Here is a 144179-nt window from a genome sequence, read left to right on the forward strand (position 1 = left end):
CTCTCGATCTGAGTCATAAGGTTCACGTACCAATGCAGAGATTTGAGCCCATAATCCAGGCAAATGCTGCAGTGCAGTACTGAGGGAGTGTTACGATGTTGTTGGTGCTGTTTTTTTGAATGAGAAGTTGAGTCAAGGTCCCTGGTGCTGATTAAGTGAGCCCTGCTGTATGCAGATGCCAATAAGCATAGAATCAGGCTTAACTATGATGATGGCACGCCTGCTGAAATCAGTGACGATGGCTACTTAAATGAGGTGCAGTCCTGATGGAACTAAACTCCAGCAACTTTTAATGTTATTTGGATGGCTTTTCCTTCGACTCTTTCCAGAATTTCTGTTTAAACAGCGATGGTGTCGGGAAGCTGGCAGGGAGTCAATACACACATTAGATCCAGTGGCCAAAATTCGCAATGCACCTTGAATAGATTACTGAAGTTACTTGACTCCTTACACTGTTGGGGTCAGTAAAACCTCCAAGCAAGTTGATGCAGTGAGAGCTTTTGGTGTTTTAAGCCTGTTTGTGACCTGAATTTCTTGATCATTATGGTGAAGGGTATTCATATCCACTTTGCCCTTTATGCTCTGGGGCCTAATTTTGACTCCCTCAAAATTCACTTACACAGAGGGCCCCTGGTATCAGCATCAAGAATTCTAGGTGACCTGGTCGCGAGGAGAACTCTCTCAGCAGTGTGTCTCAACTCTATTAATGTGATTCCTATATTTAAAAATGGAGATAGAACAAATCCAAAAAAATAGATCAATTAGCTTAATAACTGTGATAGTAAAGATAATGGAATCTTTACTCAAAAATGTAATAGAAAAACATCTAGTCACCAAAATATAATAGAGTAGTGAGCATGGATTCCAAACGGGAAGGTCTTGTGTTACCAACCATATTGAATTCTTTGAAGAAGTAGCGAAGAATAGTCAAGGGTAATGTAATAGATGCTTTGAATTTCAAAAGGCCTTCAATAAACTTTCCCGTTTGGAATCCATGCTCACTACTCTATTTTTTGAGTAAAGATTCCATTATCTTTACTATCACAGTTATTAAGCTAATTGATCGATTTTTCCCTGGATTTGTTCAATCTTCATATGGTAGACTTATCATAAAGGTCGGAACATGCGGAGTCAGAGGACAAGTAGCAGAATGGATAACAAGCTGGCTCCAAAACAGAAAACAGAGAGTATGGGTTAAGGGTAGCTGCTCAGACTGGCAAAAGGTGGGAAGTGGTGTTCTACAAGGATCTGTGCTGGGAGTGCCATTTTTTACTATTTACATAAATGATTTGGACTCGGGAATCACAAATACAATTTCTTAATTTGAGGATGACACCAACTTGGGGTTGGGCAATGTTCCAATGTTCCAATTCCCACTTAGAACTGTGTTCAATTCACACAAAACACCAACAACCATCACGCAGAGGAGGCTTTCTTCAAGAAGGGTGACTGGATTTGGACCCAGGTTTCAGCGATAAGAGGGACTGATACCCCCCCCCCCCCCCATTAACCTGCAGTGCTCATTAGTTTCATTCAAAGCACTTGACAAACTGATTTGACGCTAAGTACAAATTGCAATGGTATAAGTTCTGTTGTAGTACATTGTACATCTCTGGTATGTGATTTTCTATCTCTTTGCCCTCAGCAAAGAAAAACTAGTTTTTGCCAAACTCCTGTTCAGGAAGAAGTTAGTGTCCCTTTTAAGCATCTTAAAATGACCCAAGAGTTTTTTCTGAAGGATGGAAACATTTTTTGCCACCTCCTCTTGTGAAAGCACTGCCTTTTTGCTGGAGTCGTGTTCCAAAGGTACCCGGTGCTCCTTGCCCCTTACACACGAACATACGAATTTGGAGCAGAAGTAGGCCATTCGGCCCCTCCAGCCTGCTCCGCCATTCAATGTGATCGTGGCTGATCTGTTCGTGTCTCGAATTCCACACTCCCATCTACCCCGATAACCTTTGATTCTCTTGCCTAACAAGAATCTATCTACCTCCACCTTAAAATTATTCAAATTTAAAATTACCTGTGCCCCTTGACAGCTTATTATTCGTACGCATGCTCTGATAGTAAGTGCTGGCAGGCTACACAAGCATGGGAGCTTCACAAGAGTGCCCGATCCTGCCTTTAGCTCATGTCAAACATGCTCATTTCCAGTAAGGGAGCGAAAACCAGCTTTCCTGCCTCCCACGTAATTTATTCTTTGGCAAAAGGGAGAAAATCAAACTTTTAAATGGGCCAAATCTCCACCTTTTACCTCTGAATAAAGCAGAAGCAGCTGAATTCAGCACAACTCGGGGTCTCTATTTGCTTCCTTCTCTCTCTCCGCTCACTGCTGCATTAGGAAATCTCTTTATGCTGTGTGTGTTCAGGATTCTCAGTCTTTCTGCAGAGGGAGCATCACTGCCACAACACATCAAACTACATCCACATCCAAATGGAAAGTGATTCTGGGCTTGGCAGCTTTGCGAAGCCTCCCTCTAATAATACAAGCTGTGAAATAGGCCAACTGCAAACCTTTCTTCCCAGGAGGATTGAGCTGTCTGCACGGTGAAGCCTTTTGAGAGATGAATTGATCACTGTAAAGGACTGGAGTTTTCTCTATTTTACTTCACTTATGCTGGTATTTGGAGGTCAGATTGCACTTGAAATCCAGCCTCTCAGTAACACATCAAACTTACTGCTGTTTCCTCAGCCTTCCCCAGCACACGTTTCATGGTCTTCAATATTTGCAGACAAATCCAGGCTTGTCACATTGTGTCCAGTCATAGAGAGATAAAGCACTCCCAACAAGTCCACGTCGACCATCAACCACCCATTTATACTAATCCTACATTAATCTCATTTTCCCTCTCACATTCCCACCTTCCCTCAATTCTCCTACCACCTACCTACACTAGGGGCAATTTACAATGGCCAATTTACCTATCAACCCGCAAGTCTTTGGCATGTGGGAGGAAACCCACACGGTCACAGGGAGAACTTGCAAACTCCACACAGGCAGTACCCAGAACCGAACCTGGGTGGCTGGAGCTGTGAGGCTGCGGTGCTAACCACTGCGCCACTGTGCCGCCCACATTCGGAGCAGCTATTTATCACCCTCGGTCTTCTCCTCCTCCTCATGTAGCCATTCAAAACCCAAGCTTGGTTCAGCAAATCATTACTTCTTGATTTACCTTGTCTCCTCTCCTACTCTTTTCAACCTCCACATTAATGTCTGTTGTTCACTTCATTTTCTCAGTCAAAATAAGGATGTGGACTCACCCCTACCCCCCACCCCCCCCAATCCCACATCCTCGCCCTCTGTGGCTGCACCAGCCAACTTCACCATTCCACCCGATGCCCACTTTTACCCAAATGCAACAGGGGTCATTTTTACTTTATCCGTCAGGCAGGGTCAGTTGGGGTTGGATGGGATTAGTTTGGGATTAGGCAGGATTGGGATGGGATCGAAAAGGATCATCTGCGATGAGATGCAATTGTGTCGGAATCAGGCAGAATCAGGTTGGGATAGGGTAGGATCAGGGTGGGATTGAGTGGGCTGCCTGTTTCCCATCAGCTGGTTCTACCCTTCCTTGAAGTCAGTAGAAACAAACCCGTGATGGGAGGAGAGGGGGAGGTCAAATGGCCAGCCTGAACTCTAGCTTCCCCCCCAGGCATGAAGGGTCATATTGACCCCCAGTATCTCTTGTGCGCGCTGCAATTGGCCTGACTGCCCTGGGTTAAAGAGGAGAAAGGCAACCAGATTCCCAGTTCCTGACTGCTGTTCAGCAGACCTGGCAGATATGGGTGGGTCACCAGGCCACAGTGGCGATGCCTCCATAGTCGAATAGCTGGCATTCACTGTCGAGGTTTGAATATGAATGCTTTTGCGGTGGGAGGATGCAGACGTTTGATGTCTAGACGAACACAGTATCTAATGGGGAAGGGGGAAAGAGAATACAGCACATGGTCACATGTTATGCAGGCACACCTAGTGTCAGATTAACATTGTTTAGTCACCCTCCTGTGAGATGGCATTATAAAAGGGCCTGATCTATGCAATCTAACCATAGGGATCTGAACACCTTGCCCAGCTAGCAACACTGGGCTCTACTTGAAAAGAGATGGGAAGAAGCTGTTTCCACTGGCAGGAGGGTCAATAGCCAGAGGGCACAGATTTAAAATAATTGACAAAAAAAAGCCAGGGTGGGAGATGAGAAGTTTTTTTTTACGCAGCGAGTTGTTGTGATCTGGAATGCGCTGCCTGAAAAGGCGGTGGAAGCAGATTCAACAGTAACTTTCAAAAGGGAATTGGATTAATACTCGAGATGGGAAGAACTTGTCGAGCTGTGGGGAATGAGCAGGGGGAAGTGAGTCTTATTTGGTAGCTCTATCGAAGAGCCAGCACAGGCATGATGGACTGAATGGCCTCCTTCTGTGCTGTGTCATTCTATGCCCCATGAGAATGGCATTGCAAATGAAGCAGACGCAGCTCTACATCATCACTGCCGGCCGGAGTGGCTGGGAGATGATGAAGGGGGACAGCTTTGTGGTAATTCGCTGGCGCACTTGTTCTTTGTTAGGCTGGGAGGAAACTCCGATATCTGGCAGATGGTTTCCTCAGAAACAGGCATCCATTTTGTTTTAGCAGGCAGCGTGGGGGATGGAGAGGGGGTGGGGGAGTCGCCCGTCAGGTTTGCTGTTCTTATCTCCTGAAGGTGCTGACTCACTGTGGGTACAGATCGCCAGGCATCGATCATCTACTAGCCCCAAATGCCCATTTCTTAATGTGAGTCCTGCAGTCATTGTCCACAGGGATAACACAACTGAGATTGATGGTGTCCAGAACAAGGATTCAGAGCCTTAAAATTAGAGCTAGTCATTCCGGGTGATGTCGGGAAGCACTTCTTCACACAAAAGGTAATGAAATTTGAAACTCTGTCGCCCAAAACGCTATTAAGGCTGGGGAGCAGTTGGAAGTTTCAAAACTGATATTGATAGACTTTTGTTAAGTATGGGTGTTTGGGTATTAAGGGATATGGAACTAAGGCAGGTAAATGCTATTGAGATACAGATCAGCCATGATCTAACTGAATGGCGGAACAGACTCGAGGGGCTGAATGGCCTCCTTCTGTTCCTATGATCCTTGTCCCAGGGTTCACATACAGACATTTTGCAGCAGGGATCTCTCTGTGAAGAGATCAGGTGCAGGAACCTTGATTCATTTCCTCTCCCTGAGCCTGGGGAATTAACGCCATCTACAGTGCCCTACTGAGACCTCTAACTCCATAAACATCAACATCCCTGGGGGTTACCATTGACCAGAAACTTATCTGGATCAGCCGTATAAATGCTGTCGCTACAAGAGCAGGTCAGAGGCTAGGCATCCTGCAGCGAGTAACTCCCCTCCTGCCTCCCCAAAGCCTGTCCACCATCTACAAGGAACAAGTCAGGAGTGTGATGGAATACTCTCCACTTGCCTGGATGGGTGCAACTCCAAAAGCACTCAAGAAGCTCGACACCATCCGGATCAAAACAGCCCATTTAATCGACACCCCATCCACCACCTTCAACATTCAGCCCTTCCACCACCAGTGTACAGTGGCAGCAGTGTATACAAGATACAATGGGGCAACTCGTCAAGGCTCCTTCGACAGCACCTTCCAAACCCACGGCCTCTACCGCCTAGAAGGAGAAGGGCAGCAGACGCATAGGAACACCACCATCTGCAAGTTCCCTTCCAAGCCACACACCATCCTGACTTGGAGCTATATCGCCGTTCCTTCACTGTCGCTGTGTCAAAATCCTGGAACTCCCTTCCTAACAGCTTTGTGGGTGTACCTACCCCACATGGTCTGCAGCGGTTCAAGAAGGCAGCTCACCACCACCTTCTCAAGGTCAATTAGGGATGGGCAATAAATGCTGCCCTTTCCAGTGATTCGCACATCCCATGAACGAATAGATCTTCCTGGTCCTCAAGTTTCCATATGTGATTCACTATTAGAGTGAAAATTCCTCAGCTTCTCACTCTTCAAGCGCATTGAGCCTTCAGAATGTTTGATAGGACAGAAACATTTGAACGAAATTTTGATGAGAAGGCTGATAACGGTGAAGCAATAGGCTTTGGGAATGGGCTCATTTCACACAAGCCTTTCCTAGTGGCAACAAACATAGGAGATTCTCATCCTAGTTTGGACTGGAGTTGAACCCAGGGACAAAACGTCCGCTGTCTAACACTGCACAACCAATGTCACTTTCGATTTGCTTTGCGTTTTGCTTTGTTCAAATTATGTGTGAGCAAGGTGCCCTTTCACATCTGGAAACTGCATTCAGATCTCTCTGTTAGTGCAAGACTGCTGTGTGAGATGAGTTTATGCCAGGGTTGTCCAACATACGGCCCGCAAGTCAGGATCTGACCCCCCAAAGGTTTCCATTTGGCCCGCGGCTGTAAACTGTACCCAGGGTTGTTCCTCATCCTCCTCAGGGCTCTGTGAATGGCGATGAGAAATTTCCCATTGTAAGAACGGCTTTTAAAAAAGATAGCAAGTCAGTTTCACAGTTGACAGATCCTGACATTGAGAACAGCAGTTTCTGAACTTTGAACAGATTTGGAGTTTTTTTTTAAAAAGCTGTCGGAAAACTCCGAATCTGTCCAAAGTTCAGAAACTGCTGTTCCCAATGTCAGGATCTGTCAACTGTGAAACTGACTTGAGATTTTTTAAAAACCGATCAACCATCTGCTGAGCGCTCCTGCTGTCTGCAACTTTCAGAGAGAGAAAGAGGGGACAGATAGAGAGAGAGAGAAGGGGGCAGAGAGAGAGAGAAGCAGGGGCAGAGAGAGGGGGCAGAGAGAGAGAGGGAAAAGAGAACGTCGGGGCAGAGAGAGAGGGAGAGGGGGCAGAGAGAGAGGGAGAGGGGGCAGAGAGAGAGGGGGTAGAGAGGGGGAAAGGGACAGAGAGAGGGAAAGGGGTACAGAGAGAGAGAGGGGGCAGAGAGAGGGAAAGGGGATAGAGAGAGAGAGGGGGCAGAGAGAGGGAAAGGGGGACAGAGAGAGATGATAGAGAGAGACGGGGGCAGAGAGAGAGGGGGAGAAAGTGATCAAGATCACTCCTGACAGAATGATATCTATCCAGAATACTCCACATCACTGCAACAAGTGTGCAGGCAAACATTGACTACTTGTGCAAGCAAATAAATGCCAGGTATCTCACTAAATCAATGTCCAACATAGTGACCAGAAAGTAAGTCAATAAATTAATCTTCTCATTTAAAGCTTCACAAAAATGCAGCTTTGTTGTCTTGATTAATAGTAAGATAAATTTTAATCCCTTTATCTTTTGAAAATTGTCTCACCGGCCCCCATGTCTGACAAAAAATTGTAATGTGGCCCCCCCACGCGAAAAGGTTGGGCAACCCTGGTTTATGCTATCTCACGCCAGTATTTGTGGACATGGGCTAACAGTTTAAATTTGCCTGCAAACTGATTAGCAGTCTCGCTTGATGAGACGAGAGCATGGTTAATGAATGGTATATGCTATACTGATGTAGTAGCCACCAATTCCTGGCCATTGTTTGAGGCTGAACCAAACTGCTTACAAAGTTGGTGACCTATTTTACCCTGAGCTGAGGTTCCAACTCCATACCCTCACCATCATCAAGACCAGCTACTTCCACCTCCATAACTTCACCTGACTCTGCCCCTTCCTCAGCTCATCCGCTGCTGAAACCCTCATCCATGCCTTTGTTCCCTCTAGTCTTGTCTATTAAGTCTTCTGGCTGGCCTCCCACCTTGCACTAACTATAAACTTGAGTGCATTCAAAACCCTGTTGCCTGTATCCTGACTCGCACCAAGTCCGTTCACCCATCACCCCTGTGCTCGCTGTCCTACACTGGCTTCCAGTCTGGCAACATCTTGATTTTAAGTCTCAACCTTGTTTGCAAATCCCTCCATGGCCTCGCCTCCTCCCCATCTCTGTAACCTCCTCCAGCCCTACAACCCTCCGAGATAGCTGCGCCCCTCCAATTCCGGCCTCTTGAGGATCCCTGATTTTAATTGCTCCCTCATTGGTAGCTGTATCTTCATTTGCCTGGACCCTAAGCTGTGGAAACCCTCCCTAAACCTCTCCCCCTCTCCTCCTTTAAGATACTCTTTAAAACCGACCTCTTTGACCAAATCCTGTAGTTCAAGTCACTGTCCTAATATGTCCTTACGTGGCTTGGTGTCAAATATTTTCTGATGATGCAGCAACAAAGCACATTGGGATATTTTACTATGTCAAAGGTGCTATATAAATATTACTTGTTGTTGAAGAGGCTACATAAATGCAGGCTGTTGTTGATTCGCAGTCTCAATTGAAGAGACTGCAGGATAGTTAGTGAATGGAAAACGTTAGAGTGACTCTGCAGAGAATGTTCTTCTGACATTGAGGCTGAAGCAGATTGTTGGTGTGGTGGAGAGTGAGCTTTATTTAGCCATGCTACACCTGAGCTGTGAGTGCTTAATGCTGATACTGGTTGCTGAAATGGGAAAGTGTTCCATCCCCAAAACTAACATCTGTCATCTTAATGAGCACAAGAATCGACTGCATCTTGAGAGCTTACTTAGTTGAGGCTTTTGCTCATTAGGATGAGACATGTTAGTGCTGGGGATGGAACACTTTCCCATTTCTGTGGTCCCATTATAATTAATAGAGCCCGTTCACTTGTGCAATGGAGGATGGGATTGCCTCACCTCACCTTTGTGATCTGCAAAGATGCTATCTTATACTGCTTTTATACTGGTGTTGCTTTGATTCGGATTCTGTGAGCCATTTCCCAGTTTTACACTGTGAAACCCCACTATTTTATCCCTGTGACTGACTCGTAGGGCACTGTTATCAGAGTGAATATTGACACCACTGTGTCAGCCACTGAGTTGGTAGCAGAGTGGGACTTATGATTTTAATTTACTCATAAACTCCAGCAAACCGAGTCTCCAAGCTCATGACCCAAACTACAGCAACGTCTCTGAACTCATGACACGAACTACAGCAGAGTCTCCCGCCGACAGCAGGGTTATTTCTCCAGCAAAAATGCAGTGTGAAGGATAGTTGCACAATACAAAGCAAGTGCATAAAATCAATCCCTGCCATTTACAGCAGTGCGGTCCCCAGCTGCGACTGACAGGGAAATTACCCAATCACCTCCATTTCGGGCCAGAAATTGAGGTGTCATTTTATGCAGCTCACTTTTTGTCAGAGGTTTGCTAGGATAACAAAGAAAGAATTGTTCACATAACCACCCGGCTCATTGATACCAATCTCCTAGAATCTGTATTTAAAGCAATATCTGAAGAGAGAAAAAAAATCAGTCAGTAGTTAGGAGGAATCTGAGCATATTCTGGGAACACTTGTGAAACTTAAGTGATTCATTCATAAAATGTAAGGCAGGTGTGAAATTGTATTACTCTAACCAAATGAAGAGGTAGTCATGCACACGGTGTTACTGTAGCCTGTACCGGCAATTGTCGCTCAAATCTAAATATATGTTTCTATTGGTTAAGGCTTAATAGTTAGGATCTAGAACTCTCTCACCTGAAAAGGTGGTGAAAGCTGATCCAATAAATAGTTCTGAAAGGAAGTTGGACCACTACATGAGAATGAACTGATAGGGTTATGGACAAAAAGCAGGGGTGTGGGACTAAGCATCACTGTTCTTTCAAAGAGCCAGCACAGGCACGAAGGGCCAAATGGCCTCCTTCTGCGCTGTATGTTTTTATGGTATCATGAACAGTTAACAGTGTCCTACTGTCTTTAGAAGTAAATGCATGATTCACTCGATCTCCAATCTGTGCTAATCTCAGCTGGAAGGCTACAACTGGCTTCAGAATGAAACACTTGCATTTATATAGCATTTTTCACAACCTTAGGACGTCCCAAAGGAGGCATGGCTTAACAAAGGGCCGTGCCTCAACTACAGAAGAGTCACAGAGGGCTTTATAAGATGTAGATTGGCCACCCCTATGAAAAAAAGAAATTTCATTTATATAGCACCTTACACAACCTCAGGATGTCTCATAGCCAATGAAATACTTTTGAAGTGAAGTCATTGTTGTAATGTAGGAAACGTGGAAGCCAATAAGCTCGTAGCAAGCTCCCACAAATGACAATGAGATAATCTCTTTTGGTGATATTTTTAGTGATTCAATGACTCAGATGAGAGAGTGGGAGAAAATACCAGATGGGGGTCCTGCTTTTGATCTCTGTCCCTTGAGTCCATCTAGACTAGTGCGCTCTGCAAATGCTGGGTGTGGAGAAGTGTGATGCCAGTGTGGTCAAATAGCCCCTCCCCTAGTGACAGAAATGAAGAGTGGGTAAGATGTCAAGCAATCAATATGAGCCAATATCTTCAGGAGGCGGAGTAAATAATGCTGCATTCTCTATTAAATCTTTCAAAGAGCCAACAGAGGCACAATGGGCTGAATGGCCTCCTTCTGTACTGTATCATGCTATGATAGAACAAAGTAGCATGGCTGTTCTATTAAATTTCAGCATAGCCCTAATGCTATAAAGTAAGATGCCTATATCCTTACTGGGGTTCCTCAGTTCTCCCTTTCTGATGTGTTTTCAGACAGCTGGTTAGAGGCTGTCAGAGGGCAGACATGTGTTGAATGCCCACTTTTTGCTGACCTCATCAAGTTCCTTTGCCAGTGTCACCATGAATCGAGTGGGCTGCCTCTCTCCCTCGACCCTGCCCTGTGATATCACGGGGAGGAGTTTCATGATGTCAGCGAAGAGGAGTTTCCACACACAATGTCAGCTCCCAGTCTCGATCTAACCAGCAGTGTGAAGGAATAACACCGAAGGACTGGAGACACACCAGTGAGTACAGGACCATCTTCTTCTTCATAATAATACGTTAGATTGTGTTGCAGTTTAGTATAATATCCTTCGCCTTTAAGGTGCTTGCCCTCATGCTAGATGTGTATCATTAGTATAACTGTGATTGCTCCAGTTTGAATGGATGGGATTGCTTTGGGCTGTTTAAATGATTAATTGTGCCGTTTCAGACCTTCCTGTCCTTTCGATGCAAGTGACAGTGATGAGTGAGGAATTATTTATCTGTGATTCACTGTTTGATGTTCACACCACAAAGTAAATCTCTGCTTCCAATCCCATTCCCGCTGACCCCCCTCCAAACCCTCTCACCACCACCGCCTCGTGAATGTCCCTTTTGCAGCATTTCAAAATGCACAAATCGGTCCTGACTGAAACTGCTGCAGAACAGACCTGCACGGCTCTAATGTTGTGATGAACTGGAGTGACAGTGCAGGATGGGGGGGGTGGGGAGTGGGCCTGGTGGTGCAGTGCGCTGATGAGATGGGCCTAGAAAGGGGTTGTCTCCTGCCCTGTCAGTCAGGGAGTCGTCTGCAATCGAAGCGGGGGCGGGGTGATGAATTACGAAAGGAAAATGCGGAGAAACAGCAAGCTGGCTCTGCTCTTTTGATTCGCAATCCTAATGAGCGGTTGTTGTGTCTTAGTAAATACAAGTCAGGGACTGAAAATAAATACAGCCTGCCCTCGGTCAGTGCCTTTCCCCGGCAACCCTGCACAATTTTCTTTGCGCCCCTCCTGAAGGTGATGATGACGCCAGGTTACTGTCTCACAGATTCCAGCCTCCCTTTGGGATCTCGTCTAAACGGTCATTCTTCATGACTGAGCCGAGAAAGTGGAAGGCAGATTTGCAGCCACACTGAAATCTAGTCGCACTTGCACGTGCCACCAGGACTCACTGAATAATCAGACACAGGAGCCCTGTATCAGCCACAACAATAAGAAATGAAAGAACAGAAGACTTACTTTTATATAGTACCTTTCGCAACACCCCAAGCCACTTCACTGTTGTCATGTAAGAAACACAACAGCCAATTTGTACACAGCAAGATCCCAGCAATGTGATAATCACCAGATCATCTGTTTTAGTGATGTTGGTGGAGAAATAAATGTTGATCAGGGAAATCTCCCCTGCTCCTCTTCAAAATAGCACAATGGTATCTTTTATATCCACTTGAGAGGGCACATAGAAGTTAGGTTCAATGTCTTCTCCAAACGATAGCACCTCTGGTAGTGTAGTATGCCCTTGGCACTGCACTGGAGGGTAAAACTGGGTTATTTGCTCAAGTCTCTGGAGCGGGACTTGAACTCAAAGCCTTCTGGCCTAGAGATGAAAGTGCTAGTAATCGAGCCATGGGCGACACTTGATAGTAGGATGTTTCTTGCGGGAGTATAAGAGCATCACAGGACAAGCCTGCTCAGACCTGAGATATATTGAAATTAGTGAATAGCATTGAATACGTCAAGCTGCTAAACTGAGGCCAGATATGCCTTCTGAGGGGACATAAAAGATCCCATGGCACTATTTTGAAGAAGGGTAGGGGTGTTCTCGGTGTCCTGGCCCTTAACTAACAGCACTATCTGGACATCATCTCTTTACTATTTGTGGGATCTTGCTGTACACAAATTGGCTGCAGCGTTACCTACGTTACAACAGTGGCCACACTTCAAAAGTAGTTCATTGGCTGTAAAGCACTTCGGCACGTCTTGAGGTTGTGAAAGTCGCTATATAAATGCAAATCTTTCTTTAGTAGATCTGGGATCAGCCAGCTTAGCAATGGCCTGGAGTATAGAACCTGGGACCCTACTGGCCCATATGACTTGGGGACTTTACCTGATAAACCACCAGTGAAAACAAAACTTGTAACGTCAAAATCTAACTGTGCCCTTCGGAAGCTCCAGTTCTCGTTCACATGCTCTTTATGAAACATTGTCTGCCTTGTTCAAAACATGATAAATGTCCTAAAACATTCTGCTCTTTTGCTTTTCAGCCTTCCCTCAAAGGTCACTGCCCTGCTGCACCCGTGTGAACCCGCTGCTTTTGAGTGACTGCAGTTGTGTAACGATCCACACTAAGAAGCACCATGGAGAACAATCTGGAAAACAATATGGAACCTAAGTCGGAGCAGGATGAGATGCAGCGATGTGCTGACCAGATCACGGATGAGGTGAGTGATAAAACCCACAAAGGAGGGAACGTTGTGTAGCAGTATAAAAGCAGTGCTGGACAAGTCTCCCAGATTAGACGGGGACCTCATACATGTTCGTAGAATTAAAGAGAATCAAAAAAAGGAGACTTATGACAATTATAAGGTTCAAAGATAATGGAGAGCTAAGCTGGTTACAGGAAGTACAAAGAAAAGCTGAAAAAGAAAATAAATGAAGTAATGAAAGTATGAGAATAGGTTAGCAGCTAACATAAAAGGGATCCCAAAAGCCTTTTATAAACATATAAATAGTAAAAGGGTAGTCAGTGGAAGGGTCGGGCCGCTGAGAGACTAAAAGGAAATCCTGTGGAAGGAGAGGGCATGACTGAGGTACTAAATGAGTATTTTGCTTCTGTCTTCACTGGAGAAGAGGATCTTGTCAATGTAGCAACAAAGGGGAAGGAAGTAGAGATATTGGATAAGATAAAAACAAAGAGGAGGTACTTAAAAGGCTGCGCAGTGCTCAAATTAGAGAAGTCGCCCATTAAAGATAGGATGTATCCCATAACCCATGGGATGGGTTATTAAAAAAAGTAAGGAAAATTGTGCAGGCTCTGGGAACAATTTTCCAATCCTTCTTGGATATGGGGATGGTGCCAGAGGGCTAGAGGATTGCAAACGTTACACTGCTGTTCAAAAAAGGGGAGAGGGATAAACCTGGCGACTAGAGGCCAGTCATCTGATGTCGGTGGTGAGTAAACTTTCAGAGACAACAATCAGGGACAAAATTAATTGGCTTTTGGAAAAGTTTGGGCCAATAAATGAAAGTCAGCATGGACTTTTTAAAGGCAAATCGCGTTTGACTGACTTGTTTGAGTTTTTTGATGAAGTACCATAGAGGGTTGATGAGGGTAGTGTGGCGGATGTTGTGTATATATGTGGAATTTCAAGATGTTCAATAAAGTACCACAAAATAGACTTGTTAGCAAAATTGAAGGGCTTGGGATTAAAGGGACACTGGCAGCTTGGATACAATATTGGCTAAGGTGCAGAGAGTAGTGATGATCAATTGTTTTTCAAACTGGAGGGAGGTATGCAGTGGTGTTCCCCAGGGGTCAGAATTAGGATCACTGCTCTTTTGCTACATATAGACTTGGGTGTACAGGGTATAATTTCAAAGTTAGAAATTTTGCGTGAAACTCAGAAATATAGCTAACGGTGAGGAGGATAGTAATGGACAATAGACCGAATGTCCTCCTTCTGTGCTGAATCAATCTATGATTCCATGGTTCTATATATCTAAAATGGTACATAAATGTAGTTCAAACTGAGCCATGATCACAGTGAGCCTCAGGTTTAAAACTGGGGAAAGGCAGATTTCGGTTTATAGTTATCAGGAAAGACTGAGCAGGTTGGGGCTCTTTTCTCTAGAAGCGAGAAGTCTGAGGGATGACCAGGTACAGGTCTTCAACATTATGAAGGAATTCCATAGGGTAGATGTAGAGAGCATGTGTCCATTTGTGGGGAAGTCCAAACCTAGAGGCTACGGATAGAAGATAGTCACTAATAAATCCAATAAGGAATTCTGGAGAAATTTCTTATTTCAGAGAGTGATTAGAATGTGGAACTTGCTACCATGTGGAGCAGCTGAGACGAATAGCATAGAAGCATTTAAGGGAAGCTAGATAAGCACATGAGAGAGAAAGGAATAGAAGGATATGCTGATGGATGAAATGAAATAACATGGAAGATAGCGCACGTGGAGCATAAACAGTGGCATAGACCAGTTGGCCCAAATGGCCTGTTTCGGTGCTGTAAATTACATATGCAATTCAATGTAAATCATTCATAGAGTGCTCATCAAATCTGGGTAGGCTAGTGGCGTTAAACCCTGGAATCATTTACTGACCATTGGATGTTGTGATGAGGAGAGCTTGTGGGGTTTTGGATGGATGATCTGAAATGGCTGTGATTGTGTCCGTCTTGTAATGTGAAAGCAGCTTTCAAATCTGGCAAACAATTCTTCCCTCTTTTCTAAGACCTCTCCTACTCTGTCCCTTCCTTGTCTTAATCTATTTTATCTATAGACTCCAATTATCATTGCTCTTCACTGGAACCTGTAGTCTCATAGTGTCAACAAACTATTATCAGTCTAGCAGAACACTGGAGAATCCTGGGCATATTGTAGTGTGGGGTATCACTTAGCTTAAGGAGTGTGCCGTGTTGATTTTGCCCGTGAAATATTAATGATTTAATGAAGTTCAGTTTTACTTATTTTCCTATTGAATTGCTTGTATTGTTTTCAAAGTTTTAGACGTTGCTGTATTTGTTTTGCTTGAAGGTAAGGAAATTAAGGTCTGATCTGATGATTGACATCATCATTGCTTCTCCGTATGGACCCATTGTTACACTACAATGACCCCTCCCCCCACCAAACACCATGTGCCCCTCGACTTCTCCATTCCTCTGACTCTGGCCTTTGACATCCCGACCTGTTTCCAACCATCAGCACAGCGGCTGCATTTCTGGGCTACTAACTTGCGAGAAGTGAATTCAAATCCTGCCATGGCTATTGTGAATTGAATTCAGTTAGTTAAATAAACCTGACCCAGTTCTGAAGAAGGGTCACTGACCTGAAACATTAACTCTGCTTCTCTCTCCACAGATGCTGCCAGCCCTGCTGAGTATTTCCAGCATTCCTCGTTTTTATTTCAGATTTCCAGCATCCGCAGTATTTTGCTTTTAATTCTACAATCTGGAATTCCCTCCTTAAACCTCTGCAACTTTCTCCTCCTGTAAAACTTACCTCTTTCCATTTTTTCTTTTACATTTCTGTGAAGCACTTTAGGGCATTTTTCTACATTGAAAGCATCACATAAATGCACATTGCTGTTCATACATCCCTGTTAATGCTCGCTGACCTACATTGGCTCCCAGTCCACCAAAGCCTTGATTTTAAAATTTTCATCCTTGTGATCAAATCCCTCCATGGCCTCACCCCCTCCCTACCTCCTTCAGCCGTACATCATACAATCCTCCAAGATCCCTGCATTTTTTCCAATTCTGGCTACTTGCACACCTCCTACTTCCTTCACACCATTATTGGCGGCCGTGACTTCAGCTGTGTGGATCCAAATCTCTGGAATTCCTGCTGTATCTCAGGGGTAGTTCTCTGGTCTCTGCATCAAAAGGTTTTGGGTTTAATTCCCATTCCAGACACTTGAACACAAAAATCAGACCTGATGCTCCAGTGCAGTACTGAGGAAATGCTGCACTGTCAGAGGTACCGTCTCTCACATGAGACATTAAACTGCGGCATCATTTGCCCTCGTAAAAAAAAAAACCCATGACACTATTTTAAAGAAGAGCAGGGAAGTTACTCCCAGTAACTGGCTAATATTTATCCCTCAATCATTGTCACAAAAACAGATTATCTGGTCACTATCACATTGTTGTTTGTGGGAGCTTGCTGTGTGTAAATTGGTTGTCTTGTTTCCTACATTACAACAGTGACTACACTTCAAAAGTACTTCATTGGCTGTAAAGCACTTTGAGACATGATGAGGTTGTGAAAGGTGCTATATAAATGCAAGATTTTTTATTTTCTTAAGTGCCTATGTCTCTCTATCCCAGGATTGCCCAACCTTTTCATGTGGGAGGCCGCATTACCATTTTCATCTTACGTAGGGGGTTGGTGAGACAATTTCAGAAAGATAAAGGCATTGAAAGGTTATCTTACTATTAAAACAACAACTATTGTGCATTTTTGTGAAGGAGCTTTAAATGAGAAGATTAATTTATTGACTTACTTTCTCATCACTATGTTGGACACTAATTTAGTTAGATACCTGCATTTTTTTCTTGCACAAGTAGTCAATGTCTGCCCACACACTTGTAGCGATGTGGAGTATTCTGGATAGATGTCCAATTGTCAGAAGTGATCTTGATCACTCTCTCTCCCTCTCCCTTTCCCTCTCTCTGTCTCTATCTCTCTTTCTCTCTTCCTGTGTTCCCCTCTCTCTGCCCCCCTCTTTCTTCCTTTCTCTCACTCTCTCACTCTCACTCACACTCTCACTCTCTCTCACTCTCTCTCACTCTCTCTCACTCACTCTCTCACTCTCTCTCTCTCTCACTCTCTCTCTCACTCTCTCACTCTCTCACTCTCTCTCACTCTCTCTCACTCTCTCACTCTCTCACTCTCTCACTCTCTCTCACTCTCTCACTCTCTCTCTCACTCTCTCTCACTCTCTCTCACACTCTCTCTCTCACACTCTCTCTCACTCTCTCTCTCTCTCTCTCTCTCTCACTCTCTGTCCCCTTTCTCTCTCTCTCTCTCTTTGTCTCGGGAGTTCTCAGCACAGCATCTTTGTGGTTGGTCAGTTTAAAAAAAAAAATTTGCAAGTCAGTTTCACAGTTTATGGGGCTGGGAGCGGGAACAGCGATTAATCAACGTCGGACAGATTTGGGCTTTTCCAGCGAGCTTCTAAAAAAAAAAGTCGGAACCCACAAGAAAAGCCCGAATCTGTCCGAAGTTGGTTAACCGCTGTTCCTGCTCCCAGCTGCGAAACTGAAGCAATTTTTTTAAAAAGCCGATCTGAAATAAATAAGACAATGGAAAATGTCTCATCTCTGAAATACATCCGCGCACCGGATGGAAACCTTTGACGGGCCGGATCGTGGTCCGCAGGCCGTATGTTGGACAACCCTGCTCTACCCCTTTCTCCTCCTTTGAGACTCAACTTAAAACATACCTCTTTGACCAAGCATTTGGTCACCTGTCCTATTGTCTCCTTCTTTGACTCGTTGTCACTTTAGTTTGCTAACAACACTCCTGTGAATTTTTCTTACATTAAAGGTGTTTTTATAAGTGCAAGTTGTTGATGTGTCTTTCCAGCTTTCTTCCATTCTTTATCTCCTTGCCTTTCACTCAAGGTATCTCTCCCTCTCTCGTAATTATCTCTCATCCTGCTTCCTTACTCCCATGCCTTCTCGTTCTTTGGACTGGATTTTATGGGCCTCCCTGAGGCAAGGTCAGAGGTGGGGGGGGGACCCATAGAGTCGCAACGGCAAGTGGGGGTACGAAGACCCATCGCCTCCCTGTCTCCAAGCGATTTTGTTTGGGGTGGGATAGGCCAACGATGGCCTTCCCACTCAGAGGCCAGTTGAGGCCCTTAAGTGGCCTATTAACACTGCTAGGATTTAACCAGCGGTAGGCTTGCCTCCGCCACGCAGGGAGGTCGCCTCTAAATACGAGGCACCCTCCCTGTGGGTTTGAGGGGGAGCTGTCCCCTCCATGGGCAATCTGTAGCCCACGGAAGTCCCCCGTCGGCAAAAACTGCACCTCCTTGGACACCCCTCCCCCTGCACTTCACGGCCATCCTCCCACCCTCCTTCGCCGGGGCCTTCTGGACTGGCCCACCAACCCCACCTCACTTACCTGAGGTCCGGGGTTCCAGTGCTGGACCTAGATCCAAGGCCTCTACAGTACCGGTGGCACTGTTGATACAGCGGAGCTGCCAGCCCTGTGATTGACTGGCAGCTCTTGGGGACGAGAACCCCATCTTTAAAGAGACAGGGATATCAGGCCGGGCGCTAAGGTTCCAGATCAACGTAGGATCGCACTGGTGGGTCTAGAAAAGACCGAGGCGGGGTTCCCCCCATCTTTTCGGCCCGGCACCCTTTACCCTCAGCGTTGATTCATTTTGTTATGTTCATTTGTAGGTTGAACGATGGAACTAATTGGGCGGCGCAGTGGTTAGCACCGCAGCCTCACAGCTCTAGGGACCCGGGTTCGATTCTGGATACTGCCTGTGTGGAGTTTGCAAGTTCTCCCTGTGTCTGCGTGGGTTTTCTCCGGGTTCTCTGGTTTCCTCCCACAAGCCAAAAGACTTGCAGGTTGATAGGTAAATTGGCCATTATAAATTGTCACTAGTATAGGTAGGTGGTAGGGAAATACAGGGGCAGGTGGGGATGTTTGGTAGGAATATGGGATTAGTGTAGGATTAGTATAAATGGGTGGTTGATGGTCGGCACAGACTCGGTGGGCCGAAGGGCCTGTTTCAGTGCTGTATCTCTAATCTAATCTAATCTAATTAGTTTTCTGGAATCATCGTTCTGCAGTGCAGTGGAACACAAGGAGCGTTTCTGTCCGAACTTGCTTGCGACAGCGCAGTGCCCATATACATCTCATTCTTCTTCACTTCCATCATTTGTTTGCTATTAATGCCTGTAAAAGCATCGACTTTAGAATTTTTATCCTTGTTTTCAAATCACTCAATGGCTTTGCCCCTCTCTAACTCTGTGGTCTTCTCCAGTCCAACCCTCCAATTCAATTCTGGCCTCTTGTGCATCACTGACTTACTTCATCCTATTTTTGGCGGCCCTGCCTCCAATTGTTTAGGCTCTAAGCTCTGGAATTCCCTCTCTAAACCTCTCCGCCTCACTACCTCTGTCTCCTCCTTTAAGATGCTTGTTGACCAAGATTTTGGTCACCTGCCCTAATGTCTCTTCATGTGGCTGATGACTCTATCGTCAAGTGCCTTGGGATGTATTACGGCTGCTATATAAATGCAAGTTGTTGTTAAGCAGCTTACATCCTCTGGAGCTGAATGGCTCACAATGTTTTACCACTTCATTGAAAAATTAAATGTCACCAATTATCTCATAATAAACCAGGAGTGCCACCTCCCTTACAGCTGCTTTGTCACAGAGACCAGTTAACCACTGAAATGTTCTGTGTTGTGGCAGCCATACTTTGCTCCTTTACTGAGCTGTGGGGAAGGATTAAGTGTGTGATCAGGTATGGGTCAACAAAGAGATACACTTCAACCACAGAAAAGTCACACAGGGATGTATGAGATGCAGCCTGACCATCCCTGCTAAAGGAAGAAGAAAGAACTTGCATTTATATATCGCCTTACACAATCTCAGGACATACCAAAGTGCTTTACAACCAATGAAGTACTTTTAAAGTGTAGTTACTATTGTAATATAGGAAATGTGGCAGCCAATTTGTGCACAGCAAGACCCAACAAACAGCAACACGATAATGACCAAATAATCTCTCTTTGATGTTGGTTGAGGGATACATGTTAACCAGGACAATGAGGAGAACTCCCCTGCTCTTACTCAGATAGTGTCATGGGATTTTTTTTACATGCATCTGAGATAGCAGACAGGCTTCAGTATTACATCATATCTGAAAGATGGCACCTCTGACAGTGCAGCACTGGAGTGAGACTCAAACCCACAACCTTCACAGTCAGAGGAAAGAGTGCTACTCCCGAGCCACAGCCAAAAGCACCGGATCACCATCTTTTTCTGCTGCCATAGAGGCTGGCAGACATTCACTTGCTCCCCAGCAAGAGAGAACACTAGAAAATCCCACAGCCACAAGATAGAGACGCAGATGCAGAATGAGACAATAAAAGAGGGACCGCTTAACCATACCCTGCAGATCTTAGGCAATCGCAGCTTGCTGCTTTTAACTGTAGAATCCTACAGCACAGAAGGAGGTCATTCACCCTTTCATTTTCATGCCAGCTCTTTGAAACAGCTACCCAATTGGTCCCTCTACCCTACTCTTTCCTCATTGCCCAGCAATTTTTAACCCTGTCAAATATTTATCCCTTTTGAAAGGTATTATAGCATCTGCTTCCACTACATTATGTTGTTGGGATAAGTGAATGCCTCTGGCACCTCACTTATGGTGCGTGATTTGTGGTACATAGCTTTTGTTACATGGATTGTGACCGAAAACCTCACACCAGGGTCTGCCTGGTTTTGACAACTCTTTTGTAATTTAGGGCCTTGAAATATCACCCAGCCAATCATTGGCAGTGTTCCCCAGGAAGCAAGCCAATCGTAAAGCCTAGCGGCTGACGCAGTTGCTGAACACTAGCTAGCTTCATATAAAAAATTAATAATGGTCCATTAGTAACAGTCTAGCAGCCTTTCAGCAGCGGAGTGCTGCAAATATCAATGAGCTGCTTTGAAAGGCTGCAATAAAACAGCATCCTGTTAATGACCATGTCAACAAGCCCTCTGCACGCATACAGACAATTGGTTTTACCTGTCTAATTCTGAGTAAGAAGCTTCTCATCTGACTTGAATTTCTATGAGCTTTTTACTGGAGAAATGCCATTGCAGAATTGATCTTTGACTATGTTATAAAGACGATGACTGCAGTACTAATAACTCAAGTAGGACAGCACGTAAGTTGCACAGAGCATCTTGTGTAACTAAAGCCCAGCAAATTGACCAAATATTAAGGATGCTTTTGCAAAGAAAGAACAATGCATTTATATAGAGCCTTTCAGGACCTCAGGATGCCCCAAAGCTCTTCACAGCCAAGTACATTTTTTCAAAAGAAATATAGTCAGCCTTCTAATGTAGGAAATGCAGCAGCAATTTGTGCACAGCAAGCTCCCACAAACAGCAATGTGATAATGATCTGATAATCTGTTTTAGTGGCATTGATTAATACGATAGGGAGCTCCCTTGTTCTTTCTTGAAATAGTACCATTTGATCTTTTCCACCCATCTGAGGGAGCAGACAGGACCTCAGGGTTTAATATGTCATCTGAAAGGCAACACCTGTGACAGTATAGCTGTCACTCATTACTGAACTGGAGCATCAGCCTAAAAGTTGTGTTGAAGAGGGGTTTGAGCCAACAAGCCTCAGGTGTAGAAGTGCAGCTACAGCTCAACCACAGCCTTGTAGCATGGAGATATCCAACAAAGCAGACTGGTGTGAGGGAGTGAACTGCCAAATTCTGTTTTCGTCAATATTGGAGCAAAGGAAGAAGATATAGACAATCAGCAAGAGTCAGAAGACAAGCATTGCAGTCATAGGTAGTAGGGTGGAGGGAGACCATGGAGGGATGAAAGCTGGAATGAATGCACTGGAGGACATCAACCTGAGCCCAAGATGTCGATCCATTCCTGCAGCACAGAAACAAGTGGCGATGCCATGAGGTCAATCTTGGAGAACTCCCAGGGTTAATGTTTGAGTTGCAAGCCATGTTAGGGACTCTTCCATCAACAACAATTTGCATTTATATAGCACCTTTAACAAAGTAAAACATCCCAAGGCACTTCAAAGGAGCATTATCAAACAAAATATGACACCGAGCCACATAAAGAGATATTAGGACAGGTAACCACAGAGAGAGATTTCATGGAGTATCTTAAAGGAGAAGAGAGAGATTTAGGAAGGGAATTTCAAACAGTAGCATTTCACTGAATTGGGATCCAAGTATTGGAGATGAAAGGCCAGTGCCTCACCTGCTGAACCGTCCAGTTCCCCATGATTTTAATTATTTATCGTGCATGCTTCTCTGCTTTATCCCTTTGCCATAGATCTAACCAGGACTGGCACTACCTGTGCCCAACAGGGGAACTGACAACCTGCTCCAAGGCCTCCACTATGGTTGTTCTTTGTTTTATGATCAGGCGCTACATGAGAATATCTGCCCATGGCGCAACCTCCAAAGTTTCCTTGCTGATCCTCCCAGCTCCATCCCTGTCCAGAAGGAGGAATGTGACCTCCACCAGGCAATGTGGTATAGTGCAGTTACGATGAGGAACTCAGGAAAAGGAGGGATAAAACTTTACACCCTTCTACTGTTTGATCAACATGTGTCATATCAATAGATCTAAAATCATTGAGTGACCCCTGGGACTCACTGCTTTAATCCTGGGTCACTGGAAAATGTTGCCTAATAAATTGAAAATAAATGCTTAAAAACTTATTCCCAATCTTCCCCCGAAAGCACAGGCACTAACAGCCTTCTGGAATTCTAGTCCAAACAGCCAATCATATGTGAGATAACACAGTGAGCAATGCCACACTATTCAACTATAGGAGGCATTTTTTCTATTCCTTATCACATGGTGTTGTGAACAATTGCTACTGATCCTTCCCGCCACCCCCCCTGCCCCCCCCCCGCCCCTCCCCAGCAACCATAGCTGCCTGAGATGAGATTCAAGCTGCTACCTTTAAAGCCATCCCACTCCTGGCAGTGCATTTACCTCACCGAGTCATTGGGAGCCCTCTCAGATCACCCTTATGATGATGAGCAGCAGGTTTCGTGATCCAGAATCTGAATCAATGTGAGTATACCATGCATCTGAGTAAGCCCCCCCCCCATATCTCATAGCTCACAGAACACGAATCCATTTCACACGAGAAGCAATCCGAATGTTAGTGACTGGTTTAGGCTGTTAACAAGTTCCCCAGCACAAGACAGGGAAAGAAAGAGAGAAAGAAAACAGGAGGGAAAGGCAGGCAGACTGACTTTGCATTTCTATAGCACCTTTCACAATCTCAGGACATCCCAAAGCACCTCACAGCCAATGGAGTACTTTTGAAGTGTAGTCACTGTTGTAATTTAGAACACAGAGTGTCCAATTTGTACACAGCAAGCTCCAACAAATAGAAATGTGATAATGACCAGATATCTGTTTTAGTGATGTTGGTTGTGGGATAAATACTGGCCAGGACACTTGAGATAACTCCCTTGCTCTTCTTCGAAATATTACCATAAGATCTTTTACGTACACCTGAGAGGGCAGACGGGGCCTCGATTTAATGTTACATCTGAAATATGATACCTCTGACAGTGCAGCACTTCCTCAGTACTGCAACTTAAGTGTCAACCTGAATTTTATGCTCAAATCCCTGGATAATAATGGAGAAAGAGGGTCACAGCTTGGTTTGATAATGCACTTTTCCAGACATGACCCATTGGTATTGTTGCCATGTCACAGCCTTTAAGAGAGACTGGGAGGCTCTTGGGAATAAATTTCATCTCAATCGATTAGCAACTGCATTTGTCTTTTTATAAAATTAGCCCATAAAAATAGCATTAGCACAATTAAATAAATTGCTTTTTTAGCAATAGGAATATATAATCAGAGTTAATGTAGTGTGAGGTCTCCCTGTAAAGACTCCATTGGGATCACAGAGTGTCAATTCACTAGACCAAGAGTAACATTGAACTGGATTATATATACAGCTTGATGCTATGTGCCTATATATTGCACAAATTCGTTTCCCATCGGAGTTTTATAGAAGTTATACCCGTAATAGTGGAAGAGTGTAGCACTACTGCCAATTACTCAGTTGCATCCCTGTACCCAAATTTTCATGGACCACACCGGAAGCTGACCGTCACATCGACAGGCTTAATTAGGACCCAGCGTAAATTAGACCTAGAGGTGTGACCTCAAGAGGTTGCAAGTTTCTCCTTGAAACCCAATCTTCCAGTGCAGAGGAGGCCATGGAGTTTGATTCACCACAGTCACCACACCAACTGCAGTGTTTCAAGATGGCAGCTCGCCACCAGCTTCTCAAGTGTAATTAGGAGTGGGCAACAATTGCTGCCCTTGCCAACGATACCCACACCCTGTGAATGGATAAATAAAAAAATCTCTGTGGGCAGTGTCATAACACCGGTTAATAACAATTCACTTCCTGGCTGTGTATTCCTCTACTTCCTTGAGTTGTTTGTCAACCTTGATTGGCAAAGAGCCAGAGGCATCCAATAATAATAGTCAAGTTCATCGGTTCGTTGAGGCTGGTATTTGCCCTCAGTTCCCCACATGTGAGACCAGGACTGAATTCAGAGAATTTTCAAGCTACTGCTGTGTAACAAAATACAGACGCTCATTCCCTTGAACCTTCAACCCTCATTGTGAATACATTGGCCTCAATGTTATCACCGCCCCACCACGTCCCCCACCCCCAAGCAGACGATGGAGGGGGTAAAAATGTCAAAACACCACTGCAATTCACCACGTGTGTGCTGGTCTTTGCTTTTACAACAGCAGGTTTTGACCTGTCTGAACGTCCCATTGTGAAGCAGGGCAATTCATTAATATATGTCAATCGGGCTCGCTGAACTCCGCTCCCACTCATGGCTGGTAAAGATGTGTAATTGCGCTGTACATTTCAGGAATATCCCCACTTGATTCCTGGTCGTTAGCTAGTCCCAGTCACAGCCTTTAATAAATAAAGGAGGAAAAAAAAGTACCAACCATGGTTACTGCTCCTGTTTATTCTCCCATTCACCAATCATCTTCAAGTGGTCTATATTAGCTCCTGGTCCAGCAACATCTCAAATTTAAAATTCTCATCCTTGTGTTCAAATCGCTCCACCGCCTTGCCGCTCCCAATCCCCGTTACCTCCTCCAGCCCTTCAACCCTCTGAGACCTCTGTGCTCCTTCAACTCTGCCCTCTAGTGCAGCACCGATTTCCTTCATTCCACCACTGGCATCTGTGTCTTCAGCTGCCAAGGCCCTGAGCTCTGGAATTTGCTTCCTAAACCTCTCCACCTCTCTCTCCTCTTTTAAGGCACTCCTTAAAACTTACCTTTTTCACCAAGCTTTTGGTCACCTGTCCTTAATCTGTATGATTCAGTGACAAATTATTCCTGGTTATACCCCTATGAAGCGCCTTCAGATGTTTTACTAAGTTAATGGTGCGACATAAATGCAGGTTGTTGTAACTCTGAATGGAAGGTAAAGCTCAAGGTTTTTAGGAGATGTGGAGATATTTGAAGGCTCAGAAGAATGGCCAAAACTAAAAGGGAAAAGCAACCCACAGGCAATCCCCCAGTCAAATGTGATCTGTGGAAAGAGAAGCAGAGTTAACGTTTCGGGTCAGTGACCCTTCTTCGGAATCAGATTTGGGTTTACATTTCTTGTGGTGCCGAATCCCAAGGGATTCTGTTCCAAAATCTGATTTTGCAAGGACAAGAGGATAACTAAGGAAAGAGTAGGACCAATTAGGGACTGTCAAGGTAACTTGTGGGTTTTTTATTCATTCATGGGATGTGGACGTCGCTGGCCAGGCCAGCATTTATTGCCCATCCCTAATTGCCCTTGAGAAGGTGGTGGTGAGCTGCCTTCTTGAACCACTACAGTCCATGTGGGGTAGGTACACCCACAGTGCTGTTAGGAAGGGAGTTCCAGCATTTTGACCTAGCAACAGTGAAGGAACGGCGATATAGTTCCAAGTCAGGATGGTGTGTGACTTGGAGGGGAACTTGCAGGTGGTGGTGTTCTCATGCATTTCCTGCCCTTGTCCTTCAAGTTGGTAGAGGTCGCGGGTTTGGAAGGTGCTGTCTAAGGAGCCTTGGTGCGTTGCTGCAGTGCATCTTGTAGATGGTACACACTGCTGCCACTGACTGTACGTCGGTGGTGGAGGGAGTGAATGTTTGTGGATGGGGTGCCAATCAAGTGGGCTGTTTTGTCCCGGATGATGTCGAGCTTCTTGAGTGTTGTTGGAGCTGCACCCATCCAGGCAAGTATTCCATCACACTCCTGACTTGTGCCTTGTAGATGGTGGACAGGCTTTTGGGAGTCAGGAGGTGAGTTACTCGCCGCAGGATTCCTAGCCTCTGACCTGCTCTTGTAGCCACGGTATTTATATGGCTACTCCAGTTAGTTTCTGGTCAATGGTAGCCCCTAGGCTGTTGATAGTGGGGGATTCAGTGATGGTAATGCCATTGAATGTCAAGGGGAGAATGTTAGATTCTCTCTTGTTGGAGATGGTTATTGCTTGGCATTTGTGTGGCGCAAATGTTACTTGCCACTTATCAGCCCAAGCCTGGATATGGTCTAAGTCTTGCTGCATTTCTACACGGACTGCTTCAGTATCTGAGAAGTTGCGAATGGTGTTGAACATTGTGCAATCATCAGCGAACATCCCCACTTCTGACCTTATGATTGAAGGAAGGTCATTGATGAAACAGCTGAAGATGGTTGGGCCTAGGACACTACCCTGAGGAACTCCTGCAGTGATGTCCTGGAGCTCAGTTGATTGACCTCTAACAACCACAACCATCTTCTTTTGCGCTAGGTATGACTCCAGCCAGCGGAGAGTTTTCCCCCTGATTCCCATTGACTTCAGTTTTACTAGGGCTCCTTGATGCCATACTCGGTCAAATGCTGCCTTGATATCAAGGACAGTCACTCTCACCTCACCTCTTGAGTTCAGCTCTTTTGTCCATGTTTGAACCAAGGCTGTAATGAGGTCAAGAGCTGAGTGGCCCTGGCGGAACCCAAACTGAGCGCCACTGAGCAGGTTATTGCTAAGCAAGTGCCGCTTGATGGCACTGTTGATGACACCTTCCATCACTTTACTGATGATTGAGAATAGGCTGATGGGGTGGTAATTGGCCGGGTTGGACTTGTCCTGCTTTTTGTGTACAGGACATACCTGGGCAATTTTCCACATTGCAGGGTAGATGCCAGTGTTGTAGCTGTACTGGACCAGCTTGGCTAGGGGCGCTGCAAGTTCTGGAGCACAGGTCTTCAGTACTATTGCCGGAACATTGTCAGGGCCCAGAGCCTTTGCAGTATCCAGTGTCTTCAATCGTTTCTTGATATCACGTGGAGTGAATCGAATTGGCTGAAGTCTGGCATCTGTGATGCTGAGGACTTGAGGAGGAGGCTGAGATAGATCATCAACTCTGCACTTCTGGCTGAAGATTGTTGCAAATGCTTCTGCCTTATCTTTCGCACTGATGTTCTGGGCTCCCCCGTCATTGAGGACGGGGATATTTGTGGAGCCACCTCCTCCAGTTAGTTGTTTAATTGTCCACCACCATTCACGGCTGGATGTGGCACGACTGAATGGGTGGAGGTGGAAGATATCGGTGTGGATCTTAATGAATACAAAAGCAAGGAATGTTACAGACATTGCAGTCCGGGAGGAGGAGTATGAAATATTAAATGAAATTAGCATCTTTGAAAGTGGATAAATCCCCAGGCCCGGACGAAATGTATCTGAAGCTGCTAAGGGAAGCAAGAGAAAACCACCATTTTCCAATCCTCCCAGGATATGGGCATGCTGCCAGAGGACCTGAGGACAGCCGACATTGTACCACTGTTTAAAAAGGGAGAAAGAGATAAATCAAATAATTACAGGCCAGTTAGCCTAACCTCAAAACCTCTGAGATAGGTCTTATAACACTGTGTACTCAATTGTTTAAGATAGGGCTATAATACTGTCGACCCAATTCTCTGAGAAGATCTCTAATACCGTGTACTCAATTTTCTTAGATAGGGCGAGACCAAAATGGACCTAATTCTCTGAGATAAGGCTATGACACTGTGAACCCAGTTCTCTGTGATACAGCTATAACACTTGGACCTAATTCTCTGAGAAGGGCTATAACTCTGGACCCAACTGTCTGAGATCGGATGATAAGGTTGTGGACCCTATTCTCCGAGATAGGACTGTAACACTGTCGTCCCAATTCTCAGATAGGACTCTAACACTCTGTACAAATTCCCTGACATAGGGCTATAGCACTGTGTACCCAATTGTTTGAGGTAGGACTGTAAACCTCTGTACTCTTATCTCCGAGATAGGGCTAGAAAACAATGTACCCAATTCTCTGAGAAGGGCTATTACAGCATACACCCAATTCTCTGAGATATGGCTATAGCAACAACAACTTTTCTCGGATACATGGCTGTAACATTATGGACTCTATTCCCTGAGATAGGGTGATAACACTGTACACCCAATTCTCTGAGATAGGACTACAACACTATCTACCCAATTGTCTGAGGTACAGCTGTAAAACACTGTTTCCCTAATTCTTTGAGATAGGGTATAACACCGTGGACCCAATTCTCTGAGATCGGGCTAGAACACTCTGCATTCAATTCTCTGAGATAGTTCTACAACAAGCACAACAACAACTTATATAGCAACTTTAATGTAATGAAACATCCCAAGGTGCTGGACAAGACCATCAAAGAACAAAGAAAATTACAGCACAGGAACAGGCCCTTCGGCCCTCCAAGCCTGCGCCGATCCAGATCCTCTATCTAAACATGTCGCCTATTTTCTAAGGGTCTGTATCTCTTTACTTCCTGCCCATTCATGTATCTGTCTAGATACATCTTAAAAGACGCTATCGTGCCCGCGTCTACCACCTCCGCTGGCAACGCGTTCCAGGCACCCACCACCCTCTGTGTAAAGAACTTTCCGCGCATATCCCCCCTAAACTTTTCCCCTCTCACTCGTGACCCCGAGTAATTGAATCCCCCACTCTGGGGAAAAAGCTTCTTGCTATCCAACCTGTCTATACCTCTCATGATTTTGTACACCTCAATCAGGTCCCCCCTCAAAATCCGTCTTTCTAATGAAAATAATCCTAATCTACTCAACCTCTCTTCATAGCTAGCGCCCTCCATACCAGGCAACATCCTGGTGAACCTCCTCTGCACCCTCTCCAAAGCATCCACATCCTTTTGGTAATGTGGCGACCAGAACTGCACGCAGTATTCCAAATGTGGCCGAACCAAAGTCCTATACAACTGTAACATGACCTGCCAACTCTTGTACTCAATACCCCATCCGATGAAGGAAAGCATGCCGTATGCCTTCTTGACCACTCTATTGACCTGCGTTGCCACCTTCAGGGAACAATGGACCTGAACACCCAAATCTCTCTGTACATCAATTTTCCCCAGGACTTTTCCATTTACTGTATAGTTCACTCTTGAATTGGATCTTCCAAAATGCATCACCTCGCATTTGCCCTGATTGAACTCCATCTGCCATTTCTCTGCCCGACTCTCCAATCTATCTATATTCTGCTGTATTCTCTGACAGTCCCCTTCAGTATCTGCTACTCCACCAATCTTAGTGTCGTCTGCAAATTTGCTATTCAGACCACCTATACTTTCCTCCAAATCATTTATGTATATCACAAACAACAGTGGTCCCAGCACGGATCCCTGTGGAACACCACTGGTCACACGTCTCCATTTTGAGAAACTCCCTTCCACTGCTACTCTCTTTCTCCTGTTGCCCAGCCAGTTCTTTATCCATCTAGCTAGTACACCCTGGACCCCATGCGCCTTCACTTTCTCCATCAGCCTACCATGGGGAACCTTATCAAACGCCTTACTGAAGTCCATGTATATGACATCTACAGCCCTTCCCTCATCAATCAACTTTGTCACTTCCTCAAAGAATTCTATTAAGTTGTTAAGACATGACCTTCCCTGCACAAAACCATGTTGCCTATCACTGATAAGCCCATTTTCTTCCAAATGGGAATAGATCCTATCCCTCAGTATCTTCTCCAGCAGCTTCCCTACCACTGACGTCAGGCTCACCGGTCTATAATTACCTGGATTATCCCTGCTACCCTTCTTAAACAAGGGGACAACATTAGCAATTCTCCAGTCCTCCGGGACCTCACCCGTGTTTAAGGATGCTGCAAAGATATCTGTTAAGGCCCCAGCTATTTCCTCTCTCGCTTCCCACAGTAACCTGGGATAGATCCCATCCGGACCTGGGGACTTGTCCACCTTAATGCCTTTTAGAATACCCAACACTTCCTCCCTCCTTATGCCGACTTGACCTAGAGTAATCAAACATCTGTTCCTAACCTCAACATCCGTCATGTCCCTCTCCTCGGTGAATACCGATGCAAAGTACTCATTTAGAATCTCACCCATTTTCTCTGACTCCACGCATAACTTTCCTCCTTTGTCCTTGAGTGGGCCAATCCTTTCTCTAGTTACCCTCTTGCTCCTTATATATGAATAAAAGGCTTTGGGATTTTCCTTACCCCTGTTTGCTAAAGATATTTCATGACCCCTTTTAGCCCTCTTAATTCCTCGTTTCAGATTGGTCCTACATTCCCGATATTCTTTCAAAGCTTCGTCTTTCTTCAGCCGCCTAGACCTTATGTATGCTTCCTTTTTCCTCTTAGCTAGTCTCACAATTTCACCTGTCATCCATGGTTCCCTAAACTTGCCCTTTCTATCCCTCATTTTCACAGGAACATGTCTCTCCTGCACGCTAATCAACCTCTCTTTAAAAGCCTCCCACATATCACATGTGGATTTACCTTCAAACAGCTGCTCCCAATCTACATTCCCCAGCTCCTGCCAAATTTTGGTATAGTTGGCCTTCCCCCAATTTAGCACTCTTCCTTTAAGACCACTCTCGTCTTTGTCCATGAGTATTTTAAAGCTTACGGAATTGTGATCACTATTCCCAAAGTAGTCCCCTACTGAAACTTCAAACACCTGGCCGGGCTCATTCCCCAACACCAGGTCCAGTATGGCCCCTTCCCGAGTTGGACTATTTACATACTGCTTTCGAAAACCCTCCTGGATGCTCCTTACAAATTCTGCTCCATCTAGACCTCTAACACCAAGTGAATCCCAGTCAATGTTGGGAAAATTAAAATCTCCTATCACCACCACCCTGTTGCTCCTACATCTTTCCATAATCTGTTTACATATTTGTACCTCTATCTCACGCTCGCTGTTGGGAGGCCTGTAGTACAGCCCCAACATTGTTACTGCACCCTTCCTATTTCTGAGTTCTGCCCATATTGCCTCACTGCTCGAGTCCTCCATATTGCCATCCTTCAGCACAGCTGTGATATCCTCTTTGACCAGTAATGCAACTCCTCCACCCCTTTAACTCCCTCTCTATCCCGCCTGAAGCATCGATATCCTGGGATATTTAGTTGTGGCCCAGCATAACCTCCCTGCTCTTATATTCTATACCTTGGCATTGGAAAGGATTCCATATGCCTTCTTAACCACATTATCGACCTCTACTACAACCTTCAGGGATCTGTGGACATTCACTCCAAGGTTCCTCACTTCCTCTACACTTCTCAGTATCCTCTCATTAATCGTGTTCTTTTTGCCTTGTTTGACTTCCCCAAATGCATCACCCCAAAGCGTTAGTACAGAGAGGGTGTTAATGGACAGAAAACTGAACAGCCTGGCCCCAGCATAAACATGAAAAAACAATGGATAGACACAGTAGAAACAAACTAAAATAAAATAAACACATAAAAAAAAGAAAAAACACTAAAAATAAAAAGGGGGACCCGTCATGCTCTGAAATTATTGAACTCAATGTTCAGTCCGGCAGGCTGTAGTGTGCGTAATCGGTAAATGAGGTGCTGATCCTTGAGCTTGCGTTGATGTTCACTGGAACACTGCAGCAATCCCAGGACAGGGATGATTAGAGATACAGCACTGAAACAGGCCCTTCGGCCCACCGAGTCTGTGCCGACCATCAACCACCCATTTATACTAATCCTACACTAATCCCATATTCCTACCGAACATCCCCACCTGTCCCTATATTTCCCTACCACCTACCTATACTAGTGACAATTTATAATGGCCAATTTACCTATCAACCTGCAAGTCTTTTGGCTTGTGGGAGGAAACCGGAGCACCCGGAGAAAACCCACGCAGACACAGGGAGAACTTGCAAACTCCACACAGGCAGTACCCAGAATTGAACCCGGGTCGCTGGAGCTATGAGGCTGCAGTGCTAACCACTGCGCCACTGTGCCACAAATTGATTTGTGTTACAGATCAGCTATGATCTAATTGAATGGCGGAACAGGCTCGAGCGGTTTAATAGCCTCCTCTTTTTCTTATGTTTTTGACTCCCGCATGTGGGCATGAGAGCAGGGGAGAGTGTTGAAATGGCCAGAAGCTTGGGGTCATGCTTTCGGACTGAGCGGGAGGTGTCCCGCATGGTGGTCACTCAGCCTGCATTTGGTCTCCCCAATGTAGAGGAGACCACATTGTGAGCAGCGAGTACAGTATACTACATTGAAAGAAGTACTAGTAAATCATTGCTTCACCTGAAAGGAGTGTTTGGGGTCTTGAATAGTGGCCTCATCCATCTTCCTTGTTGATTCTTATAAAAATTCGACCTGGTTGATCAGACAAGATTAACTCCATGCTGACTATCCTTGATTAACCTGTGCCTTTCTAAGTGACAGTTTATCCCGCCTCAGAATAGATTCCAATACTTTTCCCACTACTGAGGTTAGACTGACTGTCCTGTAATTATTCGATGTATCCCTCGCTCCCTTTTTAAACAGAGGTACAATGGTAGCAGTCCTCCAATCCTCCAGCACCTCACCTGTATCCAGTGAGGACTGGAAAATGATGGTCAGACCTTCTGCTATTTCCTCTCTTGCTTCTTTTAACAGCCTTGGGTAATTTCATCCAGCCTTGGTGATTTATCAACTTTCAAGGATGCTAATCCCATTAATACTTCCTCTCTCCCTATGTTGATCACATCCAGTACTTCACACTCCTCTTCCTTAACTACAATATCTGCATCGCAGCTCACCCCCCTCCCCCCCCCCCCCGCGCCTTTTGTGAAGACAGACGCAAAGTATTCATTAAGAGCAATACTTCCGCCACTATACACAGGTTACCTTTTTGATCTTTTATTGGCGCAATTTCTCCTTAGTTATCCTCTTTCTCTAATGTATTGATAAAATATCTTCGTGTTCACCTTGATTTTCCTTGCCAATATTCTTTCACGCCCTCTCTTTGCTTTCCTAATTTCCTTTTTGATTTCACCCCTCCACTTTCTAAACTCCTCTCGGCTTTCTGTCGTGTTGAGTTCTCGGTGTCGGACATAAGCTTTCCTTTTCTGCCTTATCTTACCCTGTTATCTTCTTGACATCCTGCCCCACCCTTTCTCTTTGTGGGAATATGTTTACTCTTAGCCGTTTCCAGTCCACTTTTGCTAAATCACTCCTTAGCATGGTAAAGTTGGCCTTGCCCCAATTAAGAAGTCCTGTTCTATCTCTGTCCTTTTCCATAATTATGTTAAAACTGACTGAATTATGATCACTGCTACCAAAATGCTCTCCCACTGCCACTCCTTCCACCTGCCTATCATCATTTCCTAAAACTAAGTCTAAAACTGCATCTTCTCTTGTTGGACTTGCTACATACTGACCAAAAAAGTTCTCTGAATGCATCTCAAGAATTCTGCTCCCTCAATTCCTTTCACACTAAAACTATCCCAATTAATGTTGGGGTAATTAAAATCCCCTACTATTACTGCCCTATTGTTTTTGCACTTCTCAGAGATTTGCCTACATATCTGCTCTTCTATCTCCCTCTGACCGTTTGGGGGGGGGGGGTCTATCGTACACTCCCAGCAGTGTGATTGCCCCTTTTTTTGTTCCTTAGCTCAATCCATATGGCCTCATTTGATGAACCTTCCAACATATCATCCCTCCTCACAGTTGTAATTGTTTCTTTGACCAAAATTACCACTCCTCCTCCTCATTTCTTATCCCCCTCCCTATCATGTCTGAAAACCCTGTAACGAGAAACATTGAACTGCCATTCCTGTCCCTCCTTAAGCCATGTTTCTGTAATAGCTACGATACCATACTGCCACATGTCTATCTGTGCTCTCAGCTCATCTGCTTTATGTGCTATACTCCTTGCATTGAAATAGATACCCTTGAGCACTGCCAAACTCCTTGTTAAAATTTTCTAACCTTTGTTTCCTCTGCCTTCCAGACTCATCTATTAATTTTCTGCTTCCATTTTCATTTCTGATTTTGTTCCAGCTGAGTTTACCCTCACTCTGTGAGATAGGGCTATAACATTGTGCACTCATTTCTCTGAGATAGGGGATAACACTGTTGACCCAATTCTCTGAGATACAGCTACAACACTGTGGACCAAATCTGTGAGAGAGCGCAATAACATTGCGGACCTATTTCTCAAATAGGGTTGTAACACTGTGGACCCAATTCTCTGAGATACAGCTATAACATTCTGGGCCTAATTCTCTCAAATAGGGTTATAACACAGTCGCCCCAATTCTCTGAAATGGGGCTATAACACTGCGTACTCAGTTTTCTGAGGTAGGACTGCAGACCCAATTATCCGAGATAGGTTTATACAGCACTGTGTACTCAATTTAACTCGATCAGGCTAAAATGCTGAGTACTGAGTTCTCTGCGATAGTGCTACAACAACAACGTATATTTATATACCACCTTTAATGTAATGAAACATCCCAAGGCGCTTTACAAGAACAAAGTATGACACTGAGCCACAAAAGGAGATATTAGATCAGATGACCAAAATGTGGTCAAAGATGTCAGTTTTAAGGAGTGCCTTAAAGGAGGAAAGCAAGGCGGAGAGGTGTAGGGAGGGTATTGCAGAGCCTGGGGCCCAGGCAGCTGAAGGTGTGGCCACCAATGGTGGAGCAATTAAAGTCAGGGATGCACAGGAAACCAGAATTAGAGGAGTGCCGATATCTCGGAGGGTCGTGGGGCTGGAGGAGATTACAGAGACAGGGAGGGGCCATGGAGAGATTTGAAAACAAGGATGAGAATTTTAAAATCAAGATGTTGCTTGACTGGGAGCCACTGTAAGTTAGTAAGCACAGGGCTGATCGGGGAATGGGACTTGGTGCGATTTAAGATACAAGCAGCAGAGTTTTAAATGACCTCAAGTTTCCAGAGAGTAGAACGTGGGAGACCAGCCAGGAGTGCATTGGAATAGAGGTAACGAAAGCATGAATGAGGGTTTCAGCAGCAGATGAGCTTGACGGGGACAAAGTCGGGTGATGTGTACCCAATTCTCAGAGTTAGGGCTACAGCAGTGTGTACCCAACTCTCTGAGATAGATCTAAAACACTGTGGACCCACTTCTCTAAGATATACCACTGAAGACACAATTCGCTGAGATAGGCCTGCAACACTGTGTACTCAATACCCTGAGGCAGGCCTATAACACTGTAGGCCGAATTCTCTGAGATAGGGCTATAACACTTTAGACCCAAATCTCTGAAGTAGCACTGTAACACTATAGACTCAAGTCCCTGAAGCAGGGTTTATTACACTGTGTACTCAATTCTCTGAGATAGGGCTTTAACACTGTCCCCAGTTCCCTGAAATAGGGTTATAACACTGTAAACCCAATTCTCTGAAGGAGGGCTTATAACACTGTGTACTCAATTTTCTGAGATAGTGCTACAACAACAACTTATATTTATATTGTGCCTTTAATGTAATGAAACCTCACAAGGCGCCTTACAAGAGCATTATAAAACAATGTTTGTCACTGAGCCACAAAATGAGATATTCGATCAGATGATCAAAATGTGGTCAAAGGCGTAGGTTTTCAGGAGTGTCTTGAAGGAGGAAAATGAGGAGGAGAGGTGGAGAGGTTTAGGGAGGGTATTCCAAAGCCTGGGGGCTAGGCAACTGAAGGGACGGCCACCAATGATGGAGGGATGCACAAGAGGCCAGAATGAGAGAAGGGCAGATAACTTGCAGGGTAGTGGGGCTGGAGTAGATTACAGAGGTAGAGAGGGGCGAGGCCACAGAAGAATTTGAAAACATGGATGAGAATTTTAAAAGCAAGACATTGCTTGGCGGGGAGCCAGTGTAGGTCAGCAAGCACAGGGGTGATAGGGGAAGGGGACTCGCTGTGAGTTAAGACATGGGCAGCAGAGTTTTGGATGGCCTCAAGTTTACAGAGGGTAGAATGTGGGAGACCAGCCAGGAATGCGTTGGAATGATTATGTTTAGAGGTAACAAAGGCATGAATGAGAGAATCATCAGCAGATGAGCTGAAACAGGGGCGAATTCAGCAATGTAGACCCAATTCTCTGGGATAGGGATACAACAGTGTAGACCCAATTCTCTGGGATAGGGATACAACAGTGTAGACCCAATTCTCTGGGATAGGGCTAGAACACTGTAGACCCAATTCTCTGGGATAGGGATACAACAGTGTAGACCCAATTCTCTGGGATAGGGATACAACAGTGTAGACCCAATTCTCTGGGATAGGGCTAGAACACTGTAGACCCAATTCTCTGGGATAGGGATACAACAGTGTAGACCCAATTCTCTGGGATAGGGATACAACAGTGTAGACCCAATTCTCTGGGATAGGGATACAACACTGTAGACCCAATTCTCTGGGAAAGGGCTAGAACACTGTAGACCCAATTCTCTGGGATAGGGATACAACAGTGTAGACCCAATTCTCTGGGATAGGGATACAACAGTGTAGACCCAATTCTCTGGGATAGGGCTAGAACACTGTAGACCCAATTCTCTGGGATAGGGATACAACAGTGTAGACCCAATTCTCTGGGATAGGGATACAACAGTGTAGACCCAATTCTCTGGGATAGGGCTAGAACACTGTAGACCCAATTCTCTGGGATAGGGATACAACAGTGTAGACCCAATTCTCTGGGATAGGGCTAGAACAGTGTAGACCCAATTCTCTGGGATAGGGATACAACACTGTAGACCCAATTCTCTGGGATAGGGATACAACACTGTAGACCCAATTCTCTGGGATAGGGCTAGAACACTGTAGACCCAATTCTCTGGGATAGGGCTAGAACACTGTAGACCCAATTCTCTGGGATAGGGATACAACAGTGTAGATCCAATTCTCTGGGATAGGGATACAACAGTGTAGACCCAATTCTCTGGGTTAGGGATACAACACTGTAGACCCAATTCTCTGGGATAGGGATACAACACTGTAGACCCAATCCTCTGGGATAGGGATACAACACTGTAGACCCAATTCTCTGGGATAGGGATACTACACTGTAGACCCAATCCTCTGGGATAGGGATACAACACAGTAGACCCAATTCTCTGGCCTGTGGTCCATACGAACACTTTCCTACGTTGGAAGCGTTGCATCACGGAATCACCACTAATGAATCTACTATCCCTTGTGGCAGCAGTGTAGGGCTGAATGAGCTTCAGCAAGTCACACATTTGGCAATGCAGTACAATTTATTCTTACATTGGGTGCAAAGGCACCTGCATGTAAAAAGGTTCTGCCAAGTTGTTGCTTGTGCAGGTAAAAATAAATATGTGTGCGAGAAAAACCAAGGGAAAAAGGGAGTGCTGGGCAAGATACAGTGTTGACAGAATCTGGATCAAAAGAGAAAAAACATGGGGATTGGAGAGAGACGTGTTCTGATTCTGGGTTGATTTCTGTGATATTCTGAGTTTGCTGCGGAATTTATCTTCAGCACAGAAACCCTCTGGCTGTAAAATTGCAAAGGGGCCAGATTGGCAGCAATCCTAGAGTCCGGTGGGGCTGTTAATAATGGGAGAGTGGAAATGGATGCCGCAAGATTAGGTGAAGTTTGACCTTGAGGATAGAGGAGATATTAAAGATGGGAGCAGTGGTGTGTGATTTAGAAGCAGGTAATTAGTGCTGACGGCTTGTGGCTGTGCGTTGTGGGACCCAGAGAGTCGTTGAAAGCAAAACTAAAGCACCCACCGTTAGATTTGACTGAGCGGGTTTTCAAATGAGATTCCAGTGGAGAAGAAGAGGATTAAATCTAACAACAGACTAAAGGGCAGGAGCGGTCTCCTGGTTGATATATTTATGTTATTTCAAAGGAAGAGCATTGCAGTCTGTTTAAACTGCATAATGCCTGTGTGATCTCCAAACTATCATCATGCATGACCTCTACACATTATATAGCTTGGTTACTCTAATATACAGAAACTGTAATACATCTATATAATACATTCTACTATAATCTCTATAATATACAATGACCTGTATATTACACACAATGATTGTATCTTCTAAATGATGTACAGACTTCAATTTATGTATGAGGAGACTCATCTCTACAATATACGGTGTGACTTCTGTGTGACCTAACAGAGACTGTAATCACTATGATATACAGAACTCAGAGGGTCTCGGTCATTCAGAGTTGCTTCTTTGCAGAAAATTATGAAATGATCCAATAATTTGAATGAAGCAACCTAAATAATAGAGCAACTTTGAATTGGTCTGGTTACACCTCGATTATAAAATCTCATTCTTGTTTTGAAATCCCTCCATGGTCTCACCCCTCTTCATCTCTGTAAAGTCCACCAGCTCTAAAACCCTACAAGATCTCTTGTTCCTTCAATTCTTGCCTCTTGCTCATCCCTGATTTTAATTGCTTCCCCATTGGTGGTTGTGCCTTCAGCTGACTGTGCCCTAAGGTCTGAAATTCCCTCCCTAAGACTCTCTGCCTTTCTACCTCTCCTCCTTTAAGACCCAGCTCTTTGCCTAACGTTTTGGTCACCTGTCCTCAAAAAATGGATTTTAATTCATGGGGCACTGGCACCAGTACTGGGGAAAGTGGGAGCTGTACTGTTGGGGCGGTCTCCACCCAAACCATGCTGGGACCAGTGTTCTGGCGAATCATATAACTAGGGCAGTAGAGAGGGCTTTAAACTAAATAGTGGGGGGAAGGAATCATGTGAGAGGAGATGTGGTCAATCAAAGGGAAACAATGAGGTAATAGAGCAGGGTAGCGATTTGGGTAATGTTAACCAGAGTGTGGCAGGGAAAGAGCATACAAATGTAAGACTGCACCAGTATATAAGGCCAAAGATTGCAGAAATGATAAAAAGGCAGAGTTAAAGGTTCTGCAGGCAGCATTAAAAAAATGGATGAATTGTTAGCACTGACATAAATATGTATGACCTGATAGCCATTACAGAGACATGGTTACAAGGTGACCAAGGTTGGGACCTGAATATTGAAGGGTATTCGACATTTTGAAAAGACAGGAAGCTAGGGAAAGATGGTGGGGTAGCTATGTTAATTAAGGATGTCATTAGTACAGTAACGAGAGATGACCTTAGCTTGGAAGAACAAGATGTAGAATCCGTCTGAGTAGAGATAAGAAATAGGAAAGGTAAGCGGACACTTGTGGGAATAGTTGATAGGCCCCCTAGAACACTGTAGGACAGAGTATACAGGAAGAAGTAAATGGAGTGTATAAGTAAGGTACCATAATATTCATGGGTGACTTTAATCTACATGTAGGTTGGGTGAATCAGATTGGCAAAGGTAGCCTGGAAAATGAGTTCATAGAGTGTATTCCGGACAATTTCTTAGAGCAATACGTTCTAGAGCCAACTAGGGAGCAGGCTGTTCTAGATGTGGTAATGTCCAATGAGACACGATTAATCAATAACCTCATGGTAAAGGAGCCTCTAGTCAACAGCAATCATAAATGATAGAATTTCACATTCAGTTTGAAAAGGAGAAGTGTGGGTCAAAGGCGAGTGTTTTAAACTGAAGTAAAGGTAATTACAAGGATATGAAGGCAGAGCTAGCTAAAGTGAACTGGGAAACTAAGTTAAAAGGTAGGACAGTAAAGATGCAGTGGCAGACTTTTAAGGAGATATTTAATAACAAAGATTTATCCCAGTAAGAAAGAAAGATTCTTTGAGAAGGATGCATTATCCCTGGATAAATAAGGAAGTTAAGGATAGTATCAAATTAAAAGAAACACTGTACAAATCTGCAAAGGTTAGTGGTAGGTCAGAAGATTGGACAGATTTTAAGAACCAGCAAAGAATGATGAAAAATAATAAAGAGGGAGAAAGTAGGGTATGAGAGAAAACTAGCCAGTAATATAAAAACAGTAAGAGTTTCTACAAGTATTTAAATAGGAAAAGCTAGCATTGGTCCTCTAGAGAGTGAGTCTGGGGAATTGATAATGGAAAACAAAGAAATGGCAGAGGCATCGAACAGGTATTCTGTGTCAGTTTTCACTGTAGGAGACTTAGAAAACCTGCCAAAGATACCTGAAAATCAAGAGGTGAAAGGGAAGGAGGAACTCAAACCAGTCACCGTCACCAGGGAAAAGGTGCTGGGGAAATTATTAGACCTAAAGGCTGACAAGTTCCCAGGACCAGATGGCCTGCATCCTAGGGTCTTAAAAGGAGTGGTTGCAGAGATAGTGGAAGCTTAGGTTATAATCTTCCAAAATTCCTTAGATTCTGGAAGGGTCCTAGCAGATTGGAAAATAGCAAATGTAACGACTTTATTCAAGAAAGGGGGGAGACAGAAAGCAGGAAACTATAGGCAAATTAGCCTAACATCTGTCATAGGGAAATTTCTAGAAACCATTATTAAAAATATTGTAGCAGGATATTTAGAAAATCATAATGGGATCAGACATAGTCAACATGGTTTTGTGAAAGGGAAATCGTGTTTAACTAATTTATTTGAGGAAGTAACAAGCAAGGTGGATAAACGGGACCTGTAAATGTGGTGTACTTAGATTTCCAAAGGGTGTTTGATAAGGTGCCACATCAAAGGTTATTACACAAGATAAGAGCACATTGTGTAGTGGGTAACATATTAGCACGGATAAAGGACTGGTTAGCTAACAACAAGCAGAGAGTAAGGATAAATGGGTCTTTTTCAGGTTGGCAAGTTATAACTAATGGAGTGCCACAGGGATCAGTGCTGGGGCCTCGACTATTTACAAATCATATCAGTGACTTGGATGAAGGGACTGAATGTATGTTAGCTAAATTTGTCGATAACACCAAAATAGGAAGGAAAGTAAGTTGTCAAGAGGAGGTAAAGAGTCTACAAAAGGATATAGATAGGTTAAGTGAGTGGACAAAAATTTGGCAGAAGGAGTATAATGTGGAAAAATGTGAACATGTCTACTTTGGCAGGAAGAATAGGAAAGCTGTGTATTATTTAAATGGAGAGAGATTACAGAACTCTGTGGTACAGAGGGATTTGGGTGTCCTGGTACATGAATCACAAAAGGTTAGTATGCAGGTACAGCAAGTGGTTAGGAAGGCAAATGGAATGTTGCCGTTTATTGCAAGGGAAATCTAGTATAAAAGTCGGGAAGTTTTACTGCAGCTGTACTGGACCTTGGTGGGACCACATCTGGAGTACTGTGTACAGTTTTGGTCGTCTTATTTGAAAAAGGATATAATTGCATTAGAAGCAGATCAGAGAAGATTCACTCGACTCAATCCAGGGATGAAGGGCTCATCTTATGAAGAAAGGTTGAACAGGTTGGGCCTATACCCGTTAGAGTTTAGAAGAATGAGAAGTGATGTTATTAAAACATATAAGATCCTGAGGGGACTTAATAGAGTGGATACCGGGAAATGTTTCCTCTTGTGGGGGAGACTAGAACTAGGGGACACAGTTTAAGAATAAGAGGTCTCCCTTTTAAGACGGAGATGAGGAGAATTTTTTTTCTCAAAGGGTTGTTAATCTGTGGAATTCTCTTCCCCAGAAAGCAGTGGAGGCTGAATTTAAGGGTCATTGAATTTATTCAAGGCTGAATTAGATAGATTTTTGATAGGCAAGGGAGTCAAAGATTATGGGGGGCCGACAAGAAAGTGGAGTTGAGACCACAACCAGTTCAGCCATGATCTTATCAAGTGTTGGAGCAGGCTCGAAGGGTCGAATAGCCAATTCTGCTCTTAAGGCGGCACAGTGGCGCAGTGGTTAGCACCGCAGCCTCACAGCTCCAGCGACCCGGGTTCAATTCTGGGTACTGCCTGTGTGGAGTTTGCAAGTTCTCCCTGTGTCTGCGTGGGTTTCCTCCAGGTGCTCCGGTTTCCTCCCACAAGCCAAAAGACTTGCAGGTTGGTAGGTAAATTGGCCATTATAAATTGCCCCTAGTATAGGTAGGTGGTAGGGAAATATAGGGACAGGTGGGGATGTGGTAGGAATATGGGATTAGTGTAGGATTAGTATAAATGGGTGGTTGATGGTCGGCACAGACTCGGTGGGCCGAAGGGCCTGTTTCAGTGCTGTATCTCTTAAAAAAAAAAGTTCTGTGTTCCTATGTTATATCCTCATGTAGATCAGTATACATTTTGTTTGATAAAGCTCCTGGGAAGTGCTTAAAGAATTTGGTTAAACTATGTTAACGTGTCATTTGTTGTTATAGAAGAAGTGGTCTTTAATCTATAACATACAGCATTACACTATCTTCATATGGTGCAATGTAACTATGTGATCTTTGTTTCAATGCCTAAAACTTAGTACATAGAATTTTACAGCACAGAAACAGATCATTCGACATGACTGGTCCATGCTTTTTTGTATGCACCATATAACAGCATACCTTTCCATTCCTTTCTCCCTCATGTACTTATCAAGCTTCCCCTTAAATGCACCTATGCAATTCATCTTAACTATTCCATATGGTAATAAGTTCCACATTCGAACTACTCTCTGGGTAAAGAAGTTTTTCCTGAGTTCCTTATTAGTGACTATTTTAAATTTGTGGCCCCTAGTTTCAGGCCAAGTGATTTGTGATTATCCCCATTCACTTATTTTCACTGGCCCTCAGACTTTTCATGCAAAAAATAACTCGTTCTACAGGCATTAAGTGTATGCGTTCGCAGGGCTCATGATGTGCCGTTACACTGAGCCAATCTACTTGACCCTAAAACTCATCACTTGACCCCAACACTTAGCACAGCACCCAAGTGTTCTTGTATTATTGGACCTTCCTCTCAATGGGAAATGATCTACTTGAGAGCTTGCATCCCAATAACTAGCTGCATGCCTTCACCCTACCCCATCAAAAACAATAACTTGCATTTATGTAGCACCTTTAACATCATAAAACACCCCAAGGTGCTAGTGTTATCAAACAACATTTGACACCGGGCTAAATAAGACAATATTGGGGCCGTGTCCAAAACCTTAGTCAAAGAGGTAAGTTTTAAGGCGTTTAAGGTTTTAAAGGAGGAGCAAGAAGTGGAGAGGTGGAGAAGTTTACGGAGGGAATTCCAGATCTAAGGGCCGAGACAGCAGAAGGCACGGCCACCAATGTTGGAGTGATGATAATCAGGGATGAGCAAGAGGCCAGAATTGTAAAGATCTGAATGCAACCAAGACCAGATACCTGTAGATGATGGCAGGCTCCACTCCCGTAGCAGACTTCAGAGTACTGTAAACACTGCTACCTTCAAAAGTAGCTGTGACATAATGGGAAAATTCCATTGTGCTGGAGGGAGCTTAGAGCCGGAAATGCAACATGGTGGTTTAGGTGATGCTCAAGCATGTTTTGAGGTCCCCTCATGGATTATCTCATCATTGGAATCCACTGATGGCATTACAGCTCAGTTCATAGTTCAGTTCTATGAGGCAGTGTCACAAATTCAAGACGTGTTGGTTTTGGAGCAGGGTAGGGCTGATACAGTTTAATTTTTGGGTGGGCTGTCCTTGTAATGTAAACTCAGACATTGAAAACCAATTTCTCTCTCACTTTTGGTGATGTGCAGCTATTAATCTTGAAGCTGATTGCTGTTTTCAATAAACTTACAGCAGCAAATCCACCTGTGGTCCCATCCCTGCCTCAATAGAGTTGCCGAGATTCCAGGATTGTTCTCGGGTCTCCGGGAATTAAAGATTCATTTCCTGGACACTGTTGTGAGCAACACCTGGGAGAAAAGTAAAATTGGTGGGGGTTTTTTTCATTTTCCGTGAACACTTTTGTTTACTATGAGTTATAAAAATGTTGAAGCTCGGAAAAGCGGCTGGGATGTTCAGAGTTGGAAAGACATGTGATATAACCTCCAGGGATACGTCCAGCCAGAATTGGCGACCCTATGCCCCACCCTAATCCTGCTCTCTGCCCGCTGTAATAGGGGCAATCCTAGCGCAGAACAATGCTCCAAGGACTGGTGTAAACAAAATGATTCTGTTGGATACCTTGATGCAGCCTGAGACGCCAAGTTAATGCCTTCAGCCAAGGAGACTCCATTCAGTGCGACATGATGCTATCGGAGAGAGGACGATGGGGTTTGTAGAGCATCAGTAGTTAAAGAGCAATGTTAATTTAGAAAGATATGTTGAATGGGTGAGCTGATGTAGGATGGGAGGAGGTTTGTGTGGAGCATAAACGCCAGCAAGGACCAGTTGGGCTAAATGGCCTGCTCTTGTGCTGTACATTCTGTGCAATAACTGAGATCATAGAATCTTGCAGCACAGGAGGCCATTTGGCCCATCTTGTCTGTACCAGCTCTATGAAAGAGCGATCCAATATTTCCATCCTTCTTGCTCTTTCCCCCATAGCCCTGTAGCCGCTGGATAGGACTCCGCAACATCATTACTCTGAGGCCTTTGCCATGGAAGAGTGAGAGAGGCCGAGGATGTTTTTCTCCTCGCTCTATTGTTTGCAGTTTTTATGGAAAGTGGATGGAATTGGATCTGGGATCTCTGCCCTCCTCGAATTCTGGCCTCTTGTGCATCCCCAATGTCATCTGCTCACCATTGGCAGCCATGCCTTCAGCTATCTAGGGCTTAAGCACCCGACCTAAACTTCTTCACATCTCTACCACGTTCTCCTTTTAATTCACTCCTCCAAATCTACCTCTTTGACCAAGCTTTTGGCCACCTGTCCTAATATCTCTTTATGTGGCTCAATGTCAAATTGTGTTTGCTAATGCTCCTGTAAAACTCCTTTGACATTTTACTACATTAAAGGTGCTATATAAATGCAAGTTGCTGTTTTCCTACATTACAGTGACTACACTTCAAAATTACTTCATTGGTATTGACAAGCGCTTTGGGAAGTCCTGAGGTCATGAAAGGTCACCTTGTAATAAAGGTGAACTTGGTTGATTCTGTCACTGTAAACGAGTGGCCCTTGCTACAGAAAATAGCCTGGGTCTCATTTCGGACTTCCTTCCAGTGGCACAGAGCAAATTGGATATTGGCTGAATGGGAGCTCCACACCTAACTCTTACTAGGTACGATCCAGATTACATCTGAGTAGCCTGGACCTTGCTAACAAATGGTCCCAATCCTTAGTATGGGTTGAGCACAATTCATACAATAACTAAACAGTAGCAGTGGCTTGAAGAGTTGGGCAACAGTGTTCTGACGTTCAGGATGTACGTTAATGAAAATACTGCTAAAATGAAGCCTTAGTGTTTGTTGACAGTGATCTAACCGTGTGTTTCTCCTTCTCTCTCTCTCTCTCCACAGTCCCTGGAAAGCACCCGCCGTATGCTGCAACTGGTGGAGGAGGTACAGTACCAGAAAATTTCATTTATTTTCCGTATCGGTAATTTCCTGATAAACACACAACCATATTCCTGTGACATTTTGTAGGCAGGACATACTGCTGCGTTCCAAAGAAGTTTTTAAGACAGGTCAAAGATGATCTGTGCAGGAGCTCCTTGGCCATTGGTCAGAGCATGACATGCTGCTGTCAGTATAACTGGCATCTGACAGCAGCATTATCACACTGTACAGTGTGACTGATCATTAGTTTGTACAATGATATGGATTGATGGAACGATTGTATCATGTTTGGATGGGATGCTAATAACTCACTGAACCCTGCACCCTCAAACAGTGAGACTGATTCGAAATCGATGAAGTTAGCCATGCTTCTGCACTATTCACTAACAGCAGAACCTGCAGCTTTAAGAGTTCTGCAGTATCTTGTAATCAGGATGACTGGATTGAACATATCCACTTGCTGTGTTAGCTAATGTTAGGCAGGCATCTAGAATATCCTCAGCTCGCCCCTGTGCTAGGGAGTTGAAAAAAGCCAAGGTTCCTGCTGTTGATCAATAGTCAGTATCTCCTGCTAGGAAATGTGAATGGGCAAATGAGTCGGGTTTGCTTTTGATGCACTCTGTGGTCGAATTGCCTGCTTGCACTCACGCACTGACGAGGGGTGCCAACTCTGGTTGCACACGTTCCTGAAGCTTCTTCACATGATCTCCCCCTCCAACCGCTCCACTCAGTCAAGTAGCCTTGTTTTCCTTGTCTCCAATATTTTTATAACCTATAGATAGGTGTTCAAAGAAAAAAAAAATACAATTACTTTCAACCTATTGATTTTTCTCCTGAGTTGCTGACAGGAGTGACCAGGAGATTAATCTTTAATTCTGACTGAACACTTTGAAAATTTTCAGCTGGTCAGAGAGAGCCAGCATGGATTTGTAAAGGGTAGGTCATACCTGATGAACCTGATTGGATTGTTTGAAGAGGTGGCTAAAGTAGTGGGCAAGGGAATGTCTATGGATTAAAATCAGAAAATGCTGGAAATGCTCAGCAGGTCAGGCAGCATCCATGTAGGAAAAACAGAGTTAACGTTTCAGGCCTGTGACCCCTGATCAGAATGTCTGTGGATGTTACTTATATGGAAGATTTTTGATAAAGTCCCTCATAAGAGAATTAGCTAAAGTTGAAGCCCATGGAATTGAGGGCAAATTATGACCTGGAAATTAGCTGAGTGGCAAGAGACACTGAATAGGAATAAAGGGCAGGTACTCCAGTTGGCCAGATTTGATTAGTGGTGTCCCACAGGGATGTGTGTTGGGGCCTCAACTATTCACTGTATTTAATAACGGCTTAGTTGATGGGATAGATAGTTACATTTCCACATTTGCTGAAGATACAAAGATAGACAGCACTGTAAGCAGTGCAGATGGAAGCATAAAATTATAATGAAATATTAGTAGATTAAGTTATCGGGCAAAACTGTGGCAAATGGAATTCAATATAGGCAAGTGTGAAATCATTCACTTTGGACCTAAAAAGGATAGAACAGTGTACTTTCTGAATGATGAAAAGGTAGAAACAGTGGACGTCCAAAAAGAGCTAGAGGTCCAGATTCACAGATCATTAAAATATCATGGACAAGTAATGGAGTGCCGATATTTATATCTAAAGGACTAGAATACAAGGAGGTAGAAGTTCTGCTGCAGCTATACAATGCTCTAGTTAGACACAACTGCAGTACTATCAGCAGTTATGGGAACCACACCTTAGGAAGGATATATTGGCCTTGTAGAGGGTACAGCATGGGTTTTCCAGAATAATACCTGGACTCGAAGAGTTAAATTAGGAAGAGTGATTATGTAAACTAGGGTTGTATTCCCTAAAATTTAGAAGGTTAAGGCACTATTTGATCAAAGTTTTCAAGCTATTAGAATCATAGAATCATAGAAAGTTTACTGCACAGATAGAGGCCACTTGGCCCATTGCGTCTGTGTCGGCCGAAAAACAATCCACCCATTCTAATTCAACCTTCCAGCATTTGGCCTACGGCACTTGAGGTGCATATCCAGACTTCTTTTGAATGAGTTGAGGGTCTCTGTCTCAACTACCCTTTCAGGCAGTGACTTCCAGACCCCCATCACCCTCTGGGTGAAAAAGTCTTTCCTCACCTCCCCTCGAATCTTTCTACCAATCATTTTAAATCTATGCCCCCTCTTACTGACCTCTCTGCTAAGGTAAATAGGCCCTTCACCTCCACTCTATCCAGGCCCCTCAAAATTTTGTACATTTCAATTAGATCTCCCCTCAGCCTTCTCTGTTCCAAGGAGATCAACCCCAGCCTATCCAATCTTTCCTCATAGCTGCATTTTTCCAGGCCCAGCAACATCCTCGTAAATCTCCTCTGTACCCTCTCTAGAGCAATTACATCCTTTCTGTAATGAGGTGACCAGAACTGCACACACTGCTCAAGTTATGGCCTAACCTTATACAGTTCCAGCATAACCTCCCTGCTCTTATATTCTATACCTCAGCTAATAAAGGAAAGGATTCCATATGTCTTCTTAACCACCTTATTGACCTGTCCTGCTATCTTCTGGGATCTGTGGACATTTACTCCAAGGTCCCTTACTTCCTCGAACACTTCTCAATATTTTCCCATTAATCATGTATTCCTTTGCCTTGTTTGACCTCTCCAAATGTGTCCCCTCACACTTCTCTGGGTTGAATTCCATTTGCCACTTTTCTGCCCAACTGACCAGACCATCAATATCTTCCTGCAGCCTACAGCTATCCTCCTCGCTATCTACCACATGGCCAATCTTTGTGTCGTCCGCAAATTTCTTAATCATGCCCCTTACATTTACGTCCAAATCTTTAATATATACCACAAAAAGCAGGACTGAGCCCTCCGGAACGCCACTGGAAACAGCTCTCCAGTTGCAAAGACACCCGTCAACAATTACCCTTTGTTTCCTGCCACTGAGCCAATTTTGTATCCACCTTGTTGCATTTCTCTGGATCCCATGGGCTTTTATTTTTTAACCAGTCTGCCATGCGGGCCCTTGTCAAAAGCTTTGCTAAAATCCATGTAGACCACATCAACTACACTACCCTCATCTGTCTTCCTTGTTACTTCTTCAAAAAATTCGATCTAGTTGGACAAACAAAATCTTCCCTTAACAAATCCATGTTGACTTAATTAATCTGTGCCTTCTTAATGACAGTTTATCCTGTCTCTCAGAATTGATTCCAATAATTTGCCCACTACTGAGGTTAGACTTACTGGCCTATAATTATTCGGTCTATCCCTGGCTCCCTTTCTAAACAGAGGTACAATGTTAGCAGTCTTCCAATCCTCCAGCACCACACCTATATCCAGTGAGGACTGGAAAATGATGGTCAGACCTTCTGCTATTTCCTCTCTTGCTTCTTTTAACAGCCTAGGGTACATTTTATCCAGCCCTGGTAATTTATCAGTTTTCAAGGTGCGAACCCCATTAATACTTCCTTTCTCCCTATGTTGATCACATCCAATACTTCACACTCCTCTTCCTTAAAAACAATATCTGCATGGTCCCCCTCTTTTGTGAAGACAGACACAAAGTATTCATTAAGAACAATACCAACAACTTCCACTCCTACACATAGCTGATTCGCGCTGTTTATAGCCCTGCAGGTCTCGCTGATTCGCCCTGCTCCGACTGAGCGCAGTCAAATTTACTTTTTCTTAATTAATTTATAGTTCCCCTCCTTACCGCACTCCCTCACATACCAAACTCCCTTCTTAACACTCTGTGCCCTCCAGCAGACCAGCGGCATTGAGAGTCCCCTGAATTTACACTCTGAAAACAATGCAGTGTCAGCTCTGCTAGAGCTCATTAGAGCTCATATTAAGGGGAACTATTTCTGCTGGTTGGGGAGTCTGGGACTACAACAACCATCAACTTGTATTTATATAACACCTTGAACATAATAAAACATAACACACTCCATGAGGGCGTTACAAAGCAAAATATGATACCGATACAGAAGGAGATAATAGAGCAACTGGCCAAAAGCTTGGTTAAAGAGGATGGTTTTAATGAACTTCTAAAAAGAGGAAGAGAGGCCGAGAGGTTTAGGGAGGGAAGTCAAGATTGGTAGAAATTTCTGCTCATCTCGCACTGGATTTCGGACAAGCAGTTTAGAGGCAGTAGAGATTTCGAGAGAGATGGTGGTGAGGTAGAGCTGGGTGTCATCAGTGTACATGACCAGGGGACATAGCCTAAATATAGACGGGTGAGGAAGGAGAGCAGAGCAAAGCCAGAGGCGGGGCAGGGGAGGGGAGAGGTAGGACAGGGGAAGAATGGGGAGGGGCCGGGCAAGGGAAGAGATAGAGGAGAAGGGGACTGGAGCGTGGCTTATGGCCCGATCTTGTAGAATGAGGACGTCTCCAACTGCTTGCCCGTGTTTAGAACTCAAGTGTATGGTGAGGGATATTGGATTCTACCCTTGTTAGATATTTACTGGCTCACTAGCCGCCTTCCGCCACCAGTGGGCCCCACACAGGACTAAATGCCAAATCTGATTTGATCTGCTAATTATAATTTAAGTTAATATTTATTTTAAGATTCCAGTTTGAATAGACCATCTGTTACTGCTGATAGTGCTCTCCCTCCTGTAGTGGAGGGGCGCTCTTGTTTTTTTTTAACCATAAGTATGCTTTATTCAAAAAATTTGTAAAAATACATTACAGAACAGTTCAAATTTGACTTAGCATAAAGTGCAAGTTTCTTTCATTGCAGTACATGAGGTGCCTCACTACAATTCGAATTACAGGTTATATTTACATCGTACGTTTTTATTTCATGTTGACAAGCTGACCATCACACTATTGATCTCACCCTATTGGTTCATTATCTGATTATCGCCTAGTCTCCCTCAACATTCATATTCCCCAGCATTTCTCAGCCTCCGCGCCAGCAAAACAGTCCACCAAATTCTTCAAAAGCATCCTCTGTAATTCCCAACTTCACCCCTCCTTATTGCGCCTTTACCTACCATGCCATTGCTGTCTTCGTCAACCTGTTCAACGGTAGTCCTCCAGCTGCTGCTGTTGATTCATTTGTCCCGCCACATCATTATGGCCTCCCAGCAGCGTTATTCCTTAGATACACCACTTACCTCTGCACCTTCAAATTGGAGGAGCTCAGGCATTGGTCATTACTGGCTTTCATGTCTCCAGACTTATCTGATTCAACCTCAATCAGTGACAAAGCGAGGTCATACCAGCTTATCTTCTAGGATGATCCTTTCTCCTTGACAAACCTCTTTCGATCTCCTTCCGCTGCCTCTGCCTGTCTCCTTCTTTTCTCTAAAGCAAACTGTCTTCTTAAAGCCCTCTCCCCTGTCCCCTCGACCCTCACCTCCAACAATAAGAGCGGGGAGCTCATGACTTTTTCACTAAGATCGAAACTATTTGGTCAGCTGCCTCCACTGCGTCCCTCCCTTCCACTAGCCCACTTGGCCAAACTTCCTATAATGCTCCCCCCTGCCCCAGCCCTGAACTCACATCTTTTACTCCTTTCTCTCCTATCTCTCCTCGCTCCCTTTCCGAGCTCATCTTGTCCATGAGACCCACCTCCTGTTCCCTTGATCCTCTTCGCAATAAAGGGCCAATCATACAACTTCCCCTCCTGATTCCCATGTTAGCTGATGTTGCAAATGGTTCTCTCTCTTCAGTGTTTTCCATCTCTCCTTTAAACCTGCCATCATCACTCCTCTCCGCAAAAACCAACCCTTGACTCCACCACCCTTGCAAACTACCATCCCATCTCCAACCTCCTTTTCCTGTCCAAAGTCCTTGAATGTGTTGTCACCTCCCAAATCCATTCCTATCTTTCCTGGAACTCCATGTTTGAATCCCTTCAATCAGGTTTCAGCCCCCGCCACAGTATCGAAACAGCTCTTATCAATGTCACAAATGACATCCTAAGTGACTGACAAAGGTAAACTTTCCGTCCTCATCCTTCTCGACCTGTTTGCAGCCTTTGACAGGGTTGACCACACCATCCTCCTCCAACGCCTCGCCATTGTCGTCCACTTCTCACCTGGTTCCATTCTTATCTATCTAATTGTAGCCAGAGAATCACTTGCAATGGCTTCTCTTCCTCTCCCACACTGTTACTTCTGGTGTCCCCCAAGGATCTATCCTTGGCCCCCCTCCTATTTCTCATCTACATGCTGTTCCTTAGTGACATCATCCGAAAGCACAGCGTTAGTTTTCACATGTGTGATGACAACACCCAGCTCTACCTCACCACCAACTCTCTCAACTCCTCTACTGTTTCTAAATGATAAGACTGCTTATCTGACATCCAGTACCAGATTAGCAGCAATTTCCTCCAATTAAATAAGGGGAAGACTGATGTAATTGTTTTCGATCGCCAGTCCAAACTCCATTCCCTAGCTACCGACTCAATCCCTCTCCCTGGCAACAGTCTGAGTTTAAGCCAGTCTGTTCGCAACCTTAGTGTCACATTTGACCCCGGAATGAGCTTCTGACCCCATTTGCGTACCATCACTAAGACCGTCTGTTTCCACCTCTGTAACACTGCCCGGCTTCACTCCTGTCATAGAGCCTCCAAACCCACCATGGGGGACAGCATAACATTCCCCCCACTAAGTTACTTTAGAAAGGGAAAGTGGGCAATAGTGGGTGAGTTAAGAATAACGACTGGAACTGGGTTAAAACAGATTTTTTTTTTGGAGACAGTATGTTGGAATGGGTGTAGCGAGATAGTTATCAGAGTCACAGAATCATTTATGGCATAGAGGAGGACATTTGACCCATCGAGTCCATGCCAGCTCTCTGTGGAGCAATCCAGTTAGTCCCACTCCCCTGCTCGCTCCCCGTAGATGTGCAAGTTTATTTCCTTCAAGTGCCCATCCAATTCCCTTTTGAAATCATTGATCATTTCCGCTTCCACTGCCCTTGTGGGCAGCGAGTTCCAGGTCATTACCACTCGTTGCGAAAAAAAGTTCTTCCTCACATACCCCCCCTGCATCTCTATCCCAAAACCTTCAATCTGTGTCCCCTAGTCCTTGTACCATCAGCTAATGGGAACAGTCTTTCTTCATCTACTTTATACAAGATTATCAGAATCTTGTACACCTCTATCAAATCTCCCTGCAATCTCCTTTGCTCCAAGGAGAACAACCCCAGTTTCTCCAACCCTGTCGCAGCTCATCTGCTGCTGAAACCCTCATTCATGCCTTCGTTACCTCTAGACTTGACTATTCAAACACACTCCTGGCTGGCCTGCCACATTCTACTCTCCGTATACTTGAGGTCATCCAAAACTCTACTGCCCATGTCTTAACTCACACCAAGTCCCATTACCCTATCACCCCTGTACTCACTGACATACATTGGCTCCCGGTCAAGCAATGTCCTGATCTTGAAATCTCATTCCTGTTTTCAAATCCCTCCATGACCTCACCCCTCCCTATCTCTATAATCTCCTCCAGCCCCCACAACCCTGCAAGAGATCTATTCTCCTCTAATTCTGGCCTCTCGTGCATCCCTGATTTTAATCGCTGCACCGTGGCCGCGCCTTCAGTTGCCTGGACTCCAAACTCTGGAATAACCTCCCTACACCTCTCCGCCTCCTTTAAGAACTCCTTAAAACCTACATCTTTGACCGAGCTTTTGGTCACCTGACATGTTTCCTTATGTGGCTTGGTGTCATATTTTGTTTTATAACGCTCCTGCAAAGTGCCTTGGGACGTTTTATTACTTTAGAGAAGTTATAGAACTATAAGTCATTGTTGTTATTGTTGTCCAATGTCGAGTACAAGGAGTCCATGGATTTCTTCGTCGTCTTCTCTCTACCTCAGCCATGACCCCTTTACAGCTTCTGCCCCATCGCCGTGTCCCCTGTTCTCATCACACTCGTTCGTTCCTAAGATCCACCTCTTGCTCCCTCTGCTGACTGCAGTTAGGCATGTCTTTCTCCATTGACGGCATCCCATAGTCTAAACCAGCTGAAGTCCCAGGAACCCACAGTATCATAGACCCAACAAAATGTGGGTCTGTGACCCAGCTTTTATAATGTAAACACGGGAGCTGTTCCCATGCACTTGCTTTCCAACACTCCATACAACAGTGGAGTGTGGTCAGCTTCCCAATCCAAATTTAAGAGGGATGCATGGACATTACATTCCTGAAACTGTGCTGCTAAACATCCACAAATAGAGGGACTAGTGATTGTGTTTTTCTTTATCTGACTGCCCTTGTAAAGCAACCCAATGGAACAGAACCTGCTTTGAATTAAACAATTCACAACTGAATGGCTACTTTGAAATGAGTTTCCTGTTATCTTGCCACAGACTGAAACAGTAAGCTGTTATATTGTTCCATATTGAAGGACCCAATGGAATGGTATTTGATCCTATTGATGTGTGAAAAGGTTGCTCTGACTGATTGTCACAACCTTAACAATGGCTTCCAAGCTGAATGGGAGCTGTTAGCACTGCAAATGTTAAATGATTCAGAATTACAAAGTCAAATGTTTAAGTGTTGTGTGACAACTTGTTCAGACGTGAAGCATTTAAAAGGATCAGCAGATGGATGGAATGCAGTACGTGCTATGATGTTTGAGCCCCTTTTACACTGATGCTCGTTTAGGTCACAACCCAGGACAGCAGCATCCGTGAGTTGCCTTATATTTACACTGCTAAATCCAGCCATCCTATCCCTTCAGCAAAGTCATGGGCTGCGATTTTAACTCCCCTCACCCAGCGGGAGTGGTGGGTACGGGAAGGGTTAAGATCAGGCCGAGTCCACGTAACGACCATGAGGTTGCTCCATTTCCACCAGCTTATTTTCACCAACATTGTGTCAGCTGAGCTTCCTGCTACTGACAGGCAGTGCTGACTTAACATTCAAAAGACAAGGCTCAACAATGCCTGCACCACAACATTTACTTATCTTAATGTCAGGGGAGGTCCCACACTGCCTGTGGCCTGGCAGCAGACACTGCCGGAGGAGATGATTGGCCATCGAAGGCCAGGTAAGTTGTAAAACATTGCTCCTGTCAGAGGTCCTGCACCTCTGGCACCCTCCACCTCCTCCTCCTACCCCCAGCACCCTCCACCTCCTCCTCCTACCCCCAGCACCCTCCACCTCCTCCTCCTACCCCCAGCACCCTCCACCTCCTCCTCCTACCCCCAGCACCCTCCACCTCCTCCTCCTACCCCCAGCACCCTCCACCTCCTCCTCCTACCCCCAGCACCCTCCCCTCCTCCTACCCCCAGCACCCTCCCCTCCTCCTACCCCCAGCACCCTCCCCTCCTCCTACCCCCAGCACCCTCCCCTCCTCCTACCACCCCAGCACCTTCCATCTTCTCCTCCTACCCCCAGCACCCTCCACCTCCTCCTCCTACCCCCAGCACCCTCCTCCTCCTCCTCCTCCTACCCCCAGCACCCTCCACCTCCTCCTACCCCCAGAACCCTCCCCTCCTCCTACCCCCAGCACCCTCCCCTCCTCCTACCACCGCAGCACCTTCCATCTTCTCCTCCTACCCCCAGCACCCTCTCCACCTTCTTCTCCTACCCCCAGCACCCTCCCCTCCTCCTATCCCAGCACCCTCCCCTCCTCCTATCCCAGCACCCTCCACCTCCTACCCCTAGAACTCTCCTCCTCCTACCCCCAGCACCCTCCCCTCCTCCTACCCCCAGCACCCTCCCCTCCTCCTACCCCCAGCAGCCTCCCCTCCTCCTATCCCAGCACGCTCCCCACCTCCTACCCCAGCACCCTCCACCTCCTACCCCTAGAACTCTCCTCCTACTCCCAGCACTATCCGCCCCCTCCTCCTCCTACCCGCAGCACTCTCCTCCCCCTCCTACCTGCAGCACTCTCCTCCCCCTTCTCCTACCCCAGCACCCTCTTCCTCCTCCTACCTCCAATACCCCCCTCCTCCCAGCTCTGAACTAAACGATCAGAAAATCTGTTTTAGATGTAGTTTGGGGGTTAAATATTGACCAGGGCGGAACTCCCCTGCTCTTCTTTGGAATTGTGCCATGAGATCTTTTAACCTCAAAGGGCAGATGGGTTCTCGGTTATAATGACTCATCTGAAAGACGGTCCATGCAGCTGTGCAGGATCCCTGCACCCTTTCTGGTGCAGTGGTGTTGCAGACAATTTCATCACTGCAGCTTCTTAGGTCAGGAGACTGCAGTACGGTCTGGGGATCAAATCCAGGACCTGCCGGTTTTATATGCTGGGTGATGCATCAAAGGGAGCCCTTCCACTTTACATTTTCAATAAGGGACCTATGCAGGATGTAAAAAGGATGTAACAAACCTGTATAGTGTGAGACCCAGACATGTGTCATCCACTTATGAGCTGCTAAAAATATAAGTACATTAAGATAATCAAGACTACCAAACTGTTAGTGATGCATAGACCCTGTCTAACAAGTAATTGTTTGCTTGTCCCAGTCAATGCATTTGCAGACAGGATCTGCTGTGTGTGCACTCCTGTTAATTGTAAAATATAGCAATTCATTCAGAAACCCTTTCCCTAGCCAGTCTACAATGGGAGGATCTCTGCCCTTCTTAAATCTTCCGGCAAGGCAGCAAGATTTACTATGGCAGGATAGATTTGCTGGTGAGAGCATTTTCACCTTCAGTATCTGCAGTCTGCAGTGTGTGCATTAGGGAGGAATAATCCTCGGCACAGAGATTCTCGGAGAAAGTAAGCAGGATGCAGAAAAGCGCACGGCCACGTAGAACAGACTCAATTGTTGCTATCGCTGAGATCAGCCACGTGTGATTTAATTAACTGTACTAAATGAAGCATGTAACAGTGAAAATGGAAAATATAGTCATTATAATCCAGGATTTCACCTTTAAAGACAAGCACTGTTATTAAGGTCCACAAAATGTCATTTTTCACCGATGTGAAGAGATAAGGGGGTAAAAATGAATTTTTGGTGGAAGCAAAAAATAGGCAGTGTTACATCAATTGCCACTTAACAACACACCCAATATTCAGTGCCATTGACTTCAATAGAACTCCGATAGAACAAAGAACAAAGATAATTACAGCACAGGAACAGGCCCTTCGGCCCTCCAAGCCTGCGCCGATCCAGATCCTCTCTCTAAACATGTCGCCTATTTTCTAAGGTTCTGTATCTCTTTTCTTCCTGCCCATTCATGTATCTGTCTAGATACATCTTAAAAGACTCCATCGTGCCCGCATCTACCACCTCCGCTGGCAATGCGTTCCAGGTGCCCACCACCCTCTGCGTAAAGAACTTTCCACGCATATCCCCCCTAAACTTTTCCCCTTTCACTTTGAACTCGTGTCCTCTAGTAATTGAAACCCCCACTCTGGGAAAAAGCCTCTTGCTATCCACCCTGTCTATACCTCTCATGATTTTGTACACCTCAATCAGGTCCCCCCTCAACCTCCGTCTTTCTAATGAAAATAATCCTAATCTACTCAACCTCTCTTCATAGCTAGCGCCCTCCATACCAGGCAACATCCTGGTGAACCTCCTCTGCACCCTCTCCAAAGCATCCACATCCTTTTGATAATGTGGCGACCAGAACTGTACGCAGTATTCCAAATATGGCCGAACCAAAGTCCTATACAACTGTAACATGACCTGCCAACTCTTGTCCTCAATGCCCCGTCCGATGAAGGAAAGCATGCCGTATGCCTTCTTGACCACTCTATTTACCTGCGTTGCCACCTTCAGGGAACAGTGGACCTGAACACCCAAATCTCTCTGTACATCAATTTTCCCCAGGACTTTTCCATTTACTGTATAGTTCACTCTTGAATTGGATCTTCCAAAATGCATCACCTCGCATTTGCCCTGATTGAACTCCATCTGCCATTTCTCTGCCCAACTCTCCAATCTATCTATATTCTGCTGTATTCTCTGACAGTCCCCTTCACTATCTGCTACTCCACCAATCTTAGTGTCATCTGCAAACTTGCTCCCTGGTTAGATAACACTTAGAATACTGTGCACGCTTCCTGTCTCCGCATTACAAAAAAAGGCATACAGAAACTGGAGAAAGTGCAAAAAAGGTTTACAAGGATGATATCACAACTGCGAGTTTATCCCTATCAGGAAAGACTGAACAGGCGGTTCTCTTTCCTCCAGAAACATGAAGGCCGAGGGGTGACCGAAGAGAGGTCTTCCATTTGTGGGGAATCTGAGGCTCGGGGGTCATAAATACAAGATAGTCAGTAATAAATCCAATAGGGAGTTCAGTAGAAACTTCTTTACGCGGAGAGATGTTAAAATGCTACCGCAAGGAGTGATTGAGGTGAACAGCATTTAAGGGGAAGCTAGATAAGTACATGAAGGAGAAAGGAATAGAAGGATAGGCTGATAGGGTTAGATGAAAAGGGGCGGGAGGAGGCTGATTTGGAACTCGAGCAGCAACATGAACCAGTTGGGCCGAATGGCCAGTCATTAGAATTATATGATGCAACACTTAGGAGGGCATTCAGCACAGCATGTATGTGCAGCAAATTCTATTTAAATTTGTATATGCACATAACAGGTAGAATTTTCCTGATAATTTTCATAAATTTGGACAAGGGATGGGGTTGGGGTTAGCAATGGGGAGAGGGCCTCGATTATTCCTGCTCCCTGGCCCTTTATTCCCACCTGTCCGAGCATCCAGCCCCCAACTGGATCGGCACGTGCAAAAGTGAAAGTGACATCATACAGCTTAATTCCCAAACTGGCGCCCTTAGAAACACTGGCGACAAGAGACCTCAGTCCGTTCCGAGCACCCAGCATTTCTAGTGCTGGAGACGATTATATTTTCAAAGGCAACTGGGAGCCGGCCTCGCAAAAGAAAGCAAACAACTTTTACCTTTGAAGCTCTTCAGGCTGCCAAGCCTTATCTGTTCCTGGTGCACCTATGCCGCCACTAATGGCGTGGGCTTCTGCCTCATTTACCGAAATAGTGCCCCACCTCAGGAGGTGGAACAAGTCATGGGCACAACTAGTGAGTGGATAGATACATGTTCTTCCCTTTCTCCCCCGTGGAGTCCATTTCTTTTCTTCATTTTGGAGACATAATGTTGAAGGATCAGTTCTAACATATAGCACAATTCTATCTTTTGCACCCCTGGTTGATGTCAAGCCAGGACCAACATAGTACAGACAGATGCAAAGTTTCTTAACGCAATCTACTCTAGCTCTAACCTGAGTTGTGCCTTCAAGCCCACTTTGGGGCATTCTGAGGACATGGAAACTCAATATACATGTAAGTTTCCGAGGACACAGTCTTAAAGTGAATGCCAAAAAAATCAGAAGTGATACAAGGAAAAATAATTACACAGTGAGTTACGATAATCTGGAAGGCAGTGCCTGCTCGGGCAGTGGAAGCAGATTAAATAGTTACTTGCAAAATGGAATGAGATAAATAATTGAAGGGAACAAATTTGCAGAGCCATGGGGAAAGGGCAACAGGGTGGGACAAAGAGCCAGCACTGGCACGATGGACTGAAAGGCTTGCTTCTAGAATACTAGGATTACCATAGATCGTCCACTTCAAAATTACTTAATTGCCGTGTAAAGTGGTGTGGGACATTGTGAGGTTGTGAAAGACATATATATATATATCTGTCCTCACTTAATCTGGCTTCACCAAATCTGACACCACCTGATCCTCCTCACCTGATCTGTCCTCACCTGATATACACATATGAAGGAATCACTGTAGAGCAATCAGAAATGGAAACACTGGATAATTTTCCCTTCCCAAGCTTAGAGTTGCTAATTGTTGTTCCAAACTACACTCTTGGTTTAAATGTACACTAGGCTGCGCATTTACCTATGGAGCCGTAAGGAAAACTTGACAATGTTTCCACAAAATATGTTCTTTGGAAACTACAGGAGTCCTGCAGTTTAGACTTTTCAACGTACTCACAAATTTTTCCCATTTAAAATATTTTTGAAAATCAGAATCTTGTCCTGGCTGGGATGCAATAGGTTCTGTGCTCCTGTCTATTTTCAGCGATGTACATGCGCCGTGGCCTTTTCTCAGAGGCCTGTTCTGCATATGCCAGCGTCAAAAGCTCACTGCAAACCAGTTTTATTTAGCTGTCTATGTTTCATGAGCTCCTTTTCCTGTTGCTTCAAGAGGAGTATGTAGTGAGGGTGTTTTCCCTTTAAAATGAAGTCTAGTTTTATTAATGGCGTGCACTAACTTAAACCATTCTGTGTGTGCTTTTACTAAAGCTGCTATTTACCAATTATCCTTAAAAATGGATAGCCTGAGTTCTTTCCTTTCTTTGTGGCTGATCCCAGAGGTCTGGGGTTTGGGCCCCAATTTTCCTCCCTTCCTCCTTCCCTTCCTCATTCCAGTCTTCCTGCATCCACTGTCCAAAAACATCTGTTCATCCACAACTCTGCTGTTTGTATCCTATTCCGCACCAAGTCCCGCTCACCCATCATTCCTCTCCTCGCCGACTTACCTTGGCTACTGATCCCCCAATCCTTCAAATATAAAACTCTGCTCTTTGGTTTAAATTGTTCCATGTCTTTGCGCCTCCGTACCTTTGCAACCCCAAATCTCTATTCCACTGACTCTATCCTTTTGCTCAACTCCCCTTCACAAGTGCCACACTGGAATTCCCCTCTTAAACCCAACTCATAGAATCATAGAAATAACAGCACAGAAGGAGGCCATTCGGCCCATCGTGCTTGTGCTCACCCCTCCGAATACCTCCTCTGGCTCTGTGTCCCTTTTTTGGTTGCATGTGCCTCCGTGAACTGCCTTTCGACCTTTCTTCTAGTTCACAGGCCTCTATCTAAATGCCTGTTGTCATTGTTGCGAAGAATTGCTTGCCCTGAAGGATGCAGTATAGAATGATGCAGCACAGAGGGAGGCCCTTCAGCCCATCGTGTCTGTGCCGGCGCTTTGAAAGAGCTCTCCAATTAGTTCCACTCGCCAACGCTTTCCTCACGTTTCTGTAAATTTTTCCTTTTCAAGTACTTATCCAATTCTCTTTTGAAAGGTCCTATTGAATCTGCTTTGACCGCCCCTTAAGGTCGTGAATTCCAGATCTTAACTCACGGTGTTAAAAAAAAAAAATTCCTCTCCAGTTAACAACCCTCCTGCCGGTGAAAACAGTTTCCCCCATCCGCACTCTCAAAATCGATCATAATTCTGAACACTTCTATTAAATCTCCCATTAACGCTCGAAGGAAGACAGTCCCTGCCAGTAAGATATTAAATACAGCCCTGTAATTGCTAAAGGTCAAAGACATTGCTGCAGAAAATGTCTGGAGAAACTGGTGACTTGAGACTGGCTGCACTTGTTAGTCTCCACATAATCCTGAAAGGTTCATGAATAATTTACACATCCATACACACTTTGAACTGTCGGCTAAAAAAGTGAAAGCAAAGAGCCAGTGGCAGACAAACAACCTGCCTTATTTGGCATTTTGCAACGTGGCATGTGAGCCAGTATATGACCCTGTGAATAAAAAAAGACCATTTTGGTTTTGTTTTTCGACGTCGTCGTTTTCTGACCTTTCTAAAATGTCACCCTCCCCCACCCCCCTGGTGGATTGGACAATGCGACGTCGAGAAGAATCCTGAACCAATACGAGAGGGCCTTGCTGCTGGGTGGAATGTATCCCTTGTCAGCTATCTACCCCGAGGTGTTACACACAGCGGCCTGGACCAGCGACGCGTTCCGTCTTGCTGTAATGAAGTGCCCAACTGCTCGAGGGCTTCTTGCTTTGTGAAATGGGTCTAACAATTGCCATGTCCTTGGTTTGGATAGAACAACAATCTACTCTTATTTTGAAGCCGTTTCATTCAGTATGAAATGGTGCAAATGAAAAAAGCCCCCTGTGCTGTTTTATTCAAATCACTTAAACATAGAATCATATAGCATGGAAGGAGGCCATTCGGCCCATCGTGCCCATGTCAACTCTCTGAAAGAGCTGTCCAATTAGTCCCACATGCCCCCTCTTTCCCCATTGCCTTCCAAACTTTTCCCTTTTAAGTTTTTTTTTATTCAGTCGTGGGATGTGGACGTCGCTGGTCAGGCCAGCATTTATTGCCCATCCCTAATTGCCCTTGAGAAGGTGGTTGGGAGCTGCCTTCTTGAACCGCTGCAGTCCATGTGAGGTCGGTACACCCACAGTGCTGTTGGGAAGGGAGTTCCAGGATTTTGACCCAGCGACAGTGAAGGAACGGCGATATAGTTCCAAGTCAGAATGGTGTGTGACTTGGAGGGGAACTTGCAGGTTGTGGTGTTCCCATGCATTTGCCGCCCTTGTCCTTCTAGGTGTTAGAGGTCACGGGTTTGGAAGGTGCTGTCGAAGGAGATTTGGTGCGTTGCTGCAGTGCATCTTGTAGGTAGTACTGACTGCTGCCACTGTGCGTCGGTGGTGGAGGGAGTGAATATTTTTGGATGGGGTGCCAATCAAGCGGGCTGCTTTGTCCTGGATGGCGTCGAGCTTCTGGAAGAGTGTTGTTGGAGCTGCACCCATCCAGGCAAGTGGAGAGTATTTCATCACACTCCTGACTTGTGCCTTGTAGATGTTGGACAGGCTTTGGGGAGTCGGGAGGTGAGTTATTTGCCGCAGGATTCCTAGCTTCTGATCTGTTGTTGTAGCCACAGTATTTATATGGCTACTCCAATTCAGATTCCAGTCAATGGTAATCCCCAGGATGTTAATAATGGGGGATTCAGCGATCGTAATGCCAATGAATGTCAAGGGGAGATGGTTAGATTCTCTTTTGTTAGAGATGGTCATTGCCTGGCACTTGTGTGGCATGAATGTTACTTGCCACTTATCAGCCCAAGCCTGGATATTGTCCGGGTCTTGTTGCATTTCTACACGGACTGCTTCAGTATCTGAGGAGTCGCGAATGGTGCTGGACATTGTGCAATCATCAGCGAACATCCCCACTTCTGACCTTATAATGGAGGGAAGGTCATTGATGAAGCAGCTGAAGATGGTTTGGTTTAGTAATTATCTAATTCTGTCTTCAAAGTTACTGCTGAATCTACTTCCACTACCCTTTCAGGCAGTGTAATGAAAATGTTTGTTCTTCATTCCCCTGCCCCCTGTTTTTTTTTTTACACCTGTGTCCTCTGATTATCGACCCTCTGGGTAGTGGAAATTATTTCTCCCTATCTACTTCATTAAAACCCCTCATAATGTTGAACACCTCTATTAAATCTCCCTTTAATCTTCTCTGCTCTCAGGTCTTGAAACGGCCCGTCAAGGTACATGGCACAGGCCAAAGAACCAAGTTAGCCAGGGCTGGTGGTCCTTTGAGTTACAGCTGTGCTGCCAAAGGCCTCCAGATGGGGGCTTTATCAGGGGGTAGGTACCTGAACCCGGTCCACAGCCAGCAGACTTCCTGGGTTAGTGTGACCATGGTTTTGTCTCATCCCTTCAGAAATGAGAAACTGTTTTGAGGGATCTAGTTATTTTGAAAAACAGTGAAGGGAACCATCTGTATTGTTTCAATATATCGAGTACAGTAGGTAAGTTTGTACATTGCTGTTACGTTTACCTATTCTATGTTAAATAAATTGTCTGTTAGCTTACAGAGTATCTATTCAGACTATTTACTGTATGTGGTACATTCCAGTAATACAGGCATACAGTGGCAAAGTTTTTTTTGCCCCTTTGGCAGGTAACACAGACTCCAGATTGTAAGGGATGTAAGGACCGCTTATGGGAGTGGTCAGTGAGGCTGATACTATCCAATGATATGTTGCAAAGGCGGGTAACTGGAGTTGAGGCACAGATCAGCCATGAATGGAATGGCAGAACAGGCTGGAGGGGATTGAATGGCCTACTCCTGTGCCTATATTTCTAGTGTAAAACCCCATGTGTAACATCCTCCGTAATATGAGGCCAGTTGTAGATTTGACTGCTGCTGGGCTGAGTCCATGATTATATTGCGGACTGGAGATTGGAGATTAGTTTGTGCGGTTCAGCCATTCAATGGCTAATCTTATTGAGCTGCTGGTGGAAGTCCCAGAAATGATTTCTGATTTTAATGGAGGTGAGCTGATCTGTCTCCTTTTGTAGCTTGGCCATTTACTTATGTTTAGAAGAAAATATTTATTCTTCGTCTCCCACTGGCTTGTTTGACTTTGCACTACGTTAAAGGTGTGATATAAACTTCTTGTTGTTATAGTGAAACTTCCCATTCAGAGCTGGGGAGAAAGACTGATTTTCTTCTCAATGTTTCCTCCTCCTCTACTCGGACTCTTGCTGGGCTGTGATTCCATTGGTATTGCTTGTACCTCACTCAAGTGTGCAGGATATGGGAACAAGGCAAGCACATGGGATTAGCACTACTGCTTCTTTGGAGCATAAACTCCAACAGGAACTGGGTGGGTCAATAGGCTTGCTGCATGTTTAATTTTTATCCAACTCTATGTAGATGGAGATTCTTCATGTGTGAGCATAACCAATAAATGTTAGCAGGCTCTTAAACTATTGGGATGGCATCAGAGCTGAGTATGATCCTGGTCTTTCCCATCTTCCAGTAGGAATCACTGGATTGCAATCAAAAATAAGAACCATCATCAAATTAACCCCCCCCCCCCCCTCCCCACTCCCATTCCCTCTTCCCATTGCTAATCCAGAGATCCAGCAACCAATTGTAGTACCATTAACTGGGGTTAGAACCTGGGAGCTTCCTAGAAGGTCCTGGCAGCTATTAGGAGATATAGAACCAAGGTAGGTAAATGGAGTTAAGACATAGATCAACCATGATCTAGTGGAAAAGTGGAAGAGGATCGAGGGGCTGAATGGCCTTTTGCTGTTCCTATGCACGTCTTGGCTGCTCTTCACCTTAATCAGCGGAGCCATCTGAGAAATCTCTGTTTAACTTTTCTTTGTCTGATTACAATACATCTACGTGCCTTTCTCAGCCATCTACCCTGACAAGTGCCAGTCACAGGGAGGCCCACACACCGTGCCCACTTTCGTTTCGTATAGCAGAGGGCTCAGCATTTCAGGATCTTAATGGAAAATGTAAATGAGACAGTGGGAGGGCAGTGGCCCAATGGACAGTCTGCAGAGTTTCTAACCTTGCAATTTTTTAGATTAACAAGAGCTGACATGAACTGGGTTGTGGCTAGGATTGTAACTTAAATAACATTCAGTGCCAGTGTGGGGAACTCTGGGCGGAGCTCCATTTTCTCTGGTAAGAGCACACTGAGGGAGTTGGCAGTATAACTTCAGTCTGCCAGTCCAATGTTGCGCTACTAGGCTATCAAGGACAGGTACTTAATGATGCCCAAAGTCTGAAAAAAGACACAGTATGCTCCTTGTCCCTTACTCCAGCGCGGCACCTGCAGAGACTGGTCTGTCACCTCACAATCTGTGAGAACATCATGCTACACCAGCATTTTGCTCCCGACTCCAGCTTAGAACTTTCTGGAAAATCAACGGCAGCCAGATTATATCACCTTTGTGTCCAATAGTTGGCATTGATTTTCTGCTCTGTAATCAACAGAATAGCTCTGAAAAATGGAGCTAATTATGGGATTCTGTCAGAACCTTGAGGCAGCAATTTGTAATGTGTTTGGCCAATTCTATTAACTTCTCCTGTTTAATTTTTAATACGTAAAAACCCAGCACAATATTTTTCAAGTCCATAAATTGTTCTTTGTAATTTAGAGAACAGAACTTATTGTAAATAGAAATAAAGAAGAAAGACGTACATTTATATAGCGTCTTTCACAACCTCAGAACATCACAAAGTGCTTCACAGCCAATGAGGTACTCTTGAAATTTGGTCACTCTTGTGGTTTGCATCCTTCCATCTATGAAAGATGATGGACATGCAGCAAACAATCCATTTAGGTGGGGTGTCTTCTCTTGGTGCACCTTTGTTGGTGGCTGTGAAGGCCAATCCTTGAGAGGCAGGTTCTGCCTGAAATGAAAATAAAAACAAGAAATGCTGGAAATACTCAGCAGTTCTGGCAGCATGTATGGAGAGAGAAGCAGAGTTAACGTTTCAGGTCCTTTTCAAGTTTCAGGTTTCGTTTCCAGAAATGAAAAAGCTGCCAGGCTTGAAGAGAGCTGGTGGGGACAGAAAATCCTGGCAGCGACATTGAAGCAAATTCACATGAGTAAGATTTCAGTCGTTTGAAAGGCTCAATCGTCATGTCCCATGGCACAATTTTAAAGGGGTTGCAATAGACCAGTGACCAGGGTATCAGCTGTGGCTCAGCTGATAGCACTGTAGTCTTGGGTTTACAAGGTTGTGAGTTCAAATCCCACTCCTGGCCTTGATTATGAAAATCTAGGCTGACATACCAGAGCAGAATTGACAGCAGACTGAACTGTTGGAGGTGCCACCTTTTGAATGAGTTGTTAAACCGAGGCCCCGTCTGCCCTTTCAGGTGGATGTAAAAGGATGTAAGGCGGCACAGTGGCGCAGTGGTTAGCACCGCAGCCTCACAGCTCCAGGGACCCGGGTTCGATTCCGGGTACTGCCTGTGTGGAGTTTGCAAGTTCTCCCTGTGTCTGCGTGGGTTTTCTCCGGGTGCTCCGGTTTCCTCCCACAGCCAAAAGACTTGCAGGTTGATAGGTAAATTGGCCATTATAAATTGTCACTAGTATAGGTAGGTGGTAGGGAAATATAGGGACAGGTGGGGATGTTTGGGAATATGGGATTAGTGTAGGATTAGTATAAAATGGGTGGTTGATGTTCGGCACAGACTCGGTGGGCCGAAGGGCCTGTTTCAGTGCTGTATCTCTAATCTAATCTAATCCCATGGCACAATTTTGAAGAACAGCAGGGGAGTTAGCCCTGGTGTTCTGGTCAATATTTACCCCTCTACCTATGTCACAGAAACAGATCATCCAGTCGTTATCACATTGTGGTTTGTGGGATCTTGCTGTGTGCAAACTGACTGCCCCATTACAACAATGACTACACTTCAAAGGTACTTCATTGGCTGTAAAGTGCTTTGGGATGGCTGGTGCTGGTGAAAGGTGCTATAGGAATGCAAGTCTTTTTTTTGGGGAGGTGGGGGTGTGTTTGTACATAAACTATCCTGCTACCTTCAAAGATTTAACAAAGCAGTTAATAAAGCATAGAGGATCCTGGGCTTTATAAATAGAGGCACAGTGTACAACAATCAGAACGTATGCTAAACCTATATAAAGCACTAGTTTGGACCCAACTGGACAATTGGGTCCAAATCTGGGCACAAGACTTTAGGAAGAATAGGAAGGCTTTCGAGAGGCTACAGAAGAGGTTTACAAGAATGGTTCCAGAGATGAGGAATTACAGTTATGTGGATCAACTGGGGAACTGGAGTTGTTCTCCTCAGAACAGAGAAGGCTAAGAGGAAATTTGATAGATGTGCTTAAATTCATGAAGTGTTGAGATAGAGGAAATAAAGAGAAACTGTTTCCAATGGCTGAAGGGTCGATACCCAGAGGGCTGAGATTTAAGGTGATTAGTGAAAGAACCAGAGGTGACCTGAGGAATTTTTTTTTTACGCAACGAGTGCTTAGGATTTACAGTGCACTGCCTGATGGAAACAGATTTGATAGTAGCCTTCAAAAGAGAATTGGATAAATGCTTAAAGGGAAAAGAAATTGCAGGGATATGGGGAAAGAGCCGACGAGTGGGACTAACTGAATTGTCCTTCAAAGGAGCCAGCACAGACTCGATGGGCTGAATGGCTTCCTTTGCTGTACTATTCTGTGATTGCTTGATTCCAAGATTTATGGCACCAGATCTTTACACATTCATTATGTCCTAAGGCAGCGGGGTGAGTAGGGAGGAGGTGCAGGCCCCTAAAGATCAGCAGTGTAACATCTGTACTGCGGGTTAAGAGCTCACCCTACCCGCAGTAAAGTGATGGCCAGGGACCTGCAGTGCCGCCATTGAACAAGCCTTGCTTTGCATCCATGGACCCCTTGGAAGAACAGTTTGTGAGGTTGTACTATCCTGACTTGGACATGTGCTGCTGTTCTTTCACTGTCGCTGCGTCACAATCCTGGGAGTACCTTCACCACATGGACTGCAACATTTCAAGAAGATGGCCCACCACCACCTTCTCAAGGGTAACTAGGGATGGGCAGTAAATACTGGCCTTGCTAACGATGCCCATATCCTACAGAATGAAATTTCAAAAAGCCAGGAGTTTGTAGCTTTGAGCTCTACTGCAGTGCAGTACTGAGGGAGTGCTGTATTGTCAGAGCTGAGAGTCTTCAAATGAGATGATAAACCAGAGTCCCAGCTTCCTATTCAAGTGGGCATTAAAGATCACGGGGCAACATTCAAAGAAGAGCCAGAGAATCTCCTGGTCTTATGCCATACACCCTCTCTCAAAAGTATTGGTCATTCATCTCATTAACTTTTGTGGATTATTTGATGTGTTTGCCTACATACCAATAGCAACTGCACTTTAATGTAGTGAGTTGTATATGAAGTGCTTTGAACATTTCTGAGAGCTGTGATTAAGGAGCTAAATAATTGCAAGCCTTTCCAAATGCTTGCTAGATTCTGTATTTTTTTTTTAGCTGGCTGTGTGCATCTATAAGGAGCAACAGGGCAATGTTTTGAGCTGTCTGTCATCATTTATTCATGATCACCACAATCTGAACCCATTAATGAGCAGAATGCAGGCAGCCAAGGAGCTGAGAGTGTATTTTCTTGCCGGGGGATTGTTCCTGTCAATGCGATTTGGGTGGGTGCAGACTGGAAAATTTCTTCATTTCAATATTGAAACAGAACGCTGCACATAAGTGTGTGTGTACGTGATTTTCAATCTTTCATGAATGGCACTGTGTGTTCAGCCCACACATTTGCAGCGGGAGTCAAAAACATAAGAAAAAGAGGAGGCTATTAAACCGCTCGAGCCTGTTCCGCCATTCAATTAGATCATAGCTGATCTGTAACACAAATCAATTTGTGGCACTGTGGCGCAGTGGTTAGCACCGCAGCCTCATAGCTCCAGCGACCCGGGTTCAATTCTGGGTACTGCCTGTGTGGAGTTTGCAAGTTCTCCCTGTGTCTGCGTGGGTTTCCTCCGGGTGCTCCAGTTTCCTCCCACAAGCCAAAAGACTTGCAGGTTGGTAGGTAAATTGGCCATTATAAATTGCCCCTAGTATAGGTAGGTGGTAGGGAAATATAGGGACAGGTGGGGATGTGGTAGGAATATGGGATTAGTGTAGGATTAGTATAAATGGGTGGTTGATGGTCGGCACAGACCCGGTGGGCTGAAGGGCCTGTTTTAGTGCTGTATCTCTAACCTAAACTAAACTAAACCATCTTCATTCCACATCCCTTAATAACCTTATCTATTAATCTCAGTTCTGAAATTTTCAATTCAGCCCAAACATCATCAGGTTTTTGGGGGAGAGAATTCCAGATTTCCACTACCCTTTGTGTGAAGCCGTGCTTCCTGGCATCAAATGGCCTGTCTCTAATTTTAAGGTTATACCCCCTTGTCCTGAGGGACCACACCAGGGGAAATCGCTTCTCTCTATCTACCCTATTCAATCCTTTAATCGTATTAAACACCTCAGTTAGATCACCCCTTAGTCTTCTATACACAAGGGAATACAAGCCTAGTCTTTGCAACCTGTCCTTATAATTTAACCCTTTTATCCCCAGTATCATTCAGGGAACATAGGAGCAGGAGGAGGCCATTTAGTCCCTCAAGCCTGTTCCACCACCATTCAATGAGATCATGGTTGATCTGCATTCTAACACCATATACCTGCTTTTACCCCATATCCCTGAGTACCTTTGGTTAACAAAAATCTGTCAATCTTAGATTGACAATTAACAATTAACCGAGCATCAATTGCTATATTTGATGAGGAGAGTTTCAAACTACCCTTTGTATAGAGATATGTTTCCTAATTTCAAGGCCTGGCTCTAATTTATAGGGTATATCCACTAGCCCTAGATTGCCCTACCAGTGGTAATAGCTTTTCTCTATCTATCCTATCAGTTTCCCTTAATATCTTGTAAACATCGATTAATGACCCCTTGATCTAAATCCCATGGAATATAACCCTGGTTTGTGTAATCTCTCCTCGTAATTCAAGGAGTCATAGAGTAATTTAATCCTTGGAGTCCAAGGATCATTTTGGTAACTCTACACTGTACTCCCTCCAAGGTCAATATCTCCTTCATGTGGTCTGGTGCCCAGAGCTGCTCATATTACTCCAGGTGTGGCATAACTAGGGTTTTGTATAGCTGTAGCATAACCTCTGCCCCTTGTCTTCTCGTCCTCTGGATATAAAACCTATTTGATTATTTTTGTACCTTTCCATGAAATGTTGATGATAGATGTACTTGGACCTTTAAATCTCTTTGGACCTCCACTGTTTCTAGCTTTTCACTTTGTTACAACCTCAGTAGAGATCCCTAACTTTAAAACAAGAGATATGAACTTCCCCATGACCGATTAAAGAATCACACGACAAGATTTCACATTTTAAGACTTTTACTATAACAAACTAAAAATCAACATTAACTAAACAGTACTTAATAGGTAGCTAATACACTAAATTACAGAGAAAGGTATTTCCCATTAATTTATGAACATGCTCAAAAACCCCACATCCCATTTATACATTACACAATGTTCTCAGTGAAAAGGCATCTTTGCAGTTAAAAGTTCCAAACTCCTCCCAGCTGCAATGCGTTGGATCTCCCAGTGTCCTTCACAAAGCCAATGCCCTCTTCACTCACTTCTTCGGAGCACATTCAACTGGACTTCTGTTAATAAGGTAACCTCTGGTGACCTGTTGGTCTTTTCTCCTCCGCAAACCTCAAGCCTTCAAATCAAGTTCAACTCTTAGAAGCCTTTTGCTGTATCGGTGACCTGAGAGCAGCTGTTTCTCACTGGATTCTCTCTCCCTCTCTTTAGGCTGCTCAGTTCTGCTGGTCTTCCTTTCAGCCTCTCAACTTTATCCAGATCAAATGTCAATAGTCATTTGCCTTTGACAATTCTCAGAGACCATAAGTCTGACCATAGCAAACCACCTGAGCCTTCCTTTGTTTCCAGGTGTTAAACATTGCAGCTCGAATTTGCATTTTAGAGCCTCTGGCTCCCTGTTTACAATCTGTGAGTCTAGGTGAGTGAAACCCATTGTCCTCTAGGTGTTATAACCTTGCACCCTACTTTCAGAAAGGTTCTTTGTTCAGGTTCCCTGTTCTCATGGTAACCAAGACCCCTGGCTTGTCTCTGAGCAGATTTTGTATGAGGTCACATGTTTTCTTCGAATGTCCATTTTACGCTGCATTAAAGATCACAGTTTTCAAACATAACCATACTACAAATTCCAGCATTCATAGCAACCTTTTAGGAAACATTCTGACGTAGGTTTAAGGTGAGAGGGGCAAAGTTTAGAGGGGATGTGCGAGGCAAGTTCTTTACACAGAGGGTGGTGAGTGCCTGGAACTTGCTGCCAGGGGAGGTGGTGGAAGCAGGTATGATAGCAACGTTTAAGAGGCATCTTGACAAATACATGAATAGGATGGGAATAGAGGGATACGGACCCCGGAAGTACAGAATGTTTTAGTTTAGACAGGCATCAAGATCGGCGCAGGCTTGGAGGGCCGATTGGCCTGTTCCTGTGCTGTACTGTTCTTTGTTGATCTATCTTTTTTAGGTCCAAAGTGGATGACTGCACGCTTGCCTACATTGAAATCTATCTGTCCCTGTATTTCCCATTCAATTAATTTATTAATATCTCTTTGTAATTTTATGTTTCAATCCACACTGCTTACAATGCCTATCTTTGTGCCATCGACAAACTTGGATATATGGTTCTCTATCCTTTCATCTCAGTCTTTAGATAGTTGAGGCCCAATACAGATGTCTGTGGGACATCATCAGTCACATCCTGCCAATTAGAGTACATATCCATTATCCCTAATCTCTGTCTCCTGCCAATTAGCCAACTTCCTAACCAGGTCAATAATTTGCTTTCAGTTCCACGAGCTTCAACTTTAGTTGATAGTCTTTTTGTGAGGAGTTTTATTAAATTCCTTCAGTAAGCCCATACAAATAACATCCGTTGTCCATTATTTCAATCACTTCTCCAAAAAATTCAATCAGGTTCATCAGGCATAACCTACCCTTTACAAATCCATACTGGCGCTCTCTGATCAGTTGAGATTTTTCAAGGTGTTCAGTCACTCTATCCTTAATTATAGAGTCTAGTAATTTCCCAGCAACAGATGTCAGGCTAACTAATCATTTATCTCTGGGCAAATAATTACAAAGTATTACCAAGTATTTATGGCCATTCAGCCCAAGAGGTCCATGAGATGTTTATTCTCCACACAAGCCTCCTCCCACCCTTCCTCATCTAACCACATCAACATACCCATTTCTTTCTCCCTCAAGTGCTCAGCGAGCTATGTAGTCCTACTCATTTTGATAATAAGGTCACTTTCTAATCACTCTCTGGGTAAAGAATTTTCTCCTGAATTCCCTAATGGATTTATTAGTGACTGTCTTATATTTATGGTACCTGACTGGTCCCCCTACAAGTGGAAACATCTTCTCTACATCTAGTGGGCGGCACAGTGGCGCAGTGGTTAGCACCGCAGCCGGGTTCAATTCTGGGTACTGCCTGTGTCTGCGTGGGTTTCCTCCGGGTGCTCTGGTTTCCTCCCACAAGCCAAAAGACTTGCAGGTTGGTAGGTAAATTGGCCATTATATAAATTGCCCCTAGTATAGGTAGGTGGTAGGGAAATATAGGGACATGTGGGGATGTGGTAGGAATATGGGATTAGTGTAGGATGAGTATAAATGGGTGGTTGATGGTCGGCACAGACTCGGTGGGCCGAAGGGCCTGTTTCAGTGCTGTATCTCTAAACTAAACTACTCTATGAAACCCTTTCCTAATCTTGAAGACCTCTATCAGATCACCCTTCAGAATTCTCCTTTCTACAGAAATGAATCCTAGCCTGTTCAAATTATCCTGATAACCTCTCAGTTCTGGTATCATCCTTGTCACTCTTTTTTTGCTCCTTCTCCAGTGTCTCTATATCATTCTTGTAATATATTCTGACTAGAAATGTTCATATTGTGGTCTAATCAAGGTTCTATACAGTTTAACACAGCTCCTCCTTTGCAATTCTACCCCTCTAGAAATGAGCCCCAGTGGTTTGTTTACTTTAGTTTACTTATTAACCCGTGTTGTTGCTTTTAGCGATCTTGTACTTCACAATCTCTCTGTTCCTCTACCCCATTTAGACACTTATTTTCTCAGGATTATGTAATTTACTAATGCATCCTACCAAAATGTATAACCTCACATTTATCTGTATTGAAGTTCATTTGCTAATTACACACCCATTCAGCACGTTTATTAATGTCTTCCTGTATTTTGTTGCAGTCCTCCCCTGTTTTAACTACATCTCCAATTTTGTGTTATAGGTAGAGAATATGTGTGACAGCAACAGCGACTTTTCGTGTAGTCGAATATGCCAAGACACTTCACAGGAGGGTTATCAGACATTAATTTGGCACTGAACCACATAAGGAGACATTAGGACAGCTGGTTAAAGAGGTAGTTTTTAAGGAGTGTCTTAAAGGAGGAGAGGTAAAGATGTTTAGGGAGAGAATTCTGGAGCTTAGGGCCTAGACAGCTGGTGGTATGGTTGCCAATGGTGAATGAAGGAAACCAGAGCTAAACTAGAGGCCAGAACTACAGGAGCATAGAGATCTCAGAGGGCTGAAATTGGTTACAGCGATAGTATGGAAGAGAGAGAGGACAGAGAAGATGGCTTCTCTTGTAAAGTTTCCACAATTACAAGGGACTTGTGCATTGGTAGAGTTATGCTTAAGCACTTATTTATGTAAATTCCCTGGGTTGTGTGAAGCTCCATGCTCCCTGGTCCACACACTGCATTCACACTGAGAGATGTATATGTTATTATTTATTTAGCGATACAGCACTGAAATAGGCCCTTCGGCCCACCAAGTCTGTGCCAACCAACAACCACCCATTTATACTAATCCTACATTAATCCCATATTCCCTACCACATCCCCACCATTCTCCTACCACCTACCTACACTAGGGGCAATTTACAATGGCCAATTTACCTATCAACCTGCAAGTCTTTGGCTGTGAAACCCACGCAGACACAGGGAGAACTTGCAAACTCTGTACAGGCAGTACCCAGAACTGAACCCGGGTCGCTGGAGCTGTGAGGCTGCGGTGCTAACCACTGCGCCACTGTGCCGTCCCAACAGACAACAAACCCGAAGCAGGGATCTGCAGTGTGATGGGAGAAATCTAAAGATGGTGCCAAGGCTCCTAGATTTAACAGACTGTGTCACTGCTGGAGCTAAGATAAATAATGTAAATACTTTTACAAAAGCAAAATACTGCAGGTGCTGGATGTCTGAAATAGAACCAGAATGTGCAGGAAATGCTCAGCAGATCTGGCAGAATCCTATGGAAAGAGAAAGAAACAAAGACAACGTTTCTGGTCAATGACCTTTCATCAGAACTGGCAAAGGTTAGAGATATAACAGGTTTTAAGCAGGTAGAGAGGCAGAGAAAAGGGAGGAGAGGAAAGAACAAAAGGGAAGGTTTGTGATAGAGTGGAAGGCAGGAGAGTTTAAATGAGAAAGTTAATGACGGTGCAAGGCAAAAGAGATTTGTAAAGGGGTATGCAAAGAAGCAAAAGATTGGTCGACAGGAAATGTAAATGGGAATACGAAATCATTAGCATCAGCTGCTGTCGAAAAAAAATAGGAGCAGTGGTTATGATCTAGAATTGTTGTGCACCAATACTGTTAACCATCTTGTTGTAATCAACTTTTCAGACATAGTTCATCATATTGATACTCGGGCTGGAATCATAGAATCTTACAGCATAGAATGAGGCTATTCAGCCCATTCTGCCTGTGCTGGCTCTTTAAAAGAGCTATCCAATTTAGTTCCCACACCCCACCTTTTACCCCATAATGCAAATTGGTCCTCTTCAAGTACATGTCCAATTGCCTTTTGAGAGATCCCATGGAATCTGCTTCCACCACTCTTGGCTGTGTCTGTGACATTCCTCCCCTCAATTGGTCTACAGTACTCTGACTGCATTTTAAACCCAGCAGAAAATTTACTCTTACAATCAAAAGACACCACAGATGGAGCAATTGGTATAGTATTAAATTTATAGAATTCTGGATAAAATTCGTGCACTTTTCATCAGCATTTTGTAGCTAACAGTCAGCAAAATATATGGGAGCACATGCAGCTGGCGTGCTATATATAGGGTAATGAATAGTAGGGGATTATATACAGGATAAAACACAGCTAGAGTGTTATCTACACAGCTTGAAATGATTTATATATAAGCAGCTAGAAATATAAACATCCAGGAGTAGTTTGTAATTGTTATCTGAGCCCCGAAATGAGCTGGCAGACTTGGAATAATCCACAGGGATGAAATTATGCTCCAGGATATTAGTGGACAAATACTTAACAGTTTAAGTTGGGAACTGAATTTTATTCCAATGTTGGTCCTTATCTACCAGTGGTGGGTGTAATCGTAGATATTGATGACTCGGCCAAGGAAAAGTGATCTCTCTTACGCTAACAGCTGCTTTCCAATGGCCTTACATCTGTACTTCATAAAATTATGGAAACTGAAGGTAATTCGACAAATCTCTACTAGAGTTGTGGCCTAATTCACAAAGGGCTTGGATGTTTCACAGGTGAACTCTGCCTGTAAAGAGCTGTGAAACATTCTGAGGTTGTAAAAGGCACTTTAGAAATCTGCCCCCCCCTCCCCGACCTGTCCCCAGTTGACCTGTACCTACCTGACCTGTCCCCAGGTCACCTGTCCTCGCCTGACCTGTCCTCGCCTGACCTGTCCTCGCCTGACCTGTCCCCAGGGGTCCTGTCCCCAGGTGACCTGTCCCCATCTGACCTGTAATTAATTATTTTTTTCTTGCCTATGTTTGCACCTCTGGAACTCTACTCTTGAACACTTTAATAAATCACCTGCCATTGCCTTGAGCTGCTGAGAAGTCTTTAACAGTGTCTGGCACTGAGAATTTCTGAATAATATTTTATAATCTTCCAATAGAACCATGGCCTTGGCTGTGTCCCATTTCTGCCCTTTCCCAGAAGCTCAAACCATAAAGTTCCTGACCTCCCTCAGACCTCTCTGAGGCAATAACATGCAAAGAGTCTGACATTCCCCATAACATGCTTTGAAATAATGCTGATTCAGTTAAAGTCACATAATCCAATAATACTTCAGTTTAAATTGATTTGGGACTGATTCCCCGATTGCTCACTCCCAGTGTGGAGCTGCAATCGTGGTGAGCATGAAACGGGATATCACAGTCCACAACTCTTGATTTGAAATGGATGGAAAGTGGGGTTTAGTTTCTCAACCATCACTCCCTGTGATCACACTCCCCACTGCTTGCAGCATGTTGGGCAATAATCAGCCCTGCACTTTAATTACCGAGTCTGTTAACCATCTTTTTTCCAAACCTCTTGGCCAATATGGGTCAGTGCCACACTTACCAGTCAAGCCAAGAAAACCATCCTATATGAGCTCTGCGATGCAATATGTAGAGAAGCACTGGCCAGTGTAGGAAAGTTAGAAGGGAAACTGAGGGATATGGTGCCTGATAAAGTCCCTGACGTCATGTACTTAAGACTGTTGTTGCCTCCCAAATCTGTGCCTATCTTTACTGCAACTCCATATTTGACCCCCTCCAATCAGGTTTGTACCCGTGCCAAAGCACTGAAACAGCCCTGAACAAAGTTTTTTCTTATTCATTTGGGGGATGTGGGCATCGCTGACCAAGCCAGCATTTATTGCCCATCCCTAATTGCCTTTTAGAAGGTGGTGGTGAGCTGCCTTCTTTAAACGCTGCAGTCGTTGGGGTGTAGGTACACCAACAGTGCTGTTAGGAAGGGAGTTCCAGGATTTTGACCCAGCAACAGTGAAGGAACGGCGATTATAGTTCCAAGTCAGGATGGTGTGTGGCTTGGAGGTGGTGTTCCCATGCATCTGCTGCCCTTGCCCTTCTAGGTGTCAGAGGTCATGAGTTTGGAAGGTGCTGTCAAAGGAACCTTGATGCAGTGCATCTTGTAGATGTTACACACTGCTGCCACTGTGCATCGGTGGTGAAGGGAATGAACATTGAAGGTGGTGGATGGGGTGCCAATCAAGCTGCTTTGTCCTGGATGGTGTTGAGCTTCTTGAGTGTTGTTGGAGGGCAAGTGGAGTGTATTCCATCACACTTGCTTGTATTCCATCACACTCCTGACTTGTGCCTTGTAGATGGTAGACAGGCTTTGGGGAGTCAGGAGGTGAGTTACTCACTGCAGAATTCCCAGCCTCTGACCTGCTTTTGTTGCCACAGCATTTATGTGGCTGGTCCAGTTCAGTTTTTGGTCAATGGTAACCTCCAGGATGTTGATAGTGTTGACGGCAATGGAAATGCCATTGAATGTCAAGGGAAGATAGTTAGATTCTCTCTTGTTGGAGATGGTCATTACCTGGGCACTTGTGTGGCATGAATGTTACTTGCCACCTATCAGCCCAAGCCTGAATGTAGTCCAGGTCTTGCTGCATATGGACATGGGTTGCTTCAGTATCTGAAGAGTCGTGAATAATGCTGAACATTGTGCAATCATAAGCGAACATCCCATTTCTGACCTTATGATGGAGGGAAGGTCATTGATGAAGCAGCTGAAGATGGTTGGGCCTAGGACACTACCCTGAGGAACTCCTGCAGTAATGTCCTGGGACTGAGGAGATAGACCTCCAAAAACCACAGCCATCTTCCTTTGTGCTAGGTACGACTCCAGTTAGTGGAAAGTTTTCCCCCGATTCCCATTGACTCCAGTTTTACTGGGGCTCCTTGATACCATACTCGGTCGAATGCTGCCTTGAGTGCCTTGCAGTCACTCTCATCACACCTCACCTCTGGAGTTCAGCTCTTTTGTCCATGTTTGGACCAAGGCTGTAATGAGGTCAGGAGCTGAGTGGCTCTGGCAGAACCCAAACTGAATGTCAGCAAGCAGGTTATTGCTGAGCAAGTGCCGCTTGATAGCACTATCAACAACATCTTCCATCACTTTGCTGATGATTGGGAGTAGACTGATAGGGCAGTAATTGGCCGGGTTGGATTTGTCCTGCTTTTTGTGCACAGGACATACCTAGGCAATTTTCCACATTGCCGGGTAGATGCCAGTGTTGTAACTGTACTGGAACAGCTTGGCTAGGGGAATGGCTAGTTCTGTAGAACAGGTCTTCAGTACTATTGCCGGAATGTTGTCAGGGCCCATAGCCTTTGCAGTATCCAGTGCCTTCAGTCATTTCTTGATATCACGTGGAGTGAATCACATTGACTGAAGACTGACATCTGTGATACTGGGGACCTCAGGAGGAGGCTGAGATGGATCATCAACTCGGCACTTCTGGTTGAAGATGGATGCAAAGGCTTCAGCCTTATCTTTTGCACTGATGTGCTGGGCTCCCTCATCATTGAGGATGGGGATGTTTGTGGAGCCTCCTCCTCCTGTCAGTTGTTTAATTGTCCACCATCATTCACGACTGCATGTGGCAGGACGGCAGAGCTTTGATCTGATCCGTTGGTTGTGGGATCGCTTAGCTCTGTCTATTACATGCTGCTTCTGCTGTTTGGCATGCAAGTAGTCCTGTGTTGTAGCTTCACCAGATTGACACCTCATTTTGAGGTATGCCTGGTGAATATGCGGAGCTATCGATGCGGAGCTATAGTTGCGGTTATGAAAATGCTACTGTTTTTGTTAAAAATATTTTTTTCAGGATTAATAGTCTAACCGAAGAAATGTTGGACCAGTTTTGTTTTCAAGAGGACACTGAAAGGACTTGTTTGACAATGACATTAACTGGTTGTCACATGACTAAAGTTAAAAATAGAACTGAAACCCTGGTAATTGGGGAAGATGTGTGCAGAGAAGTGACAGATCAGAAGGACAGAACCCCAGCTCAGCTCAGCCTGTTCCATCTCTTTAAAAGGCCTGAAGGAGAGAAGAGAATTCCCAAGGAAGGAAAGAAGACCACAACCCAGCTCAACTTTCCAGCCCCTCTCCAAAAGACCCTGAGAAGTCCACTGTGTCACCTCATCTCGTCTCCTGTCTTTGAAGAAAAGCTTTCTAAATTAATTCTCAGTCACCTGAAAAGAACTATTCTAAACAATACCAGTGACCTGTCTATGTGTACGCGGAGGCTAGACTATGTATCAGTTTTGGAACACAACAATGAGCAAGTATTCAGCCTAAGTGTTTTTTTTTGTCTTTTTTTGTAACAGAGCTCCAAAAAGAATCCCTTTTTTTCCAGTTAACCGGTGTGTGTGTGTGAGTGAGTGTGAGGGGCTAAGGTAAAAAGGGAACTCTAATAGTTCAATCTGTGTGTTTATGCTTTACTTCATTACTGGTTAAGACTTGTTGTATAATAAACTGATCATTTTGTTGTTCATTAAAGAAACCTGGGTTCGTGTGTTTCATTCTGGTAAAAATAGAGTATATGATTGACCGTATCAGTAAGTGGGAAAATTTAAATATACGTTGTGACCTGTGGATAAGTGGAACTAGAATGAACGGTCGTGACAATGCATGTGTGCAGGTAATTACCCAGCATGTGCCCTACATTCCTGGATATCTAAGGCAGGTGATTCAGCTTAGCAAACTATCTTACTACAGGACATGTAATTATTTGTATAAAACATCCTGTGCACTTGGCGAGCTGCTTGGAAATTAGTGCTCGTGACTCACTAAGAACATTGGGTAGCTATGTTCAATGTATCTGCAGGGCAATTTAACAATAAATATTTGAAGGAGCTGTGTGTTTCAAACAGCCTTTTTCAATATGTGTAAAACTCCTCCTGGGTCTGGTTCCCAGGACAAATTAGATTTTATCGTTTCACCAACACTGGAAAAAGTCTGAAAGAGGCAGTGAGCTGTTTCAATAACAACAACTACATGTATTTATATAGCACCTTTCAGGTCGCAAAATGTTCCAAAGTGCTTCACGGGAGTATTATCAGACAAAGCTTTCATTATATGAAGGATAGGATTCACTGTCTGGGTGGTGAGCCTTCATCAAAACTGTGAAAGAGAGAGACGCTGACAGGATTAAAAGCAAAATGTGCTGGAAATGCTCAGCAGGTCTGGCAGCATCTGTGGAGAGAGAAGCAGAGTTAACGTTTCAGGTCAGTGACCTTTCATCAGAATTGACGATGAACTGATGAAGAATCTGAGCAGTTCTGATGAAAGGTCACTGACCTGAAACGTTAACTCTGCTTCTCTCTCCACAGATGCTGCCAGACCTGCTGAGTATTCCCAGCGCATTTTGCTGTTATTTCAGATTTCCAGCATCCGCAGTATTTTGCTTTTATGACACTGATAAGGATTGTTTGGTGAAATATTTGAGAGTGAAAGATGATGCGGGCGAAAATTCAGACACAATATAACTATCCAGAAGTTTTTTTAAAAACTATTAATCCAGAAAGAACTTTGTCCATTATATTCATGATTAATATTTGTATATAACTTCAACAATATTTACCAAATTTTCTTTCATACTTCATAGTTTACACTGAATTATAAATGAATATTCACACTACTTTAGTCAATGTTTACTCAGGTCCATATCTCATCTTTGTTATCTCTGCTCCACGTTCCCTCTGGTCCGTGTACCCTCTGTTCTCTTTACTCTGGTCTGTGTTTTCTCTGGTCTGTGTTTATTATTCCATCATTTCTGGAGAGAGAGCATGCAGTGCAGCGAGACACCTGCTTAGTGAGCAGACTCCTGCAAGCAATGTCCTCTCGATTTTGTTTCGTTGTACGCGGCCCATTCATTTAAGTACATGGGGCCTTTAGATTTTTTTTGCGCCGCTGCGCAAAACGTGTGCATAGCCTGCTCAGGAATTTCCAGGTTGCTGCACAGCTTAGAGGGAACATTGCCTGCAAATAGCGTCACTGTTAGTCTTCAGAGTCACGTACCTCTACAAGGACAGATCAGAAAACCTAAAACTTCTGGATTGGCGCAGGACAGGGTCCGCTTATCAGGATTGCAGTGAGGCAGCTAAAATAGAAAGTAGTTTTATTAAATATCTGAATTGACAACTATGATGCTGGATTCTTTGAAACTCAGCAGGAAATACAACATCCATTACCAATTGTAGTTTCATTCCTCCCCATGTCAGAGTCGTAGAGTTATTTACGCACAGAAGAAGGCCATTCAGGTTTACAGGATTAGAAATGAGCCCATATAGATTGAATGGAGTTTTCACTATTTACCTACATTTGCTCACAAACTGTCAGGAAGCTCCCTGTGTGACGTAATGTAGAGTAGAATTAATGAAGAGAAGACAGAGGGTGGTAGTAGATGGAAAGTATTCAGCCTGGAGCTCGGTGACCAGTGGTGTTCCGCAGGGATCTGTTCTGGGACCTCTGCTTAGTTTAGTTTAGTTTAGAGATACAGCACTGAAACAGGCCCTTCAGCCCACCGAGTCCGTGCTGACCATCAACCACCCATTTATACTAATCCTACACTAATCCCATATTCCTACCACATCCCCACCTGTCCCTATATATTTCCCTACCACCTACCTATACTAGGGGCAATTTATAATGGCCAATTAACCTACCAACCTGCAAGTCTTTTGGCTTGTGGGAGGAAACCGGAGAACCCGGAGAAAACCCACGCAGACACAGGGAGAACTTGCAAACTCCACACAGGCAGTACCCAGAATTGAACCCGGGTCGCTGGAGCTGTGAGGCTGCGGTGCTAACCACTGCGCCACTGTGCCGCCCGTGATTTTTGTGATTTTTATAAATGACTTGGATGAGGAAGTGGAAGGCTCGGTTAGTAAGGTTGCCGATGACACAAAGGTTGCTGGAGTTGTGGATAGTGTGGAGGGCTGTTGTAGGTTGCAACGGGACATTGACAGGATGCAGAGCTGGGCTGAGAAGTGGCAGATGGAGTTCAACCTGGAAAAGTGTGAAGTGATTCATTTTGGAAGGTCGAATTTGAATGCAGAAAACAGGCTTAAAGACAGGATTCTTGGCAGTGTGGAGGAACAGAGGGATCTTGGGGTCCACGTCCATAGATCCCTCAAAGTTGCCACCCAAGTTGATAGGGCTGTTAAGAAGGCGTATGGGGTGTTGGCTTTCATTAACAGGGGGATTGAGTTTAAGAGCTGCGAGGTTATGCTGCAGCTCTATAAAGCCCTGGTTAGACCACACTTGGAATATTGTGTTCAGTTCTGGTCCCCTCATTATAGGAAGGATGTGGAAGCTTTAGAGAGGGTGCAGAGGAGATTTACCAGGATGCTGCCTGGACTGGAGGGCATGTCTTATGAAGAAAGGTTGAGGGAGCTAGGGCTTTTCTCATTGGAGCGAAGAAGGATGAGAGGTGACTTGATAGAGGTGTACAAGATGATGAGAGGCATAGATAGAGTGGATGGTCAGACTTTTTCCCAGGGCGGAAAGGGCTATCACCAGGGGGCATAATTTTAAGGTGATTGAAGGAAGGTTTCGGGGAGATGTCAGAGGTAGGTTCTTTACACAGAGAGTGGTGGGTGTGTGGAATGCACTGCCAACGATGGTAGTAGAAGCAGATACATTAGGGACATTTAAGCGACTCTTGGATAGGTACATGGATGATAGTAGAATGAAGGGTATGCAGGTAGTTTGATCTTAGAGTAGGTTAAAGGGTCGGCACAACATCGTGGGCCGAAGGGCCTGTACTGTGCTGTACTGTTCTATGTTTTATGTTCTAATGCGACAGTGACTACATTGCAATAAAACTTTGGCTGTGAAGCATTTTGGGATGTCCTGATGTTATGAAAGACGTCCTTTCCTTTAATCTACCCCCTAGTCTAATTTCTACAAGGCCTGTAGGTGCAATGGGATAGTTTGATGGTGATTTAGTGAAAGTTGAGATACAACTCCATTGCTAATGTTTATATGTAATTAGTTTAAATCCTAATGCTGATCTGTGATATTCCAGCATGTATTGGCTATATGTTTATCAGGAATCTACTGAACGTTTTGTGAAATGGATTGGATTGTTGATATACAGACACTTGTTCCATTCCGAATGATTCCCATTCTGTCCCTCTCACATTCTTTTTCTTTTCAACTCACACAGAGCAAAGATGCTGGGATCAGGACTCTGGTCATGTTGGATGAACAAGGAGGTAAGTGGATTTCAGAGATATGGATACATATCCAGAATGGGGACGAGCGATGGTGTAAATCATTAACCACATTGAAAGGTGAAAGATTTTAGTTTAACTGGAGGGTATAATTTCATGTGATGAAACTCAAGTGGAGAGCACAATTTCTTCCAATAGTTCAATGGATTAACACCTTGCTATGTGATGCTGACCAATTGTCTTTGTTTCAATTCCCAGTCTATGCCGAGTTAGCCAGCCCTAGCTGTGGTCTCCGCCAGGATCAGGCAATCGGCTGACACTCACTTTCTAGGCATTTGCATGAAGAAATGTCACTTGGGTAGGGCTTGGGAGGGTTGTAGAACCATATTCATGGAAGGCAAACTATACTGAACTAACTGAGAAGCCGATCCAGCCTATTGCACACGGGTTATTGACAATAGAATCATAACCAGGCTTTCTATTAACCAAAACTGTAAGTTATTTATTCACAATTTAGTGAACTATATTTAACCCACTAAGATGAAGAATATTTTGGAATGGTAACTTAGGGAGCTGGAGGAAGGGCAAGGGACTGTTGATGCCCAACTAAGAGATCATCAGTTCTCTCCAACCATGTGATCACCAATCCCCCAATCATGTGATCACCAATCCCATTCAACCATGTGATTGCCAATTCCCCCAATCATGTGATCACAATCCCTTCAACCATGTGATTGCCAATCCCCCAATCATGTGATCACCAATCCCCTCAACCATGTGATTGACAATCCCCCAATCATATCACCAATCCCATTCAACCATGTGATCACCAATCCCCTAATCATGTGATCACCAATCCCCCAATCATGTGATCACCAATCCCCCAATCATGTGATCACCAATCCCCTCAACCATGTGATCACCAATCCCCTCAACCATGTGATTGACAATCCCGCAATCATGTGATCACCATTCCCCCCCAACCATGTGATCACCAATCCCCCAACCATGTGATCACCAATCCCCCCAACCATGTGATCACCCAGCATTATAGGTAAGAATATTCCTCTTCCTCTCACCTCTGGTTCTTCTACACCCATCAACAGATTGTAAAATCCACCCTGTTATTTTGTTTTACATTTTTAGACACGTTGGGGCATCCTATTCCACAAAACATACAGTTCAACTTTGGAGAAATGGCTGCCCTAAACAGGAGGCAATAAGGTCAATAATGCGGTGAATTCTTTTTGTAAATAATTTTGACACATAACATTGGCTAAGAACTAGACACACATGTAGATCCAAGCATAGAATCCTCCATGTGTTTCAAACAGCTTGCCATTCCCTAGTCGAGGGAATTGAATCTTTACTTAAAAAGGAAATATTTACAGGGCTCAGGGGAAAGAGCAGGGGAGTGGGGTCAATTAAATAACGCTTCCAAAGAGGCCAGGTGGTCTCTTGTGCTATATGATTCTATGATTTTAGAATTCTTCAACCATAAAACATTTCCCAATTAGCTCACTTTTAATCTTCAATTCCCTTCTATTTCTGAAATACTAACATTTGCCCACATTACTCAAATCCAGAACCTTGGAGAGGCCATTTGGCCCATTGTGTGTGTGGCACCTCTTCACTAGACATTGCCAAAACCAAACCTTCTGCCCCGCTCTCTTCCTCTAAAACTCTTATCTTCCTGCGTTTCAAATCTTTATGTACTCTTGCTTTAAAAAATCTGTCTCAAATACTTGCTGTGATAAAACATTCCAGATTCCAACAAATCTCAGTTTACAGAACATTTCATAGAATCGTAGAACCATTCTTTCAAAAGTTACAATTGAATCTGCTTCCACTACCCTTTCAGGCAGTGCATTCCAGATCATAACAACATAATTTCTCCTAACTTCTAGCCTCATCATCTTCATGACAATTTGAGTCCTGAATAACACTGGCTTAGATCAATGTTCTTGCATCCAAAAAAACTGAATAATCTGACAATCACCAATTCTCAAAAAATACGCAGATAGCAAATGTTGTTTGTAGTTTCTGTTATTACCTAGAATTCCATTAACAGTATATATAATACGGGAAGGCAAAGGGATCCCATGCCTTTCTCCCTCCCCACCCACCTCACCCCCAGCCTATGTTTCTCCACATCCTCCCAGTGAGCAAAGGAATTTGAAATGAGTATTCCAAATATAGCAGGGAAATTTCTTAATGTTTAGTTCTCAGTGCTGGTATTAACATTATGTGCTTGGAAGGTGTTGGGTGAAGGAGCCGTTAGGCATTGGCCTACCACTTCTGGGAACTGGGTTCAAATCCGTTCAGACTTAGGGAATGGGCCTGCAATGGAAAACTGTCCCTAATTCAAACCCAGTTGCTATTGTTGCTGAGATAACAATTTCACTCAAACACTAAAAGGACGGCCTGTAGGTGAATTAGAAAAAGCTGCGCTTCTGCACTTGGGTTGAGACACAGAGGCCTTGCGATTAACCTCCACCCCCCACCCCCTCCATAACAGGTAGGAAAGGGTCAGGATGGAAGAGGGAGTTTAAAATATCAAATTCGAGCAACCTGACCCCATTCCCACCCCTTTGAATTTTAACATACAGAAATCAGGCCATTGACGAGGCCCAGCAAAAGGCCCCTGGCCTCAAACCCCCAGTCTCTCCCCATTTCGATCCCCATTCTCTTCCCTGCTTCAATCCCCAGTCTCGATCCCCAGTTTCTCCCACCAGCCCCAATCCTCAGCTACCCCCAGCCTCGATGCCCAGTTCCCCGATCCCCAGCCCCGATCCCCAGTCTCCCCCACCACCAGCCCGGGACATGGCCTGGAGGTGATGTTCCCGTGCCACTAGATTTTCCTCCTGTATGCTGGTCAGGCTGTCAATCCGGCCAATTGCGGCTGGAAGTTGGCCCATCAGTATTCTAATGAGACCCTGGCTCCATGTGCTCAGCCTTGCTGGTTTCTTGCCCTGATTACAGGCTCCCCTGCATCCTCCTCAGTTCTCCATTAATATCAGGGTCATAGAATCATAAGCACAGAAGGAGGTCATTCAGCCCATCATGCCTGTACTACCTCTTTCTATCCAATAGCCCCACTCCCCTGCTCTTTCCCCATCAGACATACTGGTTTACAGCCAGACACATGACCCTCTCAATTCACTTCAATGGTCATTGCCTGCTGATAGGTTTGGTTACTGTTATCCCCATTGTTGAGACAGGGAAAGAGGGAGCATTATCCCCATGTTCTACACGATGTGAAGACGCATGAGGTGCAGCTGGAAAGCTTCTCTGCACCCTCATAGAAAAGGTGATTCTTTTGGCTTCACAGAGATGTAATATTTTGCGGTAGGAAGAATGGGAGAACCCAGTGGGGTTAAGGGCGGTTAAAAGACTTAAGTGCATTGAAGGAGTGACTCCACACAATTCAGCAAACCCAGAGAGGCAGGGCACTCACTGGGAGCTCATCTCAGTCAATGGCAGCACACAGTTTCGTGCAGGTGGAATGGTTCTGACAAGCATCACTCAACGTAGAATCGCAAAGAGCGGGATCCAGGCAGCCAAAGGAATGGCCACCAATCTGGGGGTACAAGGAGAGGAGTGAGGCAGAAGAGGCTGGAGTCAGGCGAATGCAGAAGTTGGGGCGGAAGGAGTTGTATGGCTGCGGGGGAGGTTCAAGATATGGAGGGGTGATCGTGGAAGGGTTAAATGAGGAGAATTTTAAACTGGAGGTATTCTCTATAATTCCTCACTAACTGAGCAGTAGGTCTGCAAAAAGAACAGTAGGATTGTTGATGTGGGAAATTTAAATGTCCAAACAGAGAACAGATGGGATTGATAGAATGAGTCAGAGCTGCCAGCAATGACAGGGCGCCTCGTCCTCTCCGTTCTGACTCTTTAAAATGTTATCCATGTGAAGAATGAATATTGCAGTGTATTTTGAGTTCTGTGCTTTCAAACCAATGACGTGGGATCCCACCCAGATAGAAGGGATTGAGGATTCAAGTCCCGGGTGGCCGTAAATCTCAGGCAGAGGGAATTAATTTTTTACTTCTTTTTTTCTTCCCCCAGTTTCTTCACCGCTAGTCCTGAAGGCATAGTGGTAGGAATGCCGGGTGTAGAACGGGGGCAGTAAGGGGCCAATTTCAGTTACCGATGCCTTACGCGCTAATGATGCCTGAAAGACATCAATTTCAGGAGGATTTTTTAGGTGCCTTTAGCAGACGCCTGAAACAGGCATTTGACTCTGAATTTATGTAATGCCTGTTTTGGGCCACTCTTCCAAATTGGTCTACTCCGCCAAGAACCATTCAACAACTGGCGCAGTGGCCACTGCCAAAGGACAGGCCCCGTCCCCCTCCGGTGACACTCTGCCCATCTCCTGGGGCGTCCCCCTCGGGACAAGCGGTCTGAAATTCATCTTTTTAAAATGGGCTGTGCGACAGGTTCAGCTAATTGATATTAATAAGGCCCGGGTCCAATTTCGGGCCAGCCTCGGGCCTCCCAGTTTCGGGTGCATGCTGACGATGTGCTGCTGGTTACGTGCCTGAAAATGCATCCGTAAACCAACATTTACCCCATTGACAGTAGCTGGTATTCAGCCCCATGTGCACTAACCAAGTTGTGTTACATCTTCATGGGCTAGCCCTGTGACTGCCAGCTATTTGACTGTATGGGGTATCATAGCTGTGCCCAACCCTGTTCGCACCTGATGTCTGGCAGAGGTCACTAGATAGCAATGAGAAACAGGAATCCTGGCTGATTTTTCAGTCAGTTGCCAACTCAGCAGAGACCCAAGATTCAATTGAACTCCGTATTATATAGTGTTAGGGAGAATTTACAGCACAGAAACGGGCCATTCGGCCCAACATCTCCATGCCAGTCTTTATTGTCCTTATGAGCCTCCTCCCACCCTTCTTCATCTAACCCCATCAACATGTCCTTCTATTCCTTTCTCCGTCATGTTTAACTAGCTTCCACTTGAATGCATTTATGCTATTCACCTCAACCACTCCTTACCCAGCAGTGTATTTATCCCTTGCAGGGGCATGAGACTAATCACCAATTCAAAGGACTGGCTGTCTAGCTACAACTCCAGTATGGTGTAATTCATCTCTAAATGGTTAAGAGCTGGTGCACATCACACCACAATGTGCCGGTAGCACTCAATTTTCCAAAGTCAGCACTTGCTTAATTACAGTTAGCTTCGGACAGCTGCAGGGATCTTGGTGAGAGTTAAAAACTGCATGTAGGTATGTACAATTAAAGGGCAGCAGCAGATTAGGGGGACAAAAATCCCTGCCATCTTCAGAAAGATCTCAAATGTCATTTCACTCTGTTGGGGCCTGTGCTAAGGCTGAAGAAGGAGAGGGCTGAGAGATGAAGAGGAAAACTAGAGGAGGGAAACCTAGTATATAGGCAGAGGTCTGTGGATAAGTAATGAAGCAGATATGGCATAGGATGGGTGCAGGGAAGGTGGCTTGTTTGCTACTCTGGGCATTATTCCCATTTGGCAGCATTGGGAAGGAGCTGGAAGCAGGCTGGAGGCTGGTGTTATAATACTAGTTCTGTGCCACACATTAGCTTTGTATCTACCTCCCTGCTTTACCAGCAGGCTGAGAGGGCTGTTCATCCGAGTATGCCAATGCCTGCAGGGATGATTTGGTGACATGTTAAGGGGTGTAGCCAAGCAGGCTAAATGAAATACCTTCTTCCATGCAGTTTCCCTGAAATGACGGCACACTGTGGTTGATCCGTTGAGGAGTATCCTCAATTAGAAATATTCAAATCTCAAATACTGAATTTTATGGAGTGTTTGTTTTTTGACGGGGACCCAGGCTCACACTATGGCAATCCCGAGATGTGGGTCCTGTCGCATTTAAAACCACTGAAGCTTGCTCAGGCCGGCTACAGGTCCATGGAATATACAGCACCAAATCAGGCCATTCGGCCCAGCTTTTCCATGCTGGTGCTTATGCTGCACACCAGCCTCCCCCCATCCTACTTCATGTCACCCAATGAGCATATCCTTCTGTTCCTTTCTCCATCATGCATAGATCTAGCTTCCCCTTAAATACATCTATACTGTTCAACTCAACTACTCCCTGTGGTAGCAAGTTCCAAATTCTAATCACTCTTTGAACGAAGAAGTTTCTCCTCAATTCTAAATGCTTTGACTGGTCTAGGGGTTTGCTTTTTACCCTCTGAGGGGAGGACCTTCTTCCCTTCCCTTACATGGCAAATGGTGGCCTTGGTGGGGGGGGGGGGGGGGAGTGGGGGGGGTTGATGCCAGGGGTCGCAGACTCCCTAAGCCAGGAGTTGCTAGGCTGGGGGTAGACCCAGGATATTAGTAGCAGCTGGTATGCCTCCACTGGCTTGGCATACCGAGCCTCCACAAGGCTGTATGTGGGCCCACTGCAGGACCATTAGCTCAGCTCACTCCCCTGCCCATTGGAAGGGCGCTGGAGTCACTGGCAGGCAGGTGCGAGATGGAGATGTGGTGAAGCAGCACTTGCACCCTCCTGGTCCCAGCGAATGAGGGGCTCGCCCAATGGCATCCCAGACTCTGGCAGTGTTGCCACTGGAGGGGTGGCACCACGGGCGTCGTAACCCTAGGGCACTCAGGACCAGCCTGTTGAAGCCAGACACTGACACATGACAATATAGAAAGAAAGAAGTACTGTAAATGGTGGGAATCTGATAGTAAAGGAAAGCACAGCAGAGCAGACAGGCAGTACCAGAGAAAAGGAAAAAAGAACAGGGACAGCATTTAAAGCTGAGCGTTGTCGCTACTGAGAAAGGTTCAAATACAATCATAATCTTACAGCACAGAACAAGGCCCTTTGGCCCATCTTGTCAGTGCCGACTCCTTGAAAGAGCTATCCAATTAGACTCACCCCTCCTGCTCTTTCCCTGCAAATTCTCACCCCTTTAACAATTTGCATTAATCCACCTTCCCTTTCTCAAAGCTGCTGAATGTTCAACATTTGCTCTTTTTAATCAGTAAATTCCTGCCATTGTTTCCCTTCAGCCTCCACCTCACCTCTGTGCTGTGAAATGAATTATTCTCCTCGCTGATGTGGCTGATTGCTCATTACCCAGCCAATAGATCAGAGAAGGAAGCCATTTGTGTAGAAAACCTATCAAAGTGTAAACAGTCAGTGTGTTGGCACCTCTCCCTCCATCTGCATGCTGGTGTTGGCAGATCCCGTGGCTGTGATTTTTCCGACAGCTTTTCTGAATTGCGCCTTAGACTGGCAGCCAGTAGCCTTGGGATTTAATTACTGCAGGTTTTACTCAGTGGTTGATTTCATTTACTGCCCTCCCCCCCCCCCCTTCCTCCGCTCCTCCCTCCCCCACTCCTCTCCAACAGTTGCTGACTGCAGATGGGGGCGGGATCCACCCGCCCTCCGCTCTGCCTCGCCCACCTGGCCCATTCTCCTCCACCCTTCAGCCTAAACAGTGAGAGGCCACAATGTAAAGGCAACAATTGCCCACTGACAGTAAGGCACGGTGGAAACTAAATGATTGTAAGTATTGGCAGGCTGATTAACCATGGGGTGCATCACAACTCTCCCTATTTGGTCCTTTTCTGACACACGTGCATTTTCCAGAGCTGGAGTATGGGAACCCTGGCTGTTTGCCCCCTTTCGCCCTGCTCCCCCTATCTCCCAGCCCGTTGGTGCTTAAACCACTTCCGTTTTACTGCCACTCAAGGCCAGCACAGCACAGACTGTCAATAAAACTTGAAAAATACCTGGTCTGTGAGGCTCATTGCCTTTACCAGCTAAACCACCAAGGGGAGCCGCCTTTAAACGCATAATATAGGAACCAGACATATAGAAGACAACCTGTGCATGTAAAACAAGCACCAATATTGTTCCAACTGGTACTGAATTTGTGAATCGAGTCGGAGTGCTGTGGTCTGTATCCCAGTCTGGGAAAATACGTGGTTGCCCAAATACTCAGCGGTCCGCCATAAATTTCAGCAAAGTGCCTCCCAGCCAGCAGGGATATCTAATGTAGGGTCTTAACCCCTAGGTTAGTACATTCACAGAAAATTCCTTTGTTAGTAATTGAATATCTGTCTTAACCCAGTAAGAACTGTGCACAGAATGGAAGCTTACACAAATGACATTAATCACTACCCTATCAGAGGGGTGTTAACCCCACAGTGACTCTCCAGCAGTATGCTGGGAATTACAAAATTAAAAAGTCTACCCTTGTAGGTCAGAGAATAAATAAACAATTTGCCAACTTCAATCTAAAAGATTACCGTTGCCAATATTAGTGGGAAAATACTCAACGCATTCGGTATGACACTATCTACTATTCAAATTAAACACTTAGACAAGCACATCGATCATTTAGTCACTGGTACAGACAACAGTCAGTTTTAGCCTTTTATGTGCAATGCTTTACATAGAATGACATGGAATGGACAACACAGAATCAGGCCATTGGCTCAACCAGTCCATGCCTAGTGTCTGTGCTCTACACGACCTTCCTCCCACCCTTCTTCATCTCAGCCCATCAGCATATCCTTCTATTCCTTTCTCCTTCATGTTTTTATTTAACTTCTCCTTAGATTTATCTATGCTGTTCAACTCAGCCGTTCCCTGTGGTAGCAACTTCCACATTCTCACCACTCTCTGGGTATAGAGGTTTCTCCTGAATTCCTTATTGGATTTATTAGTGACTATCTTACATTTGTGGCCCTTAGTTTTGGTCTCCCCTACTAGTGGACACAAGCATAAGGTAATTACTAATAAATTGCCATTGAAAATTCCCCTCTGTTAATATGCCTTATTTGATCTAACTAGGTTGCATTGAGGTGGGCTACACCAAGGCTTGAAAGAGCCAGGGAATAATTTGAGATATGGCAAATGAACATGGGAGACACAATGGGTCACCACACTGTCCTCTACCGCTCAGATCCAGGTTTGAACGCAGTTCAGACTAAGTGTGCTGGCTGTGAGAGCCCTATGTGAAGTGAGGTTGGGCAATCTTCATTAAATTTATAAAGGACACAAGCTCTTCGTAAATAAAGGCACCACAAGGAGGTCTAGTTTGAGGAATGGAAAAGTCAGTCTTAAGTTCTTAAGTGATCTTGGAGTCAAAGCATGTTATTGGAACCAAGTAAAAGGACCTAGTCTCTGAAGCTGGTTAGGCTGAAACTCCAGGATTAACATCCATCCCTGATGATATTCACAGAGCAAAGGTGGGATCTTTCCATTTGCCCCCATTGGCATTCAAAGGCACTTCATGGGCCTGCACTGGTCTCGTTGAGTCAGGGTTCTGTGACAAATTCCTGTGTCCATGTTGTACTGTTTTTTTGTCTCTCTCTTTCTCTCTTTTCCTTCACTCAACAAGTATGTAGTTCTTCAGAGGGATGAGGGAATCCCACACTGAATGGGGCTGGTGTAAAGCGTGGTATGGGTGCCAATTGGGGACATGAATGCCCAGTATCCTGAAGCTTCTCTAAGAGCACCTGTACCCCACTTTGCAATTACCCGGTTCAACCCTGGTCAGTTTGGGGGGTTCACTGATCCCCTGCTCGTTTGTTGTCGGCGTCTGTGGAAACTAACTGTCTTCCTCATTCAGAGCAACTGGAGAGGATTGAAGAGGGAATGGATCAAATCAATAAGGACATGAAAGAAGCAGAAAAAAATCTGTCGGATCTGGGCAAATGCTGTGGTCTTTGTTCCTGCCCCTGCAATAAGTAGGTGTCAACTGTCGGTCCGAGAGGCCACCTGCCTGCCTGCATGCCTGCCTGAAACCTGCTTGCTCAGAGATAACACGGTTCCATACAGCTGCTGACAGACTCATCGACCAAGTAGCACTTTGAAAAGCAGTCTGCAAATATGCCAGTTTTTTCATTCCCTTAGAAATTAATTCCCAAGTTGCACCATAGTGAAGTAATAAGAGAGAGCTGAAAATGCACAGCAAGTCAGTCTGCAAGGGAATCTGAAAGGGAAAAGACAGCATCAACAATTTATGTGGTGCCTTTATGTGAAATGTCCCAAGGCACTTCACAGGAGCATTTCTGAGACTAAATTTGACACCACATAAAGAGATATTAGGACAGGTGACCAAATGCTTGGTCAAAGAGGTAGGTTTTAAGGAGTGTATTAAAGGAGGAGAGGACAGTAGAGAGTCGGTGAGGTGTAGGGACAGAATTCCAGAGCTTAGGGCTAGGCAGCTGAAGGTATGGCTGCCAAGGTGGAGCAATTAGAATCAGGGATGCTCAAGAGGTCAGAATTAGAGGAGCGCAGATATCTCGGAGGGTTGTGGGGCTGGAAGAGATTACAGAGATAGGGAGGGGTGAAGCCATGAAGGGATGGGAGTTTTAAAATCGTGGTGTTGCCAGACTGGGAGCCAGTGTAGGGTAGGGAGCACAGGGATGAACGGGACTCGATGCGAGTTAGGATACAGCAGCAGAGCTTTGGATGCAGCTTAATTCTGTGATGGAGGTCAGCCAACGAGGACACACACCTGCCCGGAGTGCTACTCTCTCAGAAATAAGATAGCCATCAACAAACGTATAAACTTCCTGCCATTGAATACTGTGCTTGTGATAGTCCACTGGCTAATCTTGTGGCAAGCAGAATAATCGGTCAGAAAACAACTCAGTACAACCCCTGCACTTGGTGTCTTCCAACATGGTCATCATTAGCAAAATTAATCTGCGCTGTTGCCAAGGGGCAGCAGATGGGTTTAGTGACCTGGCTACTACGCAATCTCGAGCTCTGAAAAAGTACAGGAGAGACAAAGGTCAGGAAACAGCCCCAGGATGGAAGGGAAAGCAAGGGAGTGTGCATGGGTGAATGTGGAAATGGATTAGGATAATTGGCTGATTGCACACCCCTATCAGGGCATCATGTTCAAAGGCAGCCTGAGTCGCAGAATCAGCACAACATGGCTGAGGTCTTATCTGTGACCAGGCTGCTTTTATGCATGGCTGTTGCCTGGGAACATAGGTTCAGTGAATATAGACTAGGACCCCGCTATAAGTGGAACTCAGTATAACACGGGTCCATCTTGGACCCCAAAACTTTCATTGAAATAGGATTTGTCCAGTGCGGTATGAACCACATAAGTCAACAAGGCTTAGTAACTGAGCTCTGCTGAGGCAGCAGTGAAGGCATTTCAGTTAACCTCAGCACCCCTGTGTTCGGAAAGAGGTAAATCTGCTACTGCTGCTGTTGGCCGTCCAGAAACTCGTGCTGGAAAGTGTATCTAAGCATTAGGTAAGGTAGGAGTGGGCTCAGCTGTGAAGCCCCCACATGCTTGAAGAGACTACACAAATTTGCACCTGGGTCACTATTTTTGCTGAAAGGGATGAATCTATTCAGTCACTCTCAAAATGCAGCCATACACCCTCCTTCCCTCAACTGTGGCGGTACACTTCCCACTTTCCTTCTGAATGCAGCCACAAGCCTCCGTGCCCCCCTTCTCCGCCACTACGAGTACAGCCACCCTTTAAAAAAGATAATTTAGAAGCAGCCACTTAATTATTTGGTTGATTTTACACAGCACCTGCTTCATTCATTTATTTTCGAGCTTGAGGACTGGAAACTGTTGGGATATGCACACAGTATTGGCCCTGGCACTGATGGGATCGAGCCTGAGTGTTAGGCACCAGCTATGAAATAACATAGTCTCACCTATAATGCAGTCTCGAGACATGGACCCTGTGGACCATGTTATAGCAGGGTCCCATTGTACTCGTATAAATAAAATGATCCCACCTATTGTATCTTTTATATGTTGTTATCGGTGCAATTTCACATTGTTGGCTGGCAAAACCCCCACCAACCCCCCATCAAAGAAAGAATAAAAGGCCTACATTTCTATAGCCCCTTTCACAACTTCAGGACTGCGCAAAGCACTTTACAACTGATGAAGGACCTTTGGAGTGTAGTGTCTGTCGTAAGGGTAGGGAAGGCAACAGTCAGTTTGCACCCAGCAAGGTCACACAAACAACAATCACTATATAGTGATGTTGGTTGAGGGATAACTGTTGGCCAGGACATCAGGGCCAACTCCTCTGCTCTTTAAGAAGCGCCGTGGGATGTTTTACATCCACCTGAGAGGGCAGACAGGGCCTTGGTTTAATGTCTCAGCCAGAAGACACCACCTCCTCACTCCTGTACTGGATTGTTAGCCTAGATAATGTGCTCAAGTCTCTAGAGTGGGATCTGAGCTCATGCCCTCTACTGCAGAGACGAAAGTGCTGCCCACTGGACCACCACTAGCACTGACAATAGCCACTGACCAAATGACATAAACCAGCGGTGAATCGATGAGGATGGACCTTCGTCACCACATGTGGAAACCAAACCAGAATTGTGATCCAGGATGGGAACATGCACACGCTGCTGCCTACAGGTTTGCTACTTTATCTTGTATCTGCTGCAGGATTGGAAGAGAGGCATTAGACAATATGGGAACATTTAAGCTGTGCATAACTCAATAGAAAACAAATACATCGGCCCAGAATTTGCTGGGAAAATAACAGTGCTTGCCATTGTTAGCCTGTAAATATACCAGCAATCTTTGGCAAGGGAGCGAGATAGATCATGAATTACCGTACGATGTTGCCATACAATTTGAGCTGCTCCACCATTACACTCGCCCTCAACCTCCCCGTGAGTTTCTGGAAATTGCTGGATTTGCGCCGTAAATACGAATTAAACTCACCGCAAAAAGTTAGAATTGGTACTTAATGATATAAGATTCTCTTAATGACAAGATTAATGTTCCTGGAATGACACTGAACCTCTCCAGGCCAGAAGGGGAATGATTGATACTGTGCAGTCTCATTCCTGCAGGTCGTAAATGGTTCCTTAAGATTTTTACATTTAAATTACATTTTTTTCAAACATTTTTTTCTTACTTTTTCTTTCTCTTTTTCCTCTCTCTCTTAATCCAATCTTTTTTCTCTTGCACCTGATTTGCCGTCAGTCACTGTATTTCCATTTTCCTCATTCCTCTGTTTTTTCTCTATCTTTAAATCTCATTGGTTAAGGAGATAGACTGTTGGTAAATTCATCCACCAAGGTCCCAGATGTCCCATTGCCCCTGCACTTCCAGAAATATTTTCAAGCTGAAGGTTGAGGGAGATGATCCCAGCCATGGGGCACACCATGAGATTCCGCACTCTGGCAAATTCTGCACCAATGTTTATTAGCGAAGAGAAAAGATTTTATTATGTCTGAACCTCTCAGTGCATCATTGTCCAGTAACATAATGCCAGCCATGTGTTACCCCATCCATGCCCGTGTTTCTGTGAACAGTAGATCGTTTCTCAGCATTGTATGACTGTGGTTTGCAATACTTGGATCTGCATATTGGTTGAATGGATCCTCCCCAACTCAGCACCGTTTAGTACCAACTGTAGCAACATGTATAAGCACAGAATAAGACTCCCGCTTTTAAAGATGGAAGATGCAGGCGATCGAGGCTGAAAGGAGTGCCTGGAGAAAGGGAGGCTCTAGGCTTTCTTATAAGGCCTGGAGCACTTCTGCTCTTTCTTGGCCCACAAGGGAATCTAAAATAACAGTATAATAATAGCCTTCTAGGCTTCCTGTTGTGCACCCATCCCCCCACCCCAATCCTGACATGTCTGATCTGGGGGGGATCATCACATCGACTCCTTAGACTAAAATAGCGGATTGGTGACTGTGACCAGAATAGGTCAATGTTTGTGTTCTTACGGGAGGGCAAAGCTCAACTCCTGACTCCCCAAAGCCTATCCTCTATCTACAAGGCACAAGTCAGGAGTGTGATGGCACACTCTCCACTTGTCTGGATGAGCACAGCCCCAACAACACTCAAGAAGCTCAACACAATTCAGGACAAAGCAGCCCACTTGACCGGCACCCCATCCACCACCTTAAACATTCACTCCCCCCTCCACCAGCAACGCACAGTGGCAGCAGTGTGTACCATATACAAGATGCACTGCAGCAACTCACCAAGGCTACTTTGACAACATCTTCCAAACCACAGACTTCACCACCTGGAAGGACAAGGGTAACAGGCACCTGCAAGTTCCTGTGCATCCTGAATTGGACATAAATCGCTGTTCCTTCATTGTCGCTCGGTCAAAATCCTTGAAACCCCTACCTAACCGCACTGTGGGAGCACCTTCACCACATGGACTGCACCTGTTCAAGAAAAGGACCCACCACCGCCGTCTCATGGGAAACGTATGGATGGGAAATATAGCCGGCCTTATCAGTCATGCCCACATTCTGAGAGTGAACAAAAAGAAGAAAGCTTTGTCAGATATGTGTCCACGATTCCATCAGTATCTATGTTTCTATTTCCATCTTTATGTCTCATGCTACTTTGTTTGTGAATCTGACTTCCCATTTTCTGTTGTGTATGGCCACAGCAGTTAGCCAGTCTCTGGGATTTTTAACAGTTGTTACTAGAAAATACTTCAGTGAAATATATGTCTGCAATACCAGGCAATATGTAGCTGGTGGAGGTATAACTTTCCTATATTACTAGCAAGCAAGAACCGATCCTAGGTCCTACTTGTATTTCTCCATTCGGTACTCAATGGTTACATTTTATAAGGCAACAAACCCAAAGCAGCTTCCTTGATATAGAACCACATTCTAAATTGAATCAGAATCTGAAGGGACAAAAGTTACCATCATCTGCCTGGATATGCTCCCCCAATGCTGGATGAAAGTCAGTGCATAGATCAACAACCTACTTACAATACACAGTCTGAATCTTAGGCAGAGGGATGTTACGGTATCAGACAGTGTGCTGAGTCCCTCTTTTATATACCAGCAATGACAGACAGGAAAAGGCTGTTGGGTCCATCCAGCCTGTCCCATACAATTGTGATTACTTATCACCATATGTACACATCCCGCGCCACCCAAAAACTATGTGATCTCGTGGGAGAGGCGAAAAGCCAGATAAAAACCCAAGGCCATTTTGGGGCAAAAATAATCTGAGAAGCTTCTCTCGGAGCCCCCAAGCTAGTCCGGGAGCTCAATCTGGCCCTGAATTCCTTGCTGTATGTACCTCTTGTACAAGGTAATCACCACCCGAGCCCGAAACAGGTCCACCCCTTGCTTAAAGGAATTCATAACATTCTTTTATCCTTGACCCTCAGAAGCTAATGTTGTTAAAATATTGTGAATTACAGTCCATCCAAAATTGGGAATACCATACAATCTGCTTTTAGCTATTCAGTCCAGTGTGGCTATGATGGCAGGGAATGTGAGGAATGGAAATATCCTGTTCACTAGGGTCAGCTGGCAAGCCCCAATCTTGGAATGAGGTACCAATTGGTTCCATTGCAAACTTCCCCCAAACTGTCCAGAGTGAATTGATAAGGCTGTTAAAATCTTAGTTGACAAATACTGAACCCATTCCTAAAACATTTCTCTGTCCACTCTGTTAACAGAGCTGATTATAGATAGAGGAACATCGTAAGAACAAGTTCAGCGCTTGGCTGCAAATATCATTTTCTTGGCTATGGAGAGAAGAAAAAGAAATTAAAGAACAAGTTACTGGTTCAGTAAATCCTGAGAGGGGCTGTAATATACGTTTCCAGTTGACGAAATCTAGCATGATGACCTTTCTATGAGCTATGTAGTCATTTCAGTAACCCTGAGCTGCCAACTCAGAATATCACTGGCGATAAAGCTGCAAAAACTCTAGTACTGAATCTCTGATACCTGCTTCCGTCGAGTTAGATCCCAAGTTGGGATCACAAGATCGCTAACAAAAAGTTTTTTAACCATCGTTCCTTCGTTGAAAGCTTCACATTATCCAGAATTCCCATTGTAGAGGGAGACATGCGGGTGGCCTGCTCCATGATTGTTCCATCCCACTGGTCACTAGGAGATGCCTGAGAGTAGCCCAGATTGTGTCACCCTCAGGTTAATGCCCTTGCTCATGGGACAGTGCCTGGTTTCCAGATGGCACCGCTGAGATTGAGAACCTACAACTGGCACAAACCATAATTTTGCCACCTGGGCTATTAGCACCAGGAATTATGAAACTACAACAAGAGCTTGGCCATGGGTATGCAGAGCTTAGCCATGGGTATACAGAGCTTGGTCATAGGTATACAGAACTTGGACTTGGGTATACAAAGTTTCGTCATTATATTCAGAGCTTAGCTGTAGTTATACAGAACTTGGCCATAGGTATACAGAGCTGGTTGTAGGCATACAGTGCTAGGAATTAGGTATACCGAGTTGGCTAGAGAAGCCAAGGACCTCAACCGAAGAGAGCTTTTCCAACCTGGCCCTTTCTATTCCACCATTTGGGAGTTTTCTTTTCCTGCCTTTATTTAAGCGAATGGAAATATATATGTTTGTTAAAGTCATGCAGCAGTTTCCTTTATAGAAAAGATACTAAAGAATTTATACAAATATAAAATCATATCTCATATCTTTCTAACTATACTAGTAAATTGCCTGAAGCACTGCCCATGTTCAATTCAATCTAAGCTGTTTTTATATTCAAGATGGCAACAGTGCTGGGAGAAAGGCTTCACAACCTTCCTCCGGAATGTCACCTAGTGACGAGTATCTGCAACTACGTGTGACAGTTGACATAGGAAGAAATGATTTGGGAAAGGACTTGCATTTATATAGAGCCTTTTAGGGCCTCAAGATATTCCAAAGCACTTTACAGACAATGAAGTGGAGTTACTGTTGTTATGTAGAGAAACATAGTAATTTACAATGGTAAATGTTGACACAAATGTGTGACTAAAAAAATGACAACAGGAGTAACGTTTGTGGTCAGGAAGTACACACTGAACAGCAGATTTTGAATAATAAGTGTGAAAGCTTTAACTTTGCTTCTCTCAAGCAATGACCTTTAAAAAGCTAAGACCCACCATCAGCACTTTGAGAAATTATTTTAAAGCAGGCTTGTAATAGTTTTCCTGGACCCTTACATCCAAACCCATAGAACTCACCTTCAGGACAGAAGGGAAAATTGATGGGGAAAGAAAAAACAGCTACACACCTAACGTAGTGACATAAAAGAGTGTTTTAAAAAATACCTTTTTATGGGTGTGCATATTTGGTGAAACCACGACACACTTTGGTTGCACGTTGCTTGTGGTAGAGTAACGGTGAGTCATTGGGTTTGCTGGCATGTCTGCATGCTCTGGAGTGAAGCAATTAGTACTGATACCAATTAGTTGCCTGGTTTCAGCTTGTGAAATATTTTGGATAAACAGGAGGGAAAATCTCTTGGAAAATATACTTTAGTGAACAATGGTATAAAAAACATTAGTAGCTCTCATATCTTTATCGGATTCCACGGGTTGCCCACTGACCTGTAGATAGAAGTGTGTAACTCGAAAGCTGTTGGCTTTAAACCATAGTAACATGAAACAACCAAACTCCTTGTACATTTTCCACTTCTAAGGTTAAAGAACTTTGAGGCAGGAGGAGCCTACAAGAAGGTGTGGGGAAATAACCAGGATGGGGTAGTGGCCAGCCAACCGGCCCGAGTGATGGACGATCGGGAACAGATGGCTATGAGCGGTGGATACATCCGAAGGTAAAAGATTTTGTTTTGAGAAGATCAGATGTTGTTTATTCTTATTGGAAAGATGTTCAATGGACAGTCTTCACCATAAGTTGCTTATTCTGTGTCAGTCATATTAGTCCATGTGTGCTGAACATACGTTACAGTTTGCTGCCAGACTAGAATTTTTTTTTTTTTATTCTTTCATGGGATGTGGCCGTCGCAGGCCAGGCCAGCATTTATTGTTAATCAACTGTTAACCACAGCTAGAGCGAAGATTTTAACTACCTTGTTGCTGAATTACCTCTGTCATACACTTTAGTTCCAAGGCTGTTTAAAAAAAAGAATTACATTCCTGCGGATGACAATGGAATGTTGATCTTTATTGCAAAGGGGAATGGCGTATAAAAGTAGGGAAGTACAGGCGTTGATGAGACCGCACTTGGAGTACTGCGTACAGTTTCAGTCTCCTGATTTCGGGAGTGATTTATTTTTATTTTATTTATTTAGAGATACAACACTGAAACAGGCCCTTCGGCCCACCGAGTCTGTGCCGACCAACAACCACCCATTTATACTAACCCTACAGTAATCCCATATTTCCTATCGCCTTCCTACACTAGGGGCAATTTACAACGGCCAATTTACCTCTCACCTGCAAGCCTTTGGATGTGGGAGGAAACCGGAGCACCCGGCGAAAACCCACGCAGACACAGGGAGAACTTGCAAACTCCGCACAGGCAGTACCCGGAATCGAACCCGGGTCCCTGGAGCTGTGAGGCTGCGGTGCTAACCACTGCGCCGCAAGTGATATACTTGCATTGGAGGCAGTTCAGACAAGGTTCACTAGGTTGATTCCTGGGATGAAAGGGTTGTCTTATGAGCAAAGGTTGAGCAACTGGACCTATACTCATTGGGGTTTAGAAGAATGAGAGGTGATCTTATTGAAACATATGAGAGACTGAGGGGGCTTGACAGGGTAGATGCTGAGAGGATGATTCACTTCGTGGGGGAATCTAGAACTAGGGGACACAGTTTAAAAATAAGGGGTCTCCCATTTGAGATGGAGATGAGGAGGAATTTCTTCTCTCAGAAGATTGTTAATCTTCAGAATTCTCTTCCTCAGAGAGCAGCGGAGGCTGGGTCATTGAATATATTTCAAGGCTGAGACTTTTGATCTACAAGGGAGTAAAGGGTTATGAGGGGCAGGCAGGAAAGTGGAGTTAAGGCTACAATCAGATTACCCATGACCATATTGAATGGCAGAGCAGGCTCAAGGGGCCAAATGGCCTACTCCTGCTCTTAGTTCATAAACAAGCTCATCCCGGCCCATCTTAGAATGCCGGGATATGGCACTCCATGGAATGCTGAGATATGGTATCCCATGGAATTCTGGGACACAGGATCCCATGGAGTGCTGGGATATGGCTTTACTGCCTCACAGAGCACAATCTTAACTCCACCATTGTGAGTTGACACTGAGTGGAGGTTGGATGCTTTGTGAAAGGGAAAGAAGGAAAATCAGAGGGAGAGTATTGCATACTCCCTAGAAAATGGTTCAGAACATTACTGTCTCACCTGACGCGGTCAGTAATACTCCTTCTCTGGTTTCCAATGAAAACTGCAATAACCCAATTGTACAAAGGCACTTGAGACACCGCAGCAATTTAAATCCACAATAGTTTGCAGTGAGTTTTTGGGTTGCTCTGTCATAGAATCATACAGCATGGGAGGAGGCCCTTCGGTCTATCGTGCCTGTGCTGGCTCTTTTGTAGAGCTATCCAACTGGTCCCACTCTATTAGGATAGGTTAATTGGCCATTATAAATTGCCCCTAGTATAGGTAGGTGGTAGGGAAATATATAGGGACAGGTGGGGATGTGATAGGAATATGGGATTAGTGTAGGATTAGTATAAATGGGTGGTTGATGGTCGGCACAGACTCGGTGGGCCGAAGGGCCTGTTTCAGTGCTGTATCTCTAAACTAAACTATTGCTCTTTTCCCATAGTCTTGTAAATGTTTCCTTTTTAAACATTGATCAAATTCGATTTTGAAAGTTTTACTGGGCCTTGTGTGCTGGGAGTGGAGTTTCTGGTAGTGCGCGTGGAACCCAAAGTAAATGTCTCTCAGTGGCTTTTTAATCCAGTCACTCTATTCCCATATCATTTCCGAGTTTCCTGACCAATTAGTGTGAGTGGGCATGTTGATGACCCACCTGAGGCGATTTCCAGTATTTAAAGGGACACTGCAAACATGCAATTTGATGGAGTTGGAGTTGGGAGCTCAACAGAAAGAATTAGCAGGCTGATGTCCAAAAGTTCACAAGTTTTCCCCTCATTTTAGTAATGTCTCCCTGGGTGTGCTGCTGGGGACTGTAATGGCCCTGCAGACAGATATGTTCCTTACTGATGAGAGGAAGAAGCCTGCAGCTGACACAACGAAGACGTGGCTGGAGTTAATGAAAGAGCTCAGCACCAGAATTTTTATTTTTATTTTATTTAGATATACAGCACTGAAACAGGCCCTTCGGCCCACCGAGTCTGTGCCAACCATCAACCACCCATTTATACTAACCCTACACTAATTCCATATTCCTACCACATCCCCACCTGTCCCTATATTTCCCTACCACCTACCTATACTAGGGGCAATTTATAATGGCCAATTTACCTATCAACCTGCAAGTCTTTGGCATGTGGGAGGAAACCGGAGCACCCGGAGGAAACCCACGCAGACACAGGGAGAACTTGCAAACTCCACACAGGCAGTACCCAGAATCGAACCCGGGTCGCTGGAGTTGTGAGGCTGCGGTGCTAACCACTGCGCCACTGTGCCGCCCCATTGTGGCACTTTCGTGGATTCAATGCCGAAAGCAGTTTAATGATCTAATCAGGGCAGGAAAGGTGAGTGCAGTGGTACATTCGTCTACATCCTGATGTATGTATCATCCCATACCTGTCACTCTGCCTTCTCAAATCTACTCCAGCACATCACTCCTCACACCAACGTACCTTGCAGATGCACCCGTTCCTCTGTCTATGCACTTCCTCACATCCCCATCTGTTCCTCCTCCACTGACACTCACCCTCATCCTAATGCAATGTCATGCCTCTCATAGTCACCCTCAACAAATACTCTTCATCCATCTGTTCAACTGATTCCATTACTCTCACTCATAGATCTCTTCTTTCCCCCCTTGCAGGAGAAAAGAGTACAGAACGCCAGGGAGGGGCAGAGAATTGGAGGTGGTCCCCCAACATCTAACATCTGCAGCGGAAGAGGCGCTGGAGTTCAGTGGAGTCTCGGCGTGCTTGGCTAGGAGATGGTGATAGAATTAAATATCACACAGCCACATGCTGTATAACACTCACTCATGTTGACTTGATGACAGCAGCCAGTGCAATACAATCGCATGCATAATGATCACTTAAAACATTCCAACCTCGACAGTTGTAATTCATGTCCTTAATCTCCCACAGGAGGTGGTCCAGGAGGACGTTGGTGACAAGGAGATCACTCTGAGGGTGCAGTTTCACATGATCCATGTAATCAATGCACCAACTCAGATATTCACACTTCAATAAGGAAGATAGTTTGGTTTTCACCTGGTGACTCACACATCACAAGCGAGTAAGAGCAGATTTTGGAGAGTTTGCACAGGAGGATGCAGGACGCTCCAAACCCTGCTCAGTTGGAGGCCGGCGAATAGCCTCGGGAGCTGTCAACAAACAGAATGCTTCTGGAGCAGCTCTGAAGAATGAGTGATGTACCGGCAGCCTTTCCAGCAGCAATGTGCACACTCGCAGAGAGAGATTGCAGGAGTCTGTCTCAAGGATGAGTGGCATGATAGTTTAGAGATACAGCACTGAAACAGGCCCTTCGGCCCACCGAGTCTGTGCCGACCATCAACCACCCATTTATATACTAATCCTACACTAATTCCATATTCCTACCACATCCCCACCTATCCCTATCACCTACCTATACTAGGGACAATTTATAATGGCCAATTTACCTATCAACCCGCAAGTCTTTGGCATGTGGGAGGAAACCGGAGCACCCGGAGGAAACCCACGCAGACACAGGGAGAACTTGCAAACTCCACACAGGCAGTACCCAGAATTGAACCCGGGTCGCTGGAGCTGTGAGGCTGCGGTGCTAACCACTGCGCCACTGTGCCGCAGGTGTTTGTGTTGTCCATGCACAGAGTGGCCATCTGCTTGGAGCATCAAATGCAGCAATCAAGTGCGTGCGTGCAGGCTTCACCAAGGGCTTGCACACAATGGGCGATATTTAATAAAGGCGACAGGAGCCCGTTTTGCCTCTTTTCGGGAAGGCTTGCCGCATCACATGCCAATCAGGCATTTAACTGGGCAGCAGTGGGCCTTCCAGGGGATTAAGGACGCTGGGGACGGAGGTCCGCCCACTGAGAGCTGCTGGCCAATCAGAGGCCGGCAGCTCTTTTGCTCAACAGCTGAGGCAGTGGCTGCTGCCAATAATGCACCCACCCAAGGCCTAGGATCGTCGATGGACCCAGGCCACAGATGAGTGATGGCGGGAGAGTTTTGTGGGATGGGGGGCTTCGCCGAGGATGGGGATGCACGGGAGTCAGCAGCCAGGGTAAGGGGTGGCTCTCAGCGGGCCTCCCCCTTTCCTGGGTGCCTGTGAACGAGGGAACCCCCCACCCCCGGGAGACAGAAAGCAATCTGCCCCGGTTTACTCATTGTGTTCCCCGCATGGTGACAGGACCCGCTGCCACTGCATTAATATCAGCAACAGTGGGAAGAGGCTCTTAATTGGGCATTAATTGCAATTGGAAGCAGTGTGGGAACGCTGTCCATGGGCCTTCTGGCCATGGACTAAATTGGGGTGGAGGTGGGAATGTGGCGGAGTCCACATCCCCCATCATCCGCATTAGAACATAGAACATTACAGCGCAGTACAGGCCCTTCGGCCCTCGATGTTGCGCCGACCTGTGAAACCATCTGACCTACACTATTCCATTTTCATCCATATGTCTATCCAATGACCACTTAAATGCCCTTAAAGTTGGCGAGTCTACTACTGTTGCAGGCAGGGCGTTCCACGCCCCTACAACTCTCTGAGTAAAGAAACTACCTCTGACATCTGTCCTATATCTATCACCCCTCAACTTAAAGCTATGTCCCCTCGTGTTTGCCATCACCATCCGAGGAAAAAGACTCTCACTATCCACCCTATCTAACCCTCTGATTATCTTATATGTCTCTATTAAGTCACCTCTCCTCCTCCTTCTCTCTAACGAAAACAACCTCAAGTCCCTCAGCCTTTCCTCGTAAGACCTTCCCTCCATACCAGGCAACATCCTAGTAAATCTCCTCTGCACCCTTTCCAAAGCTTCCACATCCTTCCTATAATGCGGTGACCAGAACTGCACGCAATACTCCAGGTGCGGTCTCACCAGAGTTTTGGACAGCTGCAGCATGACCTCGTGGCTCCGAAACTCGATCCCCCTACTAATAAAAGCTAACACACCATATGCCTTCTTAACAGCCCTATTAACCTGGGTGGCAACTTTCAGGGATTTAGTTATTAAATTAATGGTTATTATTAAATGGTCTTCCTGCCTTCAAACTCACCATGGGCGAGAGCATTAAATCCAGCCCAATAAGTGACACTTCTTAGCAGGATTGATGAAACTCTAGCCTTGACCATTCATCGCCTCACTGATCTGCAGCAAAGTGCTCTCCAGATCGTTGCTGGCAAGGAAGTGTGGGTGGGCCATGAGAGGGATGATGGTGAAAGAGGACATGGAAGTGGGAGCTCCGTTCAAAACACTTCCAGTACTCATCTGCTGCCTGGTGTCCCGATGGCTGAGTCTGCCCCTGCAAAGGTGCAGGCAGAGCAGTCTTTGGCAGGGCCTTCAAAGGCTCCAAAACCCCAATGACGCATTACACAACATGAAATTGTTCAATTTCTGGTTTATTTTTGAGCCACAAAGATATTTATTTATTTCCACCACTTGCCGTCTTGTCCATTTTCTGTTGTGTCTGGCAAGTTGTGTGATGATGAATTGGAAGACATGAATTGATGCCAAGCAATGGGGCACTGTGAGAAGGATGCTTGATGGTTTACAGAACTGCTTTGTGTTAGTGGCATTGGGGTAAGGGCTTGGCGGCTTTTGCATGGTGTTGTCAGATGGGTGGACTTGTGGAATTTAAGTGGACCTTGCAATAATGAGGGCAGCCTCAGCAGCAACGAGGGCTGCCGCTGGTGCATTCACCGCTGCGCGTTCCGCCTCCTCCTCCCCCACCTCCTCCTTGGAATTGACTGAAGAGGTTCTGTACTCAGTGCCTTGCTCTCACTGAAGGTCCAAACCTCACTGCTGTGCACTGCTGTGCAGAGCATGGAACACCATGACCATTCTGGAGACCCTGGCTGGCGCCTCCAGATCTGTCGAGGCACCTGAAACACATCTTCAGCGTGTCAATTGCTTGCACAGTGACACATCTGGTTTTCATATGTCTTTCATTGTAGTGCTCCTGGGCCTCATTGTGTGGGTTCCTTACAGGTGTCATCCTCCACGTTTTAAGTGGGTATCCATGGTCTCCAAGCCAGCGGCAACTCCGCTTCAAGGTGCGAAGAGATCAGGGAGGGTGGACCGGAGCAGGACAAAAACATCAATGGCGACTCTCTGGGAATCTTGCGACACCTGCATCATCATCTTTTTGTGGTTGCAGAGCAGCTGCACGTTGATGGAGTGGAAGCCCTTGTGGTCGACAAACACTCCTGGCTGTTCTGACTGTGCCACGCGCGTGTAGTCAGTTATGCACTGGGAAGCCACTCAGAGCTGCAAACCCAAGCACCCGCTTATCCTGACTGGCAACATCGCAGGAAAAGTTGCCATAATTGGTGGGCCTGGCAAAGAAGCGTTCAGTCACCTGTCTTATACATTTGTTGGCAGCCGACTGCGAGATCCTGCACGTGGAAGGATCCAGAGGCAAAGAAGTTGAGGGCAGTGGAGTCTTTGACAGCCTCTGGTAAAGTATGACCACCAGGTTCATTTGGCAGCAGGGCCTGTTCCAACAGGCTGCAGATGTCTGCCACGACCTGATGCGTCTAAGCCTCTCAGACGCTGGTTTTCCGACTTATCAATAAAGCATTTCCTCTGCCTGTAGAGGCTGTGTGCTGGGCCTGGCCTCCTGCGAACTGCATCTCTCTGCTGATTGCCTCTCTCCTGTGGAGCTGCAGGCCTGTGAGCAGCAGACTATGAGCTGCTGCTGCTGGTACTGCCATTGGCCATTTTGGTGCTCATCTAAGGTCCAATCTAACGCAGCATCAGCGGCACCCAGGCTGATCTGATAATCAGAGCTCTAGATCGGACATACAAACCTCCAAGATGCTGATGACACCTCCAAAGCTGTAAAAGTAACCTGCAAAATGTGTAAAGTAACCTCTCAGCACAAGTACGGTGAACAAAGCCTTTCACGCAAGCAGGCAAGAAAGCAGCTGTGAGGTGTCAGTATTTATTGGCATATTTCCCTATCATTCCTTCAGCTCCCCCTCAATTACCACTGTTTTCTCACCTTGCTTTCACTGGCAAGTTTCAGGAAGCCTGGGAAACCCATGAACTTAAAAGTAAATTACAAAAGCCAATTTAGCATTGCTGTAACTGAGCAATTAATGTACTGAAATTGGCAACCCACCTTTCCCAAGGGAAATACTCGCACGTAGCCTAATGCTCAGCTGTTAAGTCGGCAGATTGGATCCAGATTCCCGACACAATCACATTTTTCCTCATGTCATCCCTAGTTCTTCTGTCAGTCACCTTAAATCTGTGTCGAAGGAAATAGTTTCTCCTTATTTACCCTATCAAAACTATATCATTGAACTACTGTAGATAATGTATTCCCGTTTATCACTGCAATTAGTTTCCCATTCTCCTGAATGTGCTTAAACACCAGTGATCACTCTCCATGTAATCAACAGTGAATATTGTTGGGGTTATTTTGCTTTGGGAGAGAGAGGGTCCTGTTCTCACTTGAAATCCACATCTCGGCATTTCATTCAGGAGCAAATGATATCAGTCAGGAGCAGGCTGAATTTCCACCTCCCTGTCTCAGGGTCACGGAGGTCAATTGAATGTCCAAACTCTCACTAAAGTTGTGAATAGATAACTTACCACAGACTAGGGATCAGAGTTTGGGAACCTTTTAATCTGTGTACTTTAGTTCCACACTGTGGAACAAAGAACAAAGAAAATTACAGCACAGGAACAGGCCCTTCGGCCCTCCAAGCCTGCGCCGATCCAGATCCTCTATCTAAACATGTCGCCTATTTTCTAAGGGTCTGTATCTCTTTGCTTCCTGCCCATTCATGTATCTGTCTAGATACATCTTAAAAGGCGCTATCGTGCCCGCGTCTACCACCTCCGCTGGCAACGCGTTCCAGGCACCCACCCACCCTCACCAGCCCCCAGTTTCTTTCTTAATCCTTTTATTTTATGTTCAGATGGCTGCTCTCCTACCAATCTGGAATAGTTTGGTTGGGAAATGTAGCGAATATGCTTCTGCTTGCTCCACTGAGATTTCGAATCAAAGGCAGAGTTTGGCTTTGTCAACAAATCTGATCCAATTCTCAGGGAAAGTCTAGAAGCTGAGCTACCCTGTCCCTTCCATTATTGGCCTCAGCTCAGTGGCTTCAGTTATTCTTATTTGACTTCGAGTTCAATGAATTGGAGTCAGCTTGGACCGAACTGAGGTTATCCACAACAGGTACCCAGGCTGCCACCAGTTTTAACACTTTCCTTGGTCTGATTTCAGGGTCACAGAAGATGCTCGGGAAAATGAGATGGAAGAAAACCTGGATCAGGTGGGCAGTATCATCGGAAACCTGCGACATATGGCACTTGACATGAGCAATGAGATTGGCTCCCAGAACGCCCAGATTGACCGGATTGTGGTCAAGGTAAGAAGTTTAATTGTATTAATGGAAATTGTAGGTGAAGAGCAAAGGCCTATAAATGCAGGGCACTACAAAGGGGGAAATGAGTAGGAGACAAGACACGATAAACCAAATAGTTAGGCGACAAGAAGTTTGGATTTTGAAAACCTGAAGATTGCAGGACAAAGAGTAGACTGAGGAAGGTGATGAGTTCTAGAGAGGCGTGAGTCAGAGCAGGACTGTGCCACCAGTCTTGGTTTCAGCGGCAAATAGTATAGATACCATTTAAGAGGAAGCTAGTTAAACACAGGAAGGAGAAAGGAATGGAGTGATTTATAGGGTGAGATGAAGAGTTGTGGGAGGAGACGCCTGCAGAGCATAAACTCCAGCAAGTGTCAGTTGGGCCAAATGGCCTGTTTCTGTGCTATACGCTCTCTCTAATGTCAAAGCAAGTTGTTTTTTCACTTCTTCTGTCCACTCCTGAAGATCTTGACTCAGGCTGCAGGAGAGTTCCAGGGGTCTCAGATGGTCTCTTCATTCGTTTTTTTCCAATCTTAATATTTTCAATGTGATGATTTTTCTAACTGGAAACTGCAGTGAAGACAATGGATTTTTATTAGTTATTTTTCTCAAGGCTGAATTTTCCAGTTTCAGGCAGGTTAAACAACATTGCCATTGAAAGGCAGTGGAGCGAATAGAGACCATGGTAACTACTGCCTGGAGGAGATACATGGTTGGAGATAAAACAAGGAGCAAGACACTCCGTATGTCCATGATGCAATGAAAGTCTCTCAATATGCATTGGCTGTAGGACAGCTACATGAAATGAGTTTGGCCACTCTGAATCCACTCCTATTTGGTCCGAATTCTGTTCAGAGGGCACAGGGAGACTGATGTGGGAAATGGAGCAAGGTCATACCAGTACGTTAGGGGAGGGAGGAATCCGAGGCTGGGACTGACACATTGTTCAGTCAGGCTCAAAATTTTACTCTAAAACTGTTTGATGCTGGCACTGGATGGTTGAAACAGGAAATTGTTCTGCTCGCCCAGCGCTAAGATCCCGCATTTCGATGAGCCAATATTCACCAACAAATAAAAGCAAATATACAAAACCTTGCTGAGAACTGTCTGCACAGCAATATGCACTGGCTTAGCTCAGCATAAAGGAGCATTCTTCCTGAGACGAACGCAGGCAGGGTTCCACATGTAACAACCCCTGAGTGAGCCCCTTTCTTCAATCCTGGGCTAAAGTGTAATTTTCTTTTTGGCTTTGTTCAGAGGATCATAGGAAATTGGAGCAGGAGAAGGCCATTTGGCCCATCGAGTCTGCTCTGCCATTCAAACAGATCATGGCTGATCATCTACCTCTATGCCATTTTTCCCCACAATCCCCATATCCCTTGATGTCGTTAGTATTCAGAAATCTATCGATTTCTGTCTTGAACATGCTCAATGATTGAACTTCCACAGCCCTCTGGGGTAGAGAATTCCACAGATTCACCACCCTCTGAGTGAAGAAATTCCTCCTCATCTCAGTCCTAAATGGCCTGCCCCTTATTCTGAGACTGTGTCCCCTGGTTCTAGACTCAATAGCCAGGGGGAACATCCTATCCACGTCTACCCTGTCACGCCCTGTAAGAATTTTGTAAGTTTTAATGAGATCACCTCTCATTCTTCAGAACTCTAGAGAATACAAGCCGAGTTTCCTCAATCTCTCCTCAGAAGACAATCCCACCATCCCAGGGATTAGCCTGGTGAACATCCGTTGCACACCCTCTATGGCAAGTATATAAGATAAGGAGACCAAAACTGTACACAGTACTCCAGGTGCGGTCTCTCCAAGGCTTTATACAATTGAAGCAATACATCTTTACTCCTGTACTCAAATCCCCTTGCAATGAAGGCCCAACACACTAGTTGCCTTCTTAATTGCTTGCTGCACCTGCATACCAGCTTCTTTAAAATTCATTCATGGGATGTGGACATCGCTGGCCAGGCCAGCATTTATTGCCCATCCCTAATTGCCCTTGAGAAGATGGTGGTGAGCCGCTTTCTTGAACCGCTGCAGTCCATGGGGGGTAAGTACACCCACCGTGCTGTTAGGAAGGGAGTTCCAGGAGTTTGACCCAACAACAGTGAAGGAATGGCGATATAGTTCCAAGTCAGGATGGTGTGTGGCTTGGAGGGGAACTTGCAGGTGGTGGTGTTCCCGTGCAACTACTGCCCTTGTCCTTCTAGGTGGTAGAAATCGTGGGTTTCGAAGGTGCTGTCTAAGGAGTCTTGGTGCGTTGCTGCAGTGCATCTTGTAGTTGTACACACTGCTGCCACTGCGCGTTGGTGGTGGAGGGAGTTATTGTTTGTGGATGGGGTGCCAATCAAGCGGGTTGCTTTGTCCTGGATGGTGTCGAGCTTCTTGAGTGTTGTTGGAGCTGCACCCATCCGGGCAAGTGGAGAGTATTCCATCACACTCCTGACGTGTGCCTTTTAGATGGTGGACAGGCTTTGGGGAGTCTGGAGGTGAATTATTCGCTGCAGGATTCCTAGCTTCTGACCTGATCTTATAGCCATGGTATTTATATGGCTACTCCAGTTCAGTTTCTGGTCAATGGTAACCCCCAGATTGTTGATAGTAGGGGATTCAGCGATGGTAATGCCACTGAATGTCAAGAGGAGGTGGTTAGATTCTCTCTTGTTTGTGATCATCAATGCCTGACACTTCTGTGGCGCAAATGTTACTTGCCACTTATCAGCCCAAGTCTGAATGTTGTCCAGGTCTTGCTGCATTTCTACACAAACTGCTTCAGTATCTGAGGAGTCGCAAATGGTGCTGAACATTGTGCAATCATCAGCGAACATCCCCGCTTCTGACCTTATGATTGAAGGAAGGTCATCGATCAAGCAACTGAAGATGGTTGGGTCTAGGACACTATCCTGAGGAACTCCTGCAGTGATGTCCTGGTGCTGAGATGATTGACCTCCAACAACCACAACCATCTTCCTTTGCGCTCGGTATGACTCCAACCAGCGGAGTGTTTTCCCCCTGATTCCTATTGACTCCAATTTTGCCTGGGCTCCTTGATGCCATACTTGGTCAAATGCTGCCTTGATGTCAAGGGCAGTCACTCTCACCTCACGAGTTCAGCTCTTTTGCCCATGTTTGAACCAAGGCTGTAATGAGGTCAGGAGCTCAGTGTCCCTGGCGGAACCCAAACTGAGCGTCACTAGGCAGGTTATTGCTGAGCAAGTGGAGCTTGATAGCACTGTTGACTGATGATCGAGAGTAGACTGATGGGGCGGTAATTGGCCGGGTTGGATTTGTCCTGCTTTTTGTGGACAGGACATACCTGGGCAATTTTCACATTACTGGATAGATGCCAGTGTTGTAGCTGTACTGGAACAGCTTGGCCATTCACTTAGCCTGTCCAAATCCCCTTGAAGCCTCCTTGCATCCTTCTCGCAATTTACATCCCCTCCTAGTTTTGTGTTATCCACAAATTTGGAAATGTTACAGTTGGTCCCCATATCCAAGTCATTTATATAGATTGTAAACAGCTGTGATCCTTGCGGTACACCACTAGTAACAGCCTGCCATCCTGAGAATGACCCATTTATTCCTACTCTCTGTTGTCTGTTAACCAATTCTCAATCCATTGCAGTATATTGCCCCCAATCCCAGGTGTTCTAATTTTGTTTATTAACTTCCTGTGTGGGACCTTATCAAAAGCCTTCTGAAAATCCAAATACACCACATCCACTGGTTCTCCTTTATCTATGCTACAAGAAACATCCTCAAAAAACTCCAATAGATTTGTCAAACATGATTTCCCTTTCACAAATCCATGTTGACTCCGCCCAATCACATTATTTTCCAAGTGTCCAGGTCTGGACAAACTCAGGTCTGTACTTCTCCATTTTCTCTCTCGCTCCCTTCTTAAATAATGGGGTTACATTTGCTACTTTTCAGTCTGCAGGAACCCTTCCAGAATCTATCTTGAAAGATAACTACCAATGCATCCACTATCTCGATAGCCACCTCCTTCAATACTGTTGAATGTAGCTCAGCTGATCCAGGGGATTTATCAACTTTCAATCCAATTAATTTTGAGTACTACCTCTTTATTGATACCAATTACTTTCAGTTCCTCATTTTTACAAGTTCCTAGTATTTCTGGGAGATTCTTTGTGTCTTCGTCCATAAAGACAAGACACAAAATAATTATTTAGTCCCTCTGCTATTTCTTCATTCTCCATCACAAACTTTCCTGCCTCCATCTGCAATGGACCACATTTGTACTTGCTAATCGTTTCCTTTTCACATACTTAAAAGAAGCTTTTACAGTCCATCTTTATGTTTCTAGCTAGCTTACATTCATATTCTCTTTTCCCTTTATCAGTTTCTTGCTCCTCCTTTGCTGGATTCTAAATTGCTCCCAATCCTCGGGCTTGCCAATTTTTCTGGTGACCTTATAAGCCACTTCCTTTGACCTAATGCAATCCTTAACTTCATTTGTTAGCAGCGGTTGATTCACCTTTCCTATTGGGTTTTTGTGTCTTAGAGGAATGTATATTTGTTGTAAACCGTGTAATACCTCTTTAAATACTAGCCATTGCCAGTCTAACATCAAATCTTTTGATGTATTTTCCTAATCTAGCATAGCCAACTTGCCTCTCATATCTTCATACTTTCCTTTCTTCAGATTTGACCTTAGTTTCAGAATGAACTATATCTCTTTCAAACTTAATGTAAAATTCTATCATATTGTGGTCACTATTTCCTAATGGCTCCTTTACAGCAAGGTTATTAATTAACCCTTTCTCATTGCATAATACTAAATCTAAAATAGCCTGATCCTAGTTGGTTCTTCAACATTCTTTTTTTCTTTTGGGCCTCCTTATCTCGAGAGACAATGGATACGCGCCTGGAGGTGGTCAGTGGTTTGTGAAGCAGCGCCTGGAGTGGCTATAAAGGCCAATTCTGGAGTGACAGGCTCTTCCACAGGTGCTGCAGAGAAATTTGTTTGTTGGGGCTGTTGCACAGTTGGCTCTCCCCTTGCGCCTCTGTCTTTTTTCCTGCCAACTACTAAGTCTCTTCGACTCGCCACAATTTAGCCCTGTCTTTATGGCTGCCCGCCAGCTCTGGCGAATGCTGGCAACTGACTCCCACGACTTGTGATCAATGTCACACGATTTCATGTCACGTTTGCAGACGTCTTTATAACGGAGACATGGACGGCCGGTGGGTCTGATACCAGTGGCGAGCTCGCTGTACAATGTGTCTTTGGGGATCCTGCCATCTTCCATGCGGCTCACATGGCCAAGCCATCTCAAGCGCCGCTGACTCAGTAGTGTGTATAAGCTGGGGGTGTTGGCCGCTTCAAGGACTTCTGTGTTGGAGATATAGTCCTGCCACCTGATGCCAAGTATTCTCCGAAGGCAGCGAAGATGGAATGAATTGAGACGTCGCTCTTGGCTGGCATACGTTGTCCAGGCCTCGCTGCCGTAGAGCAAGGTACTGAGGACACAAGCCTGATACACTCGGACTTTTGTGTTCCCTGTCAGTGCGCCATTTTCCCACACTCTCTTGGCCAGTCTGGACATAGCAGTGGAAGCCTTACCCATGCGCTTGTTGATTTCTGCATCTAGAGACAGGTTACTGGTGATAGTTGAGCCTAGGTAGGTGCATACTGCTCCAGAAACCCATCTTGTCCACACTCAGGAATTCATCCTCCACACCATTAGTGCAAATTAGGTTTAACCAATCTATATGTAATGGAAGTCACCCATTATTACTGTAACACTCATGTTATATGCAGCTCTAATTTCCTGATTTATACTGTGCCCCAGCATTACCACTAAGTTTTGTGGCCTATAAACAACTCCCACCAATGCTTGCTGCCCCTTACTGTTTCTTAGCTCCACCCAAAATGATTCTACATCTTGTTCCTTTGATCTAAGATCCTTTCTCACTACTGTACTGATCTCAACTTTGTTGAGTCTCACGGCCTGTTCACTCTATTCCAGCTAATTCTATATGTTAACACTCCCACTGTACAGCGACTGTACACTGTAAATAAAAAAAAAATCACCCTTTATTTGTGTTATTTACCCTTGCGGGAAATGATGATAATCACTGTTTGATCACTGCAGGAGTTGGAAAAGTCAGAGAGTAGTGATAGCATCACAAAAAACTTACAGATGAGGAAGGTCATTCAGTCCATCTTAATTCATCCATCCGACCCTGCAATCCCACCATTGCTACATCTATTATTTTCTCAATTGATTCCAGGTTTTCACCTCCATCATTCTGCTGTAAAGTCCGTTCCAAGTATTGGTCACTCTCTGTGTGAGGGTATGTCCCCTGCTAACAGTCCTGAAGTTACCACTTACTAATCTGAGAAGATTTTAGTCCATGAGCATAATGCAAGCACACGCGCGTGCACAGACACACACATACACACACAAACATATACATACACGCCAGCATACATACACACACCCGCATGCACATGTCACATGCAAATGTACACAAACGCTTAGAAACATAGAAAATAGGAGCAGGAGTAGGCCATTCGGCCCTTCGAGCCTGCTCCGCCATTCATTATGATCATGGTTGATCATCCAACTCAGTAGCCTGTTCCTGCTTTCGCCCCATACTGTTTTATCCGTTTGGACCCAAGAGCTATATCTAACTCCTTCTTGAAAACATGCAATGTTTTGGCCTCAACTGCTTTCTGTGGTAGCAAATTCCACAGGCTCACCTCTCTCTGGGTGAAGGAATGTTTCCTCATCTCAGTCCTGAAAGGTTTACCCCCTATCCTGAGACTATGACCCCTGGTTCTGGACTCCCCCACCATCGGGAACATCCTTCCTGCATCTACCCTGTCAAGTCCTGTCAGAATTTTATATGTTCCTATGAGATCCCCCCTTTTCTGATCTCCAGCGAATATAATCCTAACCGACTCAATCTCTCCTCATACGTCAGTCCCACCATCCCAGGAATCAGTCTGGTAAAACTTCGCTGCACTCCCTCTATAGCAAGAACATCCTTCCTCAGATAAGGAGACCAAAACTGCACACAATATTCCAGGTGAGGCCTCACCAAGGCCCTGTATAATTGCAGCAAGACATCCCTGCTCCTGTACTCGAATCCTCTTGCTATGAAGGCCAACATACCATTTGCCTTTTTTACCGCCTGTTGGACCTGCATGCTTACCTGACTGGTGTACGAGAACACCCAGGTCTCGCTGCATTTTCCCCTCTCTCAGTTTATAGCCATTCAGATAATCTGCCTTCCTGTTTTTGCTACCAAAGTGGATAACCTCACATTTATCCACATTATACTGCATCTGCCATGCATTAGCCCACTCACTCAACTTGTCCAAATCACCCTGAAGCCTCTCTGCATCCTCCTCACAACTCAGCCTCCCACGCAGTTTTGTGTCATCTACAAATTTAGAGATATTACATTTAGTTTCCTCATCGAGATCATTAATATATATCGTGAATAGCTGGGGTCCTAGCACCGATCCCTACGGTACGCCATTAGTCACTGCCTGCCATTCGGGAAAAGACCCATTTATCCCTACTCTTTGTTTCCTGTCTGCCAACCAATTTTCTATCCATCGCAATAAACTATCCCCAATCCCATGCGCTTTAATTTTGCATGCTAATCTCTTATGTTGGACTTTGTCGAAAGCCTTCTGAAAGTCCAAATAAACCACATCCACTGGCTCCCCCTCATCAACTCTACTAGTTACATCCTCAAAGAATTCTAGTAGATTTGTCAAGCATGATTTCCCTTTCATAAATCCATGCTGACTCTGCCCAATTCTACCACTGTTCTCTAAGCGCTCTGCTATAAAATCTTTGATAATGGACTCTAGAATTTCTCCACTACCGACGTCAGGCTGACTGGTCTATAATTCCCTGCTTTCTCTCTCTCTTCTTTGGCCTCCTTATCTCGAGAGACAATGGATAAGTGCCTGGAAGTAGTCAGTGGTGTGTGGAGCAGCGCCTGGAGTGGCTATAAAGGCCAATTCTAGAGTGACAGGCTCTTCCACAGGTGCTGCAGAGAAATTTGTTTGTCGGGGCTGTTACACAGTTGGCTCTCCCCTTGCGTTTCTGTCTTTTTTCCTGCCAACTACTAAGTCTCTTCGACTCGCCACACTTTAGCCCCGTCTTTATGGCTGCCCGCCAGCTCTGGCGAACGCTGGCAACTGACTCCCACGACTTGTGATCAATGTCACAGGATTTCATGTCGCGTTTGCAGACGTCTTTAAAGCGGAGACATGGACGGCCGGTGGGTCTGATACTAGTGGCGAGCTCGCTGTACAATGTGTCTTTGGGGATCCTGCCATCTTCCATGCGGCTCACATGGCCAAGCCATCTCCAGCACCGCTGACTCAGTAGTGTGTATAAGCTGGGGATGTTGGCTGCCTCGAGGACTTCTGTGTTGGAGATACAGTCCTGCCACCTGATGCCAAGTATTCTCCGGAGGCAGCGAAGATGGAATGAATTGAGACGTCGCTCTTGGCTGACATACGTTGTCCAGGCCTCGCTGCCATAGAGCAAGGTACTGAGGACACAGGCCTGATACACTCGGACTTTTGTGTTCCGTGTCAGTGCGCCATTTTCCCACACTCTCTTGGCCAGTCTGGACATAGCAGTGGAAGCCTTTCCCGTGCGCTTTTTGATTTCTGCATCTAGAGACAGGTTACTGGTGATAGTTGAGCCTAGGTAGGTGAACTCTTGAACCACTTCCAGAGCGTGGTCACCAATTTTGATGGATGGAGCATTTTTGACGTCCTGCCCCATGATGTTCGTTTTCTTGAGGCTGATGGTTAGGCCAAATTCATTGCAGGCAGCAATGAATCTCTCCCTCCCTTTTTAAATAGTGGGGTTGTATTAGCTATCCTCCAATCTGTAGGAACTGTTCCAGAGTCTATAGAATCTTGGAAGATGACCACCAATGCATCCATTATTTCTAGGGCCACTTCCTTAAGTACACTGGGATGCATACCATCAGCCCTGGGGATTTGTCGGCCTTCAATCCCGTCAATTTCCCCAACATCATTTCTCTACTAATGCTGATTTCCTTCCGTTCCCCTCTCTCACTAAGCTCTGTGTTCCCCAACATTTCTGGTATGTTTGTGTCCTCCTTTGTGAAGACAGAACCAAAGTATGCATTTAGTTGGTCAGCCATTGCTTTAATCCAATAATAAATTCCCCTGTTTCTGACTGTAAGGAACCTACATTTGTCTTCACTCTTGTACACACACATGCACACATACACACACATAAACACATGCATGCATACACCAACAGAGCATGTGCACATGGAACACATACATATACATATATGCCCTTACATACCAGGACATATACCCATGCACATACCCATATAATGCTCACGTGCACACAAACATATATGCGCATGCACACACATGCCACCACACAAACACCTACATGAGTAAGTGTAGACTGCTGTGGGTGTGTACACACAAACCAATTCTTTCAGAGCAACAGCAAGTAAAGCTTCACCTCGCTGCCCCTTTAAGCTTTTTCTGTTTTCTTTCCAGGGTGATATGAACAAAGCCCGCATTGATGAAGCCAACAAGCACGCCACCAAGATGCTGTGAGGTGCTTCCAAACAAGAAACCTCCTTTCTGCCAGAGACACCCATCCCATTATCCACTGCAGCGTCTGAAAGGTCCAGGATGGGCCAAGTCCCTGTGCTGTGATAGGAAACTTCAAGGCTCAATATTATTCTGTACATTTTGATTTATTTTATAATTTCTCAGTGTAGCGAATCTTTCCAGTTGTGTAAGTGTATATTTTAGTGTCAATGTGTGTAATTGCCTGCCCAGAGTGTACCCAGTGTATTATTTTGTTTTTATCTCTGTGCTGATCAGTTCTTTTTATGAATGAATTGTTCTCTGTAATCACGTGATAACATGAGCATGAACCAAGCTCGATGTGCACAGCTGAATTCCGATAAACATACAACAGATCCCTCGACTTTCTTTAAAATGTCATACCAGTGCAGTAAGGGAGGGGGCTCCTCTGAGATTGGGGCTGATGCAGAGATCACAGGCAGCCAGAAAAAAGAGGAGAATGAAGGACTGACAAAGAGCACAATTTGCGATGGGAAAACCTCAGCGTGATTTCATGCTGGTGAATTCTTTTCCTAGTGCAGTTTGCCAGAGCTGTGAGCACAGGACTGGAAACCTCCCGTTTTAGTTTTGTCACCTGGCAGCAGAGATTTTGCTCGTGTTACTTCTTCAATAAGTATGTCCTGATTTTTTTTTTTTGTTACTTCTATTATGGCAAGAAACAGGATGCCAAAATTAGGATTCACATTTAATGCGAGGGAACGGGAATTGGGGCTGAGATCCAATGGGCATTGAAGAGAACTGAGCTGCCCCTTGTTCATTTTAAAGAGACAGCATCCACCTTTCATCCTTAAAGAGACCAGGGATTTGGAGTTAGAATTACGTGTGCGTGTCAGATAGTCCTTTAATACTCTTAGGTATAAAAAGTTGCAGATACTGAATATCTGATATAAGAGCAAGAAAGGATCAGAAATGCAGTCAGCGTCTGAAAAGTAAATAAAATAAAGGTCAGAATTTTGGGTACAAACCCTTATTTCAGAAGTGATGTTAACGCAAAGCATTAACATGTATTTTCTCTTACGGTTCCTTCCCTTGTATCTGAGGCACAAGGTTAAATTCAATGCCTTGCTTCAGAGACATATGAGAAGCCATTAAAACATTAAGACACGAAGAGCATTTACTGGAGTTGGCCGCTCACTTTATTTTTGCTGTTACTTGAAGCAAAAACCGAAAGCAACAAGTCTCAGGCTAGTTGGTGAGTGCAATTTCCAGCCCTGGTCCACATCGCTTCCCATTAACTCCCAGTAACGCAATTTGTAATTACAAACAGACTTTCCAGTCTGAAGCTTTTCAAAGTGGAAATCTCTGTTATTGCTCAACAGTCTTTTTTTCCCCCTAAGGAAATGTCATTTATATGTTTTAATTTCATTTGAAATGCTGTTAAATTCTAAGACTTGTGACGCAGCACTCCTTATTCTTAAATGTGATATCTTAGTATTATACAGCACAGAAGGAGGTCATTTGGCCCATCTTGCCCTGTGCTGGCCCTTTGGTAGAGTTATCTAATTAGTTCCACTTCCCTGCTCTTTCCCCATATCCCTGCAAATCTCTCCCTTTCATATATTTATCCAGTTCTCTTTTGCAAGTTACTATTAAGTTTGCTTCCATCACCCTTTCAGGCAGTGCATTCCATATCACAACAACTCACTGTGTTTAAAAAAAAAAAAAAAAAATCTCCTCATTTCCCCTCTGGTTCTTTTGCCAATTATCTTCTGGTTACAGCTTCTCCTTCTTTCCCTTTTGAAAGTTACTATTGAATCTGCTTCCAATGTACTCTCAGGCACTGCATTCCAGTGATATTTGTGATTAAGTAAGTCAGGAGGTTTACAATGATATAAAATCCTAAACCTGTCAATACACAAACTGATTGACTGGCTCATGCCTGTGTTAGTGCTGGTTCCACACTAATCTCTTTCTCTGCTCTTGCTGTATATCTTTCAATACTTTTCTTCTCCCAGTTTCATCTTAAACAACTTGGGTTCTGTAGTCACTTATAGAATCACAGAAAGTTTAGGCACAGAAAGAGGCCACTTGGCCCATTGTGTCTGTGTCGTCAGAAAAACGATCCACTTATTCTAATCCCATCTCCAGCATTTGGTCCGCAGCCCTGCAGATTACGGCGCTTGAAGTGCAGATCAGACTCCTTTTGAATGAGTTGAGGGTTTCTGCCTCAACTACCCTTTCAGGCAGTGAGTTCCAGACCCCCAACACCCTCTGGGTGAAAAACTCTTTCCTCACCTCCCTCTAATTTTTCTACCAATCACTTTAAATCTATGCCCCCTCGTCACTGACCTCTCTGCTAAGGTAAACAGGCCCTCCACCTCCACTCTATCCAGGCCCCTCAAAATTTTGTACATTTCAATCAGATCGCCCCTCAGCCTTCTCTGTTCCAAGGAGAACAACCCCAGCCTCTCCAATCTTTCCCCATAGCTTCATTTTTCCAGTCCTGGCAACATCCTCGTAAATCTCCTCTGTACCCTCTCTAGTGCTTTCTTTACATCCTTTCTATAATGAGGTGACCAGAACTGCACACAGTACTCAGGTTGTGGCCTAACCAATGAGTTATACAGTTCCAGCATAACCTCCCTGCTCTTATATTCTATACCTCAGCTAATAAAGGAAAGGATTCCATATGCCTTCTTAATCACATTATCGACCTGTCCTGCTAGCTTCAGGGATTTGTGGACATTCACTCCAAGGTTCCTCACTTCCTCTACACTTCTCAGTATTTTCCAATTAATCGTGTATTCCTTTGCCATGTTTGACCTCCACAAATGCATCACATCACACTTCTCCAAGCTGAATTCCATTTGCCACTTTTCTGCCCATCTGACCTGACCATCAATATCTTCCTGCAGCCTACAGCTATCCTCCTCGCTATCTACCACACGGCCAATCTTTGTGTCGTCCGCAGACTTCTTGATCGTGCCCCCTACATTTACGTCCAAATCGTTAATATGCAGCACAAAAAGCAGGGGACCCAGTACCGAGCCCTGCGGAACACCACTGGAAACAGCCCTCCAGTGGCTAAAACAGGCGTCAACAATTACCCTTTGTTTCCTGCCACTGAGCCAATTTTGCATCCACCTTGCTGCATTTCCCTGGATCACGTGGGATTTAATTTTTTTAACCAGTCTGCCATGTGGAACCATGTCAAAAGCCTTGCTAAAATCCATGTAGACCACATCAACTGCACCACCCTCATCTATCTTCCTTGTTACTTCTGCAAAAAATTCGATCAAGTTGGACAAACAAGATCTTCCCTTAACAAATCCATGCTGACTATCCTTGATCAACCTGTGCCTTTCTAAGTGACAGTTTATCCTGCCTCTCAGCATAGATTCCAGTAATTTGCCCACTACTGAGATTAGACTGACTGGCCTGTAATTATTCGGTCTATCCTTCGCTCCCTTTTTAAACAGAGGTACAACATTAGCAAATCTCCAATCCTCCGGCAGCACACCTGTATCCAGTGAGGACTGGAAAATGATGGTCAGACCCTCTGCTATTTCTCTCTTGCTTCTTTTAACAGCCTAGGATACATTTTATCTGCCCCGGTGATTTATCAACTTTCAAGGATGCTAATCCCATTAATATTTCCTGTATCCCTATGTTTATCACATCTAATACTTCACACTCTTCCTCCTTAACTACAATATCTGCATTGTCCCCCTCCTTACTGAAGACAGACGCAAAATATTCATTTAAGAACCACACCAATATCTTCCGCTCCTACACATAGGTTACCTTTTTGGTCTTTTATGGGCCCTACTCTCTCCTTAGTTAACCTCTTACTCTTAATGTATTGTTAAAACATCTTTGGGTTCACCTTGATTTTGCTTGTCAATATTCTTCCATGCTCTCGCTTTGCTTTCCTAATTTCCTTTTTGATTTCACCCCTCCACTTTCTATACTTGTCTCGGCTTTCTGTATATTGAGTCCTCAGTGTCGGACATAAGCTTTCCTTTTCTGCCTTATCTTACACTGTAGGCTCCTTGACATCCATAGGAGCTCTAGATTTGGCCGCCTCACCCTTTTTCTTTGTGGGAACATATTTACCCTGAACCCCTTGAATCTCCCCTTTGAATACCTCCCACTGTTCTGACACTAATTTACCTTCAAGTAGCTGTTTCCAGTTCACTTTCACTAAATCACTCCTCAGTTTAGTAAAATTGACCTTGCCCCAATTGAGAACTCGAACTCCTGTTCTATCTCTGTCCTTTTCCATAATTATGTTAAAACTGACTGTATTATGATCACTACCACCAAAATGCTCTCCCACTGCCACTCCTTCCACCTGCCTATCTTCATTTCCTAAAACTAAGTCTAAAACAGTGCCCTCTCCTCTTGGACTTGCTACATACAGTTCTCCTGAATGCATTCTAGAATTCTGCTCCCTCAATTCCTTTCACACTAAAACTGTCCCAGTTAATATTGGGGTAATTATAATCTCCTAAGACTGCCCTATTGTTCTTGCATTTCTCAGAGATTTGCCCTTATCTGCTCTTCTATCTCCCTCTGACTGTTTGGGGGTCTATCGTACACTCCCAGCAGTGTGATTGCCCCATTTTTGTTCCTTAGCTCAATCCATATGGCCTCATTTGATGAACCTTCCAACATATCATCCCTCCTCACAGCTGTAATAGTTTCCTTTACCAAAATTGCCACTTCCCCTCCATTCTTATCCCCCTCTCTATCGCATCTGAAAACCCTGTAACCAGGAACGTTGAGCTGCCATTCCCATCCCTCCTTAAGCCAGGTTACTGTAATAGCTATGATATCATACTGCCATGTGTCTATCTGTGCCCTCAGCTCATCTGCTTTATTTGCTATACTCCTTGCATTGAAATAGATACCCTTGAGCACTGCCAAACTCTTTTTTTATTTTCTAACCTTTGTTTTCTATGTCTTCCAGACTCATCCATTAATTTTACGCCTTCCATTTTAATTTCTCATTTTGTCCCAGCTGAGTCTACCCTCAGGTCCCCATCCCCCTGCCAAACTAGTTTAAACCCTCCCCAACAGCACTAGCAAAATGTCCCGCAAGGAACTCAGTCCCGGCTCTGTTCAGGTGTAACCTGTCCAGCCTGTACAGGTCCCATCTCCCCCAGAGTCGGTCCCAATGTCCCAGGAATCTGAAGCCCTCCCTCCTGCACCATCTTTCCAGCCATGCATTCATCTGTCTTATGCTTCTATTTCTGTACTCACTTGTGTATGGCACTGGGGGTAATCCAGAGATTCCTACTTTTGAAGTCTAGCTTGCTAATTTCTTACCGAGCTCCCTGCAAGACCACATCCCTCTTTCTACCTATGTCGTTGGTTCCGATGTGGACCATGACTGCTGGCTGTTCACCCTCCCCCTTCAGGATGCTGTACAGCCGCTCGTTGACATCCTTGAACTTGGCACCAGGGAGGCAACACACCATCCTGGATACACGTCTGCGGCCACAGAAACACCTGTTTGTTCCCCTGACTATTGAATTACCTATCACTATGGCTCTTCCAGTCTTCCCTGTACCCCCCTGTGCAGCTGAGCCACCCGTGGTGCCATGGACTTGGCTCTGGCTGCACTCCCCAGGTAAAGCATCACTGTCATCAGCATTCAGAACTGAATACCTGTTGGAATGTGAGATACATTCAGGGGTCTTCTGCACTACCTGCCTGATTCTTTTTGACTGTCTGGTTGTCACCCATTCCCTCTCTCCCTGCATACTCTTCAGCTGTGGGGTGACCACATCTATAAATGTGCTATCCATGAAGCTCTCATCCTCATGAATGCACCGCAGTGTCGCCAGCTGCTGCTCAAGTTTCAAAACCCGGAGCTCAAACTGCTTCAATTGATGACACTTACTGCACAAATGGTTCTCCGGGATACAGGTTGAATCCTGGAGCTCCCACATAGCACAGGAGGTGCACTCTCAAAGTTGAAGCAACCCTGCCATTCCTTTATTTATTAGTAGATCCTTTGGTACTGCTAAAAAAAAACCTTACCAATACTACAACAGCTTAGAATTAATAAAACCTTACTAGTACTGATAAATCCTACTAAATGCAGTTCACTAGTTAAAACAGACCTTGCTCAAAAAAAACAGCTACTCACTTGTTCCTTATTATTAAGCTATTTACACACACACCCTAACTAACCCAGCTATTTAGAGTTATTCCCTAACAGCAGTTACTCATCAACCAGTCACCTTGCAGCTTTCCTGTGATCTCACTGTTCACTTTGTTGTCAAACTCTGGTGCGCCTGGACTCCTCTCCACCGCTGTCCCAGAACGTAAGTGCTCTAGGCCGCAATACTCTGGCTCTATTTATTTGCTCCTCGCAACGTGTTCTTCCTGCAGGTCCGCTCCTCTCCCGGAAAGTAAGTGCACTAGGTCGCGATCCTTAGTCTTTATTTAAAAGCTCCTCGCTCTGTATTCCTCCCGCAGGTCCGCTGCTCTCCAGGAAGGTAAGTGTTCTAGGCCGTGATCCTTGGGCTTTATTTATCCGCTCCTCGCTCCGTGTTCCTCCTGCAGGCTCCTCTCCGCTGCTCTCCCGAGAGGTAAGTGTTCTAGGCCGCGATCCTTGGGCTCTATTTATCCGCTCCTCGCTCAGTGTTCTTCCCGCAGGTCCGCCCCTCTCCGCTGCTCTCCCGGAAGGTAAGTGCTCTGATGGTACTTATGGTAATGAACATTTTGTCACAAGCGCACTGGCTTCACTTTTCAAAACTGGTCTCTTTTTTTGATCAAAAATGCCAGCGAGAGATCTGATGGACTGCGTCCTGTCGCCCCAAAGTAGGCCAATGGCGGGATTTGTGACATAAGAATGTTGGATGTACTTGCATAAAAACATCACAATAAATAATAGCTTAATCTAAAATAGCATCCAGCAAGGGAATGGACTTGGTGGCAAGGGTACAGAGTTTGAGCTGAAACTGATGGCTTCCTAACTCGGTAGAAATAACTTTGGGGCCATAAAAATATTTAGGGGACATAAATATAAGATAATCACTAATAAATCCAATAAAGAATTCAGGAGAAACATCTTTACCAAGAGAGTGGTGAGTATGTGGAATTCTCGACCCAAGGGGTATTTGAGGTGAATCGTACAGATGTATTCATGGAGAAGGAGGACAGGCACATGAGGGAGAAAGAAATGGGAGGATGTACGGATGGGGTCACATGAAGTAGGGAAGGAGGAGGATCCTGTAGAGCGTAAACCCCCACATAGACCAGTTGGCCTGTTACTGTGCTGTAAATTTTATATATTTAAATAACAAGACAACACAGCCTCTTTAAGCAATTTTCCCAAACTCTTGAGTTTCTCAAATTTACTTCATTCAATTTTAGCTAAAGCAAATAGTTTCATAAAATATAACTGTGGCAAAAGGCCCTTAAAGAGTTATATGAAGCGGGGAGCCTTAATTCCTGTCTGCACACAGTGGGATGGAGCTCCTTCACCACAATGTGTTGCGCCTCTTTATGTTTCTTCTTTAGTACAAATATTTTCGACAGTGAAGGGGATGCTGTCTCTTTAAGTGCTCATTGAGTTGTTGGTTCACTGTTACTATGGTTACTTGATGGTTTTCTGCACCAACCAAAGTATCTCAAATGTCTGTCTGCAAACGCCATCACGCCCTGACCCCCACCCCCTCACACAACTCATTGGCCTTGCAAGAGATCTGCATGCGGCCTGTGTGAAAGTATAAATGGCTTTGTTTGTCCCTCCTGTACCGTCATCAGTGACCATGTGGTGAGCAGATGGTTTGTTACCACTCACCCAGCTCGAAGATCTGTTCTTCCTTCGCCAACTAAAACTATGCATCTGCTAATCGTGCATGTCAGTGTTTGAACCAGTCACTCCCTGACGCTGCTCGCAGGCCCAGAATTACACCACCTCTGTTTCTGCTTGTGTTCGCTTATTAGTAATCTGTACCAATACCGAGTTACAACTGGGTTCTTAAAGTAAATCTAAACTTAGAGGGAGGTTCGCTCTTAGGAGTTCACTTTATAAAGACAATTCTTTCACCATTTTTTTGGAAAGTTGATTTATCTTTTCCTCGCCTGATTCCATTTACTGTTTCGTGGCCCGATGGCTCGGTGGGTCCCATTTTGCCGTGTTGTGTATCTGAGGATTAACAACGTGTTTTGTGGACTCTCCTCATTTTGTTCCACTCCCAGCATCTCGAGAACTCCACCTGATGGAGGACTAAGTCTGAGCCGGAACTTTCTGTCCAAATGGGCATCCCGTATCCCAAGATGCAATGCACGAGGAAAGGCAAGATGGCCGCCTCCTATTCAGCCACCCAGAAACAAACCCTGATTCTGTTCCATCGCCATCAGAAAAAGCAGAAACAAACACAGGTTTCCGCTTAAAGCTCCCAGACAGCATCAAATTCCTAAAACAATTTCAAGACACTTAACTCCATACATGTACATTGATCGGCAAAAGTATTTGAAAAATCTAACAAATCACCATGTATTTATGTTAAATTATTACATATATAAATGTGCAGTTTTTTATTGTGTGTGTATATATATATATTAAAAAACTTCCCTTCTGAAGATTCTTTTTAACAAACAATTGTTTAATCGGGTTAATTGCTTTAATGAATTCTGAACTCAGCTGCTTCAAACTGCAGGTGAACCAGATTTATTAATTAGCAAAGGCTTAAAATATGTAGGGGATACCCGTGAATGCCAATAGCTATGAGAGCAGGATAGTGAGGTCCCAGGAGCTTTGAAGGGATCCATTCACCTGAATTCAACCTCATCGTATCTGTTCCAAATGGATTTGCTGAAGTGGAGGTGTAAAACCTCTCAACAGCTGCGAAGACAGATGGCTGTAAAACTAAATTGCAATTATTTTAAAGCTGATATGGGAAAACTCTGTGGCTAAATTCCTGCTTGTAATAGACGCTATTGGTGGACCCCTCTCTATGTGATGGTCAGCATGAGTGGGCATCTCTCTGTGATGGTCAGCATGATTGGGCACCTCTCTTTGGTCAGCATGAGTGGGCATCTCTCTGTGATGGTCAGTCTGAGTGGGCGCCTCTCTTTGGTCAGTATCAGTCAGCATCTCTATAATAGTATCATGGATGAATATTGGTGAGTGTTTATGTGTGAGGAAGTGCATGGGTCTCTCTGACTCTGTCTCTCTAATGGACCCTGAGTTAACACAACATGCACTGTATGGGTGAATCTCTGGCTGTGAGAGACTCTGTGGGTAAGAACTAGCTAGAAGTGTATTCTGTAGGTGAGTGTCCATCTATGTTGTGACCGACTGTATGGGAGGCTTCCTCTGCATGACGGCCTGTATGAGTGGGTTCCTGTGTGTGATGGATTCTGAGATCAACTCGATGTCTGAATCCCTGACTCTGAAAGGATTCTGTTGGCATTGACCTGTTAGAGAGAGACTTTGTGGAAGAGTGTCTGTTTTTTTCGAATTTATCTAGAAACAACTTCCCTTTCAAGCATTTACATATACATTGGAACTGTGGTTTTCCCACAGTGAGCTTTCATTTTGGAGCATTTACTGAGACGATAATTAACTGTATCCTGTGATTCTATATTCACCATATTAAAAATTACTCTTTCCAGTTCAATCAAACATTTACAGCAACAACAGAGGTGCTGTTCCTATCTGGCACCAAACTGATATTCAAACCATGAGTGAGCCAAGCCCTTTGGGATGTTTTGTGGTTTTTATATCTACACACCTCCACCTTTTGTGATTTGTTTTTACATGTTGCTTGTAAAGGAAATTGCTGGGTTGGGGTGATTAGCTTTCCTTAGTTGCATCAGAGCAAATTGGGTGCAGGAGCTGTTAAATCCCTGGTTGGTTAAAATTCCCCTCGAGCAGGTGAGTACTGTACATTGTTACGTGTAGCATTAGCTGCCTTAGGTAAGGGAACAGATTCATAGTGAGAGGCAAGATGCCCACTTGACTCAGTTGGCATGTGGGATATCTCCATGTTTGCATCCATATCGATCCCCTTGTCATTTACAGAGCTTTTCTGTGAAGCTCTGTGTGTCATCTAATTCAGCAACAATATGTTGAGGTAACAAAGGCTGAGAGGATCTGTTTGGAGAACATGTCCCACAAACCATCACTATCGGTGAGGGAATCGAAGCCAAACCATTCTTTTCAAGTCTTCCCTGAATATTTGCCAGAAAGAAAACCTCTTGCCATTCCAACATCCAACATTCCCAATCCCCTTCGAACTCACATTTCCACATTTTCCCATTCTCCCAGGTTGATAAAGTGCTTTCCTTCCTTTAGGCCCTGTCTGAGAGTCACTGTCAGTAGATCTATGATCTGCCTTGTTTACTGCATGTTAGTGTTTAACATGTAACTTCTGTTCAATGCACAGAAATAATAATTGTGACCAATGGCTATATCACTATTGTATTCACCCAGTTCAATGTACAACTTAAACTATCAGTTCTGGCAATGCACTGCTGTGAAACAGGAAAAAAAAAAGAAATGTATTAAAATTTCTAGTACAACCTCAGGACTCTTGTCTCCTTGCTAGTGCCGAGTGTCTGTCTCTAACCCATCGGTTTAGAACTTCTTTGACAGTAGCCAATTTGTCTCTGTATATTAGAGATAGAGCAAATGATGTGTTCAGTAGCAATATATGCAATGGAAGGATACCCTGCCCTGAATTATTGTTCCCCATCTATTTAGATACTTCATCTCCTTAGCGTTGGGAACCTTGCTTAGAACAGTTAATTCTTTTGCACTCTATCATTTCTCCCAAGTTCCTGAATGTGCAGACTCCTTCTGGAGGTCTGGTTTCCATGGCAGTGCTTCATTACCTCACTCAGGTAACCATCCTTCATGTACAAACCTGGATACTGCTGCCTGACCATGTGGGGCATCGAATCGTTGTCCTCACGTGACACAACTGTATTCAAATGACAATATTCAGTGCATCAAAGAAAATTGGGAAAGGAAGTACAAAATTAGGTCTTTCTGTTGCTTTGGAATAGACAAATAGCATCGGTAATAAATTATTAAAGGATGAGATGGAGTAAGAAAGCAGCAAAAATAGCCAACTTGCTGACTGATATAAAGGTGTGATCAGTCCCTGCAGGGATTGCATACAGAGCACATATAGGAACAGATCCAGAGCAGTATTAATGGGACATCTGCACATTGGGCACAGTGAAGGCAAACGGCCCTACACCACAACGGGACATCAGCGCATTTAGATATCACTGCCAGTGCTCACTGCATGGTGGATTTGGAGTATGCTGGCTTTCTGGGAGGGAGGGAGGGAGGGGCAGGTTGCCCAGTGCCAGCAGGTCTTAAAGGGCTGCTTTCTGCCACTCAGAAAGCTGTGTTTGTGTGTTTTTTGGAGTGAGAAGCTCAATTGGGGCCAGGACAGCCCCGTGTACAAATCGGGCTTTGTCAGCTCTACTGCAGGGAGTCCTGCACCGTAGGGTAGCCCTAATTGGAGGAGACTCTTGTCTGGTAAGAAGTGTCCAATTCAAATGAGCATGGCTTATCCGGGGACTGCCAAGCTGCGAGATGAGGTGTCTCCATCATTTGCTGATTGACCGCTTTTGTGAGGCTTGCATGCACAGTTCTCAGCACACAAACAGCTTGTTAATTTCACAGGGAAGGTGGAGGCAGTGGCATTGTGGGACTATCACTAGACTAGTAATCCAGAGCCCCAGGCTAATGCTCTGGGGACATGGGTTCGAATCCCACTGTTAGAATTTGAATTCAATTACTAAATCTGGCGTTAAAAAGCTAAAAAATAATGATCGTGACCATTGTCGATTGTAGTAAAAACCCATCTGGTTCCCTAACGTCCGTTAGGGAAGGAAATCTGCCATCCTAACCTGATTTGGCCTATATGTGATTCCGGACCCACAGCAATGTTAATTGCCTTCTGAAATGGCCTAGCAAGCCACTCAATTGTATCAAACTGCTACAAAGCTTGACAAAAGGAATGAAACTGGACAGATCACCTGGCATCGACCCAGACACCGGAAACGACAATGGCAAACCCAGACTGTCGACCCTGCGAAGTCCTCCTTACTAACACCTGGGTCTTGTGCCAAATTTGGGAGAGCTGTCCCACAGATTAGTCAAGCAACAGCCTGACATAGTCGTACCCACTGAATCATACCTTACAGACAATGGCCAGATTCCTCCATTGCCATTCTTGGGTATGTCCCGTCCCACCGGCAGAACAGAACGACCAGAGGTGGTGACACAGTGCTATACAGTCGGGTGGGAGGTGCCTTGGGAGTCCTCAATATTGACTCCGGACTCCATGAAGTCTCATGGAACCAGGCCAAACATGGGCAAGGAAACATCCTGCTGATTACCACCTATTGCCCTCCCTCAGCTGACGAATCAGTGCTACTCCATGTTGAACACCAATTGGGTAGCAAGGGCATGAAATGTACTGTGGGTGGGGGACTTCAATGCCCATCACTAAGAGTAGCACCACTACTGACCGAGCCCTAAAGGAAATAGCTGCTAGACTGGATCTGCGGTAGGTGGTATCTACCTATCACAGATGCATCTGTCATGATAATATTGGGAGGAGTGACCACCACATAGTCCTTGTGGAGATGTAGTCCCATCTTCATACTGAGGGTACCCACCATCGTGTTGTGTGGCACTACAACCTTGCTAAATGGGATAAATTTTGAACAGATCAAGCAACTCAAAACTGGGAATCAATGAGGTGGAGTGGGTATTCAACCACAATCTGTAACTTCATGGTGCGACATATCCCCCACTCTGCAATTACCATCAATCTGGGGGACCAGTCCTGGTTCAATGAAGAGTGCAGGAGGGCATGCCAGGAGCAGCACCAGTCATACCTCAAAATGAGGTGACAGCCTGGTGAAGCTACAACACAGGACTTCTTGCGTGCCAAACAGCAGAAGCAGCATGTGATAGACAGGGCTAAGTGATCCCACCACCAACGGATCAGATCTAAGCTCTGCAGTCCTGCCAATTCTAGTTGTGAATGATGGTGGACAATTCAACAACTGATGGTGGAGGTGGCTCCACAAATATCCCCATCCTCAATGATTGGGAAGCCCAGAACATCATTTGCATCCATCTTCAGCCAGAAGTGCTGAGTGGATGATCCATCTCAGCCTCCTCCTGAGGTCCCCAGCATCACAGATGCCAGTCTTCAGCCAATGCGATTCACTCCACATGATATCAAGAAACGTCTGAAGGCACTGGATACTGCAAAGGCTATGGGCCCTGACAACATTCTGGCAATAGGACTGAAGACTTATGCTCCAGAACTAGCCGTGCCCTAGCCAAGCTGTTCCAGTGCAGCTACAACACTGGCATCTACCTGGCAATGTGAAAAATAGCCCAGGTATGTCCTGTCCACAAAAAGCAGGACTAATCCAACCCGGCCAATTGCCGCCCTATCAGTCTACTCTTGGTCATCAGAAAAATGCTGGAAAGGGTCCTCAACAGTGCTATCAAGAGGCAGTTGCTCAGCAATAACCTGCTCACTGATGTTCAGTTTGGGTTCTGCCAGGGCCACTCAGATCCTGACCCATTACAGCCTTGGTTCAAACATGGATAAAAGAGCTGAACTCCAGGGGTGAGGTGAGAGTGATTGCACTTGACATCAAGGCAGCAATTGACCGAGTATGGCATCAAGGAGCTTGAGCGAAACTGGAGTCAATGGGAATCGGGGGGAAAACTCTCCACTGGTTGGAGTCATACCTAGCACAAAGGAAGATGGTTGTGGTTGTTGGAGGCCAATCATCTCAGTCCCAGGATATCACTGCAGGAGTTCCTCAGGGTAGTGTCCTAGACCCAACCATCTTCAGCTGTTTCATTAATGACCTTCCCTCCATCATAAGATCAGAAGTGGGGATGTTCACTGATGATTGCATAATGTTCAGCACCATTCATGACTCCTCAGATACTGAAGCAGCCCATGTCCATAGGCAGCAAGACCTGGACAACACCCAGACCTGGGCTGATAAGTGGCAAGTAACATTCATGCAAGACAATGACCATCTCCAACAGAGAGAATCTAACCATCTCCCCTTGACATTCAATGGCATTACCATCGCTGAATCAACATCCTAGGGGTCACCATTGACCAGAAACTGAACTGACCCAGCCACATAAATGCTGTGGCTACAAGAGCAGGTCAGAGGCTGGGAATTCTGTGGCGAGTAACTCACCTCCTGTCTCCACAATGCCTGTCCACCATCTACAAGGCACAAGTCAGGAGTGTGATAGAATACTGTCCATTTTCCTGGATGGGTGCAGCTCCAACAATAATCAAGAAGCTCGACACCATCCAGGACAAAGCAGCCGGTCTGATTGGCACCCCATCTACAAATATTCACTCCCTCTACCACCGACGCACAGTGGCAGCAGTGTGTACCATCTACAAGATGCACTGCAGCACTGCACCAAGGCTCCTCAACAGCATCTTCCAAACCCACAACCTCTACCACCTAGAAGGACAAGAGCAGCAGATGCATGGGAACACCACCACCTGCAAGTTTCCCTCCAAGCTACACACCATCCTGACTTGGAACTATATCACTGTCATTGGGTCAAAATCGTGGAACCCCCTTTCTAACAGCACTGTGGGTGTACCTACCCCACATGGACTGCAGCGGTTCAAGAAGACAGCTCAGCACCACCTTCTCAAGGGCAATTAGGGATGGGCAATAAATGCTGGCCTAGTCAGCGATGCCCACATCCCCCGAACAAATATAAAAAAGTCCATGAGACATGCCATGGGCCCCAGGTCTCTAAATTACTGGGTTCTACCTGCCAAAGTACAGGAGTGCTTCTGATCAGTTGTAAACCCCAGAGTGTTAAGGTTTGTATACATATATATGGGGTACATGTCGCTAACAGTGGATGCGCTCACCTATTTGGCTATGATAAACATCAGAGACATTGGACAGACTGATATCATTTCCAATATAACACATACCATGTTCATTAAACAGACCATCCATCATGACTGAAGGATTATCCTTTAAAGGGTTACAGCAAATCAGGATGGTACACACACAAGCTGAGTCTCCCACATGCACGTGTTAAATTTGATAGTGCCGTGCCGGCAGCTGCCCCAGCCTTAAGATCTGGATTCCTTCAATTTGTCCTGTTGTAACAGCAAGTGGGGCCAGAACAGTCCTGTGTACAAATCAGTCATTGCCATCTCTACTGCAGGTAGTCCTGCACCAAAGGGTCACCCTAAGTGGTGGAGAATCTCACCTAGTAACAAAGAGGCTCCATTCCCTCCCTCAACCTCTCCTCCTTTAAGATGCTCAATAAAACCTACCTCTTTGACCAGGTTTTTGGTCACCTTTCCTAATGTCTCCTTATGTGGCTCAGTGGTAAATTTTGTCTGGGACATTTCACTATGTTAAATCTGCAGTACAAATGAAAGTTATTGTTGTGGTTGTGATTTGGTATTGTATTTGGTTTGGTGTTTGGTTTGGTTGTGCACTGTGTGTTTTGGGTGTGTTTTTGTTTGTGGGCTAATGCTGTTGGTGTGAAGTAGCTTGAATGAGAATGGTTTGGTGTTTGATTTAGAGTTGTTTGGTTTGGTGCAGTGTTTGGTGTGAGGAAGTACTTACCTTGAAGAGGTTTGGTATGGTGTCATTTGTCTGGATTGTTTAATTTAGAGTTTTGCGTGGTTTAGCTTGGTTTGGATGTAATATAATGTGGCCCTGTTTAGCAAGATGTATTTTTTATGTGGTTTGCTATTGATGTGCAGTTCGATGTTTGTTGTGAGTTGGTGTCTCCTGGGTTTTGATGTTTGACTGTGCAGTAGGGCATTTAATGTGTAATAGAACAAAGAACAAAGAACAGTACAGCACAGGAACAGGCCATTCAGCCCTCCAAGCCTGCGCCGATCTTGATGCCTGCCTAAACTAAAACCTTCTGCACTTCCGGGGTCCGTATCCCTCTATTCCCATCCTATTCATGTATTTGTCAAGATGCCTCTTAAACGTCTCTATGGTACCTGCTTCCACCACCTCCCCCGGCAACAAGTTCCAGGCACTCACCACCCTCTGTGTAAAAAAACTTGCCTCGCACATCCCCTCTAAACTTTGCCCCTCTCACCTTAAACCTATGTCCCCTAGTAACTGACTCTTCCACCTTGGGAAAAATCTTCTGACTATCCACTCTGTCCACGCCGCTTATAACTTTGTAAACCTCTATCATGTCGCCCCCCTCCACCTCCATCATTCCAGTGAAAACAATCCGAGTTTATCCAACCTCTCCTCATAGCTAATGCCGTCCAGACCAGGCAACATCCTGGTAAACCTCTTCTGTACCCTCTCCAAAGCCTCCACGTCCTTCTGGTAGTGTGGCGACCAGAATTGCACGCAATATTCTAAGTGTGGCCTAACTAAAGTGATATGAGTTGGTTTGCTATGATTTGATGATTGGCATATGTGTTTTGGTGTAGGTTGATTTATTCTTTTAGTGTAGGTTGTTTTGTAATTAACTGTGGTCAAGTTTAGTTGATAAAGACTTGCATTTCTATAGCAGTATTCATGACCTCAGGACATCCCAAAGTGTTTTCCAGCCAATGAAATACTTTTAAAGTATTGTCAATGTTGTAAGGTAGGAAACACAGTAGCCAATTTGCACACAGCAAGATCCCACAATGTTTTTTGCTTGACTCCGGGGACAACTCCCCGCTGTACTTTGAAATAATACCATGGGATCTTCTTTATATCCAACCAAGCAAGCAGCTGGGGGCTCGGTTTAAAATCTGAATGGAAAGACAGCACCTCCGACAGTGCAGCAAACCCTCAGTTCTGCACTGGGTGTGTGTCAGCGCATGCTTTGGTGTTCAAGTCCTGGAGTGGGATTTGAACCCACTCAGAAGTGAAAGGGCTGCCTACTGAGAGCTACAGCTGACACGTGATTTAATGGGTGCGTTTTGCTCTGTTGGTCTGGTTTACTTTAGTTTTGTGTGGTTTATCTTAGGTTACAATCCTGTTCAGATTAGTTAGTGAGTTTTTGTTCAGTTAATGTAGTGTAGGTAATGGATTGCTTTAGTTTGTGTAGTTTGATGTGGTTTGCTTACAGTGATTGGGATTGTCACAGTCTGGTTGGATTTGGTTTATTCCTGTGTGTTTGCATTCAGTTATTACAGTTTGGTTTAGTTTAGTGTAACGTGTATGTGTTGTCCTGTATGTTGCACATTGCAGTCTGTGCTTTCTGTGGCTTGGTTTTAGTTGGTATATACAGATTAGTGTGATTCTGTGAAGCGTTCTGTCGGTTGAGGATTCATGGTGAAACAATCATGTCCATTGCAGACACATGAATTGGCAAATTTAACAGAGCAAAGAGTTGCATATCCCAGCAGCAACCTCACTGCTAATATCCCAGCAGCACCCACACAGTTAATATCCCAGCAGCACCCACACTGTTAATATCCCAGATTCACCCTCAATGTTTATATCCCAGCAGCACCATAATTGTTAATATCCCAGCAGCAGCCACATTGTTAATATCCCAGCATCACCCTCACGGTTAATAACCCAGCAGCACCCACACAGATAATATCCCAGATGCACCCACACTGTTGATATCCCAGCAGCACCATCAGTGTTAATATCCCAGCAGCACCCACACTGTTAATATCCCAGAAGCACCCACACTGTTAATATGCCAGATGTACCCAAACTGTGATTATCCCAGTAGCATACTCACATTTAATATCCCAGATGCACCCTTACTGTTAATATCCCAGCACCACCCTCACTGTTAATATCCCAGCCGCACCCTCACTGTTAATATCCCAGATGCTCACACACTGTTAATATCCCAGATTTACGCTCATTGTTAATATCCCAGCAGCACCCACATTGTTAATATCCCATCATCACCCTCATTGTGAATATCCCAGCAGTACCCACAATGATAATATCCCAGATGTACCCTCAATGTTAATATCCCAGCAGCACCATCACTGTGAATATCCCAGCAGTACCCACAATGATAATATCCCAGATGTACCCTCAATGTTAATATCCCAGCAGCACCATCGCTGTGAATATCCCAGCAGCACCCACAATGATAATATCCCAGATGCACCCTCAATGTTAATATCCCATCATCACCCTCACTGTGAATATCACAGCAGCACCCACATTGTTAATATCCCATCATCACCCTCATTGTGAATATCCCAGCAGCACCCACAATGATAATATCCCAGATGTACCCTCAATGTTAATATCCCAGCAGCACCATCGCTGTGAATATCCCAGCAGCACCCACAATGATAATATCCCAGATGTACCCTCAATGTTAATATCCCAGCAGCACCATCACTGTGAATATCCCAGCAGCACCCACAATGATAATATCCCAGATGTACCCTCAATGTTAATATCCCATCATCACCCTCACTGTGAATATCACAGCAGCACCCACATTGTTAATATCCCAGCACCCCCCAAACTGTTAATATCCCAGCAGCCACATTGTTAATATCCCAGAAGCACCCACACTGTTAATATGCCAGATGTACCCAAACTGTGATTATCCCAGTAGCATACTCACTATTAATATCCCAGCAGCACGCACACATTTAATATCCCAGCAGCACGCGCACAGTTAATATCCCAGATGCACCCTTACTGTTAATATCCCAGCACCACCCTCACTGTTAATATCCCAGCCGCACCCTCACTGTTAATATCCCAGATGCTCACACTGTTAATATCCCAGATTTACCCTCATTGTTAATATCCTAGCAGCACCCACATTGTTAATATCCCATCATCACCCTCACTGTGAATATCCCAGCAGCACCCACAATGATAATATCCCAGATGCACCCTCAATGTTAATATCCCAGCAGCACCATCACTGTTAATATCACAGCAGCACCCACATTGTTAATATCCCATCATCACCCTCACTGTGAATATCCCAGCAGCACCCACAATGATAATATCCCAGATGCACCCTCATTGTTAATATCCCATCATCACCCTCACTGTGAATATCCCAGCAGCACCCACAATGATAATATCCCAGATGCACCCTCAATGTTAATATCCCAGCAGCACCATCACTGTTAATATCACAGCAGCACCCACATTGTTAATATCCCATCATCACCCTCACTGTGAATATCCCAGCAGCACCCACAATGATAATATCCCAGATGCACCCTCATTGTTAATATCCCATCATCACCCTCACTGTGAATATCCCAGCAGCACCCACAATGATAATATCCCAGATGCACCCCCAATGTTAATATCCCAGCAGCACCATCACTGTTAATATCACAGCAGCACCCACATTGTTAATATCCCATCATCACCCTCACTGTGAATATCCCAGCAGCACCCACAATGATAATATCCCAGATGCACCCTCAATGTTAATATCCCAGCAGCACCATCACTGTTAATATCACAGCAGCACCCACATTGTTAATATCCCATCATCACCCTCACTGTGAATATCCCAGCAGCACCCACAATGATAATATCCCAGATGCACCCTCATTGTTAATATCCCATCATCACCCTCACTGTGAATATCCCAGCAGCACCCACAATGATAATATCCCAGATGCACCCTCAATGTTAATATCCCAGCAGCACCATCACTGTTAATATCACAGCAGCACCCACATTGTTAATATCCCATCATCACCCTCACTGTGAATATCCCAGCAGCACCATCACTGTTAATATCCCAGATGCACCCTCATTGTTAATATCCCATCATCACCCTCACTGTGAATATCCCAGCAGCACCCACAATGATAATATCCCAGATGCACCCTCAATGTTAATATCCCATTATCACCCTCACTGTGAATATCCCAGCAGCACCCACAATGATAATATCCCAGATGCACCCAAACTGTTAATATCCCAGCGGCACCCTCACTTTTAATATCCCAGCAGCACCCACACTGTTAATATCCCAGCAGCACCCAAACTGTTAATATCCCAGCGGCACCCTCACTTTTAATATCCCAGCAGCACCCACACTGTTAATATACCAGGTGCACCCACACTGTTAATATCCCAGATGCACCCTCATTGTTAATATCCCATCATCACCCTCACTGTGAATATCCCAGCAGCACCCACAATGATAATATCCCAGATGCACCCTCAATGTTAATATCCCATCATCACCCTCACTGTGAATATCCCAGCAGCACCCACAATGATAATATCCCAGATGCACCCTCAATGTTAATATCCCATCATCACCCTCACTGTGAATATCCCAGCAGCACCCACAATGATAATATCCCAGATGCACCATCACTGTTAATATCCCAGCAGCCACATTGTTAATATCCCAGCAGCACCCACACTGTTAATATCCCAGCAGCACCCAAACTGTTAATATCCCAGCGGCACCCTCACTTTTAATATCCCAGCAGCACCCACACTGTTAATATACCAGGTGCACCCACACTGTTAATATACCAGATTCACCCTCTCTATTAATATCCCAGCAGCACCCTCACTGTTAATAACCCAGCAGTACCCACACAGTTAATTACTAAACAGCACCCACACATTTAATAACCCAGTAGCACCCACACTGTTAATATTTCAGATGCACCCTCACTGCTAATATAACAGCAGCACCCTCACTGTTAATATCCCAGCAGCACCCTCACTGCTAATATAACAGCAGCACCCTCACTGTTAATATCGCAGCAGCACCCACACTGTTAATATCACAGCAGCACCCTCACTGTTAATATCCCAGCAGCACCCTCACTGCTAATATAACAGCAGCATCCTCACTGTTAATATCGCAGCAGCACCCACACTGTTAATATCACAGCAGCACCCTCACTGTTAATATCCCAGCAGCACCCTCACTGCTAATATAACAGCAGCATCCTCACTGTTAATATCCCAGCAGCACCCACACAGTTAATAACTCAACAGCACCCACACATTTAATATCCCAGCAGCACCCTCACTGCTAATATAACAGCAGCACCCTTGCTATCAATATTCCAGCAACACCCTCACTGTTAATGTCCCAGCAGCACCCACATTGTTAATATCCCAGCAGCAGTTTCACTGTTCATATCCCAGCTGCAGCCACACCGTTAATATCCCAGCAGCACCAACACTAATGTCCCAGCAGCACCCACACTAATATCGAGGCAGCACCCACACAGTTAATATCCCAATGCCAGCTACACTGTTAATATCCGAGCAGCACCCACACTGTTAATATCCCAGCAGCACACACACTAATATCCCAGCAGCACGCACACAGTTAATATCCCAGATGCACCCACACCGTTAATATCCCAGATGCAGCATCACTGTTAATATCCCAGCAACGCACTCACTGTTAATATCCCAGCAGCACCAACACTAATATCCAGGCAGCACCCACACATTTAATATCCCAACCGCACCCACACTGCTAATATCCCAGTAGCACCCTCACTGTTAATATCCCAGCAGCACCCTCACTGTTAATATCCCAGCAGCACCCACACAGTTAATATCGCAGCAGCACCAACACTAATATCCAGGCAGCACCCACACCGTTAATATCCCAGATGCAGCATCACTGTTAATATCCCAGCAACGCCCTCACTGTTAATATCCCAGCAGCACCAACACTAATATCCAGGCAGCACCCACACATTTAATATCCCAATCGCACCCACACTGCTAATATCCCAGCAGCACCCTCACTGTTAATATCCCAGCAGCACCCTCACTGTTAATATCCCAGCAGCACCCACACAGTTAATATCGCAGCAGCACCAACACTAATATCCAGGCAGCACCCACACAGTTAATATCCCAGCAGCACCCACACTGTTAATATCCAAGCCGCACCCACACTGTTAATATCCCAGCAGCACCCACACAGTTAATATCCCAGCCGCACCCACACTGTTAGTATCCCAGTGCCAGCTACACTATTAATATCCCAGCAGCACCCTCACTGTTAATATCCCAGCAGCACCCACACAGTTAATATCGCAGCAGCACCCACACTAATATCCCATCAGCTAGCACACAGTTGATATCCCAGCAGCACCCACACTGTTAATATCCCAGATGCACCCTTACTGTTAATATCCCAACAGCACCATCATTTTAAATATCCTTGCAGCACCCACATTGTTAATATCCCAGATGCACCCACACTATTAATATCCCAGCAGCACCCAGACTATTAATATCCCAGCAGCACCCAGACTGTTAATATCGCAGCAGCACCCAGACTGTTAATATTCCAGCAGCACCCACACTGTTAATATCCCAGCAGCAGCCACACTGTTATTATTCCAGCCCAACCTGTACTGTTAATATCCCACAGCACACTCACTTTTAATATCCCAGCAGCACGCACACAGTTAATATCCCAGCATCACCCACACTAAAATCCCAGCGGCACCCACACAGTTAATATCCCAGCAGCATCCACAATGTTAATATCCAAGATGCTCCCACACTGTTAATATCCCAGCCGCACCCATACAATTAATATCCCAGCAGGACCCACATTAATATCCCAGCAGCACGCACACAGTTAATATCCCAGATGCACCCTCACTGTTAATATCCCAGCATCATCCTCACTGTTAATATCCCAGCAGCACCCACACTGTTAATATTCCAGCAGCACTCACACTGTTAATATCCCAGCAGCACCCACACTGTTAATATCCCAGATGCACCCTCACTGTTAATATCCCAGCATCATCCTCACTGTTAATATCCCAGCAGCACCCACACTGTTAATATCCCAGCAGCACCCACACTAATATCCCAGCAGCACCAGACTGTTAATATCCCAGCATCATCCTCACTGTTAATATCCCAGCAGCACCCACACTGTTAATATTCCAGCAGCACTCACACTGTTAATATCCCAGCAGCACCCACACTGTTAATATCCCAGATGCACCCTCACTGTTAATATCCCAGCATCATCCTCACTGTTAATATCCCAGCAGCACCCACACTGTTAATATCCCAGCAGCACCCACACTAATATCCCAGCAGCACCAGACTGTTAATATTCCAGCAGCACTCACACTGTTAATATCCCAGCAGCACCCGCACTGTTAATATCCCAGATGCAACCTCACTGTTAATATCCTAGATGCACCCTCACTGTTAATATCCCAGCAGCACCCGCACTATTAATATCCCAGCAACTGCCTCACTGTTAATATCCCAGCAGCAAATGTACTGTTAATATCCCAGCAGCACCCGCACTGTTAATATCCCAGATGCAACCTCACTGTTAATATCCCAGATGCACCCACACCGTTAATATCCCAGATGCAGCCTCACTGTTAATATCCCAGTTGCACACACTGTTAATATCCCAGATGCACACTCACTGTTAATATCCCAGCAGCACCCACACTGTTAATATTCCAGCAGCACTCACACTGTTAATATCCCAGCAGCACCCACACTGTTAATATCCCAGATGCACCCTCACTGTTAATATCCCAGCATCATCCTCACTGTTAATATCCCAGCAGCACCCACACTGTTAATATCCCAGCAGCACCCACACTAATATCCCAGCAGCACCAGACTGTTAATATTCCAGCAGCACTCACACTGTTAATATCCCAGCAGCACCCGCACTGTTAATATCCCAGATGCAACCTCACTGTTAATATCCTAGATGCACCCTCACTGTTAATATCCCAGCAGCACCCGCACTATTAATATCCCAGCAACTGCCTCACTGTTAATATCCCAGCAGCAAATGTACTGTTAATATCCCAGCAGCACCCGCACTGTTAATATCCCAGATGCAACCTCACTGTTAATATCCCAGATGCACCCACACCGTTAATATCCCAGATGCAGCCTCACTGTTAATATCCCAGTTGCACACACTGTTAATATCCCAGTTGCACACACTGTTAATATCCCAGATGCACACTCACTGTTAATATCCCAACAGCATCCACACTGTTAATATCCCAGATGCACACTCACTGTTAATATCCCAACAGCATCCACACTGTTAATATCCCTGTCATGCACCCTCACTGTTTATATCCCAGTTGCACCCACACTGTTAATAGTCCAGCCCCACCTACACTGTTACTCTCTCAGCAGCACCCTCAATGTTAATATCCCAGATGCATCCTCACTGTTAATATCCCAGATGCGACCTTACTGATATTATCCCAGCAGCACCCTCACTGTTAGTATCCCAGCAGCACCCTCACTGTTAATATTCCAGCAGCACCCTCACTGTTAATATCCCAGCAGCACCCTCACTGTTAATATTCCAGCAGCACCCTCACTGTTAATATCCCAGATGCACCCTCACTGTTAATAACACAGATGCACCCTCACTGTTAATATCCCAGTGCCAAAATCCAGTGACACATTTGTCTGCAAGCTCAAATGTACAAGCCTCTGTCAAAAGAAAATGAAAAAGTTTTACAATTTTGATCCTGTTTAAAATCTATGGGCTGATAATGCTGCAATAAAACAGAATACGCTTCTCCGCAAAGTAGCAGCAACCTCGTACAGCAGACTCATCAATGAAAAATGGGAAGCTCATTCTCCTGCGACCCTGAATTAATTGGATTCCCCAGAGTGAGGAATTGGCTTTCTCAGTTGCCTATCAACTTACATAAAAAACTGTAACTAGTCATCTGGACCAAGGAAATGATTATAGCTGAGCCTGGTGAGGCACTGAGATGGACAATAAGCAATCTGTCAGGACCAATATGCATGTAGGTATTTAAATTACTTTCTGAGGCAGTTTGTTCTGTGTTAAAAACCGGGTTTCACCATTCAGATCATAAGGAAATAAATCAAGGAGCTAGTCCTGTGGTTTGAGAGATGTTGACGTTTTTGAAATGAAGAGAAATGATGAAATTCACTGAGACAGATTGTTCGAGTTGGTGAAGAATTCACATGCGAATGGGCACAAGGCTGACCTGCTGAATCTTCCCAGCATTTTACAAAGTGAAGAAGTTAGAAGCAAAAAGGAGGGTTAGGCGGAACCCTTTTGTGCAGAATCGTGGAATTGTGCATCATGTTAATGGAAAGGCAAACTTCATGTTGGGTTCAACTGGAAGTGAAACATTTATGGATAGAGGACAAATTAAGAAAAAAGAGTGTAATACATTTCCGACCCCAATCTTCAATCCCTGTCTCCCCCCCCAGCCCAAGCATCCATCCGTACTCCATTCACCCGAGTCTCCATCTCTCCCCCATTCACACCC

General features: G+C 45.0%; 1 protein-coding gene across 1 annotated transcript; it reads left to right on the plus strand.

Annotated features, from left to right (window-relative positions):
- The first annotated feature begins 10768 nt into the window (after positions 1–10768).
- Positions 10769–120223, plus strand: LOC137353231 (synaptosomal-associated protein 25). Its single transcript, XM_068019309.1, has 8 exons — positions 10769–10839; positions 12843–13019; positions 45622–45663; positions 82831–82879; positions 92441–92558; positions 100262–100396; positions 109165–109309; positions 118864–120223. Exons 2-8 carry the CDS (start codon positions 12936–12938, stop codon positions 118921–118923), a joined length of 633 nt encoding a protein of 210 aa, XP_067875410.1. The 5' UTR covers positions 10769–10839; positions 12843–12935; the 3' UTR covers positions 118924–120223.
- The last annotated feature ends 23956 nt before the right edge of the window (positions 120224–144179 follow it).

The sequence above is a fragment of the Heterodontus francisci genome, chromosome 40 (assembly GCF_036365525.1).
Source record: "Heterodontus francisci isolate sHetFra1 chromosome 40, sHetFra1.hap1, whole genome shotgun sequence".
NCBI lineage: Eukaryota > Metazoa > Chordata > Chondrichthyes > Heterodontiformes > Heterodontidae > Heterodontus > Heterodontus francisci.

Bases quoted from the DNA above. Each gene is read 5' to 3' on its own strand.
- LOC137353231 (XM_068019309.1), top strand. From the start codon at position 12,936: ATGGAGAACAATCTGGAAAACAATATGGAACCTAAGTCGGAGCAGGAT. The intron at 45,664-82,830 runs GTACAGTACCAG...CAACTCACACAG, and splicing joins TGCTGCAACTGGTGGAGGAG to AGCAAAGATGCTGGGATCAG. The intron at 100,397-109,164 runs GTAAAAGATTTT...GTCTGATTTCAG, and splicing joins AGCGGTGGATACATCCGAAG to GGTCACAGAAGATGCTCGGG.